This window comes from Cibotium barometz, chromosome 30 (assembly GCF_041138505.1).
Source record: "Cibotium barometz isolate CiBa-2024 chromosome 30, ASM4113850v1, whole genome shotgun sequence".
Taxonomy (NCBI): Eukaryota; Viridiplantae; Streptophyta; class Polypodiopsida; order Cyatheales; family Cibotiaceae; genus Cibotium; species Cibotium barometz.
The window spans coordinates 5,290,166-5,434,344 of record NC_141075.1 but is presented as its reverse complement, the minus strand read 5'-3'; the positions used below and the strand labels follow the sequence as shown (position 1 = coordinate 5,434,344).

Here is a 144,179-nt window from a genome sequence, read left to right as displayed (position 1 = left end):
TGGCAGTGAGAAAAAGGAGAAGACTCAAGAATGTGTAGATGCTTGGCTCAACAGGTGGACTACACACTTTTTCTTTCATCCATTTATCGATACGCAAAAGCTGCAAATGGTGCAGGGGTTTCTGAAAGGAAAGGCATTGACTTGGTGGAAGGATCTCAAAGAAGATTCCATTCCTAACACTTCGCAAAATTTCAAAGAAGCTTTCAAAAAGAGTTCGTCCAACCAGAGGATGAATTCGAGATAATTGCCAAGCTTGTTAAAAATAGCATGGGGAATCAATCATTTGACAATTATGTGAAAAAGTTTAGATAATTGGCTGCCAAAGCCAAATAAGATAATCATAACTTATGTGGAATTTTCATCAATGGTCTAGCTCGTGACTATCAATACTGAGGATGCTATTTAGGTAGCTCAATTTTTTCATAGGACAATGGTCAGCACCGCCAACACTTCAAAACCATCGTCTAAATGAAAAGAAATCCATGTTCACTTCTACGAAGATTGGACAAAAAAGGAAGATGGTTTTAACACCAAAACCAAAAAAATTGATAACGCCAATAAGAAGCCAAAATTTGTGAGTAGGGATAATCTCACAAGTTTCAAATGCAAAGATAAGGGACACACGAAGAAATTCTATCCTTTGAATGGAGCTGCAACACCTTCGACGCTTGGGCAAAAGCTGGGACCAAAGAAGTTTATACCAAAGAAATGTGTGCACATTATAAAACTTCAAGATAACTTTTTTGAAGTCAATATTATGCATCTTGAAGAAAGCCAATGTCCAGATTGTACTTTCAAATAAGGATGTTTTTGGCCCAAACGAATTATTACTCATAATTTTATTAACAACATTTTGGTATAGAGGATGAAGCTGGAAACAACTCAGAATGATCACATGTACAAGGTCAAGATGGCTGGAGGACAAGTCCAATTTTGGGACAAGAAGGTGTCAAAGCTACCGCTAGATATCAAGTTATACTCAAAAAGACTTAATTTTCATGTCATGAGCTTGGGTCATGTAGACATCATTTTAGGGATGGAATGGTTTCATTAAAAAAAATAAAGATTTTTTTGTTGAATGGGTTAAACATTTGACGTCTTTCCATCCCAATAAAAACCTTGTTACTCTTAATAAGGGAAACATTTTGTACCCAAGGAAACTTTCATTAATGAGCCTGAGTTAATGGAAAACCTTTTTAACTATGAACTTTTCCAATTGGTTATGGATCCAATGTCTTCATGTGTTTATTTTGATGTCAACACTGTTTCTTTAGATGTTTGGGAAAGTAAAGCGTTAAATTTCATTAAGAGTGAATTTCAGGATATATTTCCTAATGAGTTACCCACGATTACCTCCCAAACGAGAGGTGGACCATAAAATTGAGTTAGTACTGGCTGCAGTACCTGTTAGTATTCCTCCGTAGTATCGGCTTAGCTAGACTGAGGAATACGGATTGAAGCCATTTGTTGAAGAACTTGGAAAAAGATACTCATGCCATTGATTCTCTTCATCAACATTAAACCACGTATTAGAATGCAATCAATGGGCATACAATTATAAATCATGAGATTATAAGTGGCGTAACTCTCAGCTCATTCTAGAAGTTTTGAAGCTAGATAAGTGGTGAGGGTACCTTGCCAATAAGGAGAAGAGGCCAAGCGGAGTGTTTGTGTGAAGCTTCATTGCCATGAGTGCCTTGGAAAAGTGATAAGGAAGGGGATAGTGTTAAAACCCTAAAGATCTCTCTAGCTAATCACTATGCATAAACACACATAATCCAGGCATATACTCATCCACCTGACCACCCTCGAGCCCAAGGGTGCACACATCATAGTAATGAAGAACTACATACCTAACCTTGGTGTCCCATACCACCAAGAGGTATGTCTTCAATCCAGTAGCACGTAGCTCTAGTATGAAATGGCAAGAGAGTAGATACTATGCTCTACACAAGAGAACATCCCTTGAGAGTGCCCCATGCTTCTATTATATATGAGAGCTCTCAAGTGACTCTTGGCTCTCCATTTCCATGTGTGACCCTTGGTTGCCTGACCCTAACCCCAACCTTGGTTAGGTCTAACCCTTGTCCCACTAGAGCATGTTCCCATGCTCACATGCCTAGGGTGGGTTAGCCTCCTAGTATATGCACATAATATGACATGCACATAATTGCTTGATCGTATGCGGAATAATACAACATGCACATAACCTAAGAAAAACCATTCCAAAACCTTTGGGATTCGATCTAAATCTCTCGATCTCGAGAGATTTTATGACCCAAGTATAACAATTCCTTCTTGAAGAAATCACACTTAAATAATTTACAATTCCTAGAACCTCTTTAAGATGATCCTCATGCTCACCAAAGTTTTACTGTATATCAAAATGTCATCTAAGAAAACCACCATGTTGGTGCATTAGTGAGACCAAAGGGTAACACTAAAAATTCATAATGGCCATAACGTGTCCTAAAAGCAGTTTTAGGAACATCTTCCTCTGCAATACGCATCTAATCATAACCGGTTTTCGCAAGTCAAGCTTTGTGAAATACTTAGCTCCTTCTTGTGCAACCTATCAATAAGATCGTATGATCTAGGCAATAGGTATTTATTTTTAATTGTAACCTTGTTAAGACGTTTGTAATCAATACACATCCACTAGGTGCCTTGATCTGTTTTCTTAACCAAGAGAACTGGTGCACCCCAAGGAGACTTACTTGGTCTAATATGACCCATCCTCAAGTATTCAACTAGTTGCTTGGCTACCTCCCATCCAAGATTATGTCCCATATGAAATATGCATATGTATAGAATGTATAATGCTTGAATGGGCCAAAAGAAAGGAAATCATGTAATCCTTGATGAATTTGCATATAAAAATGCTTTAAGATATTATGCAAAACATCAAGAAAATGCCAATCTTGATGGAAAGACACATCACATTGCTTGATTTGTGCATGATGAGGCTTCCAAATAATTTCTTGGCATGATTAGAAAAGAGTAATGATACCATTAGCATCATTTTACTGAAAGAGCATCATTTAGTCATGCACTTATGTAAGAAATATTCTATTCAAGATCAAGAATGCTTCTATGGTTCCCCATAGCATGAAATTTAAGCGAAAGATAAGGAGGAAACTATCTTTTATGTGTTTACTGATGCAATCTTGGAATAGTTTGGTAGAGATTCGTATGGAGTTACTGATATTAACCCTAACCTCAACACATTTTATCTCCATGAACCAAAGTTGCAAATGAAAATCACCATGAAAGCCTACATGTAGTTGATGAGATAATCGCATACAAGACCACGATGACTAAGTGATTTAGCATCTCACTAAGAGGATGGAAATACCAATATATGAAAGCTAAAGGCTCCAAGATTTTCCAAAAGATAAAATGTCCAAAAATAGCCATAATGGCCAATGAGTCCTCTTTTATACTTGAGCCTATGACCATAATCTTTAAATCTAACTAATGAAGTTTCTACTTCATTACATTGGGTCTTAGTTTGTGTCTAGTAAGCCTAACTATAATGTATTTTTTTTTAATAAAGATGATGTTTTATTAATATTTATCCCTTTTGTATGTAGGTCCACGAAAGAAAAAGACATGCACACTAAATGCTAAATGTAGCCGAGATACATTGCCCCCACGGTCCACGAAAGAAAAAGACATGCACACTAAATGCTGAATGTAGCGGGAGATACATCACCATCCTACCATGTTGGATGTGATGGCCCTAGGAAGCGTAAGCTTCATTTTTTTTTCCTCACAACTAGATCGATTGGTTGATTCTTACTATCATGTTTTTTTTTTGGATATTATCACTATAAACTTTGCATGTTTCTTTGGATTTGATAATATTAGTAACACATACACATGTTTGTAGTTATTTTTCATGAGAGAGAAATGCAAAAATAAAAAACTAAGGAGTGTGAAAATATGGCATACACAATTATACTTAAGTATACGTTATGTAAATTAAAATAAATAAATAAAGTATATAAAAAAGTATAATTTAATATTTAAATATTATATATATAATATTTAAACAAAATTATTATTATTATTAACTATAAATCAATAATAAATACATAGTTTTAGAAAATATTTAATATATATATCTTTTTATAAATCAATTATATAATCATTATATATATATATATATATATATATATAGAGAGAGAGAGAGAGAGAGAGAGAGAGAGAGAGAGAGAGAGAGAGAGATGTGCACGTGTGTAACATAGATTTTTTGTTTTTTTGTTTTTTTCAAGCCGTCCAAGAATTAACTTCGCCAAAACCGTTTTCTTAGAAAGAGATACCCACACATGTAACCCTTTTCATTACTCACATAGAAAGAGATACACACATGTCCGGAGGATACACACGCGTGTAATTAGCAACCCTTGCTTGTACGCAGATTTATTATATTACATGCGAGCAAAGAGTCATTGTAACCCCACTGCGAATTCAAAGCTACCTCAACCCTCGATCGGACGTACAGCATGGCGGAAAAATTGCGGCCCGTACAAGTGGTCTACTGTTCCGGTCTGTCTCGCCCTCCTCTTCCTCCTCCTCCTCCTGTTTTCTTGAAAAGGTTGTTTGATGCACCAAATAATGTTGGCTTCTCCAGCGCTCCCCTCTATACACGCCTGTCATCATTCTATGGCATCAAAAAAACTATTTGCAGTGATCGTGCTCTGTGTAATGAAGCATGGGAACTTGCTCTTGCTTCACACACTTGCACATACGTTCAAGACGAGCTTGGTGTTTTTTTAAAACTTACAAAATGCGATAAAACATCTAGAAGACATTGGCGAAATTCGCGCAAGCATCCCTGTACCCACACTGCGTGCCGGTCGCTTGATTAGGACTGAGGACTAAGGGAGAAGGCCTATGCATCTCCTTTCGATCTCGGTTGGCTCCTATTTGCTTATACAACTTTCACCATCTCCAGGCAATCCAGCCACGTTTCTAGAGATGACTCCTATTGGACGATCAGCTTCCGTTACAAACTCTCACTCGTGTTGAACCTCCCACGATGGTATTTAGAGATGAATCAGTGGCCTCAAAGTTTAAGACAAACGAAGTTCTAGTGGGGAGAATGTGAAACGTACTTAATTGCCACTCCAGTCCTTGAACCAAGGATTGGATAGTCAGCGTGAAGAACAAGAGGGCAGCCTAAGACTAGGCAGCAGGGGCAAGATGAGATTTGAGTGCTTGGGTAGGGGTAGACCATTAGTGTCGAGCAGACTAGCCCTCCAAAATCCCCAAACTCACACACACACACGACTGGCCCTACTTGAGAGAGAGAGAGAGAGAGAGAGAGAGAGAGAGAGAGATCGTTTATAGAGGATTCTTCCGTCTCTTGTTCACCCTTGCCAATATGGCTTTATCAAAGGCCTGGATATCGTACATAATATTCTTAATGTGCAAATAGGCATTGATTATGCAAAGGCCACGAAGCAGGAGGTGGTAATGGTGCAGTTCGACTTGGAAAAAGCTTTCAATCATGTTAGTTGGTCTTTCCTATCGCGCAGCTTATGACAACTTTGGGTTTTAGGCCTCGGATGTCCAATCTGATTTACACGATTAGTAGTAAAGTGGAACCCCGTGTTTTGCTAAATGGTGGGGTGACTTAGGGTGTTGGCTTGACCCGGTCTTTGCGGCAAGGAATTTCTCTTAGGCTAGTGTTTTTTGCTATTGTCACACACCCCATACTTTCCTTGCTAGATAAGATGGCTAAAGATGGCCAAATTGTGGGTTTGCATGTGCCGAGTGGTCAACAATTTGTGGGTCAGGCACTTGCGGATGACTCTTTCATGTTCTTGAGGGCTGACAAAAGGAATGTTGCTTGCGCTATGGAGACTTGGGATCTGTTTGCTCACGCTTTGGGTTTGTGCATTAACATTGAGAAGTCCGCCTTGCATAGTTGCACAGAATCGGATTTGGCTGCCTTGGGATGGCAAGGAAGATTGGTCCCTAGAGGTTTTATTGTGTGGCATTTGGGCTACCCTGTGGGTGTTGATGTATCGACCAGGGAATTGCTGAATTGGATGGTCACCCGTATTCATGACAAGTTTTTGTACTGGAGGTCCCTACATGTTTGCCTTAAAGTGGCCGAGTCTATTATGATACCGATGGTCTCTTTTTTCCTTCCTTTGCTACCACGGAGTAAGAAGTCGTTGGGTGAGTTAATGAGCTTGTGCGATTTATGTTGTGGAAAAAGCAGGGTGATAGGGCTGGACAGACTTGGGTCTCTTGGATGCATATTACTACGCCTAAGAGATTAGGGGGAGGAGCTCTGTTGGATGTGTGCATTCATCTTTTGTCTTGCCGTTGGTCCTTGTTTCAAGACTTGTGTCTTCAAACGCAGCCTTGGGTATATATGGCCCGCAAACTTATTGTAGAAGTGGGTATTTGTCACGGTAAGACAAAAATTGTTGCATCATGGTGGGAGATTTTGAATGGGGCACAGATGGTCAGGGTGCCAGCTTTTGAGTTGCTTTCACATTTGTTGATCTCTTGGCAAGAAGTCTTATTGCATACTTGTTGGAATCCACCACAGAATAGGCTACATGCAAACTCCTTGTAGAGAGAGCCTTTTGTTACCACAAGGGTTGTGTTGGCCAGGGAGGGATGATTCTTGCAAGCAGCTGATTCTTGCCAGGGAGGGATGATTCTTGCAAGCAGCTGAACCGTATGGCTAGGTTGTGCTTGGTGCGGGTGGTTGATGCATTGATACCGAGGCGGGGCCGGGTTTTCTCTTTCCGTCGAATTCGTCAGCATTTCAGGATTCCCAGGTCTTATAGTTTATTGTGGAGTGTGATTAAGGAGAAATTAGATTCGTTTGGGAATATTCCAGCTCTCGAGGCTGCTACACCATGGGATGATTGGTGGATGCTTAAAAAGCCTGGAGATCTTATGCTACTGTTTGCTAACCAAGTCTACCATTTGTTGGTTGAGGATAAGAGGCGGGTTACTGAAAAAGCCAACAAAGTCTGGCGGGTAGCTTGAAGACGCTTGTGGTGGAAGCATTCATTGATGGGTGTTTGGCATTCCAAGATCCCTTTTCAAGGGAAAGTCTTTGTTTGGCGGGTGTTGGTGGGAGGTTTGCCTATAGGAGATCAATTGTGTAGGAGGAAGCTTGCCGCATGCCTCTTGCCTTCGTGTTTTATCAACCACTTGCCCAGAGAATAGTCGTCATTTATTTAATCATTGCTTGGTTGCTAAACGTGTTTGGGATTTTGTTTCCCGAGCTTTCGGTCAGGGATTGGGTTTTCGGCAATCTTCCAGGTGCAATAGTGGAGGCTGCACTTGTGGATTTGTTTCATTTCTTTAGGTGGATTGGCTTGTGGCACATATGGCTCACCCGAAATGTATTCATCTTCGATGGCCAACCGGGTACACAAGGCCATATTGGACGAATTCGGGGCTTGTTGTTGTGGCAGCTTTCGGCCATGGCTTCCGCGCATGTGCTAGGCCAAGAGTTTGCCGCTTCTTGGATTCAGATCGTTCGCACAATTCCATTGCGTGCACAGTTGATAGAGGGTTTTTTCCCGGTGCCATCGTCATTGCTCGGGAAAATGTATCAGTTGTCTGGACTGGCTACTATTTCTGTCGCCACTCCCCCCTTTTTTTGAGTTTGTTTGTGTTCTAGCCCAGTTGTTGGCCATGAGGCCTATGTATATTACTTGTGCATAATATTACGTTCTTACCTTTACGAAAAGAAAAAAAGAAAAAAAGAGAGAGAGTTCTATTAATGCCTACAAAAGGCCAAAATGACCTATGAGACCAAAAGGATTACATCATGTCCATGGAATACATCATCATGGGTACTAAAATGAAAGAAAATGACAATGCTAAAATGCTAAAGCTGAGATGCTAGGGCTGATCCATGTGCAAAGAGCATAAGGCTTGCATATCATCCTAAGATATCTCGTATGGGGCATTGCAACATGACACTCAAGATGGTAAAGCTGAGCCTGTGTGAGGTACTCTTGTGATGGTGTAAGATGATGGCGATTAATGTCTAGAAAATACTTAAAGGCTCCAAAAGACTAAGATAGTGTTCCAAAAAACATTTGTGAAGGACTAGGTCATGGGGGGGAAAAAAACGAACTAGCTACCTATACACTCGCGGCACCCGGGGGACTAGGGCCTTTGACACACTTGTTGATACCATCAATGCATATTAAAACATTTAAACGTGGCCACAGCCTTAACACATATCCATCATCACTTTGCATAAAACATAAAAGCTGGACAAAACATCCACAAATGCTGAAAATGGAGCTTGCACATGTGACACTGCATAGAGGCTGGAATGGGCCGACCCCCCCCCTTGGAGTATTTTATTACCCAAGGAGAATAATATCATGTACAAGCTTTGCGAGCCTTACTCTCCCCATGGGAGATGCCGAATTATCATATACAAATGCCATAACACAGCCCAACATGAGGCTACCAAGCCAGAACATAGGCTGTAGAAATGCCGAGCCAATAATATAATCCATATACCTCCGTGTGGGTATTGATTCTTCCCCAAAAACCACGGGTCTTCATGCAATAGAGCTGGTACAGCAAGTACAACACTCCATTTAGCCGACAGCACAAGTACAATGGTACAGTGGTTGGTACAAGTGCAACAAGTACAAATGCTGGTACAATAGATACAATGGTTGGTACAATAGGTACAACAGGTACAACAAGTACAGTGGCTGGTATAGCAGGTACAAGAAGTACAAATATTGGTACAACAGGTACAATGGCTGGTATAGCTGGTACAGTGTGGCTGGCATAGCAGGTACAACAAGTATAGTGGCTAGAAATCATAATAAAATGATTAAATACCCTTGCCTTCAGTAATTCTTTGCGATGGAAGCCTCCAAAACAGTCCCCAATAGACGGTATTCTTCATGGGTAGCCTTCAAGAAAGAGAGCAGCCATCATTAGGGCAGCCTGTATAACGGTGGTAGAGGCTAGTGTGCAGCAAGAGAGCCTCCATTAATGAAGAGTGAGGGCTCCAATTTATAGATTTGGGGCTCCCATGAGTGAAAATGGAAAGAGAAGGCTATGATGACAAGTGGAGAGCCACACAATAGCTGGAGTGACAAGTGTGAGGCCATTTGTCTCACTTTGATCCACTTTCGGACAAGTGTGAGACCACTTGTCTCAGTTTGATTCACTTTCTTGCCACATGTCCCAATCTAAGAGATGGGTTCTCCCATAATCTTTACCTCTAAAAATATCCCAACTAGTAGACATTCTGTCATAAGCACTTTGCTAACTCTTTGTATCTCCTCAATTCTAGATGTAATGACGCGAACAGAATTTGCATCGAAGTCAGGCCAAAAATAGCAACTCTCCTAAATTTTAGGAGTGTGGTCCTTTGTTTTGGAGGATAATCCCTCATTCCCAAAGCTTGTACTTTCCAAATATTTAGACATCTTGGAGTCCCCCAGACCCCTTTCATATTGGGAAATGTCCAAGTTAGTGACATCCTTCCCAGCTTCTTAAAAGTTGTCCGCAACTTTAAGCCTCACGCCATATATTCAAGATATAATCATGTCCCATCAAGTTGGCGAGACGAGACAGTCTCAAAAATCCAATATGACTAAAGAATCCATGTCCCAAGTAAATGGGCAAGACCAAACAAGTCTCCGTAATACCAGTATCAAAATCATGTCCCAAAATATATGGGCGAGACAAAAACAGTCCCATAAGTCCAGATATCATAATCATGTCCCAAAATAAATGGGCGAGAATTTCGTGGAAGATATGCTAGACACTGGCACAAGAGCCAACTGTGTCTTAAATGAGTCAAACGAGTATATCCTAGACATGGTGATAAGAGTCAACCATGTCTCCATATAGAATATACTAGATACGGGCATATAGAGCCAACCGTAGGAATATTAAATCCAAATCCATAATCCAATAACTCAAGGCACACAAATAGGTGCCAATCCAGAGCACAAACACGGTCAAGGCACATAAAGAGGTGCCAATCCACATGACCCTTGGCGTAGACATAAGTCCCCTGCCAACTAGGCATCATGTCCACTCTACCACTTGCACTCCGTGTTGGTACTCTGACCACACAACTTGGATGAGAGGTGGGCTCAAGTAATAAGATAAAATAATCACTCGCAGGCATAGATAGCTTGGTGTTCCATAAGCATTTCTGCTGCAAATAGTTTATAGGCATTTCGGCCACCAACTCACACTACCCTCTCAAGTGTCCATGTTCCCTTCCATCTGCTCTCTATTGTTCCACCCATATATGGTAGAAATAATCTTCAAGAGAGCATGTAGGACAAGAGAACACTACACAGGGTATATTGTGCCTGACACTACCCTCTGAAGTGTCCATGCTCCCTTACATCTACTCTCTATTGTTCCACCCACACATGGTAGAAACAATCTTCAAGAGAGTACGTAGGACAAGAGAACACTACACAGGGTCTGTGAACCATGAGTTTCATAAGTCCAATGCATCCCAAATAAAGGGAGCTAAAAAGAGTAATCCATCCCATTAAAAGGGAGCCATAAACATAATCCATAAACTTGAGGATGGATCCAAATTCCTAGAAAAGAAGTGCAAGAATCCATAGACCTATATACCATAACTCGTACCACATACTCCGTGCTAAACCACACACCTTGGAGTAGAGGTGGACTTTATCCATAAAAGCATCATATCCATGAGATATCCAAATATTTCTTCTCTATAAACTGGGACAGATTCAACCATAGAAATTACTTGTGAAGCAATATCTATATAAATCTCATCCAAGAAAGAAATCTCCATAGATATAATCCATCCCAATAAAGGGAGCCATAAACAATGTTTCCTGTTACCATATTATAGTAGTGATGTGTGTGAACACACTTAGGACCGCCGGGGCACTTTTTCCCTCACTAGGAGGTTTTTTCCCCCGTGCATTGTATATACGCCCATTATCTTCTAGGGCTTGTTATCTTTCATTTTTGGCACTCATAATACACTACTGTGTTGTGCTCAAGCTTCCTCATCTTCTTGAAGTTGTGTGTGCATTCCTGCAACCCTAATTCCAACAATTGGTATCAGAGCAGGCTTCCTCCTCCCGGGCAGCATCACCGACACCTGCCGCTTCATCTCCTCCGATTGCGACGAGGTTTCACGAGCGTCTGCAGGTTAGTATATGCCGTGGGAGAGCCCGTAGGGCGTGTTCGTTTTAGAATTTTGATCTGAAGTCATTTCGCCCTCCGTTTTTGCATTCCAAGTACTGCGCAGGCAAAATCGTCCTACTGTGCAGATTTTCTGTCAAGATTAAAATCTGCAGGACAGGTGCCCATTCGTCTGTTTTGGGCTGTGCTACATAGCACAGGTCGATTTTATACAGGTTTACCTCTTACAGACAGCATTTACATCTAGTAGTACAGTCATTGGCCATGGCTGACAACAATGATGTATTCCGCATGTTGGCTGCTGAGGATAAGTTGGATGGCACCAACTATCCATTGTGGGCATATATGATGCGACATGTATTGGTAGCAAAGGGGTTATGGAACATTGTGCAGGGTATTGATGCACGTCCTATTGTGGCTGGGAATGCTGCAAACACATCAGAAACAGGTACTGTTGATGATGGTGCAGGCACAAGTGCTGTAGCAGCTGTTCGAGAACCACCACTTTCAGCAGAGCAGATTCGTTGGGATGGTAGAGATGCGCAGGCTCATGCCTTGATTGCGCTATCTGTCAAACGTACCATTATCCCACATATTCGCTCCTGCAGGACTTCTAAGGATGCTTGGGATGTACTTGCCACATTGTATCAGGCAAGAAATGAGGGTCGTGTTGCTTACCTCCGAAAACAGTTGGAGAGTGAGCATATGAACGAAGGTGATTCTATGGATAGCTTTTTGACAAAGATCAAGGATTTCAAAGAGCAGCTCATTTCTGCAGATGAAATCCTGTCAGACAGTTCACTTGTGCAGACTGTTTTGAATGTTCTACCAGATTCTTATCAGGGTTTTGCTTCCACTCTTCGCTTGATGATGAAAGGCAATCCCAATGCCTTATCATTTGAGGAGTTAGTTTCTGTTTTGCTGCAAGAAGACCAGTCAAGGCAAAACAGGAATATTATGCGTGTCGCAGATCAAGCTTTCATTGCTAGTCAGAGAAGCGGGAAAGGTAAAGCTGGCTTTTCTTCTAGTAAGCAGAAATCTGCAAATGCTGCGCAACCAAAGAAGGAAGACAAAGATGAGAAGAAGGGTGACAAACAAAAGACATTTTGCAAGTACTGTAAGGGAAATGATCATGTCATCAAAGCGTGTCCTAAGCTGGCTGCGAAAGAGGCTAAGAAGAAAGAGGCTGGTATGGCTGTTGCAGATGCCTCTCCTTCTAACAATGAATCTGCTAATGTTGTTCAAGATACAGAATGGGCATTCAATGCGCAGTGCAGTTATGACCCATCTTTGCATGACACATGTATGTCTGCAGTAGATTCAGATGTATGGTACTTTGACAGTGGTGCCACTAAGCATATCACCTCGCAGCGCAGTTTATTCACTTTCCTTGAGTCTGCTCCCACAGGGAATACTGTCACTTGTGCCAATAACTCCTCTTATCCCGTTAAAGGAGTTGGACAGATTGTGCTGAATGTTGCAAATTGCAACACCTTTACACTTTTTGATGCATTGTATGTGCCAGGGATCAAAAAGAATCTGCTGTCAGTCTCCGCATTTGCCAAAACAGGTTTGGTTGTAAAATTTGTGGATGACAGATGTACTGTTCATGATCTCTCTTGTGGTGACATCATTGTAGCATCTGGTTCACTATGTCGAGGGCTGTATAAGCTCAATATGGATGGCAAATGTGTAGAGGATTCAGCATGTGCTATTATGGATACGCAGGCTATTTCAAATGCAAAACTGTGGCATGCACGTTTTGGTCATCTGAATTTTGCAAGTTTGCTGCGCCTGCAGAAATCTGAAATGGTGTCTTCTTTGCCTAAGCTTGAGGCACCTGTCAAGCATGTTTGTGAGGGCTGCATATTGGGTAAAATGCAGCGTGCTTCCTTTCCCAAAGATGGATCAGTGAGAGCTGAACGCAGATTGCAGCTTGTTCACAGTGATGTTTGTGGTCCCATGCAAACTCCATCATTTGGAAACTACCTTTACTTCGTGACTTTCATTGATGATTTTACCAGGCATGCATGGGTATATCCTTTGAAGGCAAAGTCCGAAGTGTTTTTGTGCTTCAAACAGTTTTTGGTTATGGCTGAAAATGTGTCAGAAAGTAAGATGGGCACCCTCCGTTCAGATCGAGGGGGGGAGTATATGTCTTCAGAATTTAATGCATTTCTGGCTGAGCATGGGATAAAACACCAATGTACAGTGCCGTATACACCACAGCAAAATGGTGTGGCTGAGAGAAAAAACAGGTCTCTCATGGAAATGGCAAGATGTATGGTTAAGAGTCAAAGTCTACCACATGGTTTTTGGCTTGAGGCTGTCATGTGTGCCACTTATGTACTAAACAGGTGTCCCACCAAAGCATTACAGGTTGTCACTCCATATGAGGCTTGGCATAGCCGCAAGCCATCTGTTGGCCATTTACGTGTTTTTGGTTGCCTGGCATATGCATTAGTGCCTGTGCAACATCGCAGAAAATTGGATGACAAAGCTGTCAAATGTATTTTTGTTGGATATAGTGCTGAGAGCAAAGGCTATCGTTTGTATCATCCACAGACAAAGCGCATTTTGGTTAGCCGTGATGTTGTATTTGTGGAAGATGCAGTTCAGCCCTTGGTTTCATGTACTAAGGAGACAGATATCAGCTCACGTGATGTCTATGATACATTGTTGCCTCTTTTCAGTGGTGCACAGTCAAGTGCAATACCTCATGAGGCAGTTTTTCAGCCTATGCAGGTTTTAAATGATGGCACAGATCAGCCTATATCTGATGCAGATGTGCATGATGCACTTGAGGATGAGAGACAAGAGATTGAGGGCTCTAGGAACATGCCTAGATGGCTGGTGCAGACTTTGCGTGACAGCAAGTTGGATGCCCCTTTGTCTAGTCGCACTCGTTCTGGCTCTCATGGTGCCTCTTATGCGTCAGATTGTTATGCATTGGCTGTTTCTAGTATGTGCGATGAAAGTGAGCCTGTTTCATTTGATGAGGCACAAAGTTCAGAAAATTGGATGGCTGCTATGCAAGCAGAATACGATGCTATTATGAAGAATAGTACATGGTCTTTATGTGACTTGCCCCCTGGCAAGAAGGCCATTGGCACTAAGTGGGTATACAAATTGAAGCGTAAGCCTGATGGCACAGTGGATCGCCATAAGGCTAGGCTTGTTGCAAAAGGTTATGCTCAAGAGAAGGGCATTGATTTTGATGAGACTTTTGCTCCCACATGTCGTATGACCACTGTTCGTAGCATCTGTGCATTAGCAGCTCATAATGGTTGGAATGTACATCAGCTGGACATAAAGACTGCGTTCTTAAATGGAGATTTGCATGAGGAGGTGTATGTATCGCAACCTCGTGGTTTTGTTCAAAGAGGGCAGGAAAACAAAGTGTGCAGGTTAAAAAAGGCTTTATATGGTTTAAAGCAAGCTCCACGAGCTTGGTATGAAAAAATACATGCATATTTGACTGCACATGGGTTTCAGAATAGTCCAACAGAAAGCACTTTGTATGTTAAACGTGTGGATGGTGTACATCTAATCATTGCTCTCTATGTCGATGACATGCTGCTCACAGGACCAAATGAGAGTCATATTGCTGATTTTAAGGCTGATTTGAATGCCTCTTTTGAGATGTCAGATTTGGGGCATTTGCATCATTATTTGGGGATACAATTTAAGCAGTGTGATGGAGGTATTGCTTTGTGTCAGACAAAGTATATTGAAACATTGTTGCGGAGATTTGGCCTTGAAGACTGCAAGCCTATTGCTACTCCAATGGAGACAGGTTTGAAGTTGAGTCTTCATGATGCTGGAGATCACTTTGATGTCACACTCTATCAGACAGCTGTTGGTTGCCTCATTTATGTATGCATTACGAGGCCAGACATTCAGTTTGCAGTCTCACAGGTGAGCAGATTTATGCATAGCCCAGGCATTAAGCATTGGCAGGCAGTGAAGCGTATCTTTCGCTATTTGAGTGGTACTCGGCATCTTGGGTTGTTTTATTCCAAGGGGGGATCATTGCCGCCAGATTTACATGTTTTTTCAGATTCTGACTGGGCTGGTTGTTATGACACACGCGTGTCCACGAGTGGTTTTTGCTTCATGCTTGGAAGCTCATGCATATCATGGTTGAGCAAGAAGCAGCCTACTGTGGCCACTTCTAGTTGTGAAGCTGAGTACAGGGCAGCTTTCACAGCTACGGTTGAGTGTGTGTGGCTCAGACGCCTTATGGCTGATTTGGGTGTTGGGCAGCCATCTGCCACCACCATCTTCACTGACAGTCAGAGCGCATTGGCAGTTGCGCGGAACCCAGTGTTCCATGCTCGTACGAAGCACATTGAGGTGCACTACCATTATGTCAGGGAGAGACTCTCTGCAGGAGAGATCAGTTTGGCTTATGTGCCAACACAGGATAACCTTGCAGACCTTTTCACAAAGGCTCTGCCTCGTGAGAAGTTCGAAGCTTTTCGCAAAGCTTTGGGCTTACTCCCTTTTGTGGATTCGTCCACATAGCTAGACACTTCCCTATACATGAGTGCTAGCTCTTGTTCACCGCATCACTCCAGGGGGGATTTGTTACCATATTATAGTAGTGATGTGTGTGAACACACTTAGGACCGCCGGGGCACTTTTTCCCTCACTAGGAGGTTTTTTCCCCCGTGCATTGTATATACGCCCATTATCTTCTAGGGCTTGTTATCTTTCATTTTTGGCACTCATAATACACTACTGTGTTGTGCTCAAGCTTCCTCATCTTCTTGAAGTTGTGTGTGCATTCCTGCAACCCTAATTCCAACAATTCCTTGAAACCATCTCAAGGCAAACAACACCACCGTTCCCCTTGCATGGCTATACAAGGGTCAGTGAACATAAAAAATACTTCATAGTGAATAACAAAAGCACCAACTTTGCAAACTCAAAGTATACTTAGCTTTTCTTTGCCAGGTTGGTCATGAAGCCAAAAGAAATCTCTCGTCACCATATCCTTAAGATATCCCAAGATATATCTCCATATAGCTTGCATGTAAACTTGATAATATAATCCACAATATCCATATGGAAAGAGTGCTAAACGTGTGCACATAAAGCCAACTCCATACTACTAAGATAAATTTTGTGAATTCATAAATCCTTAGACCAAGCTGTCTATTGCTCATGCTCTTGCTTCATAGGCTATGAAGTGGCTGGCCATGCTTAATAGCAATGATGGTAAGTGTTGTCCCCACTTGAGATCTTTTCTCTTCCTCATTGATAGAAGGAAGCCTATGCTCTGATACCAATGTAACGATGCTCGGGGGACTAGGGCCTTTGACACACTTGTTGATACCATCAATGCATATTAAAACATTTAAACGTGGCCATAGCCTTAACACATATCCATCATCACTTTGCATAAAACATAAAAGCTGGACAAAACATCCACAAATGCTGAAAATGAAGCTTGCACATGTGACACTGCATAGAGGCCGGAATGGCCGACCCCCCCTTGGAGTATTTTATTACCCAAGGAGAATAATATCATCATGTACAAGCTTTGAGGGCCTTACTTTCCCCACGGGAGATGCCGGATTATCCATATACAAATGCCATAACACAGCCCAACACGAGGCTACCAAGCCGAAACATAGGCTGTAGAAATGCCGAGCCAATAATATAATCCATATACCTCTGTGTGGGTACTGATTCTTCCCCAAAAACGACACGTCTTTATGCAATAGAGCTGGTACAGCAAGTACAACTCTCCATTCAGCCGGCACAACAAGTACAATGGTTGGTACAGCAGGTAGAGTGGATGGTACAGTAGGTATAGTTGTAGGTACAGCAAGTATAAATGTTGGTATAGCGGGTACAATGGTCGATACAATAGGTACAGTGGCTGGTATAGCAAGTATATGTTAGCACATTCATCCCCAGTTTCTGCCCATGTTTGGTGTCCTTTTGGTCCCTTTGCATGGCCCTTGGTTGTGGGCTGGCCACCCCTTATTTACATATTTTTCTGGGATTTTTCCCAGTCTGGATGTATTTACCTAGTCGGCCAGCTTTATCATGTCCAGTCGGCCAGCCCTTCCCACCTATAAATAGGTGGGCTGGCCTCTCACTTTTTCATCTTGCCTAGTCTTTCTTTTGCTCCCTCACTTATGAGACACTTTCTGTCTCTTGTATGGGATTGTATCACTTCAGTATATTCAACATAGTTGCTCCATCTCTCTCTCTCTCTCTTGCACACTCTAGTGCTTATTTGCTTCCGCTCTGTGCACTCTTTCATGGTATCATCGCTCCCGGTTTAGCGATTCCCTCTGCTGCCCCAGATTGTGTCCTATCTTTCTCCCCTTCACCTCTGCGTTTTCCTCAGAGTTGCAGCCCTCTGGATACTGCGTTTTCTGGATAGTTGCTGCTGATTGCTTTCCCTTCACTTTGGCTTCATCGCTTACAGCCTGAAGGTAATTTCTCATTAGCTTTTTATTCCCTCTTGGTGTTTGGAACCAGGCGGCTTGTTTTTTCAGGACAGCAGCCCCTCTTTGGCTGCGTTTTCCTCTCCAGTGGACATTCCCTTTTGCAAAGGGGGTATTGTGGTGCTTTTGGCTTTGTGGCAACCTTGGTACTTGTGGTGGTGGACACTCCTTCCGAGATTGTGCATATTTATGAGATTGAGCCCAAGCTTTTGTGATGGCTGCCCTGACTACATTTCATATGTTCTCTGAGTCTGCATGGTTGGATGGTTCCAACTACACCTTGTGAAAGGTGAAGGTGAAATCAGCCTTGCGTGGCGTGGATCTTTGGAATTGGCTTGTTACAACTGCCAATGCCACCCCTCCCACCCTTGCTTCTGGTGATGTGATTCAGGCATAGATTGGTACTTGGTAGGCGAATGATTGTCGTGTTTTCTCCTTTCTGAGGTTGAACTGTCAGGATTCTGTTCTCTCTCATGTGCGTACAGCAGATGCTGCACATGAAGTTTGGAAGGCATTTGCAGATCTCTACGAGATTAAGTCTCCGGGCGGGATTTTGGTGTTGGAAAAGCAGCTTATGAACGTATCAGTTTTTGCCTTTCCATCTTTATCTGCTTTCATCTCGAAGATGAAAGATCTCCGAACGAGCTTGCTGTTTGTGGCAAGGATATCTCTATAGAGGATATGGCTATTCGGCTTCTCTCCAAGCTTCTAGAGAGGTTTGATGCTTATTTTCAGTCTCTTGTTTCTTCTCCTCGTCCTGTTCCAGTAACTTGGGAGGAAGTTCTCCCCTCCATTATGCAGATTGAGTCTCGCTTTGAGGAGCGGACTGGCACCTCTTGTGGTTTTGATTGAGCTTTAGCTATGCATGATAAAGGGAAGAATCAACAGAAGAAAGGGAAAGGGGGTTCTGACAAGAACTCCAAGGATAACGACAAAGACAAAGACAAAAGGAGATCTTCTAAAAAGAGGACATTGAGTGTCATTATTGTGGCAAGAAGGGTCATAAATCGCCCCAATGTCACAAGAAGAAGCGGATGAAGAAGCAAAGAACTCTTCCTCTACAGCGGTGTCTCAGACCAAGAAAGATGATGGTATTCTTCTATTAGCAGCGTATACATGCTCTTGTGACTTCTTAATCGCGATTGTGGATTGTGGATAGCGGTGCTACTGCTCACATGACACCCCATCGAGATTGGTTCGAGGACTTCACTGCTGCCAGGTCAGGCGAGATCACTTTGGGTGATTCTTCTTCCGTCCCAGTGCATGGACATGGCACCATCCACATCTTCTGCTCCTCTGAGGATAAGAGGTACTTCTCTGACGTTTTGTACATTTTAGATTTGGCATTTAACCTTTTGTCAGTGAGTGCTCTTACAGCTCAGAGTGTAGAGGTGATCTTCTCTCGTTATGAGATTACCATTCGTGATAAGGAGACTGGTAGCATCTTGGCTCAGGGAGTCCAAGATAGTGGTTTGGACAAGTTGACTGCTCTTCTTTCTTCTGGTTCTTCTTCTGCTCTTTGGCATGCTCGGTTTGGCCATTTGAGCTATCAGCTTCTACAGTAAGCCTCGAAGGATGGGTTGGTTGAGGGTTTACCAACCATTAAGGCTCCATCTTCTGCTTGTTCCTCTTGTTTACAAGGGAAGCAACACCGAGCCGCCTTTCCAAAGGAGGCGACACACAGATCTTCGACATCACTTGCTCTTGTTCATGCAGACTTATGTGGTCCTATGAGTACCGTGTCTTTGAGTAAGGCATTGTACATGCTCATGATGGTGGATGACTTCTCCAAATATACTTGGGTCTTCTTTCTGAAGTCCAAGGATGAGGCTTTTCAGCACTTTTGGGATTGGAGAGTTGAGGTGGAAAAAGAGACCAGTTCCTCGATCAAGGCTCTCAGGACGGACAGAGGGGAAGTCGAAATGAATCAACTTGAGGATTCCCAAAGCACGATGAGTAGCATGTTGTGGGAATGGGGAGCAATGTTGCTTACCCATTTGACAGGGCTGACAGACATCCTTTGTCAGTTTAAGGCTGGGTATACCTTCAACTAACTTGTCTGGAGATAGCTCATAGAGTGTGGCATAGGGTAGATGACCATAGCGAAAGTGCCATAGTCGTTCAATGTTGGAGGGAGATTGGGTCACATAGGCCCGAACCCGATGAAACTCTAAACTAGTAGAAAGCTATACAACTCTGGTTATCGCACTGGATGACTATGGGCTCCCTCTGTGGAAACCCAATCTCGCCTAGCAGCCTCCGCAGCCATACAACCTCACAAGCAGCACCACAAGCAGCCCGATACTCTGCCTTTGTCGAAGAAAGGGCAATAGTTGGCTGCCTCTTGCTAGCAGCTCCAAGAAACTGCTCCTAAGCCGAGGGTAAAACTGTATCCTGAAGTAGATCTCCTCGTGTCTGGATCTCTTCCCCAATCTGAGTCACTCCAACCTTGGAGCTTGACTTCATTCCCTCCTGTGTAAAAGAGTCCCAAATCCTTCGTACTCTGCAGATACTGCAAGATCCACAATCCTGCGTCCCAATGAGATTTCAATGGCGTCTGCATAAAAGAGCTCAACAGCCCCACGGAGAAGCTCAAGTCCAATCTGGTGTTCAGCAACCAGATCAATGAACCAACCAACTTCCGGTACTGCGAGGCATCAACTGGCTCACAAGGATCTGTAACGGTTAACTTTGTGTTCGGGTCCATCGGCGAAGTAATAGGCTTGCAGTTCTCCATCCCAAAGGCCTCAAGCAACTCATGAACATACCGCTGTTGTGAGAGACGAAAAACCCCCTCTGGGTCTGCAAGATCTCCAATCCCAAGAAGAAGTGGAGTAAGCCTAAGTTGGTCATCTCAAACTCCTTTGACAAGGCAGCCTTCGTCACTCCAATGTGCTCCACATGACCGCCGCTGAGAATGAGATCATCCACATAAAGGATGATGAGTGTGACCATGTCGCGTTCCCGAAAGAGATACAGGTTCGGATCTGCAACCGATCTCTGAAATCCAGTCCGAATAAAGAAGGAATCAATCTTCTAATTCCAAGCCCTGGGAGCCTGCTTAAGACCATACAAGGCCTTACGTAACCTGTAAACCATCCCTTCCGATCCTGGAACAATAAAGCCGGGAGGCTGCTCAACGTACACCTCCTCCTGCAGGCCACCACCATTAAGGAATGCAGATTTTACATCCATCTGATACACGGGGCACCTCTGAGAAGAAGCAAGGGCAAGAATGGTCCGAATCATGGTCATCCGCGCTGTCGGTGCAAAGGTATCCTCGTAGTCGATGCCTGGCTGCTGAGCATAACCTTTAGCCACAAGCCTGGCTTTGAGTTTGTCCATCGACCCATCAGACGTGTATTTGGTCTTAAAGACCCATTTGACACCAATGACTGACCGCTTTGACGGCCTCGGAACCAACTCCCAAGTGTTGTTCTTCTCAATGACATCAAGTTCCACCTGCATGGCTTTCCTCCAAGTATCCTGTGAAAGAGCTTCCTTTATGGAAGTGGGCTCTTTGTCCCGCATGATACGAGACATCAAGGCATAGTTCACCTGAAGAAGCTCCGTCGTGTTGCTTTTATCTCGGACTCGATGTGACCTTCGAGTGTCGTCCTCTGTGGTCCACTCGGAGGGTAGCTCCGTGACACCTGACTCCCGAAGGGTGTCTAACAACCACCTAGGTACTCGAACAGATCGTGGAGCCTCCTGTGGGTCGCAGGGGCTCAACTCTAGCTGCGGGCTCAACCTCCTGTGATGACTGAGGTGGATCAACTGGAATGAAAGACTGGGAATCATCATCAGACTCCTCTGGATCTCCAAGAAGTGGCGGCTCCTCGACAGTGGATGCTGGAACATGCTCGTCAAGACCACATCCCGGCTGACAACAATCTCGTTCCTCTCTGGATCATATAACCTGTATCCCTTGGAAAGAGAATTATACCCCACAAATACCAGCTTGCGGGGCTTGGAGTCAAGCTTCCCCCTCTGCTTCTCCGGAATATGTACATACACGTCACTCCCAAAGACACGGAAGTGCGAGACATCGGGTTTCCTGCCAAAATATGCCTCAAATGGAGTCATATGGGGTACAGAAGTCGTCGGAGAGCGGTTAATGGTATGGACAGCCATTGCCACAGCCTCATCCCAAAGTGGACGAGGAAGATCACGATGCTCCAGCATGGTCCTCGCCATCTCCACCACAGTCCTGTTCTTACGTTCAACAACTCCATTCTCCGAAGGCGATCCGGTATTGGCCAATTCTCTTTTGATGCCATGATCTGCACAAAACCTGAAAAATACAGTCGAGGAGAATTCACCTCCTTTATCAGCCCTGAGAGTCTTAACCTGATATCCAGACTCTTTCTCCACCATCACGTGCCAATCCTTGAACCGAGCAAAAGCCTGGTCCTTCTGGGAAAGAAAGTAGACCCACGTGAATCTGGTACAATCATCAACAAGCAGCATGAAGTAGAGAGATCCTCCCAAGGATGGTATCTGCTGTGGTCCACACAAGTCATTGTGAATCAACTCCAATGGTTTCGAAGCCCGCCTGGAAGCCTGCTTCGGAAAGGATTCCCTATGCTGCTTACCACGTATGCAAGAACTGCAGCGTCCTTGCCTATTACCAACATCTGGCAAGCCAACCACCATCTGGTCCCGAAAGGCGCGCCACAAAGCATCCACATTTAAGTGGCCAAAACGAAAGTGCCACAAATCTCCAACCTGAGAGCCTGTCGTCGTCGATGAGGAGAGTGCAGAGAGCTTGTAGATGCCATTCTCCACACCGCCTTCCCAAACAACTTTGCCTATCTCACGGTCCCTTAGAGCAACTGAATGCTCCTCAAATTCCACCCTAAAGCTAGTCTTGCATACCTCATGCACTGATAAAAGATGAAAACCCAGAGTAGGGACATAAAGAACACGGGAAGCATGCTTGCCCCCCTTGCCGTCGGGAATAATCTCCATCCAGCCCTCACTATGTATCCGAAAGTGGAGTTATCGCCAATAAAGATACGACCTGACTACCGTTTCAGATCCAGAAAGAAGTCATGGGATGGAGTCATGTGCCTGGAAGCACCACTGTCGAGAATCCATTCCCGGGTATCCTTCGCGGTGAAGCCAACTGCCTCCTCGCTCGAAGATGATGAAGCATCGGAGTCCACCATCTCTAAGTGCACAAATGCCGGAGTCTTTGCAGTTGAGGCTGATGAATCAGCACTCTTCCCTGTCCGCTTAGGGCACTTCCTCCAGTAGTGGCCTTTCTCGCCACAATCATTACAAGATCTTTCGGCCTTCAGCTTCTCTCGTTCTGGATCAGGCTTCTTCTCAGAAGACTTCTCCGGTGAAGCCTTCCCTTTGCCCTTGTTGGAATTCCGGCCTTTCGACCGTTGGCCAGTTAAGGTCCACTGTTGAGAGGAGGGTTCGTGAAACGTTCCTCCTGGTCCAAGACCATTGGCACAAGCTCCTCCCAAGTAATGGTGCTGAGCCTTCCACTCGTGATCAACGAGGAATAGAAAGCAGAATACTGACCAGGCAAGTGGAAAAGCAAAGTGATGGCCATATCTTCAGATGATATCTCTTTCCGAGCTTGTAGGACTTCCTATTGAAGGGCTTGCAGCTTGTTAATGTGTTCCCGCATCGTCAAAGACTTTGCAGGGTTCATAACCCGCATCTGCACTTCCAAGGAGATCCGTTTCATGGGTGACACCCTGTTATACAAAGAATCCAAGTGCTCCCATATGCCTCTCGCCAGCGTCATGTGCTTCACATGATTGATCACTTGTGGTGTGCAATTGAGGAAAATAAACGATCGGACCCTGGCGTTGACATGATCCCACATGTGTGCCTGTGCCTCTCGGTCCTTCCTCGTCGATAATAACTCCCCTTCCTCAGCTTCCGACCGTGGCACCTCGATGATAATAAAATCAGCAAGGTCATATGACTCCAGAACAGACTCCATCATGACCTTCCAGATGCCGTAATTGGACTCGTCCAACTGACGATCCACTGGGAACGTGGGTAGAGTCGGAATCTTCACGTGCTTCTCAGCCATCTCTACATCACGGAGAGTAACCTGAAAAGGGTGGGCGGGTGGGGGAAAAAAATTCTGAAAATCTGTAAGTGGCTGTCCAGCACCTTTGCGCGCCTTCCTCTTGCACCTTCTCTTCCCGTTCAGCCCAAAACAGTCCACCAATCAGCAGCCTAACGCTCCCCCTCTTGCTTAGAAAAACGCCCAAGATCTGTCTAGAGCCTAGGGCTCTGATACCATGTCAGAATATGCAGCGGAAATGATAACCAAACTTGGGTAGACAAGAGCAAGTAGACTGCAAAAAATAAACAGCACAAGAAACATAGAGAGATAGGTGTGTAAACTCTTCTCCATACACAAGATCTCGAGAAAACTGAATGAGGAAGTGGTGGGGGCAAGGGGCCTATATATACATCTCTGGAAGAGCAGTCGGCCAGCACATGAAGTGCCCACGACTGCATAAATGCAGTCGGCTAGCAGACAGGTGCCCACGACTGAGGAACTCCAGTCGGCCCCAGCAGCCCAGTAGCCCACGACTGATAAACATGCAGTCGGCCAGGACTGGAGTGCTCCTGGCATCCTCTGGCAACCCTCCCCACCACTAGGAAAAATGGGAAAAAATAGGGAAAAATACGGGGAGTGTGGAAAAATGATAAAGCACCTTATACAGGGCGGGCACACCCACAACAACAGAGGCCCTGGTGTATGAATATAGATAGGATATGACTTCTAACAGTACCGTTGTGTCAGAGGGCATAGTGCTGAAAGATACCTGGGATGGGTAGAACCCATACACAGGACCCAAAGGAGGTGCAGGCGGTGACGACTACATGCCAACACTAGTAGGAAGAGATATGGGTTGGGAGAGAGTGTTTTGTGCTTGAATTTGAGCAATATTCCATAACACATTAGTAGGAACAGAAAGTGAACCAGAGGAGAAAACAGTGTTATCTCCTTGAACACCAGAAGTCGGAGAGTGAATTATACTCCTAGACCCTCCTCTGTTTGGGCTCACAAAATGCTAGGGATTGAGGGTAGTTGATGGTACCGTTTGTTGAACCTGTGCTACAGAAGAAGATACCCAAGTAGAGTTAGGAACATACGTACTAAAAGGCACATACAAACCTGACGCGGTCTCACTGACAGGGATGATGATGGATCTCCAAACGACCGAGGAGGTACGTGTCCTTCGTGAGAAAAAGTCCCATACCGAAGTCCAGTTTGTCGGCTAGAATGAGAAGCAGGGCTCTCTAGTTGAGGCTGAATACCTGGGTCCAATACTTGCACACAGGCTGTGGGCATGTATCCTCCTCTGGAAGTAACGACTAATGAGCTTGGAGAAGAAAAACCATATGCCAAGGGTGTAGAGCGTGAGTGGGTAAAAATAGGCTGGTCGTCTCCCAATGAAAGACCTCGAATAGGGCTCTCCAATGAATGAGGAGTCCCATCCTCCGTGTGATCTATATCAAAATAAGGAGAGTCAATATCTGGTATAAAAGGCTAATCCTTCGGAATTGAGGGTAGACGATCCATGCTGTATACTCTCAAGGTCTTCAATCCTTTTGCTCACGATAGCTCTGATACCATGTGAGGGCAAAAGAGACCAAAGGACCAAATATATGAAAGATCAGAGCAAATCACATAGCATGCAATGGTGATATGTATATAAATGATGAAGTCCAGTACAGGAGCTCTATGTGAGACTCTGAACGAGTAGAGAAGGCTGTTGTCCCAAAAAATGCAGATAACAATCCTGAAGTAAGCCTGATGTAAGCGCTGATATATGCCTGATGTAGGGCTGACATGTAAATGCTGATGTATCCCTGATGTAGGGCTGAGATGTAAGCGCTGATGTAACCCTTATGTAGGGCTGAGATGTAAGCGCTTATGTCCTGATAGTCCTGCTGATTGTAAAAACGCAAAAGTAAGCTGTGGTGAAAAACGCAGATATATGCACCCTATACCAGCAGCAACTCCTAAGAAAAACGCAGAAGATCACTGCAGATAAAGGCGTCCAGCTCAGTAGCAGTAGGGAAAGTTTCCACCTGTTTGTAGGCGGCTTGTTCCAACAGCAGCAGCACTTGGTGCAGAAGGACGCTGAAGTGCAGTCCTGAAGTAGGCGATCAATCCAGCAGGAGAAAGGAGTAAAATGCTGAGGTGCGGTCCTGGAGTAGACACCCAACCGATGGTACTCGTTTGTTAATTGAAGATCTTGAGGAGGCGCCTCATATTTATATGAAGGCACGGTGTTGGTCGGCCAGCATAGGCAGTCGGCCAACAGATAAATAATGTAAATGAGAAAGTGGCCCTTTTTGGGTTGGGGTTAAATACCCTTTTGGGTATATTTTCACACACCCTGTGTTTCATGCTTGTACGAAACACATTGAGATACAGTATCACTATGTTTGTGAACGGGTTCCTGTTGGAGATTTGCGTTTGGAGTATTGTCCTTCAATGGAGAATGCTGCAAATTTGTTCACCAAGCTGGTTTCTCAGGCTTCCTTGGCTCATCTTTGGCTTCTCGTCAGCATTTGGTGCTGAGAGGCCAAGGGCCATGCAAAAGGGACCAAAAGGCCACCAAACATGGGCAAAAACTGGGGATGAACGTGCTAACACCCCCACCCCTTATTTACATATTTTTATGGGATTTTTCCCAGTCTAGATGTATTTTCCCAGTCGACCAGCTTTATCATGTCGAGTCGACCTATCTTGATACAGAGTTCTACACCCACTATTGGGCACTGATGACACCAGTGGGGATACACCTAGATGAATCCAGGAACATGCCCAAATTCACCTTTTAGAAACGTGCATGTTATATATATATATATATATATATATATATATATATATATATATATATATATAGGTATATATATATATATATACCTATATATATATATATACCTATATATATATATATATACCTAAAAGGTGAATTTGGGCATGTTCTTGGATTCATCTAGGTGTATCCCCACTAACGTCATCATAAAATATATATATATACACCTAGATGAATCCAAGAACATGCCCAAATTCACTCATGGTAGTCAATCCACAAGACTATATAACTATCAACTCCATCATGCATAGTATGGACTGGATACTACGACATCTCCACTAAGGGCATCAGTGCCCAATAGTGGGTGTAGGACTTGTCAATGCCATGGGTACCAAATGGAGCTGAAAACATCTGAACCACCTGTTGCGTGCTACCGCCAACATTGCAACCATCTCGTGGGTCTAGTTGATGACGACTTCTCCGTCCATCTTCCTGCTGAACTTGGGAGGCTTTAGTAGCTTCAATAATAGAGTTCGTTCCTCATGAGGCATGGATGAAGAACTCGGTAAACTGGTAGTACTGCGACTTCGAGCCGATGAAGGTGAACAGAACTATTGGGGAGTCCGGTCCGGTGGAGAGGAAGTCCGTGAAGGAGATTGTCGGTGATGCGACGAGGTCTTTCCTGTCGACCACTTGTAGGCATAGATTAACGATTGCTGGACCAAGAGGGAAGCTCATTCCTGTACATCCATACTTGTATCCAAACCCTTCTTTGGGGGTGTTGCTATTACTGAGAAGTACGAGCCTGAGTAGATGCCAAATCTTGAACAATAGGCGTGTGGGGTGCCATCTCTAGCTTGTCGAGACGGTTAGACATGGCTTCCATATTTGCTTTCAAGCACTAGAGCAACTTTGCAGGTTCAGAATCCATGACGAAGAACTAGAAACCAAACCCAAATAGACTTTTCCCAAACCTGACCTTGTGCTGTCCTGGAAACTGGGGGCCCTACCCCATCCAAGCAATCAATGTACATGACTGCCAAAAAGAAAAAAAATTGCCAGTTCCCTACGGTGAGCTTTCAAGCTAAACTTACAGTGATGCCAAACTGTATAGTGTCCACGTATCCTACCGGTTGAGCTCGGCGGTGAGCTTGCCGCCTACGGTTTACCCTACTTACACTACGGAACCACCTGATTCGAAGTAGAATGTTGATGATAAGCTTTTACTTGCATAAAACCATTGCCAATTGATCCACTTGCTAATTAATTTGAAATAGAATGTTAATGATAAGCTTTTGCTTGTCGATTTCCCGGCCAACCCTTCCCACCCCTTTACCACATTTTTAATCCAAGGCAAAGGTGGGGACCATGTCTTCATTCTGTATCTATCCGTTATGTGCATATACTAGGAGGCTAACCCACCCTAGGCATGCGAGCATGGAATCATGGTAGCATGCTCCAGTGGGACAAGGGTTAGATCTAACCAGGGTTGGGGTTAGGGTCAGGAAACCAAGGGTCGCACATGGAAATGGAGAGTCAAGAGTCACCTGAGAGCTCTCCTATATAATAGGAGCATGAGTCACTCTCAAGGAATGTTCTCTTGTGTAGAGCATAGTATCTACTCTCTTGCCATTTCATACTAGAGCTATGTGCTACTGGATTGAAGACATACCTCTTGGTGGTATGGGACACCAAGGTTAGGTATGTGGTTCTTCATTACTATGATGTGTGTACCCTTGGACTCAAGGGTGGTCGGGTGGATGAGTATATGCTGGATTATGTGTGTTTATGCATAGTGATTAGCTAGACAGATCTTTAAGGTTTTAACAGTGTTATCAAAGCGGTCTCTCTAGTTAATTTTTTTGTGTTTTTCTCCTCTTAATTCTCTCATTATACCAAATTTTAAGCATTTTAAAGTAAATTTTAACGTATACTAAGCAAATAATGTTATTTTTTGATTTGTTTTGGTGTCTTACACGTTGGGAACATCAATATGTTGGTTGGAACGTGGTGCTTCTCGACTTGGGTGGACGTATCGACGATGCGAAATAATTTCATGAGTGAAAATGCTATTTTTCTCTATTTTTATGGTTAAAATAAGTATTTTATAGATTTTTTACCAAAATACCACACATGCTATTGTGGGTATTTTTTTGGTAGAATGGATTCCCTACATCTCTACAATTTTCACGATTTTTTTCTAAATTTTTAAGACTTTTTTAGAGTATGTTTATAGTAAAATAGGCATTTTTAATGCATTTTTGTGGTTTCCCGCGGGCGTGTTAGCAAAATTCTGTTGATTTTCTATTGAAAATCAATGGGAGGCAGCATGATAATGCATCGGGTTCTCTCCCGTGTGCGCAACACATTTTTTTATCTCTTTCATCAGAGTTTTCTTTCAATTTCTCTCTTGTGTGTGCTAATCACTCTGTTTAACAGAGGAAAAGAGGAAGGAGATGAGAGAAGAGGATGATGAGGTTGTGGCTGGAGAAGTGGAGGGGAAAGAAGAGCTTCTGCTTTCCCCCTCTCCCTTATGTAATCGCGCGCACAACCGCGAGGGGGGGTTCTGTGGGCCGGTGGTAGCATGTGCCCCCCTACGTTGGTTCGATATTTTTAAAGCTTTAAATCAAATCTTTTAAAAAATCATTTTCATTATTTTTTAAAAAAAACTCATCTTGAAACTTTTGACCTTTCGGGTCCTTTTGTTTTCTGCGTCCGTGGCTGTCCGCATTCCGAGATGGCTGTTCGAGTTCCAAATTTGTGTCCGTTCGTATTTTCATGCGTTCGGGGTACAATTAAATTTCAAAAAAATCATGAAAATTAGTGAAAAATTAGACAAAGGATTTTTCCGATTTTTGGAATATCCGGGTTTGTTGTCTGGCATGTGATGTGTCCATTTGGGGCGTCTGTGATCGTTCAATTTCTTGTAAAAATCTAAATTTCTTTCCAAAAATTTAGAAATTCTATTAAAATTATAGATTTTAATTGGATTTAAGGATTGTCGAGCGGAATCAAAAAATTTCATGATCGATGGGATTCTTGGGGTATTTTTTTCATAATTACCCGACTAAGAAAAATTTGTAAAAATTATTTTAGAAATCCTAGAAATTGGTATTTTTTATATACCAATTGTATTTTGGCAAATTTAATCGCTAATTTTTTTTTTGAAAAATTTAGATTTCGAGTGCCATAAGATAGAATTTGGTGGAGTTCAAAATTAGTAAATTTTGAGGCCTTAAAAAATAAGAAAAATTAGAGAAAAAATCATGATAATTCTTTTTTCTCAAGAATTTAGTATTTTTGGGGATTATTTAGTGTTGAAGTACGTTTTCATGTGTTAACATTAGATAGATGCAAGTTATTCACATATAATTAATGCAAGTGTGCCTCGTATATTAGTAGTTATTTTCATTTGGATTAATTCTAGACGATGTTTTCATGATTTTTTACTATTGTTTAGCCACCAAATTCTAATTAAAGCATTTTTTTCTTATGTGCAATCAATTTTAGTGAATTAATTTGCTATATCATTTTGGTCAAGGGTGGTCAAGTGATGTTGACTTGAGTGATTCGTGATTTTTAGGGAACCTTATTACCATGGCTCACATTGACTTCTCAGTCAATGATAATGTTGACGCGATGTGTCATCATCCCAACTCAGGAAGGGAAAATCTTATTTTCCAAGTTGTTGAAGAAGAAGAGGCTATTGGAAAGAGTGAATTTAGAGAAATGACAGAGCGTCTGGAAGGAACTATTACCAAATGCCATGACGAGATGGAAGGTGTAGATCTTGACTCTGCAAAAGGCTCTTTTGCGCCTCTTGCTCCTACCAAAGTAGTTGCTCCGTCGTTTGCACCAACAAAGGTGTATGGCAGTGAGAAAAAGGAGAAGACTCAAGAATGTGTAGATGCTTGGCTCAACAGGTGGACTACACACTTTTTCTTTCACCCATTTATCGATACGCAAAAGCTGCAAATGGTGCAGGGGTTTCTGAAAAGAAAGGCATTGACTTGGTGGAAGGATCTCAAAGAAGAATACATTCCTAACACTTCGCGAAATTTCAAAGAAGCTTTCAAAAAGAGTTCGTCCAACCAGAGGATGAATTCGAGATAATTGCCAAGCTTGTTAAAAATAGCATGGGGAATCAATCATTTGACAATTATGTGAAAAAGTTTAGACAATTGGCTGCCAAAGCCAAATAAGATAATCATAACTTATGTGGAATTTTCATAAATGGTCTAGCTCGTGACTATCAATACTGAGGATGCTATTTAGGTAGCTCAAATTTTTCATAGGACAATGGTCAGCGCCGCCAACACTTCAAAACCATCATCTAAATGAAAAGAAATCCACGTTCACTTTTACGAAGATTGGACAAAAAAGGAAGACGGTTTTAACACCAAAACCAAAAAAATTGATAACGCCAATAAGAAGCCAAAATTTGTGAGTAGGGATAATCTCACAAGTTTCAAATACAAAGAAAAGGGACACACGAAGAAATTCTATCCTTTGAATGGAGCTGCAACACCTTCGACGCTTGGGCAAAAGCTGGGACCAAATAAGTTTATACCAAAGAAATGTGTGCACATTATAAAACTTCAAGATAACTTTTTTGAAGTCAATATTATGCATCTTGAAGAAAGCCAATGTCGAGATTGTACTTTCAAATAAGGATGTTTTTGGCCCAAACGAATTATTACTCATAATTTTATTAACAACATTTTGGTATAGAGGATGAAGCTGGAAACAACTCAGAATAATCACATGTACAAGGTCAAGATGGCTGGAGGACAAGTCCAATTTTGGGACAAGAAGGTGTCAAAGCTACCGCTAGATATCAAGTTATACTAAAAAAGACTTAATTTTCATGTCATGAGCTTGGGTCATGTAGACATCATTTTAGGGATGGAATGGTTTCATTAAAAAAAATAAAGATTTTTTTGTTGAATGGGTTAAACATTTGACGTCTTTCCATCCCAATAAAAACCTTGTTACTCTTAATAAGGGAAACATTTTGTACCCAAGGAAACTTTCATTAATGAGCCTGAGTTAATGGAAAACCTTTTTAACTATGAACTTTTCCAATTGGTTATGGATCCAATGTCTTCATGTGTTTATTTTGATGTCAACACTGTTTCTTTAAATGTTTGGGAAAGTAAAGCGTTAAATTTCATTAAGAGTGAATTTCAGGATGTATTTCCTAATGAGTTACCCACGATTACCTCCCAAACGAGAGGTGGACCATAAAATTGAGTTAGTACTGGCTGCAGTACCTGTTAGTATTCCTCCGTAGTATCGGCTTAGCCAGACTGAGGAATACGGATTGAAGCCATTTGTTGAAGAACTTGGAAAAAGATACTCATGCCATTGATTCTCTTCATCAACATTAAACCACGTATTAGAATGCAGTCAATGGGCATACAATTATAAATCATGAGATTATAAGTGGTGTAACTCTCAGCTCATTCTACAAGTTTTGAAGCTAGATAAGTGGTGAGGGTACCTTGCCAATAAGGAGAAGAGGCCAAGCGGAGTGTTTGTGTGAAGCTTCATTGCCATGAGTGCCTTGGAAAAGTGATAAGGAAGGGGATAGTGTTAAAACCCTAAAGATCTCTCTAGCTAATCACTATGCATAAACACACATAATCCAGGCATATACTCATCCACCTGACCACCCTCGAGCCCAAGGGTGCACACATCATAGTAATGAAGAACTACATACCTAACCTTGGTGTCCCATACCACCAAGAGGTATGTCTTCAATCCAGTAGCACGTAGCTCTAGTATGAAATGGCAAGAGAGTAGATACTATGCTCTACACAAGAGAACATCCCTTGAGAGTGCCCCATGCTTCTATTATATATGAGAGCTCTCAAGTGACTCTTGGCTCTCCATTTCCATGTGTGACCCTTGGTTGCCTGACCCTAACCCCAACCTTGGTTAGGTCTAACCCTTGTCCCACTAGAGCATGTTCCCATGCTCACATGCCTAGGGTGGGTTAGCCTCCTAGTATATGCACATAATATGACATGCACATAATTGCTTGATCGTATGCGGAATAATACAACATGCACATAACCTAAGAAAAACCATTCCAAAACCTTTGGGATTCGATCTAAATCTCTCGATCTCGAGAGATTTTATGACCCAAGTATAACAATTCCTTCTTGAAGAAATCACACTTAAATAATTTACAATTCCTAGAACCTCTTTAAGATGATCCTCATGCTCACCAAAGTTTTACTGTATATCAAAATGTCATCTAAGAAAACCACCATGTTGGTGCATTAGTGAGACCAAAGGGTAACACTAAAAATTCATAATGGCCATAACGTGTCCTAAAAGCAGTTTTAGGAACATCTTCCTCTGCAATACGCATCTAATCATAACCGGTTTTCGCAAGTCAAGCTTTGTGAAATACTTAGCTCCTTCTTGTGCAACCTATCAATAAGATCGTATGATCTAGGCAATAGGTATTTATTTTTAATTGTAACCTTGTTAAGACGTTTGTAATCAATACACATCCACTAGGTGCCTTGATCTGTTTTCTTAACCAGGAGAACTGGTGCACCCCAAGGAGACTTACTTGGTCTAATATGACCCATCCTCAAGTATTCAACTAGTTGCTTGGCTACCTCCCATCCAAGATTATGTCCCATATGAAATATGCATATGTATAGAATGTATAATGCTTGAATGGGCCAAAAGAAAGGAAATCATGTAATCCTTGATGAATTTGCATATAAAAATGCTTTAAGATATTATGCAAAACATCAAGAAAATGCCAATCTTGATGGAAAGACACATCACATTGCTTGATTTGTGCATGATGAGGCTTCCAAATAATTTCTTGGCATGATTAGAAAAGAGTAATGATACCATTAGCATCATTTTACTGAAAGAGCATCATTTAGTCATGCACTTATGTAAGAAATATTCTATTCAAGATCAAGAATGCTTCTATGGTTCCCCATAGCATGAAATTTAAGCGAAAGATAAGGAGGAAACTATCTTTTATGTGTTTACTGATGCAATCTTGGAATAGTTTGGTAGAGATTCGTATGGAGTTACTGATATTAACCCTAACCTCAACACATTTTATCTCCATGAACCAAAGTTGCAAATGAAAATCACCATGAAAGCCTACATGTAGTTGATGAGATAATCGCATACAAGACCACGATGACTAAGTGATTTAGCATCTCACTAAGAGGATGGAAATACCAATATATGAAAGCTAAAGGCTCCAAGATTTTCCAAAAGATAAAATGTCCAAAAATAGCCATAATGGCCAATGAGTCCTCTTTTATACTTGAGCCTATGACCATAATCTTTAAATCTAACTAATGAAGTTTCTACTTCATTACATTGGGTCTTAGTTTGTGTCTAGTAAGCCTAACTATAATGTATTTTTTTTTAATAAAGATGATGTTTTATTAATATTTATCCCTTTTGTATGTAGGTCCACGAAAGAAAAAGACATGCACACTAAATGCTAAATGTAGCCGAGATACATTGCCCCCACGGTCCACGAAAGAAAAAGACATGCACACTAAATGCTGAATGTAGCGGGAGATACATCACCATCCTACCATGTTGGATGTGATGGCCCTAGGAAGCGTAAGCTTCATTTTTTTTTCCTCACAACTAGATCGATTGGTTGATTCTTACTATCATGTTTTTTTTTTGGATATTATCACTATAAACTTTGCATGTTTCTTTGGATTTGATAATATTAGTAACACATACACATGTTTGTAGTTATTTTTCATGAGAGAGAAATGCAAAAATAAAAAACTAAGGAGTGTGAAAATATGGCATACACAATTATACTTAAGTATACGTTATGTAAATTAAAATAAATAAATAAAGTATATAAAAAAGTATAATTTAATATTTAAATATTATATATATAATATTTAAACAAAATTATTATTATTATTAACTATAAATCAATAATAAATACATAGTTTTAGAAAATATTTAATATATATATCTTTTTATAAATCAATTATATAATCATTATATATATATATATATATATATATATATAGAGAGAGAGAGAGAGAGAGAGAGAGAGAGAGAGAGATGTGCACGTGTGTAACATAGATTTTTTGTTTTTTTGTTTTTTTCAAGCCGTCCAAGAATTAACTTCGCCAAAACCGTTTTCTTAGAAAGAGATACCCACACATGTAACCCTTTTCATTACTCACATAGAAAGAGATACACACATGTCCGGAGGATACACACGCGTGTAATTAGCAACCCTTGCTTGTACGCAGATTTATTATATTACATGCGAGCAAAGAGTCATTGTAACCCCACTGCGAATTCAAAGCTACCTCAACCCTCGATCGGACGTACAGCATGGCGGAAAAATTGCGGCCCGTACAAGTGGTCTACTGTTCCGGTCTGTCTCGCCCTCCTCTTCCTCCTCCTCCTCCTGTTTTCTTGAAAAGGTTGTTTGATGCACCAAATAATGTTGGCTTCTCCAGCGCTCCCCTCTATACACGCCTGTCATCATTCTATGGCATCAAAAAAACTATTTGCAGTGATCGTGCTCTGTGTAATGAAGCATGGGAACTTGCTCTTGCTTCACACACTTGCACATACGTTCAAGACGAGCTTGGTGTTTTTTTAAAACTTACAAAATGCGATAAAACATCTAGAAGACATTGGCGAAATTCGCGCAAGCATCCCTGTACCCACACTGCGTGCCGGTCGCTTGATTAGGACTGAGGACTAAGGGAGAAGGCCTATGCATCTCCTTTCGATCTCGGTTGGCTCCTATTTGCTTATACAACTTTCACCATCTCCAGGCAATCCAGCCACGTTTCTAGAGATGACTCCTATTGGACGATCAGCTTCCGTTACAAACTCTCACTCGTGTTGAACCTCCCACGATGGTATTTAGAGATGAATCAGTGGCCTCAAAGTTTAAGACAAACGAAGTTCTAGTGGGGAGAATGTGAAACGTACTTAATTGCCACTCCAGTCCTTGAACCAAGGATTGGATAGTCAGCGTGAAGAACAAGAGGGCAGCCTAAGACTAGGCAGCAGGGGCAAGATGAGATTTGAGTGCTTGGGTAGGGGTAGACCATTAGTGTCGAGCAGACTAGCCCTCCAAAATCCCCAAACTCACACACACACACGACTGGCCCTACTTGAGAGAGAGAGAGAGAGAGAGAGAGAGAGAGAGAGATCGTTTATAGAGGATTCTTCCGTCTCTTGTTCACCCTTGCCAATATGGCTTTATCAAAGGCCTGGATATCGTACATAATATTCTTAATGTGCAAATAGGCATTGATTATGCAAAGGCCACGAAGCAGGAGGTGGTAATGGTGCAGTTTGACTTGGAAAAAGCTTTCAATCATGTTAGTTGGTCTTTCCTATCGCGCAGCTTATGACAACTTTGGGTTTTAGGCCTCGGATGTCCAATCTGATTTACACGATTAGTAGTAAAGTGGAACCCCGTGTTTTGCTAAATGGTGGGGTGACTTAGGGTGTTGGCTTGACCCGGTCTTTGCGGCAAGGAATTTCTCTTAGGCTAGTGTTTTTTGCTATTGTCACACACCCCATACTTTCCTTGCTAGATAAGATGGCTAAAGATGGCCAAATTGTGGGTTTGCATGTGCCGAGTGGTCAACAATTTGTGGGTCAGGCACTTGCGGATGACTCTTTCATGTTCTTGAGGGCTGACAAAAGGAATGTTGCTTGCGCTATGGAGACTTGGGATCTGTTTGCTCACGCTTTGGGTTTGTGCATTAACATTGAGAAGTCCGCCTTGCATAGTTGCACAGAATCGGATTTGGCTGCCTTGGGATGGCAAGGAAGATTGGTCCCTAGAGGTTTTATTATGTGGCATTTGGGCTACCCTGTGGGTGTTGATGTATCGACCAGGGAATTGCTGAATTGGATGGTCACCCGTATTCATGACAAGTTTTTGTACTGGAGGTCCCTACATGTTTGCCTTAAAGTGGCCGAGTCTATTATGATACCGATGGTCTCTTTTTTCCTTCCTTTGCTACCACGGAGTAAGAAGTCGTTGGGTGAGTTAATGAGCTTGTGCGATTTATGTTGTGGAAAAAGCAGGGTGATAGGGCTGGACAGACTTGGGTCTCTTGGATGCATATTACTACGCCTAAGAGATTAGGGGGAGGAGCTCTGTTGGATGTGTGCATTCATCTTTTGTCTTGCCGTTGGTCCTTGTTTCAAGACTTGTGTCTTCAAACGCAGCCTTGGGTATATATGGCCCGCAAACTTATTGTAGAAGTGGGTATTTGTCACGGTAAGACAAAAATTGTTGCATCATGGTGGGAGATTTTGAATGGGGCACAGATGGTCAGGGTGCCAGCTTTTGAGTTGCTTTCACATTTGTTGATCTCTTGGCAAGAAGTCTTATTGCATACTTGTTGGAATCCACCACAGAATAGACTACATGCAAACTCCTTGTAGAGAGAGCCTTTTGTTACCACAAGGGTTGTGTTGGCCAGGGAGGGATGATTCTTGCAAGCAGCTGAACCGTATGGCTAGGTTGTGCTTGGTGCGGGTGGTTGATGCATTGATACCGAGGCGGGGCCGGGTTTTCTCTTTCCGTCGAATTCGTCAGCATTTCAGGATTCCCAGGTCTTATAGTTTATTGTGGAGTGTGATTAAGGAGAAATTAGATTCGTTTGGGAATATTCCAGCTCTCGAGGCTGCTACACCATGGGATGATTGGATGCTTAAAAAGCCTGGAGATCTTATGCTACTGTTTGCTAACCAAGTCTTACCATTTGTTGGTTGAGGATAAGAGGCGGGTTACTGAAAAAGCCAACAAAGTCTGGCGGGTAGCTTGAAGACGCTTGTGGTGGAAGCATTCATTGATGGGTGTTTGGCATTCCAAGATCCCTTTTCAAGGGAAAGTCTTTGTTTGGCGGGTGTTGGTGGGAGGTTTGCCTATAGGGGATCAATTGTGTAGGAGGAAGCTTGCCGCATGCCTCTTGCCTTCGTGTTTTATGTACCACTTGCCCAGAGAATAACCGTCATTTATTTATTCATTGCTTGGTTGCTAAACGTGTTTGGGATTTTGTTTCCCGAGCTTTCGGTCAGGGATTGGGTTTTCGGCAATCTTCCAGGTGCAATAGTGGAGGCTGCACTTGTGGATTTGTTTCATTTCTTTAGGTGGATTGGCTTGTGGCACATATGGCTCACCCCGAAATGTATTCATCTTCGATGGCCAGCCGGGTATACAAGGCCATATTGGACGAATTTGGGGCTTGTTGTTGTGGCAGCTTTCGGCCATGGCTTCCGCGCATGAGAGTTTGCCGCTTCTTGGATTCAGATCGTTCGCACAGTTCCATTGCGTGCACAGTTGATAGAGGGTTTTTTCTCGGTGCCATCGTCATTGCTCGGGAAAATGTATCAGTTGTCTGGACTGGCTCCTATTTCTGTCTCCACTCCCCCCTTTTTTTGAGTTTGTTTGTGTTCTAGCCCAGTTGTTGGCCATGAGGCCTATGTATATTACTTGTGCATAATATTACGTTCTTACCTTTACGAAAAGAAAAAAAGAAAAAAAGAGAGAGAGTTCTATTAATGCCTACAAAAGGCCAAAATGACCTATGAGACCAAAAGGATTACATCATGTCCATGGAATACATCATCATGGGTACTAAAATGAAAGAAAATGACAATGCTAAAATGCTAAAGTTGAGATGCTAGGGCTGATCCATGTGCAAAGAGCATAAGGCTTGCATATCATCCTAAGATATCTCGTATGGGGCATTGCAACATGACACTCAAGATGGTAAAGCTGAGCCGGTGTGAGGAAGTCCTGTGATGGTGTAAGATGATGGCGATTAATGTCTAGAAAATACTTAAAGGCTCCAAAAGACTAAGATAGTGTTCCAAAAAACATTTGTGAAGGACTAGGTCATGGGGGGAAAAAAAACGAACTAGCTACCTATACACTCGCGGCACCCGGGGGACTAGGGCCTTTGACACACTTGTTGATACCATCAATGCATATTAAAACACGTAAACGTGGCCACAGCCTTAACACATATCCATCATCACTTTGCATAAAACATAAAAGCTGGACAAAACATCCACAAATGCTGAAAATGGAGCTTGCACATGTGACACTGCATAGAGGCTGGAATGGGCCGACCCTCCCCCCCCCCTTTGGAGTATTTTATTACCCAAGGAGAATAATATCATGTACAAGCTTTGCGGGCCTTACTCTCCCCACGGGAGATGCCGGATTATCATATACAAATGCCATAACACAGCCCAACATGAGGCTACCAAGCCAGAAAAATAGGCTGTAGAAATGCCGAGCCAATAATATAATCCATATATCTCCGTGTGGGTATTGATTCTTCCCCCAAAACCACGGGTCTTCATGCAATAGAGCTGGTACAGCAAGTACAACTCTCCATTTAGCCGGTAGCACAAGTACAATGGTTGGTACAGTCGGTACAATGGTTGGTACAAGTGCAACAAGTACAAATGTTGGTACAGTAGATACAATGGTTGGTACAACAGGTACAACAGGTACAACAAGTATAGTGGCTGGTATAGCAGGTACAAGAAGTACAAATGTTGGTACAACAGGTACAATGGCTGGTATAGCTGGTACAGTGGCTGGCATAGCAGGTACAACAAGTATAGTGGCTAGAAATCATAATAAAATGATTAAATACCCTTGCCTTCAGTAATTCTTTGCGATGGAAGCCTCCAAAACAGTCCCCAATAGCCGGTATTCTTCATGGGTAGCCTTCAAGAAAGAGAGCAGCCATCATTAGGGCAGCCTGTAACGGTGGTAGAGGCTAGTGTGCAGCAAGAGAGCCTCCATTAATGAAGAGTGAGGGCTCCAATTTATAGATTTGGGGATCCCATGAGTGAAAATGGAAAGAGAAGGCTATGATGACATGTGGAGAGCCACACAATAGCTGGAGTGACAAGTGTGAGGCCATTTGTCTCACTTTGATCCACTTTCGGACAAGTGTGAGACCACTTGTCTCAGTTTGATTCACTTTCTTGCCACATGTCCCAATCTAAGAGATGGGTTCTCCCATAATCTTTACCTCTAAAAATATCCCAACTAGTAGACATTCTGTCATAGGCACTTTGCTAACTCTTTGTATCTGCTCAATTCTAGATGTAATGACGCGAACAGAATTTCCATCGGAGTCAGGCCAAAAATAGCAACTCTCCTAAATTTTAGGAGTGTGGTCCTTTGTTTTGGAGGATAATCCCTCATTCCCAAAGCTTGTACTTTCCAAATATTTAGACATCTTGGAGTCCCCCAGACCCCTTCCATATTGGGAAATGTCCAAGTTGGTGACATCCTTCCCAGTTTCTTAAAAGTTATTCGCAACTTTAAGCCTCACGCCATATATTCAAGATATAATCATGTCCCATCAAGTTGGCGAGACAAGACAGTCTCAAAAATCCAATATGACTGAAGAATCCATGTCCCAAATAAATGGGCAAGACCAAATAAGTCTCCATAATACCAGTATCAAAATCATGTCCCAAAATATATGGGCGAGACAAAAACAGTCCCATAAGTCCAGATATCATAATCATGTCCCAAAATAAATGGGCGAGAATTTAGTGGAAGATATGCTAGACACTGGCACAAGAGCCAACTGTGTCTTAAATGAGTCAAACGAGTATATCCTAGACATGGTGATAAGAGTCAACCATGTCTCCATATAGAATATACTAGATACGGGCATATAGAGCCAACCGTAGGGATATTAAATCCAAATCCATAATCCAATAACTCAAGGCACACAAACAGGTGCCAGTCCAGAGCACAAACACGCTCAAGGCACATAAAGAGGTGCCAGTCCACATGACCCTTGGCGTAGACATAAGTCCCCTGCCAACTAGGCATCATGTCCACTCTACCACTTGCACTCCGTGTTGGTACTCCGACCACACAACTTGGATGAGAGGTGGGCTCAAGTAATAAGATAAAATAATCACTCGCAAGCATAGATAGCCTGGTGTTCCATAAGCATTTCTGCTGCAAATAGTTTATAGGCATTTCGGCGACCAACTCACACTACCCTCTCAAGTGTCCATGTTCCCTTCCATCTGCTCTCTATTGTTCCACCCATATATGGTAGAAACAATCTTCAAGAGAGCATGTAGGGCAAGAGAACACTACACAGGGTATATTGTGCCTGACACTACCCTCTGAAGTGTCCATGTTCCCTTACATCTACTCTCTATTGTTCCACCCACACATGGTAGAAACAATCTTCAAGAGAGTACGTAGGACAAGAGAACACTACACAGGGTCTGTGAACCATGAGTTTCATAAGTCCAATGCATCCCAAATAAAGGGAGCTAAAAAGAGTAATCCATCCCATTAAAAGGGAGCCATAAACATAATCCATAAACTTGAGGATGGATCCAAATTCCTAGAAAAGAAGTGCAGGAATCCATAGACCTATATACCATAACTCGTACCACATACTCCGTGCTAACCACACACCTTGGAGTAGAGGTGGACTTTATCCATAAAAGCATCATATCCATGAGATATCCAAATATTTCTTCTCTATAAACTGGGACAGATTCAACCATAGAAATTACTTGTGAAGCAATATCTATATAAATCTCATCCAAGAAAGAAATCTCCATAGATATAATCCATCCCAATAAAGGGAGCCATAAACAATGTTTCCTTGAAACCATCTCAAGGCAAACAACACCACCGTTCCCCTTGCATGGCTATACAAGGGTCAGTGAACATAAAAAATACTTCATAGTGAACAACAAAAGCACCAACTTTGCAAACTCAAAGTATACTTAGCTTTTCTTTGCCAGGTTGGTCATGAAGCCAAAAGAAATCTCTCGTCACTATATCCTTAAGATATCCCGAGATATATCTCCATATAGCTTGCATGTAAACTTGATAATATAATCCACAATATCCATATGGAAAGAGTGCTAAACGTGTGCACATAAAGCCAACTCCATACTACTAAGATAAATTTTGTGAATTCATAAATTCTTAGACCAAGCTGTCTATTGCTCATGCTCTTGCTTCATAGGCTATGAAGTGGCTGGCCATGCTTAATAGCAATGATGGTAAGTGTGGTCCCCACTTGAGATCTTTTCTCTTCCTCATTGATAGTAGGAAGCCTATGCTCTGATACCAATGTAACTCACGACGCCCGGGGGACTAGGGCCTTTGACACACTTGTTGATACCATCAATGCATATTAAAACATTTAAACGTGGCCATAGCCTTAACACATATCCATCATCACTTTGCATAAAACATAAAAGCTGGACAAAACATCCATAAATGCTGAAAATGGAGCTTGCACATGTGACACTGCATAGAGGCTGGAATGGCCGACCCCCCCCCTTGGAGTATTTTATTACCCAAGGAGAATAATATCATGTACAAGCTTTGAGGGCCTTACTTTCCCCACGGGAGATGCCGGATTATCCATATACAAATGCCATAACACAGCCCAACACGTGGCTACCAAGCCGGAACATAGGCTGTAGAAATGCCGAGCCAATAATATAATCCATATACCTCTGTGTGGGTACTGATTCTTCCCCAAAAACGACGGGTCTTCATGCAATAGAGCTGGTACAGTAAATACAACGCTCCATTCAGCCGGCACAACAAGTACAATGGTTGGTACAGCAGGTAGAGTGGATGGTATAACAGGTACAGTTGTAGGTATAGCAAGTACAAATGTTGGTATAGCAGGTACAATGGCCGGTACAACAGGTACAGTGGCTGGTACAGCAAGTATATGTTAGCACATTCATCCCCAGTTTCTGCCCATGTTTGGTGTCCTTTTGGTCCCTTTGCATGGCCCTTGGTTGTGGGCTGGCCACCCCTTATTTACATATTTTTCTGGGATTTTTTCCAGTCTGGATGTATTTGCCTAGTCGGCCAGCTTTATCATGTCCAGTCGGCCAGCCCTTCCCACCTATAAATAGGTGGGCTGGCCTCTCACTTTTTCATCTTGCCTAGTCTTTCTTTTGCTCCCTCACTTATGAGACACTTTCTGTCTCTTGTATGGGACTGTATCACTTCAGTATATTCAGCATAGTTGCTCCATATCTCTCTCTCTCTCTTGCACTCTCTACTCAGCACACTCTAGTGCTTATTTGCTTCCGCTCTGTGCACTCTTTCATGGTATCATCGCTCCCGGTTTAGCGATTCCCTCTGCTGCCCCAGATTGTGTCCTATCTTTCTCCCCTTCACCTCTGCGTTTTCCTCAGATGTGCAGCCCTCTGGATACGGCGTTTTCTGGATAGTTGCTGCTGATTGCTTTCCCTTCACTTTGGCTTCATCGCTTACAGCCTGAAGGTAATTTCTCATTAGCTTTTTCTTCCCTCTCGGAGTTTGGAACCAGGCGGCTTGTTTTTTCAGGACAGCAGCCCCTCTTTGGCTGCGTTTTCCTCTCCAGTGGACATTCCCTTTTGCAGAGGGGGTATTGTGGTGCTTTTGGCTTTGGTGGCAACCTTGGTACCTGTGGTGGACACTCCTTCCGAGATTGTGCATATTTATGAGATTGAGCCCAAGCTTTTGTGATGGCTGCCCCGACTACACTTAATATGTTCTCTAAGTCTGCATGGTTGGATGGTTCGAACTACACCTTGTGGAAGGTGAAGGTGAAATCAGCCTTGCGTGGCGTGGATCTTTGGAATTGGCTTGTTACACCTGCCAATGCCGCCCCTCCCACCCTTGCTTCTGGTGGTGTGATTCAGGCACAGATTGGTACTTGGTAGGCGAATGATTGTCGTGTTTTCTCCTTTCTGAGGTTGAACTGTCAGGATTCTGTTCTCTCTCATGTGCGTACAGCAGATGCTGCACATGAAGTTTGGAAGGCATTTGCAGATCTCTACGAGATTAAGTCTCCGGGCGGGATTTTGGTGTTGGAAAAGTAGCTTATGAACGTATCAGTTTCCGCCTTTCCATCTTTATCTGCTTTCATCTCCAAGATGAAAGATCTCTGAACGAGCTTGCTGTTTGTGGTAAGGATATCTCTACAGAGGATATGGCTATTCGGCTTCTCTCCAAGCTTCTAGAGAGGTTTGATGCTTATTTTCAGTCTCTTGTTTCTTCTCCTCGTCCTGTTCCAGTTACTTGGGAGGAAGTTCTCCCCTCCATTATGCAGATTGAGTCTCGCTTTGAGGAGCGGACTGGCACCTCTTGTGGTTTTGATTGAGCTTTGGCTGTGCGTGATAAAGGGAAGAATCAACAGAAGAAAGGGAAAGGGGGTTCTGACAAGAACTCCAAGGATAACGACAAAGACAAAGACAAAAGGAGATCTTCTAAAAACGAGGACATTGAGTGTCATTATTGTGGCAAACAGGGTCATAAATCGCCCCAATGTCACAAGAAGAAGCGGATGAAGAAGCAAAGAACTCTTCCTCTACAGCGGTGTCTCAGACCAAGAAGGATGATGGTATTCTTCTATTAGCAGGTACTCGTCGTATACTTGCTCTTGTGACTTCTCAATCGCGATTGTGGATTGTGGATAGCGGTGCTACTGCTCACATGACACCCCATCGAGATTGGTTCGAGGACTTCACTGCCAGGTCAGGCGAGATCACTTTGGGTGATTCTTCTTCCGTGCCAGTGCATGGACATGGCACCATCCACATCTTCTGCTCCTCCGAGGACAAGAGGTACTTCTCTGACGTTTTGTACATTTTAGATTTGGCATTTAACCTTTTGTCAGTGAGTGCTCTTACAGCTCAGGGTGCAGAGGTGATCTTCTCTCGTTATGAGATTACCATTCGTATTAAGGAGATTGGTAGCATCTTGGCTCAGGGAGTCCAAGATAGTGGTTTGTACAAGTTGACTGCTCTTCTTTCTTCTGGTTCTTCTTCTGCTCTTTGGCATGCTCGGTTTGGTCATTTGAGCTATCAGCTTCTACAGTAAGCCTCGAAGGATGGGTTGGTTGAGGGTTTACCAACCATCAAGGCTCCATCTTCTGCTTGTTCCTCTTGTTTACAAGGGAAGCAACACCGAGCCACCTTTCCAAAGGAGGCGACACACAGATCTTCGACATCACTTGCTCTTGTTCATGTAGACTTAGGTCCTATGAGTACCGTGTCTTTGAGTAAGGCATTGTACATGGTCGTGATGGTGGATGACTTCTCCAAATATATTTGGGTCTTCTTTCTGAAGTCCAAGGATGAGGCTTTTCAGCACTTTTGGGATTGGAGAGTTGAGGTGGAAAAAGAGACCAGTTCCTCGATCAAGGCTCTCAGGACCGACAGAGGGAGTGAGTTTACATCCCAGAGTTTCAGCAATATTGCTGGCATTCGGAGACAGCTTACTACAGCATATACTCCATCACAGAATGGAGTTGCAGAGAGGAAGAATAGGACCATTATGGAGATGGCCTGTGCTATGCTTGTTCCTCGATCAAGGCTCTCAGGACCGACAGAGGGAGTGAGTTTACATCCCAGAGTTTCAGCAATATTGCTGGCATTCGGAGACAGCTTACTACAGCATATACTCCATCACAGAATGGAGTTGCAGAGAGGAAGAATAGGACCATTATGGAGATGGCCTGTGCTATGCTTGAGCATTCTTCATTACCTTGACGTTTCTGGGCTGAGGCGGCGTCTACTGTTGTCTACATTCAGAACAGGTCTCCTAGTGCTGCTCTTCCAAATAAAACTCCATATGAGGCTTTCCATGGTGAGAAGCCTGTTCATTTCCAGATATTTGGTTGTTCGGCATATGTTCATGTGCCCAAGGAGCATCGCTCCAAGTTGGACTTAAAGTCTCAGCGCATGACTTTTCTCAGGTATAGCACTGTGTCCAAGGCATATCATCCTTGTGATCCTCAGGCCGACAAAGTTGTTGTGAGCCTTGATGTGGTGTGCGACGAGACTCCTACATCTTCAGAGGGGGGTGGTGAGCTTCTTCTTCCTCCGCCTCCACCGCCGCCGTCTCCTCCCTCTGCTTCTGTTACATCTCCAGTTGTGGATTCTCAGTCAGATGATGATGACTCTGCTCCTTCTCCAGCGAACTCGAGTAGATCTGTGCCTGGATGGTACTATCAGACAGTTCGTGATTCTGGGTTACGTGAGTTTTCTTCTTCTCCTCCGCATGGTTCTCTTAGGCGATCTTCCAGAGTTTACGGGAAACAAATTCATGAGGGCAACATGTTTGTTAACTGTGCTTTTATGTCCTCTATCATTCATGGTCCTTTTGATCCCACTACTGTGGACGAGGCTCTTTCACATGCGCCGTTCTCATGCAGATTCGAACCTTTATATCCTCCTTGAGAGGGGGTTGATTGTTATGATTGTGGTCTATGTTGATGACCTCATCTTTACAGGTTCTTATTCTGTGAGGATCCGTTCAGTCATGGATGCTTTGGAGACAAAGTTTGAGATGACGAATCTTGGCCTTCTGCATTATTTTCTTGGCTTTGAGATTTGGCAGACCTCGAAGGGCATTTTCTTCTCTCAGTAGAAGTACACGCGAGATTGTTGACAGATTTCAGACTGGATGCAAACCAGTATCTTCTCCTATGGATACTAGTGAGAAGCTTTCTCTTCTTGATGCTTCTCCAGGGATTGATCAGGGATAGTATCGGATTCTCGTCGGTTGTTTGGTTTGGTTGACCTACTTCCGATTGGACGTATGTTTCGCAGTCAGCTTATTGAGTTCTTTCTCATCCAACCCCGTCAGCAGCATTGGCGGTGTGGTCTCAGAGTTCTTCGGTACTTGCGTGGCACTCTAGACTTTGGCATCTTCTATGGCCAAGGATGCACTCTTGTTGGATAGTCTGATTCAGATTGGGCTGGAGATCCAGATACTTAGCGTTCGACCACTGATTGTGTTTTTTCACTTGGGTCTGGAGCCATTTCATGGAGCAGTAAAAAGTAGTCTACTGTGGCGCAACTAAAGCTATGATGGGCACCCAACTCCTTACTAAAGACATCCCGTTTGATCTTAAATTTTTCTCCCTATCTAAAGGGTGTAGAGGGTGAGTGGGTAAAAATAGGCTGGTCGTCTCCCAATGAAAGACCTCGAACAGGGCTCTCCAGTGAATGAGGAGTTCCATCCTCCGTGTGATCTATATCAAAATAAGGAGAGTCAATATCTGGTATGAAAGGCTGATCCTTCGGAATCGAGGGTAGACGATCCATGCTGTATACTCTCAAGGTCTTCAATCCTTTTGCTTGCGAGAGCTCTGATACCATGTGAGGGCAAAAGAGACCAAAGGACCAAATATATGAAAGATCAGAGCGAATCACACAGCATGCAATGGTGATATGTATATAAATGATGAAGTCCAGTACAGGAGCTCTATGTGAGACTCTGAACGAGTAGAGAAGGCTGTTGTCCCAAAAAATTCAGATAACAATCCTGAAGTAAGCCTGATGTAAGTGCTGATATATGCCTGATGTAGGGCTGAGATGTAAGTGCTGATGTATCCCTGATGTAGGGCTGAGATGTAAGCGCTGATGTAACCCTGATGTAGGGCTGAGATGTAAGCGCTGATGTCCTGATGGCTGCTGATTGTAAAAACGCAAAAGTAAGCTGTGGTGAAAAATGCAGATATATGCACCCTGTACCAGCAGCAGCAACTCCTGAGAAAAACGCAGAAGATCACTGCAGATGAAGGCATCCAGCTCAGCAGCAGTAGGGAAAGGTTCCACCTGTTGTAGGCGGCTTGTTCCAACAGCAGCAGCTGGTGCAAAAGGACGCTGAAGTGCAGTCCTGAAGTAGGCGATCAATCCAGCAAGAGAAAGGAGTAAAATGCTGAGGTGCGGTCCTGGAGTAGACACCCAACCGATGGTACTCGTTTGTTAATTGAAGATCTTGAGGAGGCGCCTCATATTTATATGAAGGCACGGTGTTGGTCGGCCAGCATAGGCAGTCGGCCAACAGATAAATAATGTAAATGAGAAAGTGGCCCTTTTTGGGTTGGGGTTAAATACCCTTTTGGGTATATTTTCACACACCCTGTGTTTCATGCTTGTACGAAACACATTGAGATACAGTATCACTATGTTTGTGAACGGGTTCCTGTTGGAGATTTGCGCTTGGAGTATTGTCCTTCAATGGAGAATGCTGGAAATTTGTTCACCAAGCTGGTTTCTCAGGTTTCCTTGGCTCCTCATCTTCGGCTTCTCGGAGTTTGTTCAGCATTTGGTGCTGAGAGGCCAGCCCACAACCAAGGGCCATGCAAAAGGTACCAAAAGGCCACCAAACATGGGCAAAAACTGGGGATGAATGTGCTAACACCCCCACCCGTTATTTACATATTTTTATGGGATTTTTCCCAGTCTAGATGTATTTTCCCAGTCGGCCAGCTTTATCATGTCCAGTCGGCCTATCTTGATACAGAGTTCTACACCCACTATTGGGCACTGATGACGTTAGTGGGGATACACCTAGATGAATCCAGGAACATGCCCAAATTCACCTTTTAGGTATATATATATATATATATATATATATATATATATATATATATATATATATATATATATATATATATATAACATGCACGTTCTTGGTATATATATATATATATATAACATGCACGTTCCTGGTATATATATATATATATATACATGCACGTTCCTAAAAGGTGAATTTGGGCATGTTCCTGGATTCATCTAGGTGTATCCCCACTAACGTCATCATAAAATATATATATATACACCTAGATGAATCCAAGAACATGCCCAAATTCACTCATGGTAGTCAATCCACAAGACTATATAACTATCAACTCCATCATGCATAGTATGGACTGGATACTACGACATCTCCACTAACGGCATCAGTGCCCAATAGTGGGTGTAGGACTTGTCAATGCCATGGGTACCAAATGGAGCTGAAAACATCTGAACCACCTGCTGCGTGCTACTGCCAACGTTGCAACCATCTCGTGGGTCCAGTTGATGACGACTTCTCCGTCCATCTTCCTGCTGAACTTGGGAGGCTTTAGTAGCTTCAATAATAGAGTTCGTTCCTCACGAGGCATGGATGAAGAACTCGGTAAACTGGTAGTACTGCGACTTCTAGCCGATGAAGGTGAACAGAACTATTGGGGAGTCCGGTCCAGTGGAGAGGAAGTCCGCGAAGGAGATTGTCGGTGATGAGACGAGGTCTTTCCTGTCGACCACTTGTAGGCATAGATTGACGATTGCTGGACCAAGAGGGAAGCTCATTCCGGTACATCCATACACCCTTCTTTGGGGGGTGTTGCTATTACTGAGAAGTACGAGCCTGAGTAGATGCCAAATCTTGAACAATAGGCGTGTGGGGTGCCATCTCTAGCTTGTCGAGACGGTTAGACATGGCTTCCATATTTGCTTTCAAGCACTGGAGCAACTTTGCAGGTTCAGAATCCATGACGAAGAACTAGAAACCAAACCCAAATAGACTTTTCCCAAACCTAACCTTGTGCTGTCCTGGAAACTGGGGGCCCTACCCCATCCAAGCAATCAATGTACGTGACTGCTAAAAAGGAAAAAAATTGCCAGTTCCCTACGGTGAGCTTTCAAGCTAAACTTGCAGTGATGCCAAACTGTATAGTGTCCACGTATCCTACCGGTTGAGCTCGGCGGTGAGCTTGCCGCCTACGGTTTACCCTACTTACACTACGGAACCACCTGCACACAAATCTAGCTAAAGCAAGGTTAGGCTTTGATACCAACGGTAGAGCTGTTGCGCTTGTGTGCTAGGGTTTGAGACTAGAGAGAGAAGAGGTAGCAGTGGAATCAAATTCAGAGTGCACACAATAGCCCTAAAACTATTGATTTGTATTATGTACAAGAAAGAGGCGTTACAACTGTATTTCCATGAAGCCAACCAATGGTAGAATTCTTTGGAAGTAGAATGAGTTCAGGGGGGAAAGGCATTTTACATCTCCCTCTCCTAGCATTTGCTCTCGTGAAAAAGTACAAGAGATGACTGTACAGCATAGTTCGCAGCCCAATGCTCTGCTGAAGGTTTCCCTTCCCCACCCCTTGCACCAGAGAGTTTCTCTGTAGGCTTCAATTGTTGAGGAATGCAGTTGGGAATGAAGGAAATCCTACGCATGTGTATATAGGTCCCATCGGTGCTGGTCAGCCACTTCAATTGCTATCGGCCTGTTCAGAGGACTGCCCACGACCTGTATACATCTGTCTGCCAGTAGATGGCACCTGTGTTGACCCGATTGCTGCCTGCAGCTGCGCATGCTGCCCCCAACTGCTTCTTGCGCTGCCCCATCTGCTGTCCACAGGCCTGCGCATGCCGTAAGGTGAGGTGCGTCACATTGAACCTGCAACCACACATCTGCTGTCCACAGGCCTGGGCATGCCGTAAGGTGAGGTGCGTCACATTGAACCTGCAACCACACACCTTAGTAATATATAAAACTACGTTGTAAAAGAGTTGTGTGGATACTTACCATCTCCAAACCCATAAAACAACGCTTTAGGCCCAAACAGGTAGTGCACACATGTGGCCACAGGGTGCCCAGGTGTACACTGCGTTATGGGACAATCTTAGGTAGAAATAGCAGGCATTGCCCATGCAAGAAAACAATGGCGCATAGAAAAATAATGTCCAGGCATGCATCAATTATGCATGTAAACTTGTAGAATTGCCCATCTGCTCTCTTGTACACCATGGATACCGCCTGCCATTAGAGTACACCATGTACATGGCCCAGAATCCATACAAACACCGTGGATATCGCCTAGCTTTCTTTGTGCACTACGTGTACAAGACCCAATATCCACCATGGATATTGGATGTCCTTCATAGTACACCGTGTGTCCTAGACCCGATATCGATATAGGCACCGCTGGAAATCCATATGGGCACCGCCCTTGGACTCCATATGTGCACTGCCCACATGATCCATATGCATGCCAATGCCTGACATGCACCACATGTCTCGAGAGGTGAGGGGTTTGTGACATTATGAATGAATGCATAGTATGCTTGTATGCATTGTTGCATGCTTTTGATTATCTTTCTTTTGGTGTTTTCTATTGTCTAAGTAAATAATCCTATGATTGATCTCTAGCAGGGCATGGCCTGTTACGCCAACCATTATGGTCCGGTAGTTCTGTAGTTTTATTGGGTCCCTTGTCTTGTGAAGAGGTGTGGTGTTATTTGACGACTTTTGGGGTAAGCCGTGGTAAATGCACTCATTGAAAAGCTTGGCTAGGATTGATGCAAGGGTCTTGCAACTCTTAGTGAAGAACTCTGTTATAATTTCACATGGTATTTGGATAGGTTTAGTAACTGACTTGATAGCAAAACGTTTCCAGCCACAGCTGGTGTACAATATGAATTTTGCTACTGAAACACAATGAGATTGGGCAGTCCGAAATTTGGAGGATGAGAATGCCACAACACCATGGTGCAAGCAAAATTTGGTGTTAAGATGGCTAGAGTGGAAAAATTAAGGAAACACAGTACAAGGGCAAGCTTGCAGTCCAAAATCCTCTTTATGCAGAGAGTAAATGTTTGTTAGCTATCCATTCAAATATCTACAAGTTCCTTTTATTTATTTTTGGATAGCCATGAGTGAGGGATATGCAAGGAAATGGCCTCATCTTTGTTTCTGGAATCTCCCCGCCCATCTCCCTTTTCCTCTTCCGCACGGCTCCCTTTTCCTCTTTCAGATAGTCCTGTTGTTTCTCTGTTTCAGCAGGAGTATGTTTTGGACTTGAAAAAGAAGATGCATTTTCTTATGGGAATACGTGTTTTTTTCTCCTGTCGTTCAGTTAGAGGATTGAAATTACAGACTTGTACCTAGAGCGACGTACAACAATCTCTCAACTAGTGCGTAAAATTTGTAATTAGGATGCCACTGGAAGAGCTGGCAAGCTTACTTCCCGTGGGAGCATCTTTGAGCACAAGGCCAAACAGATGCTGGGCTATGCTGATTGCATGGCTGAACCAGGTCTTTATTCTCTTGGAGCCATGTGTGAGAAACTCCATTAATGAGCCTTTCTCACTCTATAAAGTTGAGGTGAGTGTCCTTAAATTACTTCACTTATAACTCTTTTAAAACAGGTTTCGCCTGTAAGTGTTCCTACTAGTCTAACCTCATTCCTGAATGCTACCTTTGTGATGACCTTTAAGGATGTAACAAGGATAGATAATGAATGCTTTTTTTTTGTAGCAGTGGCGTTCAGCAGGGAAAATATTAAATATGGATAGCACTTCGTTTTTCTTTTTTAGAACTCACGTTTTTGGCCAGGTGATTTGCTTTTGGAGTAAATAAAAAGACCACCTTTTTGGCTTTCTTCTTTGTATCATGCCTGATCTCTTGATCTATGACAATTGCATTTTTTTTTGTTGTTGTTGCAAAAGTGAGTGTCAAAGACAACTCCCTTTATTAGTTAAAGTTTTTTTACTCCATGATGGCTGTAACTTTGACGCACTGACATTCATTGTTTTAAATTGAAAGTATATAGAAAGTATCAGTGAAATCACATAGAAAATTAAGGTTTATTTATACAACTGTTTCCATTTGAAAACAATCATGTAAGCATGATCATTCAGCAAAGAACATAACTTTTAAAATGCCTTATTTCAATGTATAAAATTTCAAATGTTGCTCAGTATGCAGTCTGCCAGCAGAATACTGTGAATTTGGCCCCGACTTCGAAAAGTGCAAACCATGGTTATTAAAAAATGCACCGGAATTATACCCAGAGTTGGTTAAATGTATGTATGCACTTTTTCTTGCACTTCATACTTTCTTTGCGTATGTATGGCTGCACAAGAGACACACATTGATTCTGTGTAGCTTGTCCAGTAGAAGCTGACAAGGCTGCGGAGCAGCTTGAAGGTTTGGAGTTATCGAACACCCCTTCAAAGGGTGAAGGTATTTTTACCGATTTTTAGTAATTAGTTTCATTTATCTTGCAAGCAATGACTCCAGTCTTATTGTTGTTGTGGCGATCAAGCCTTCCTAGGCACTTACAGTGATGCCAGTCTGGTGGAAGCAAATACTAGAAATCACAAAAGCAGAATTCAATATCAACTTACCATTTTTTTGGTCTGTAGAAGCAGAAAGTATTGGAAAATGGCTGGGAAAAAAGTAAGCTAGCTATGCATTGGAAACAGATCAGAATATTGTTTGGCATAGTATGTTAGCCTGTAAGAAACCATGCTGAGGGGGAAGTTCCCTAGAGACCTTATGCTTCGCTGTAATTTGTAGATTCTATCTGCAAAATTTGGGGAAAATCAACAAATAAATTTTTGAGTCCAAGGGCAGCAACTGCTGGCAGTGTTCACTGAACAATACAAATAAGAAGCACGCAAGCCCTCATCTCACCACCTTAGGCACAAAATCACGAAGAAAAAGACAGTTCCCTGTCCTATTTACTTCAAGGTTTCTGTGTCGTAGTGTTGTGAAGTTTTTGGCTGGTCATTTTTTGTATTTGGTTTTGTATCCCTTCTTTTCCCCCCTTTTTTGCAAATTTTGTGTCACAAAGCTCAGGGATTTCTTTGCCCTTTCATAGAATAAAAATTGCACCAAAAGGTTCCCTCTTCAGAACAAGAAAAACGAGCAAAAACCGCATGAAAAGTCTAAGGGTATTCCCAAAGGGCGAGCTTTAGAGATAACCGAAACCCATGTACAATTGTATGCATAAGTATTACCAAGATGCACGTTGATGCATCTATCACCCCCATGCACTCGGCTTGTCAGATTATTGAATCGGTTATCAGGCCGAGTGCATGGGGCTGATAGATGCATGTTGATGCATCTATCATCCCCATGCACTCTGCTTGTCAGATTATTGAATCGGTTATCAAGTTCGTGGATGGATACCTGTGTCTCATCTGGCTCTCTTGTGGTCATAGTGAGAGGAATCTGCTGTTTCCCAATTCAGAAACATAGAAATGCTGTCTGCAGCTATCTTTTATCAATTTCCTTCACTTGGTTTCCACTGAGTTTGACCTTCTCCAATTTCCTTTATTTTCTCTATTTTTTGTTCTCAAGTTTCTTGACTTTTTACCCCAAATCTGATTTACTCTGAGAAGCCCTCAATGAGATCGTGCAGTCCAAATAGGTACCAGGGAGCCTTTTGGAGGGGCTTGTTCATATAATCCAGAAGGTAGGGGAGGATTGACAAGTCATTCAGAGATGAGACCTAGCACGTTACTGAGCCCGGCATACCAAATTCTAGCGAAATTCGTTGCCCTCAGATTACAACCCTCTTTTTGCAACCTTATATAGATTCTATTGCATTTAGAAAGGTTTTGTTTGGGATAAGAGCATCAAGGGAAACATCTTGAACTTGAAGATGATAATAGGGGGAGATATACTAAGGTTGTAAAACTTCAAGATGTCTCTTTTCAGGTAGTTTTCTTACTAATTAAGAGGGGGAAATATACTAAGGTTGTAAAACATCAAGATGTCTCTTTGCGGGTAGTTTTCTTATTAAGAGAGAGAGAGAGAGAGATCCATAAATTAGGCATAAATAACCAATTCCATATAGAAGAGAATACAGGTAATAAAGCCAAATCTACGATTCTGAAATGGATTCTAATAATCCATAAATCAGATTTTCTTTTGCACATGCCTTGATGCATGACTGCTCTTCTTCTTCTTCTTCTCTTCTCTCTCTCTCTCTCTCTCTCTCTCTCTCTCTCTCTTATTATCAAGCTCAAAAGCAACCGATATGGGAAAATATCTTTTGGCTAGCATGGTGGGTTCATAATCCTCATGTCACAAGATCGAACCTGGAAAGATAAGCTAAGTATACTTTGATTTTGCGAAGTTGGTGCTCTTGCCACTTATCATGAAGTGCTTTTGATGTTCACTAACCCTCGTATGGCTGAACAAGGAGAAGAGTATGTTGTTATTTGCCTTGAGATGGTTTCAAGGAAACATGGTTTATGGCTCCCTTTATTGGGATGGATTATGTTTTTGGCTCCCTTTATTTGGGATGCATTGGACTTGTTGAACTCATGGTTATCTCATGGATCGAGGATTTCTATAGGCGGCCGAAATGCCTATAAAACTATTGGTGTAGTAGAAATGTTTATGGAGCACCAGGATATCTATGCCTGTGAGTGATCCTTATTTTATGTTACACTTGAGCCCACCTCTCCTCCAAGGTGTGTGGTTAGAGTACCAACACTGAGTGCAACTGGTAGAGTGGACATGACGCCTGGTTGGTAGGGGACTCAAGTCTATGCTAGGGGTCATGTGGACTGACACCTTGTTGGCAGGGAACTATGTCTATACAAGGTGTTAATAGATTGGAATCTGGTTTGCTAGGGACTTGATGTTTGTGCTTAAATCCAGTGTACGTTCTACATATGCGTGTACGGTCAATCAATCATCTATTTGTTGTCTTGGTCTTCACATGTGTAAGCATGGAAGCCAGCGGAGCGTAGCATGCATTTGACATGACACTGGGAATTAGGGAATGAGTAACCCTGCTCCTTGGAGTTGGATTCGACTTGGAGTATGGACAGAGAGACATGATTATGATATCTGGACTTATGGGATTGTTTTTGACTTTCTCATTTATTTTGGGACATGATTATGATATCTAGACTCATGGGATTGTTTTTTCTCGCCCATTTATTTGGGACATGATTTTGATATTGGTATTATGGGGACTTATTTAGTCTCGCCCATTTATTTGGGGTGTGGATTCTTTCAGTTATATTGGATCTTGTCTCGCCCACTTGATAGGACACGATTATATCTTGGATATATGGCTTGAAGCTTAAAGTTGCGGACAACTTTTAAGAAGCTGGGGAGATGCCCACAATAGAATAATGACATTACTTACTCGACTCCGATGGAAATTCTATTCACATCATTAGATTTGGAATTGAACAAATACTAAGAGTTGCCAAAGCACCTATATTTGGGACATGATTTTGATATTGGTATTATGGGGACGTATTTAGTCTCGCCCATTTATTTGGGGCGTGGATTCTTTCAGCTATATTGGATCTTGTCTCGCCCACGTAATAGGACACGATTATATCTTGGATGTATGGCTTGAAGCTTAAAGTTGCGGACAACTTTTAAGAAGCTGGGGAGATGCCCACAGTAGAAGAATGACATTACTTACTCGACTCCGATGGAAATTCTATTCACATCATTACATTTGGAATTGAACAAATACTAAGAGTTGCCAAAGCACCTATGACAAATGGGCTACCAGTTGGGATATTTTTAAAGGAAAAAATTATGGCAGGACACATCACTTAGATTGGGACATGTGGCAAGAAAATGGATCAAAGTGAGAAGTGGCCTCACACTTGTTAGAAACTGGATCAAAGTGAGACAAGTGGCCTCACACTTGTCACTTCAACTATTGTGTGGCTCTCCATCTATTATCATAGCCTTCTCTTGCCATTTTAGCTCATGGGAGGCACAAATCTATAAATTGAAGCTTGGCATTTCTACAACTTGTGTACCGACTGAATTTTATGCTTGCCTCGTGCTGGACTGTGTTATGAGATTTGTATTTAGATAATCCGGCATCTCCCGTGGGGAGAGTAAGGCCCTCAAATACTAAGAGTTGCCAAATACTAAGAGTCAGCCCATTCCGGCCTCTATGCGGTGTTAGCTGTGCACCTCTCTTTTACAGTTTTGTGGATTAAGTGGCATATGTTTAAGTCTGTGGCCAATTTCAGTGTTTAATTGCATTAATGATGAAGTGTTTTACGAAATCCCCGGGCCCTTGCAGAAGTTACACTCTCCCTCTTGCTTTCTTTCTCTCTCACAACACCATCTCCATGACTCGAACCTCCACCTCTCTCCTTGTACTTGCTTCTCTCTCAGAGAGGCACACCATGGATATCTTCAAGCCACCATAGTTTGATCCCTCTTATCCTATGATATCTAACATGCTATCAGAGCAATGGTTACCGTTGATGTGAGCTTCCCCATCCATGCTGTGTTTTCCACCAACCTTGCCAACATCATCAGAGTTGCCATCATTAGATGCACTAAATCCTCCCTGGCTGTGCGTCAATCCAGGGCATCCATTGCCAACGCTCAGCCAGCCATTGCTACTTGGCGTACCGCCTTCCAAGCCACCGGCTCTAGCATGGACCTCTCCGCCTACGCTGGTGTTTTTTGGCCCTTCTTGGTGGCGTTGGTCCCTGCATATGCTAGCTCGTGCGGCTTCTCTTCACCACCTACTACTGCATGCGACTCCTCCAACCAAGAGCTACCAAGCTCTACGTCTACATCAGCTGCTGCATCATCAACAAAGCCTTTGCGTTTTATTTAGATCTTTGCGTTTCTCTTTAGTCTCGCGATTTTTATCAATCCACATCATCGGTGTTGAGAGAGAGAGAGAGAGAGAGAGAGAGAGAGAGAGAGAGAATCTAACCGAGAGAAAGTTTGCACAACTCAAATGATATTCACAGTGATAATGAATCCACCCAAATACATGCCTTTATAGGCACCAAGGCCTTCTCTTTTGACCCTAAATAAGAGGGTGTTCACACCATGAAGACTCCGACTATTCCAACAACCCCCCCGTTTGAAAACTCCCCATAGCAGAACGTCGATGATGATTTGATGTAGTCTTCTTGCGTCTATGTTTCCAAGATTCCAACACTTGATTGTCAAGTGTGGGAAGAGTACTTGCAAAGAACAGATGCTTTGTGATGATGCTTGCAGTACTGATGGTGTGAAAGCCAGGATAAAGAACTCGAGAGAATGAATGAACATCTCCATGATAATTTAACTCTAACTAATATGATCACTAAGCACATGTGCAAGTTGTTGCACTGGTGAAGCGGAGGAGCACCAAGTATAAGAAAAGCTTTTAAATTTGACTATTTTTTTTTACCTCGTCTCAAACTTTGCAGACATCTCCATGGCTTGAACCTCCACCTCTCTCCTTGTACTTGCTTCTCTTGCATAGACATACCATGGATACCTTCAAGCCACCATAGCTTGCTCCCTCTCATCCTATGATATCTAACGCCCCCCCCACCCACCCCCCCTCGGGTGAATATTTTATTACCCAGTGAAAAAATTATCATGTACAAGCTTTGAGAGCCTCACTCTCCCCACGGGAGATGCCGGATTATCCATAAGCAACCATCATTTGACCACACACGGCTTTCATCAAAAGAAGCCCCAAAATATCATGAATGCGGGTAAATCACCTCTTCCAAATTAGGTGACGATCTGTGAGTACAGAGACCTGCTATGGCCTTCCTGTGCAAGCTTCGTAGATGACTCAAATACCATCTTGGGTAGGCGGGAGGATCTACAAATTGTGCTAACGAGAGGTTGAAGTCACAGGAGCACTACATTTGCCTAGTATACTACGAGATCCGGGGGGGATTTCATTGCCTTCAGAGAGGGCTTTGGGCCTCTAGACAGGATCATGGACTGTTTAGATCAGCGTTGCCTAAGACTCTCCGTCCTTGAGCTCTGTTGACATAGAGTCAATTCTCAGAGATTCCCGACCCCGACACAACTCACATCCCTAGCCGACCATCACCCGCCAGTTCTTCTGATCACTGGAGGACACCCCACACCTTGGAGTCATCCTCGATTGAGCCACTATAGTCCAGCGAGCCCAATGCCCTCGACGCCTAGGATGTTGGATATATGCTAGTTCTACACTGTGAGAACATGTACTTATGCCATGGGCACTTTTGTCCCACTCCATGGCCATCCAGGTGTGAATGGGCACCTTAGGGTTAGCTACTATATAAGCAACCTTATCCTCAATTTAGGATTGCTTCTCATTTGTACTTTCTCTTTGTACTTGTAGAGAGCTTCATCTCTCTTCTTTGAGCTTGCCAATCATTCTCACACTCTACCCCTCTCTGTTCTTGTCTTTGAGCATTGTGTGTATGTGAGTCCAACTCCATTCTGTGAGATAACAGTGGTATCTGAGCAAGCTTTTACATAGCTTGTTTTCTGGTTTTGTCTACACCGTGTGCAAGCTTTCTAGAGCTGGTTCTATTTGGTTTTCATCAGGTGGGTAAAGCTCAATATGAAGCAGGTTGGACGCGAATGTGCGGGTCATAGCGAAAGCCTCAAGCTCCCCCCCGCTCTGCGTTTTGCTGCCCGACTGCACCCCTGCCCTCTGCGCCTAGCGCTCCCCAACTGCCTTGTCCTTATCGCTCCCGCCGCCCCGCTTGCCTCTCTGTCTCTCACGCTTCTACCCCCCGTTGCCTCCCGCCTTCGTCTGCGCCTCGTTGTTTTGCGAGCCCCCCCGTCGCCCGGGTTTCTCCTCCCTCCCTCCTTGCTTGTGCCCAGCCATCGCCCCCTCCCCCGTTGTCTTTGCCCCCTCCCCCCTGTTTTTTGCCTTCCCCCTTGCCCCTTGCCCCGCCCCCCCTCCCGCCTACGCCCCCTCTCCCGCATGCGCCCACCGTGGTTTTTGCCTACGTCCCCCTTTTTCCACCTGAGCCTCCCCTCCCACCTGTGCCCCCGTGACCGATAGCACCGTTTGCGCCCTTTGCATTTCTTTGCCCTCTCCCTCTCCCCCTCCCCGGCTTTTCGCCTGCCTTCGCCCTCCCTAGCTCCTGCCCGCTAACTCCGCCTCCCTCCTCTCTGTCCTGCCCACTAGTGCTGCCTGCCCCCCCCCCCTCCCCGTCTGTTCCCAGTGTCACCATTTGGCCACCCAATTGGTTCACTCTTGCTTTCACACTATGTACATATTGGATTGGTGTCCATGGCTTATGGAAAGTGCCTATGCATGTGATTGACACGTGTCATGCTGTATGTTGGATATGATATTCCACTGGGACTTGACGTTATCATGCCCGGAATATCTCGAGGACTTGGCTTTCGGCTGGGACTTGTGCCTTTGTGTACATGCTCGGAAACGCCTGGAGGATTGGCTTTCCACTGGGTTTGGTATCGCATGTACTTGCGTGGAAACGCCTGGTCTTATATGGTTTCATGAACGGAAATTGCTCATGCCAATGCTGCATTACATAGCATCTTTATGTGCTTGCCTGCAAATGAAATTGCATGCTGTTTTTATGCTTGCATGACCTATGTGTAGTTCTGGGCTAGGGGACGCCTGTCCGTGAACCGTGCGTGTGAAACTGTCTGTTGACATGGTTGTGTGGCATGTGAACAGGTGGTAAGTATTACCCAATCTAGGCTCAAATAGCCCTTAGGACTTAGCCAATATTTATAAGTGAGTTGGTCGGGGCAGAGTTCGCCAGGAGATCCAGAGGGCTCTCGTTGGAGGGCCCATAGATATCCTTTTCATCCAGGAGCACCACCTTTCTGTCGGGCGCACCCGCACCTGCGGGAAGATCTTGCCAGGCAGGAGTCACACTTTTTGGTCACCGGCATATGGCTCCCAGGGGAACCAGGGTGGAGTATGCATCTCAGTCAGCGAGCAGCTTCTATCCGAGGTTGTGGATTCGGGCACTCTGGTTCAGGGTCGAGCGCAGTGGATCATCCTTCGGGTTGGGGAAGACCGCATTGGCTTCCTCAACTTCTACGCCCCTAATGGGGCGACCGGGAGAGCTGAGTTTTGGAGCACCATTAGGCAGTCCCTCCCCATGGCAGACCATTGGTGCCTAGGGGGGGATTGCAACATGCTGGAGGATGCAGAGGACAGGATGGGGGGCAGCCAGGAGACCATTCATGGGCTGGAGCTCGTTGCCTGGGAGGAGCTAGTGTTGCAGGTGAGAGGCCAGGATCCGTGGACTCTATCGGAGTTTGGCAGGATGCAGGGGAATTTATCTTTCTCGCGCTCGGATAGACGGGCCACAGGAGTTAACCTTTCCCGCATCGACAGGTTTTACATTGATGAGTGGGCTTGCGATAGAGGTGGCACTGTGGGTATACTTGCAGGCTCTTCTTTTTCAGACCACTTTCCAGTGCTTCTTCAGATCGAGGACCCTACGAGAGGAGAGCGAGGCCAGAGCGTCCGGATTCCAGATTGTCTCATAGAGGAGCCCGAGATTGCGACCAGAGTTGAGCAGGTCTGGCGGGAGCTTCAGTTCAGGAGAGGATCGGCAGCCAGCGATCTTGATAGGGGTTTGCAGGAGATCAGTAGGATGCTCAGACAGGCTGCCGTGGACCGTCTGGAGGCTTTCAGAGAGCAGGAGAGGAGCCTGCGGAGGAGTCTAGCTTCCCTTCAGAGACTTCAGGAGAGGGATCCTACGAGCCCTTGGATTTCAGAGTAGATGGAGTCAGCTCGCACAGAGATCAGATCCATCGAGGAGAGGAGGGTGGAGTTTCGATTCCATGCTCGGGCATCTTTTTGGACACAGGCTGGAGACAGTGACTCGGGATTTCTTTGAGGTGACAGGGCCTCGCTTCAGACGAGAGGGTCTCAGGCGTCGTCGGCAGGCTGACGGCCAGGTAGTGGTGGATCCCCCCAGGGTTCGAGCGATCGCCACAGATTTCTACAGGGATCTGCTCTCTGCTGAGCCAGCAGCAGATGACAGGGTGAGAGAGGCTCGGGAGGCAGTCTGGAGCTTCACGAGACCGGTTGTGCCGGCCCATTTGCAGCACTCCCTTCTCTCCCCCTTCTTGGATGCGGAACTGGAGGCGGCTCTTCAGGCACTTCCTCGGGGCAAATGCCCAGGAGAGGACGGTCTCTCAGTGGCTTTCTTCCAGAGGTACTGGGGTCTCTTGCATAGGGGTTTCAGATTGGCATTCCAGGAGATTATGGAGTTGGGAGACATGCCAGACAGCATGGCAGAGGGGTTGATTCACTTGATCCCCAAAGAGGGAGGAGACAGACTGGAGATTAGACAGTGGAGACCGATCACCTTGCTAGGCACGGCCTACAAGGTCCTAGCTAAGGCGATCAGCAGGCAGCTTCAGCCTCACCTTCCGGACATCATCCACTCCACGCAGACAGGCTTCATCCAGGATAGGAGCATCCTGGATAACATCTTCTCTTTCTGGGAGGTTACGGCTTTGGCTAGATTTCGGCAGGAGGATCTGGCAGTGCTCCTTCTCGACTTCGAGAAGGCATATGATCGGGTGGACTGGGCCTTCTTGGAAGGCACTATGGAGAGGATGGGCTTCCCCCCTCAGTGGATCCGTGGGTTCTCTGCACTCTACACATCGGCTCATAGCCAGGTGCTGATACAGGGCGTGCGCGGAGAGAGGTTCTAGCTCTCGCGCTCGGTGCGGCAGGGGTGCCCCTTGGCGCCCTTTCTTTTTCTTTTTGTTGCGGAGGCCATGAGCACTTTCTTGACGGCACAGGATACAGGTTTGCGGGGCCTCCAGCTCCCCATCCGCACCTCGGAGGAGCTCCTAGACTCGGAGTTTGCGGATGACACTGCTGTCTATCTTGAGGGAGGGGAGGAGAACCTCTGCCGCTTCGCCTCAGCCATGGACAGGTTTTGCAGAGCTTCGGGCGCTTTGATCAACTGGCACAAGTCGTGTGGGTTGTGGGTCAGTTCTGTGTCCCCCCCGACTTGGAGGCCAGTTGATGGGTTTCAGTGGCTGGCCCCCGGCACTACAGTGCGCTATTTGGGATGCTATGTGGGCATTGACATATCTCCGGAGCAGCAGATAGCCCCCCTTCTTCTGAGCATTCGGAAGAAGCTTCTGTATTGGAGTACCGCTCGTTTATCTCTGGCTGGCCGAGTGGTTGTGGCCAACCAGGTTCTGCTTGCTACCATGTGGTACATCACTTCTTGCTGGGCCTTCTCTTGGGCATGCATTGGCCAGGTGCAGAGGCTCATCAGGAACTTTCTTTGGTCCGGTGGCGACGGGCGGCCCGCCAGGGCCAAGGTGGCATGGGCTGTGGACACTCAGCCGAGGGAGAGAGGCGGCCTGGGCATAGTTGATCCTATTTGTCAGAGCTGAGCTTTGCTTGGCAAGTTGGTGGTTCGTGGCCTCCTACCAGGCGCTGAGCCGTGGAAGGAGTTTCTTGTTTCCAAGATCCTCAACCGCACTCCTTCTCTTAGCGGCCCCTGGACCCCCAGCATCAGGTGGATCTTTACAGAGGAGCGATCCAGAGGAGTGGGCCTTGGTTTCGAGGAGCGTTTTGCAGCTAGCCTTCTGAGGGCCTGGGAGCATCTGAGGCCGTCACTCTTCCAGACTCCCCCGGGCACCGATGAGGAGCGCCTGAGGCAGCCATTGATCTGGAACCCCTTGATCTGACTTCCCAGTGGTCATATGGTTGGATCGCGATCTCATGTGTCGTGGGGCCCGTTGAGCTCCGGCCCAGCCCAGTCCTTAGACGACTGGATATGTTTTCAGCAGCTGCCTCTAGAGGTTCAAGAGAGGAGACTCAGCGGGATGAGGGGCAGAGAGTTGATGAGGCAGGACATTGAGGCGGCCATCCCCCGGGAGTGGCGGACTCCAGTAGAGGACCCTCCACCTCCACAGTGGATGGGCGTCTTTACTCGGCATGAGATCCTTCTAGCGGTCTGCGGCTTAGCAGAGAGAGTCGCCCCACTCACCTTCGAGGTGGGAGAGGGAGGCCAGCTTCAGAGGACCCGACTGGATTTGGATGAGTTCCAGGGTTGTATCTTTCAGAGGGTGCGGGTGGTCGGCTTTCATCAGAGACAGTGGCATGTAGACCCCTCACCGGCCTCGATAGGGGAGGACTATTCTTGGAGATTATGGGCTTGGGACAGCAGGCCTCTTATTCGCCTTCAGTGGGATCTAGGCGAGTGGCTTTGGCGAGATCCCTATTCGGCCCCTACCAGCCCAGGCACCCCCTTTTTTTAGTACACAGCGAGGCTGGGGCGGCGGATCCAGAGGCACAGGATAGAGGGCACCCTGGCGGGGGCCGAGCATTGGCGGCGACAGGGGCTCTCCCCTGCCTTCCTTAGGGACTTCTGGCAGCGCCTTTGGGACAGCTTCCGGCCCCGGAAGGTGACGCTTTTTCTCTGGCTTACAGCGCATAGAGGACTGGCTGTGGGGGCTTGGCTAGCTTTTGGCAGACACCCAGCGTCCTGCCCTCGGTGCGGCCATGCACAGGAGTCGCAGCGGCACTGCTTATGGGATTGCCCACAGGCACAGCAGGTCTGGTAGCGCGCTCTCAGGATGGTTTTTGCAGGCTCGCCAGGTGAGATGATGGTGACGTGGGGTGCGGTGGCTTGGGCCACGGACAGCGGCCCGTCCCTTGGATACGAGGACGTCCCTGGCAGTGTGACCATCCAGGTCTCTGACAGGGCAATGGCGGTGGTTCCGACGCCAGACTTCTCTTCGGCAGTCTCCCAGGAGGGGGACGGGCACAGATGGGAGATGATCAGCAGCATGACAGCTTGGCACATATGGAGAGCCCGATGCAGGGAGGCCATAGACCGCGAGGCGATTCCACCGACGGAGGTCATACAGGCTCTCTGGGTGGACATCATTCACACTTTGAGAGGACACTGGGGGAAACTTCAGGGCGACTCGGATCACATGAGAGATCGCCGCAAGGCGTTCCTCCGCACTTGGCAGCCTGGCCCTTTCCTCACCGCGAGGGGCGAGGACGTCACTTGGCACTGCAGGCCTCCAGTTTGGCTCTCCTCACCTCCCGCATGTACTACTAGGTAGTCCCCCCCAGAGAGCGGCCAGCCACGGGGGTGGAGCTCCGGTGTTCACTGTATATATTATCCCTCCTTGTGAGGTGAGCTTTGTAGCCTTATGGCGTCTTCTCATTAACTAATAGAAGGATCGTTTTCCAAAAAAAAAAAATAAATTTATAAGTGAGTGCGTTCCCACTTCATTAAAGTTTGGGCGCGCAAAAGTCACTTATAAATTATGACCGTTTCCAAGTTCACACTCACTGAAGTCCTGAGGCGGACAAGACTCAATGTCCAGGAAGTCGGGCCGGGCATCAAGGCAGCTCCTTTGTGATCTACATCGACATACCATTGTTTTCTAAATGCTGAATTTCATATGCATTGGCATGGAGGATTTGGCAATGGATGCCCGTGAAGCTATGTATTGAATTTCTCCAATAGTAATACAAATTTACTCAAGGGAGGGGTCGGCCGTTCCGGCTTATTGTGCGTCTCTTGTTAATTCAGCAAGTGTCCTTCAAATCTTAATGTATTTAAGTGTATTGATTAGCATTGTGTTCAACCAAGTTACATTGGTGTCAGAGCATACGGTTCTCTTTCACTTCTATTGTGACTCGTGAGAGACGATCAGCGTGAACACTAGCTATCTCTACACTTAGAACATTATGGACAGCCCTACAATAAATGTTGGAGATGCTAATACAAGAGGCAGGGACAATGAAATGCATGCCTCTAATGCTTTACAGGATGAGCAAACTCATGTGGTGCACAATAGGGAATATGAATATGTGGGACAGCCGTCCCGTGGCAAAGAGAAGATGCAAGAAGAAGAGTCCATAGTCTTGAGGGCTGAACTTACTCGTATGCAGGCTCTTCTCCATGTGCAACAAGAAGAATTGAATCTCTATCGCCGTGAGGATCCATTGGTACATGATCGTTTGAAGGCCAAGAAAGCTGAATCTTATATGGATCTGCAATGGCAATGATTGCTCAAGAGTTGCACATGCAACCGAGGGATGCAGCACGTGCATACTTGGCTCGTACCGAGGATGCCTTTGGAGAAAAGGCAACCATTCCACATGTCTTGGAATCCCCACAAGTGCTCGAACAAGAACTTATGTCTAAGAGGATGAATCTCCATGCGATGGGAGAGGAACAATCAGTGACTTTACGCCATGCAGGAATACCTCATGTAGCCCGTGAAAGATACAATGTTTATGGCAGTGGTCAAAATGTATGTCAAATGCCATTGTCGGCTGAAAATGTGCATGCACAACACATGCAACATGGGCTGCAATTTTTAGTTGGTGCAGGTATTCCGCGTATCTCTCATGCCACTCATGCCTTCGAGTGTGCTCGCGAGGGAGAAGTTATGGCTGAAAATGTATCAATGCATGTTGAGGAGCCAGCCGTGCCTCATGCTTACAGGGCACATGTATCTATGCCTTATGCATCACCTTTTGGTCCAAAAATGATGCCAATTACAAGGACTGTGCCAATGGACAAACATGGGGAAAACATGTTGAGATGCACACACATGCATCAAAGTCTCGTGACTTCAAAGTCGGAGACAAATCTGTGAAGTTTGACACATATCATGGGGAATATGATGCATCAAAGGCCCTTGCTTTTATTGCCCAGTTTGATATTGCTTTCAGTGATGAGGATTTCACTCAAAAATCCATGATCCGGCATGTAAGCATGTTCATGAAAGGCACTGCTGCCCATTGGTGGCTCACGGAGAAGCTCTCACCAAATCCTGTTAGATCATGGAAAGAGTTCAAGGAGAGGTTCTATGCTCAATTCTTGCCTCCCAATGCATTGAATGAGATAACAATGAAGTGGGATTGGGTAAAGCAAAATGAGGGGGAATCGGTAAATGCATATGTACAAAAGTTTTGGAAAGTGCTCTTGGAGGTGTCTCCATTTATGCATGTCACCGAGGCGGAAAGGAAGAGAAGGTTTCAATCGAGATTGCAACCCGTGTACAAAGTGGGATTACAAATGTATCCTGGTTATACCGTACACCAATTAATCGCAGCCGCCACAGCCACCGAGCAATCGGAACTCAAATTGAGTCGATCCAATAAGGCTAAACCCTCATTGCAAGGCAAAGAGAGGGCTGTCCAAAACCTGCAAAATGATGGACAGCCACCTAAAAGGGACCAAAACCAAGCCAAATTAGGTCCAAAAGCTGAAAATAAGTTTGCTAAAAAGCGCCCTTATAAGCCGGCAAACTTTGGTCTTAGTGCTGAGAAGAAGGAGCAATATATGCGTGAAGGCACTTGTCGCAGCACTGAGCACATGGCAAGAGCATGCCCAAATAAGAAGAACAAAGCTGAAAATGCTAATGTACCGAAGCCTAATGTGCATATGGTTCCGGATGTGCAGGGCAACACTTCACATGATAGCAAAGATAGGGTTGTATGTAAAGCTTGGGGACAGCTCAAAGATCAGCCCGCTCTGTTCATGTTTGATGATTGTGCATTTGAAAATTTCATATCCACTCAGATGGCAGCTGCTTTGGGTATTGAAGTGGAGGACATGGGTCCTCGAATTGAAGCAGGGGCTGCCTTTGTTGGTAGAGAAGTGCAAGTTATGCCTATTTTTGGCAAGTTACGCATACACATTCAAGGCTATGTGGATCATGAGGATTTTCTTGTGGCGCCTTTGAATGGCTGTGATGTATTGCTTGGAAAGCCTTGGCATACACGTATTGATCCGTGCAAGGCTTACAAGACTAACAGGATCACCTTCATGCATAAAGGCCGAGAACATGTACTTGATGCTGGTGAAGAGGGTGATACCATTCCCCTTGTATCTCATGTACAAATTAAGAAAGTAATGAAAGAGTATTTTTGCGTACTTGATTTTTGTACGAGATCCTGTTGAGGAAAATAATGTACATGTAAACACTCTTTGTAATGATAGGCTGAAATTTTTGCAAGAGCACAGTGATTGTTTTGCTGATGAGTTACCACCTGTACGACTGGAAGATCATCGCATTGATCTTGTGCCGGGTAGCTCACCACCTAATAGGCGAGCCTATCGTGTAAGTGCATCCCAACAAGAGGAGATCATGAAGCAAGTAAATGAGCTTCTTGAGAAGGGTTTGGTTCAGCCAAGCTCATAAATGCAAAGAAGAGTGAGTTCTTCTTGTCAGAGATACATTATCTTGGGCATATTGTGTCCAAAGATGGAGTGCGGATGGATCCTGCAAAGATTGATGCAATTCAGAATTGGCCCGAATTCAGTTCGGTGCATGAGATCCGTAGTTTTCTTGGATTATGCTCTTACTACCGCAGGTTCATTCGGCACTTTGCATGGATTGCTTCTCCTTTGCATGATTTGACAAAGAAGAAGGCCGTGTTCAAATGGACTAATGTAGAGAGAGATGCATTTCTCAAATTGAAAGATGCAACTACTCATGGTCCAGTGTTGATCGTTCCGGATTTGCAAAAGCCTTTTTGTGTGGAATGTGAGGCATCTGGAAATTGCATAGAAGTTGTCCTTAATCAAGAGGGACACGCCGTGGCTTATGACAGCCGTAGGTTGCATGATGCGGAGCTATCTCTTGGCATATATGAGAAAGAGCTCTTGGCTGTAATTCATGCACTTACTATATGGAAACGTTACCTTCTTGGGGCTGATTTCACTGTGAAGACAGATCACCAGAGTTTGAGGTATTTTCTTACTCAAACTAAGTTGCAGAGAAGCATATGAGGATGGCCAATTTCCTCTCTATGTTTCATTTTCAGATCTTGCACACCCCGGGAAAGAAGAATGTAGTGGCCGATGCATTGTCACGAAAGCCGTATGTAGCAGCTATCTCGGTTGCCTCTCATGGGGACTTGTCTTCCGTGCGTGATTTGTATCATACGGATGCTGATTTTGCCACTATTTGGACTGATTTGATGGCTGGTCATGCACATGCCTCATATGTGATCAAAGAGGGTTATCTCGTGAAAGATAATTGCCTATGTGTGGTGTCTGACATGAGGCAAAAGCTTTTGGATGAGTGCCATGCTCCTCCATATGCTGGTCATAGAGGCATAATGCCTACTATGCAAGGTATGCGGAAGGACATAGAGGCACATGTACGTGCATGTATCACCTGTCAAAAGGTCAAATTTGATAGGCAAAAGGCACCAGGTTTGCTTCAGCCATTGCCTATTCCCACGTAGCCATGGTAAAGTATTACAATGGATTTCATTATGGACTTGCCACGTACCCAACAGGGTAATGATGCAATTTGGACAATTGTGGACAGGTTTAGCAAGCAAGCTCATTTCTTGCCGATCAAAAAGACCATCAAAGCTAAGCATATGGTTAAAATATATCTTGCACAAGTGTTCAAACATCATGGAATGCCGAAGTCCATTGTGGAGGATAGAGATCCCAAGACTACAAGTCTCTTTTGGCGAGCCTTATTTGATAATATGGGCACCAAATTGGACTTCTCATCAGCTTATCACCCTCAAACGGATGGGCAAAGTGAGGCTGCAAATTCAGCCGTGTTGGATCTCTTAAAATGTTATGTGGCAGATCAGAAGTCTTCTTGGGAGAAGTACTTACCGCTTGTGGAATTTGCATACAACAACACAGTGCATGCATCTACGGGAAAGGCCCCGTTTGAGATTGTTTATGGTAAGGTGGTTTTGCCACCCATCCTTCGCACAAAGGATGAGATATTTGCAGCTGATGAGTATGTAAGCGACTTGGATATTCCTTTTGCTCAGGTGCGGACAGCCATTGCAAGGTCACAAGACAAGCATAAAAAGGCTGCCGACAAGCATAGAAGGCAATTAGATGTTAAAGAGAATGATTGGGTATTGCTGAAATTTGAGAAAGCAAGACTTGCAAAGAGGCCAAAGAGGGTGCATATCCTAAGCTTGCAACCAAGTACTATGGGCCTTTTCGAGTGATCGAGAAGATCAATGAAGTGGCTTTCAGATTGGCATTACCTAGTCATTGGCCACACAATGCTTTTCATATGAGTCTCCCTCGCAAGTATGTAGGGCCGGAGCCTAGTGAAATGGTCATTGAGGATCCACCAGAAGTGGATGAGCTTGAGGAGATCTTGCAGCCAGAGGAGATTGTGTATCACAAGGAATGCAAGCTTGCTGCAGGCAAAGTTGTGAGGCGTTACCTTGTGAAGTTTAAGAACTATCTTCCCATTGATGCTAAATGGGTAGATGAAGAGTTCTACAAAGATTGCCCGCATGTGCTTCACACATATTTGGATGCATTTCAGTTGCGGACAACTGTTTAGAAGCGGGGGGGAATGTCACCATTTGACCACCCGAATGGTTCACTCTTGCTTTCACACTATGTACATATTGGATTGGTGTCCATCGCTTATGGAATGTGCCTATGCATGTGATTGACACGTGTCATGTTGTATAGTTGGATATGATATTCCGCTGGGACTTGACGTTATTATGTCCGGAATATTTGGAGGACTTGGCTTTCGGCTGGGACTTGTGCCTTTGTGTACATGCCCGGAAACGCCTGGAGGATTGGCTTTCCACTGGGTCTCGTATCGCATATACTTGCGTAGAAACGCCTGGTCTTATATGGTTTCATGAACGGAAATTGCTCATGCCAATGCTGCATTGCATAGCATCTTTATGTGCTTGCCTGCAAATGAAATTGCATGTTGTTTTTATGCTTGCATGACCTATGTGTAGTTCCGGGCTAGGGGACGCCCACCCGTGAACCGTGCGTGTGAAACTGTCTGCTGACATGGTTGTGTGGCATGTGAACAGGTGGTAAGTATTACCCAATCTAGGCTCAAATAGCCCTTAGGACTTAGCCAATATTTATAAGTGAGTGCGTTCCCACTTCATTTTGGGCGCCCAAAAGTCACTTATAAATTATGACCGCTTCCAAGTTCACACTCACTGAAGTCCCGAGGCGGACAAGACTCAATGTCCAGGACCTGATCCTCCCTTTTTACTCATAAATGGGCATCTCCCCATGTCCTCTCACCTGATTGGACCCCAATTCAATTACTTATTAAGAGAAAATTCGTGTTTTCTCTTCATGAGGATTTTTGGAGACTGAAAACTCTGTTTTTCCACCATTTTTCTCCACTTCCATAGCCATACCCAACTTGCTAGGATGTTTTCCAAGCTTCCAAGAGTGTTTCCAAGTGCTAATCACTCTCCTACTCACTCCCAATGACTGAAATTCAGCAAAACAGCTCTCATTTTTGCTGTAATTTTTGGTCTTTTTGCTGAAAACCCTAAATTCAACCTTCCTTTCTCAAATTGAACCATAGGGGAAGCTTTCCCAGGGTTCCCTTCATCCTCTTGAAGACTTTTGTCGCGAAGGATTGCGGCGAATCGAAGATATCAACACTTCTAAAGCTTCCAACGCGAAGGCTTCCGCTTGCAACAACTTCTATGAAGACTCGTAAGCTAATTGGACAATGTGTTGTCATTACTTATTCAGTAGAAGGGAAGGACTCCTTGTTTAGCCGCCCTGTGTAGTATTTCTCTTGTCTTATGTGCTCTTGAAGATGTTGCTACCTTGCTTGGTAGAACATAGAGCCAATGGTAGAGAATATGGGCACTGAAGTGGGGCCGGGCATCAAGGCAGCTCCTTTGTGATCTATATCGACATACCATTGTTTTCTACATGCTGAATGTCATATGCATTGGCATGGAGGATTTGGCATGGATGCCCGTGAAGCTATGTATTGAATTTCTCCAATAGTAATACAAATTTACTCAAGGGAGGGGTCGGCCGTTCCGGCTCATTGTGCGTCTCTTGTCAATTCAGCAATTTACTTCTTGTATTTGAGCAAGTGTCCTTCAAATCTTAGTGTATTTAAGTGTATTGATTAGCATTGTGTTCAACCAAGTTACATCCTGCCTGCGCCTCCCCCGCCTTTTGCGCCCCCTTTTTTCTTCCGTTCTCCCCTTTTCTGCTCCCGTTTACCCCCACCCTAGCGGGCTTTCTGCGCCCCCTTTTTTCTTCCGTTCTCCTCTTTTCTGCTCCCATCACCCCCCCCTCCCTCCCGCGGTTCGTGCCTCTTGTTTTGTTGCCCCTTTTCCTCCTTTGTCGTCGGCAATACCCTCAGCTTGTGGGCTTTTTCTCTAATTTCGGCAAGTTTCAGCCTCTTCTGGTCTTCACCCCTAGGAGGACACCATGGTAGCCGGTCCGTCTCCCCCGACCGAGGCCGCCGTTACTTGCCTTTCGTTTTCCGAAGCGGACCTGCAGCCTCTCGCCTACGACTGTCGCATCCCTAGAGGCCTCCACTTTGGTTTGCAAGATTGTCGGTAGCCACCCTGCGCGTGGCCAACTCAGAGATCTCCTTCAGGCTAGCCTCCTAGGTGGGTCTACGAAGATCACATATATATGCATACATTGGGGCGTGGCTACTACTGGGTTGAGTTCGATTCACCAGTGGCGTTGATCTTGTCATGCAGCTGAGCCCTGTTGCATTGCGTACGGCCCAGGCCTTCTTTGCATAGTGGCAGCACGGCTTTGACCCGGCATCTGACCCTCTAGCTGGAGTTTCAAGCTTTTTCTGTGACTGTCTGCTTTCCAGGCCTTATTAAGGAATACCTTCCTCTTCTCCCGGTGATTGGTGGTGCCATTGGGAGAGATGGAATCCCCCCCTCACTGCTGGCTCGGCCCTCGCACGAGCAGTCGGGATTCCATCTCTCCGCATCTATGTTGCCTCGCCGGATTCTGTGCCTTACATGATATCTGTTCATAGCCTTCGGGGCGACCCCATTATGCAGAGAGTGGAGTATTCCGGCCTTCCAGGCCAATGTTTGATTTGCAGGCAAATGGGTCATCTGGCCAGAGCCTGCCATGGATGGGCGGACAGTTGGCCCTTGCTTGGTCGTTGGCCGAGCAGCAGAGCTGAGCGTCCCCGTCGTGTGCACCAGACTGGCAGCATGCAGGAGGATTTGGTTCTGTCAGAGAACCATTACGAGCACTTATCATAGCACCCACTTGCAAATGGCGGGCACCCTTCACCCCCCCCCCCATGTGGCGGCGTCGTGACTCCTCTTCTGATTCTCAGTGCCTAGTGGGGCCGGATGACCCCTCATCGAGCCTTCCCCAGCAGCCTCCCTCTTCGATGGACGCCTCTCAGCAGTGTCCCTCTCCAGCCTCTCCGCCTTCCCACTCCCCCTCGCCTCCTCCCCCGCCTCCGACTTCACCCGCAGTCGCTCCATCCGCCCCTTCCTCTTCTTCTGTGGCCCCCCCCTCCCCCCCCCTTCCGCCTCTCTTGAGCATTCCTGTCGGCCCCCTGCAGCCCTTGATCCGGAGAGGAGACAGCTGGCGAGTTCTGTTCGTCGCTCGATTCATCGTTTCTCAGAGCCAGCGGAGATGACCATTGCGGCCTCATCGGTGAGGGCCCCCCAGGATCTTGGGGTAACCTGTGGATTATAGTTTCTTCCGGTGTCTTCTGACGGAAGGGACATATAGGTTTGAGGAGACCGCAACCCCTGTTCGGGTGTGTGTGGTCTTCCACCATTCCAGACCCTCTATGCTAGAGAATGGCGCGATGATCTTCTCTTTTTGTAACTGTTTGGCCCTCCTAGCTCATCAGGAACTTTCTTTGGTCCGGTGGCGACGGGCGGCCCGCTAGGGCCAAGGTGGCATGGGCTGTGGACACTCAGCCGAGGGAGAGAGGCGGCCTGGGCATAGTTGATCCTATTTGTCAGAGCTGAGCTTTGCTTGGCAAGTTGGTGGTTCGTGGCCTCCTACCAGGCGCTGAGCCGTGGAAGGAGTTTCTTGTTTCCAAGATCCTCAGCCGCACTCCTTCTCTTAGCGGCCCCTGGACCCCCAGCATCAGGTGGATCTTTACAGAGGAGCGATCCAGAGGAGTGGGCCTTGGTTTCGAGGAGCGTTTTGCAGCTAGCCTTCTGAGGGCCTGGGAGCATCTGAGGCCGTCACTCTTCCAGACTCCCCCGGGCACCGATGAGGAGCGCCTGAGGCAGCCATTGATCTGGAACCCCTTGATCTGACTTCCCAGTGGTCATATGGTTGGATCGCGATCTCATGTGTCGTGGGGCCCGTTGAGCTCCGGCCCAGCCCAGTCCTTAGACGACTGGATATGTTTTTAGCAGCTGCCTCTAGAGGTTCAGGAGAGGAGACTCAGCGGGATGAGGGGCAGAGAGTTGATGAGGCAGGACATTGAGGCGGCCATCCCCCGGGAGTGGCGGACTCCAGTAGAGGACCCTCCACCTCCACAGTGGATGGGCGTCTTTACTCGGCATGAGATCCTTCTAGCGGTCTGCGGCTTAGCAGAGAGAGTCGCCCCACTCACCTTCGAGGTGGGAGAGGGAGGCCAGCTTCAAAGGACCCGACTGGATTTGGATGAGTTCCAGGGTTGTATCTTTCAGAGGGTGCGGGTGGTCGGCTTTCATCAGAGACAGTGGCATGTAGACCCCTCACCGGCCTCGATAGGGGAGGACTATTCTTGGAGATTATGGGCTTGGGACAGCAGGCCTCTTATTCGCCTTCAGTGGGATCTAGGCGAGTGGCTTTGGCGAGATCCCTATTCGGCCCCTACCAGCCCAGGCACCCCCTTTTTTTAGTACACAGCGAGGCTGGGGCGGCGGAGAACCATTACGAGCACTTATCATAGCACCCACTTGCAAATGGCGGGCACCCTTCACCCCCCCCCCCCCCATGTGGCGGCGTCGTGACTCCTCTTCTGATTCTCAGTGCCTAGTGGGGCCGGATGACCCCTCATCGAGCCTTCCCCAGCAGCCTCCCTCTTCGATGGACGCCTCTTAGCAGTGTCCCTCTCCAGCCTCTCCGCCTTCCCACTCCCCCTCGCCTCCTCCCCCGCCTCCGACTTCACCCGCAGTCGCTCCATCCGCCCCTTCCTCTTCTTCTGTGGCCCCCCCCTCCCCCCCCCTTCCGCCTCTCTTGAGCATTCCTGTCGGCCCCTTGCAGCCCTTGATCCGGAGAGGAGACAGCTGGCGAGTTCTGTTCGTCGCTCGATTCATCGTTTCTCAGAGCCAGCGGAGATGACCATTGCGGCCTCATCGGTGAGGGCCCCCCAGGATCTTGGGGTAACCTGTGGATTATAGTTTCTTCCGGTGTCTTCTGACGGAAGGGACATATAGGTTTGAGGAGACCGCAACCCCTGTTCGGGTGTGTGTCGTCTTCCACCATTCCAGACCCTCTATGCCAGAGAATGGCGCGATGATCTTCTCTTTTTGTAACTGTTTGGCCCTCCTAGCTCTATTTCACATGATGAGACCCATGCTCGGACAGTAGACAGGTGGAAGAAGACATGGAGACATGGTCCATAAGGTTTGATTAAGAAAAAGCACCATTCTTGCTCAAAAAGCAAGAAAAAGCAAAAAGTCAAAGAAGGTTGACCACGAGCCAAGGGCACCATTGGAAAGAGGAGACTGAGCCGGACCAAAAAGCTAAAAGGCTCTGTCTCAAAAAGCAGCTCTAAGGCCAAAAAAGCAAGGCCTTAAAGCTAGAAAAGCAAAGTACCAAAAGTTGAGTAATATTTTATTAATAAGAGTAAAAAGAGCAAAACCAAAGGCAAAAAGGGAAAGGCAAAGCATAAAAAGGCAAAGCAAAAGCATGATCGCTTTTTGGTAAAAACCAAGGTCCTGCCCAAGTATAAAAGAAGCTAGAGTCCTCTTGTTTTGGACATCAAGCTTGTGGAGAGCAAGGAGACCCTCATCTTCATCCACGCGTCGCCGCCACCGCTTAGCTCAACCCGGCTGCCTCCCGGCTCAGCCACCCCAGAGCCGTCCCCGCTCAGCTTAGCTCAGCCCGGCTGCCGCCCACCTCAGCCACCTCAGCCCGGCCACAACCACGGCTGCTCAGCTCAGCCCGATTGCCGCCCAGCTCAGCCACCTCAGAGCCGTCGTCGCCGCCCAGCTCAGCCCAGCTAGAGCCGTCGTCGCCAACTCAGCTCAGCCCGGCCACCGTCCAGCCACTGCCTAGCTCTGCCTAGTTGCGGCCCGGCCGCTACCCAGCGTTGGAAGCTTGAACTTGGGCATGAAGCATCGAACTTACACATGGAACTTGGATATATAGCTTGGGCAAAGCTTGGGCATGAAGCATGGAACTTACACATGGAACTTGGATATACAGCTTGGGCATGAAGTTTGGGTATGAAACATGGAACTTAGACATATAACTTGGTTTTGGACTTGGATTTGGACTTGGATTTGGACTTGGATTTGGATTTGGACTTGGACTTTGACTTCGACTTCGACTTGGACTTGGAGTTGGACTTGGATTCATTGGATTTGGATTTGGATATTAGATTTGGTACTAGCCTGGTGAGAGATACTTGTGGGTCATCCCCGTGGTGTGCTCGGCAAAGGAGATCTCGTGCCTCGACATCGACATCGACTTGGATATCCTACATCGGCATATCTGTTTGTTTTGTGTTCATTGATTGTATTGATCCTGGCCAGCATGCCTGTGGATTGTTCTTGAATAAATTTCTGAAAGGGGGTGGGGTCTGCTCCCCGCGCAATGTGGTGTACTATGCAAGATCCCTATTTCCTTCTATCTCTCCTCTCTCTCTCTCTCTATATCTTTATCTGTTGGACAGATGGTTGAGTCTGTCATTGCACGCCCTACTAGGCCTACAGTGGTATCAGAGCAGGATTTCTCTTGAAGAAACTTTCTTGGGGTGACAACGTCATGTCGAGAGAAGAGAAAAACCAAGGGTCTAATGATGGGAATAACTATCAGGCTGATCTAGGACTTCAGGATAAGAACCAAGGTCGTTACTCATGAGAGCACAGCCATGTCATCAGAAGAGTACCATGACTTTCAGCAGTTCAGACAATTTTTGAGAGACGAAGAATTCGTTGCTTGGAAAACCAATAGGGAATGGGAACGAGACCAAAGAAGGGCTCAAATGTTTGAAGATTTCATGAACTATCCAGCCACCGAAGCTAAAGGAGTTGAAGCTGCTAAAGCTTATCTTAGAAGGATCTAGAGCTAGTTGGTCTATTTCTCGTGGAGGAGACAAGGAGGCTACTCATGGGCCTTCACAAGACCGCATTCAGGACTACCTTTGGACTCTTTGAGTATTTGGTGATGCCCTTTTGGTCTTACCAATGCCCCAGCTACTTTCAACCAAATGATGGAAATAATATTTCGAGCTCATTAGAAAGTTTGCAGCTACTTTCTTTAATGACATTATTGTGCATTCAGAGACCGAAGAAGAGCAACGAAAGCACTTGGATATGGTATTTTAAGAATTGCGGAAGCACAAGTTGAATGTGAACGGCAAGAAGAGTGAGTTCTTTTTGGCAGAAATTCACTACTTGGGTCACATAGTTGCACTCACTTCAATTTCTAGAAACTAGATATGTTGGTGAGGGTACCCCGGGTGTTGGCGGAGAGGCCCGGGGGAGGAGCATGGCTTGAATCCACCGTGCCGTGAGTGCCGTGGTAAAGCGGTACGGTGGAGGATTAGGTGTGGAGGTGAAGACTTGGCCTCAACCCGTGCCTTGGTTCGAACTAGGTACGGGGGTGAGAAGAGCTTGGCCGGGAGATCGGCAAGCTTCAACGCGGTACACCGACGATCCTCTTGGTTTATGTACATGGCAATGGCGCCTTAATATGGACATCTCATGAGAATTGATAAGAGGATCATGGATTTTTGCATTGCTACTTGAGAAAAATTGAGATTTAGCTCCTAAAACAAAGGAGACTATGTCAAAATTTTCTCAAAATTTTTGGTCATACATGGACAATTGAAGCTTGTGGAGCATAATTTGCAGACCTTGGGATGCCAATGAGGTGCGGAAGGTGTTGACATTGGTTTGGGAGCAAACAAAGATCAATTGGGCACAAAAAGGGTCACTTTGGCAAGAATCTGCAGATTCACAAAAAACCCTAATTCAATCCCAACCCTTTTGGACTGAATTAAAAGGGACCATATAAGCTCTTAGTGCTTCCTTAGAGCTACCCAACGAGCTCCTCCGCATTTCGATATCTCTTTAGGGTAGAATTTAGGTTTTTTGCAGAAACAGTAAACCCTAATTCAGTCACAGGGGTTTGAAGGTCTTCTAGATCTTATTACATAGGCTTGTAGTACTCATTGAAGGCTTCGATTTGAGCTAAAAAGTTTTGCATTTGGATATTTCTAGCTCATATTATACCCAAAATACCGTTTCAGCCTATAACCCTGTAAACCCTAAAACAGAGAATAGTAGCACACCTCATCTCTTACGTGTCTTTGCATAGTGGTCTAGTACACTTCATTAGCTCTCTAACAAGCTTTAGATCACTTCAATCGGACATCCCTACCTCCATTTAGAGCCAAATTTCTGAAACCGAAGCTTTTCATGGGGCTGAAGCCAAAAGGGCGACCGAGGCGCAACACTTTGGCTTTCGAAGAGATAGAAGATGAAGAGGCAATGATGGAACAAGGAAGGGATGCTCCGGAGGATACTCTTGGACACACTTCAAGAGAAGGGGATACTTTTGGGCATACTTCAAGAGAAGGGAATGAGGAGTGGAATGTCGGAAGTGCCCATAAGCACACTCCACAATCTTCGCATACCATCCCCATCGATTCGATCATGCAAATGCTGATGGAAATAAATGCTAAGATGGACACGATGGCTACAAGGGTGGAAGTCAATGGTAGGCTTGACACTATGGCTACAAGGATGGAAGTTTTGGAAGAGAGGGTCGCTTGGCCAATGAGCCAACCTTCTTATGATAGTGATCATGGTGCTTTACATGAAGGCAAGCAATTTGGGACAGCTTTTGAAGGCCATAGGGAAGGCAAGCTATCCATGGTACAAGTGTAACTCGCGGCGGCAGTGCCCTGGAGACTAGGGCCTTTGACACACTTGTTGATACCATCAATGCATGTTAAAACACTTAAACATGGCCACAACCTTAACACATATCCATTATCACTTTGCATAAAACATAAAGCTGGACAAAACATCCACAAATGCTGAAAATGGAGCTTGCACGTGTGACACTGCATAGAGGCCGGAATGGGCCGACCCCCCCCTTGGAATATTTTATTACCCAAGGAGAATAGTTTCATGTACAAGCTTTGAGGACCTTACTCTCCCCACGGGAGATGCCGGATTATCCCTATACAAATGCCATAACACAGCCCAACATAAGGCTACCAAGCCGGAACATAGGCTGTAGAAATACCGAGCCAACAATATAATCCATATACCTCCGTGTGGGTACTGATTCTTCCCCAAAAACCACGGGTCTTCATGCAATAGAGCTGGTACAGCAAGTATAACTCTCCATTCAGCCGGTACAGTAGGTACAATGGCTGGTACAGCAAGTACAGTGGCTGGTATAGCAGGTACAGTGGTTTGTACAACCGGTATGGTGGCGGGTACAGCAGGTACAGAAAGTACAAATGTTGGTACAACAAGTACAATGACTAGTACAGTAGGTACAGTGGTTGGTACAGTCGGTACGGTGGCTGGTACATCAGCTATAGTTGTTGGTACAGTCGGTCCAATGGCTGGTACAGCAGGTACAATAAGTACAAATGCTGGTGCAACAAGTACAATGGCTAGAAATCATAATAAATGATTAAATACCCTTGCCTTCAGTATTTCTTCGCGATGGAAGCCTCCAAAACAGTCCCCAACAGTCGGTATTCTTCATGGGCAACCTTCAAGAGAGAGAGAAAGAGAGTAGCCATCATTAGGGCAGCCTTCAATGGTGGTAGAGGCTAGTGTGCAGCAAGAGAGCCTCCATTAATGAAGAGAGAGGGCTCCAATTTATAGATTTGGGCCTCCCATGAGCTAAAATGGCAAGAGAAGGCTACGATGACAAGTGGAGAGCCACACAATAGCTGAAGTGACAAGTGTGAGGCCACTTGTCTCACTTTGATCCACTTTCTAACAAGTGTCAGGCCAGTTGTCTCGGGTCCTTCCATAAACTTTATCTCTAAAAATATCCCAACTGGTAGACATTATGTCATAGGCACTTTGCCAACTCTTGGTATCTGCTCAATTCCAGATGTAATGACGCGAACAGAATTTCCATCGGAGTCGGGCCAAAAATAGCAACTCTCCTAAATTTTAGGAGTGTGGTACTTTGTATTCTAGGATAATCCCCCATTCCCAAAGCTTGTACTCTCCAAATATTTAAACATCCTGGAGTCCACTAGACCCCTCTCAGACTGGGAAATGTCCAGGCTGGTGACATCAAGAGGTTTCTCCCAAGGTAACACATGAGCATTTCACCAAGAATGTCACTTTTGGATTCATGGCGAATGTTAGGAGGCCTTCTATGCGGGAGATGAAGCCTACTACATTCCAAGCGGGTTCTTCTCAATTGGATGGAAAGCAACATGCACCTACATTCAGACATGAGGAGTCAAATTTTGGGGATCCGAGGAGAGTACGTTTGAAACCCAAAGCAAATTAGTTCTCCATGCTTGAAGAGGAGGTGTATGATATGGATGATGTGGTTGAGCTTAATTGGGAACATATACATTCATTGAGAGACAAAGAGAAGCTCATGATAGGTGGACGGAAATGCCAAATTTTCTCAAGAGGGAGTACAAGGATTTTGCACAATTCCTTGGAACTTTTGTGCAAATGCAAAAGCACAAGCCCTCGCACCATCATGAGAATGCATCGTCAACCGTGTCAAAGGATGTAAAGGACAAGATTTCACTCTCTAAGTTCAAGGGTGATGGTTCAGCTCCACATGAGTTGGAAGAATGGATGAATAAGTTGGATACATACTTTCAGCTCTATCCGAAGAGTGAAAGGGACAAAGTGCATTTTGCATCCTTGCATTTGGAAGACTATGCACATCAATGGTGGAGACATATGCTCAAGGAAGGAGTTATGCCACATACTTGGGAAGAACTCAAGCATGAAATGAATATGACATTTGTGCCGCCTTTGGTTCTTGACCGATACCATGAAGAATGGTATGAACTCACACAAAAGGGCATGTCGGTTAGGGAGTACATCAAGAGGTTCATGAAGCTTTCTATGTTCGTGGATGGACTCAATGAAGGCATGCGATTGAAGAAGTTTGTGCATGGTCTAGATTCATACATCAAAGCGGATGTCGGGGCACAAAGACCAAGCACTATCCAAGAGGCTATGAGGTTGGCGGAGTTATATGAGCCAAAGTATAAGAGGGTTCAGTCCAATGTACTTTTTCATAAGCCATTTCACACTTCTTCAAATGTGGGGAAAAGTCTACCTTCTTCTACATCCACTTACACTTCGAAATTCTATACATCTTTTGGAAGTGGACAGTCCACAAGTGGAGTTCATAATGATGCTAAGAAGAGCAATGGGTTTGTCAAGAAGCCTCCTCAACCATTCAAGAAGACTCAACGGATGGATGATCCTAAGATTGAGGAATTGAGGAGCAAAGGTCTATGTTTTAAATGCAAAGAGAAGTGGTCACCCGGGCACATTTGCAAATCAAAGAAAGTGGTGGCTACTATGATCATTATGGATGAGGATGAAGATTCCAAGTTATCTCATGATGTGGAAGAGTTTGAAGATTGCAGCGAGGAGACACATGAAGAAGACTTGGAGGGTCATTCTTTTGTCAAAGAAGAGGATGAGTTTCCTTTCGACCCCGGTGGAAGGGATCATGCATGCATCTTGAGGGACAATATGCTAAAAGATGCAGGGAAGAGGATGAGTTTCCTTTTGACCCCGGTGGAAGGGATCATGCATGCATCTTGAGGGACAATATGCTAAAAGATGCAGGAAATGCAGCCCATGTATGTTCCATTTCACAAGAGCTTTTGGCGGGTTGCAAGAGTCCGAACACCTGAGGTTGGTGGGCACCATTAATGGGAGAGTTGCACACATCTTGGTGGATTCAGGGAGTACTCATAGTTTTGTTAACTCCAAATCCTCCAAGAAGGGATGGATAGCAATGGACAGCACATAGACAAAGATATGGCAGCTCTTCTCAAGGGTTATGAGGACATTTTCCAAGTGCCAAAGAGTTTGCCACCAAAGAGGAAAATCGACCATGCCATTGTACTTGAGCCGAATGCAAAGGTTGTGAACAAACCTCCTTAGCGGTTGTCAAAGGTGGAAAGGGAAGAAGTGGCAAAGCAAGTGCAAGAATTGCTTTCCATGGGTCTCATTCAACCCTCACAATCTCCGTTTGCATCTCCCGTTCTATTGGTGAAGAAGAAGGATGGTTCTTTTCGTATGTGCATAGATTACTGTGATTTGAATAAGGTAATACTCCATACCTCGTATCGATGATCTTCTTGATGAGCTAAAAGGGGCAAAGTTATTCACCAAGATTGACTTGAGATCGGGATACCATCAAATAAGGATGAAGGAGGGTGATGAAGAGAAGACGGCATTTAGGACCGAAAGAGGATTGTTTCATTTCATGGTTATGCCTTTTGGTCTCACGAATGCCCCGGCCACCTTCCAAGCACTCATGAATAGGGTGTTGGCTCCTTTCTTGTTCAAATTTGTACTTGTGTTCTTTGATGACATATTGATCTATAGCAAGAGCAAAGAAGAGCATTTGGTACATGTGAAGCAAGTTTTTGAGGTCATGAGGGAGCATAGATTGTTTGCAAAGGAGACCAAGTGCACTTTCATGGTGAATGAGGTTGAATACCTTGGACACTTGGTGGGAGAAAATGGCATTAGGGCTGATCCAAAGAAGGTGGCATGTGTCAAAGAATGGCCAAACCCTACTAATACAACTCAATTGAGAGGATTTTTGGGTGTGTCTTCTTTCTATAGAAGATTTATGGAGCACTATGCATCAATTGCGGCACCTCTTACCGATCTACTTAAGAGGGAAGCTTTCCTTTGGGATGCCATTGCCGACAAGAGTTTCAATGAGCTCAAGGCTTTACTTACATCAGCTCCTATTCTTTTTTGTCCGGATTTCTCAAAGACATTCTATGTGAGAGCGGATGCAAGTGGAAGAGGTCTTGGGGCAGTTTTGTATCAAGAGCATGGTGTCATTGCATTTGAGAGTAGGAAGCTTTCCGAGAAGGAGATGGAATTGCATGTGTATGAACAAGAGATGTTGGCTATACTTCATGCAATCAAGAAATGGCATCACTATCTTTATGGTGCTCATTTCAAGGTGAGAAGTGATCATAGGGTGCTGAAATTTTTCCTCTCTCAACCCAATCTTTCTCCCAAGCAAAAGAGATGGTTGGCTACGCTTCAAGGATATGACTTTGAGATATCCTATACTCCGGGAAAGGACAATCCTATACTCCGGGAAAGGACAATGTAGTAGCGGACGCATTGTCTAGAATGTGGCTTGCACCTTGACATCAATTATGGAAGTGTATAGTGAATGGATAAAAGGATACAAGAGGAGTATCTTGTCAATGAGAGTGCTGCCCATATTTACAGAAAATTACAGCAAGGAGATGGTGAAGAGTTTCCTCATTATAAGCTTCGGAATGGTCTACTATGGCACAAGGATAAGGTGTATTTGGTTCCAACCTCATCCTACATTCCCAAGGTGCTTCATGAGATGCATTCTTCACCGCTTTCGGGTCATCTTGGTGTTCTTAAGACATTTGACAAAGTGAGCAAAAGCTTCTATTGGAAAGGCATGTGGAGGGATGTCAAGAAGTTTGTTTTGGAATGTGTGTCATGCCAAAGGAATAAGGATAGTCACCAATTGCCAAGTGGTTTACTTCATCCTTTGCCTATTCCGGATGGAAAATGGACTCACATTTCCATGGACTTCATCACGGGCTTGCCAAAGACGAAGCATGGATGGGATCAAGTATTTGTGGTGGTGGATAGACTCACCAAATCAGCTCATTTTATTGCTTCCAAGACTACTTATGGGACTTCTCACATTGCCAAGCAATTTATGGAGCATGTATTCAAGATACATGGTTTGCCATTCAACATAGTTTGTGATAGAGATACCAAGTTCATGGGCACTTTTTGGAGGACATTGTATGAGAACTTGGGGACTCAAATCACTCCTTCTACAGCCTATCACCCTCAAACGGATGGGCAAACGGAGTGCACAAACAAATGGCTCGAAGTGTACATGAGGCACTATTGTCATGACATGCAAGCATCATGGGATGAATGGCTTTACCTTGCTGAATTTTGTCATAATTCAAGCAAGCATTTGAGTATTGGGATGTCACCTTTCGAGGCTCTTTATGGGTATCAAGTGCATGTGCCATCTATTGTCAGAATATGCAGCGGAAATGATATCCAAACTTGGGTAGACAAGAGCAAGTAGACTGCAGAAAATAATCAGCACAAGAAACACTGAGAGATGTGTGTAAACTCTTCTCTATACACAAGATCCCGAAGAAAACTGAATGAGAAAGTGGAGGAGGATGGGGGGGAATATATACAAGCCCATGAGGGCAGTCGGCCAGCTCTGGAAGAGGCCCACGACTCATAAAATGTCCACGACTGCTGAAAAACAGCAGTCGGCCAGCATCTGATCCCTACATCTGCTCAGATCAAGTCGGCCAGCACTCAGATGGCCCACGACTGCTACAGATGCAGTCGGCCAGCCTCAGAGTGGTCCTGGCATCACCTGGCAGCCCTCCAGCCACTAGGAAAAAATGGGAAAAAATAGGGAAAAAATACAGGGAGTGTGGAAAAATGATATACGGGCGGGCACACCCACAACAGAGGCCCTGGTGTATACAAATAGACAGGAGATGACTTCTAACACCCCCTCTCAGCTCCTGGCTGTGTAACCAACCCCAGGGAGCTGGAGTGCCGCCTGAGCGTAGCCTGAGGTAGAGACTTCGTGAAGAGGTCCGCCGCATTGTCCTCCGTCGAACAATAAAGTAGCAAGATGTCACCAGCCAAGATCTTCTCACGAACAAAGTGATACTGTATCTCTATATGCTTGGTCCGGGCATGGAAAACCGGGTTCCGAGCAATAGCTATACAACTCTGGTTATCACACTGGATGACTGTGGGCTCCCTCTGTGGAAACCCCATCTCGCCAAGCAGCCTCCGCAGCCATACAACCTCACAAGCAGCACCACAAGCAGCCCGATACTCTGCCTCTGTCGAAGAAAGGGCAATAGTCGGCTGCTTCTTGCTGCTCCAAGAAACCGCTCCTGAGCCGAGGGTAAAAGTGTATCCTGAAGTAGATCTCCTCGTGTCTGGATCTCCTCCCCAATCTGAGTCACTCCAACCTTGGAGCTTGACTCCATTCCCTCCTGTGTAAAAGAGTCCCAGATCCTTCGTACTCTGCAGATACCGCAAGATCCGCAATCCTGCGTCCCAATGAGTCTTCAATGGCGTCTGCATAAAAGAGCTCAACAGCCCCACGGAGAAGCTCAAGTCCAATCTGGTGTTCAGCAACCAGATCAATGAACCAACCAACTTCCGGTACTGCGAGGCATCAACTGGCTCACAAGGATCTGTAACGGTTAACTTTGTGTTCGGGTCCATCGGCGAAGTAATAGGCTTGCAGTTCTCCATCCCAAAGGCCTCAAGCAACTCATGAACATACCGCTGCTGAGAGACGAAAAACCCCCTCTGGGTCTGCCAGATCTCCAATCCCAAGAAGAAGTGGAGTAAGCCTAAGTCGGTCATCTCAAACTCCTTTGACAAGGCAGCCTTCGTCACTCCAATGTGCTCCACATGACCGCCGGTGAGAATGAGATCATCCACATAAAGGATGATGAGTGTGACCATGCCGCGTTCCCGAAAGAGATACAGGTTCGGATCTGCAACCGATCTCTGGAATCCAGTCCGAATAAAGACGGAATCAATCTTCTGATTCCAAGCCCGCGGAGCCTGCTTAAGACCATACAAGGCCTTACGTAACCTGTAAACCATCCCTTCCGATCCTGGAACAATGAAGCCTGGAGGCTGCTCAACGTACACCTCCTCCTGCAGGTCACCATTAAGGAACGCCGATTTTACATCCATCTGGTACACGGGCCACCTCTGAGAAGAAGCAAGGGCAAGAACGGTCCGAATCGTGGTCATCCGTGCTGTCGGTGCAAAGGTATCCTCGTAGTCGATGCCTGGCCGCTGAGCATAACCCTTAGCCACGAGCCTGGCTTTGTGTTTGTCCACCGACCCATCAGCCGCGTACTTGGTCTTAAAGACCCATTTGACACCAATGACTGACCGCTTCGACGGCCTCGGTACCAACTCCCAAGTGTTGTTCTTCTCGATGGCGTCAAGTTCCACCTGCATGGCTTCCCTCCAAGTATCCTGTGAAAGGGCTTCCTTTACGGAAGTGGGCTCTTTATCCCGCATGATACGAGACATAAGAGCATAGTTCACCTGAAGAAGCTCCGCCGTGTTGCTTTTATCTCGAACTCGATGTGATCTTCGAGGGCCGTCCTCTGTGGTCCACTCGGAGGGTAGCTCCGTGACACCTGACTCCCGAAGGGTGTCCATCAACCACCTAGGTACTCGAACAGATCGTGGAGCCTCTTGTGGTCGCGGGGGCTCAACTCCAGCTGCGGGCTCAACCTCCTGTGATGATTGAGGTGGATCAACTGGAGTGATAGACTGGGAATCATCATCAGACTTTGGATCTCCAAGAAGTGGCGGCTCCTCGACAGTGGATGCTGGAACATGCTCGTCAAAGACCACATCCCGGCTGACAACAATCTCGTTCCTCTCTGGATCATACAACCTGTATCCTTTGGAAAGAGAGTTATAACCCACAAATACCAGCTTGCGGGACTTGGAGTCAAGCTTCCCCCTCTGCTTCTTCGGAATATGTACATACGCGTCACTCCCAAAGACACGGAAGTGCGAGACATCGGGTTTCCTGCCAAAATATGCCTCAAATGGAGTCATATGGGGTACAGAAGTCGTCGGAGAGCGGTTAATGGTATGGACAGCTGTCGCCACAGCCTCACCCCAAAGTGGACGAGGAAGATCTCGATGCTCCAGCATGGTCCTCGCCATCTCCACCACAGTCCTGTTCTTACGTTCAACAACTCCATTCTCCGAAGGCGATCCGGTATTGGCCAATTCCCTCTTGATGCCATGATCTGCACAAAACCGAAAGAATACAGTCGAGGAGAATTCCCCTCCTTTGTCAGCCCTGAGAGTCTTGACCTGAAATCCAGACTCTTTCTCCACCATCACGTGCCATTCCTTGAACCGAGCAAAAGCCTGGTCCTTCTGTGAAAGAAAGTAGACCCACGTGAATCTGGTACAATCATCAACAAGCAGCATGAAGTAGAGAGATCCTCCCAAGGATGGTATCTGCTGTGGTCCACACAAGTCAGTGTGAATCAACTCCAAAGGTTTCGAAGCTCGCCTGGAAGCCTGCTTCGGAAAGGATTCCCTGTGCTGCTTACCACGTATGCAAGAACTGCAGCGTCCTTGCCTACTACCAACATCTGGCAAGCCAACCACCATCTGGTCCCGGAAGGCGCGCCGCAAAGCATCCACATTTAAGTGGCCAAAACGAAAGTGCCACAAGTCTCCGACCTGAGAGCCTGTCAGTGAGGAGAGTGCAGAGAGTTTGTAGATACCGTTCTCCACACCGCCTTCCCAAACAACTTTGCCTGTCTCACGGTCCCTTAGAGCAACTGAATGCTCCTCAAATTCCACCCGAAAGCCAGTCTTGCATACCTCATGCACTGACAAAAGATGAAAGCCCAGAGCAGGGACATAAAGAACACGGGAAGCATGCTTGCCCCCCTTGCCGTCGGGAATGATCTCCATCCGGCCCTCACTATGAATCGGAATAGTGGAGTTATCACCAATAAAGATACGACCTGACTGCCGCTTCAGATCCAGGAAGAAGTCACGGGATGGAGTCATGTGCCTGGAAGCACCACTGTCGAGAATCCATTCCCGAGTATCCTTTGCGGTGAAGCCAACTGCCTCCTCGCTCGAAGACGATGAATCATCGGAGTCCACCATCTCCAAGTGCACAAATGCCGGAGTCTTCGCAGCTGAGGCTGAGGACTCAGCACTCTTCCCTGTCCGCTTAGGGCACTTCCTCCAGTAGTGGCCTTTCTCGCCACAATCATTGCAAGATCTTTCGGCCTTCAGCTTCTCTCGTTCTGGATCAGGCTTCTTCTCGGAAGACTTATCTGATGAAGCCTTCCCTTTACCCTTGTTGGTATTACGGCCTTTCGACCGTTGGCCAGTTAAGGCCTCCGAACCTCCGCCGTGAGGAGGGTTCGTGAAACGTTCCTCCTGGTCCAAGACCATTGGCACAAGCTCCTCCCAAGTAATGGTGCTGAGCCTGCCACTCGTGATCAACGAGGAATAGAAAGCGGAATACTGACCAGGCAAGTGGGAAAGTAACGTGATGGCCATATCTTCGGACGATATCTCTTTCCCAGCTTGAAGGACTTCCTGCTGAAGGGCCTGCAGCTTGTTAATGTGTTCCCGCATCGTCGAAGACTTTGCAGGGTTCATAACCCGCATCTGCACTTCCAAGGATATCCGCTTCATGGGTGATACCCTGTTGTACAAAGAAGCCAAGTGCTCCCATATGCCTCTCGCCAGCATCATGTGCTTCACATGGTTGATCACCTGTGGTGTGCAATTGAGGAATATAAATGACCGGACCCTGGCGTTGACACGGTCCCACATTTGTGCCTGTGCCTCTCGGTCCTTCCTCGCGGATAAAACCTCCCCTTCCTCAGCTTCCGGCCTTGGCACCCCTTTGATAATAAAATCAGCAAGATCATATGACTCCAGAACTGACTCCATCATGACCTTCCAGATGCCATAATTGGACCCGTCCAACTGCCGATCCACAGGGAACGTGGGGAGAGTCGGAATCTTCACGTGCTTCTCTGCCATCTCGAGTAAATCCGCCATCTCGGAGAGTAACCTGAAAGGGTGGGTGGGTGGGAAAAAATCTGAAAATCAGAGAATATGCAAGTGGCTGTCCAGCCCCTCTGCCCGCCTTCCTCTTGCACCTTCACTTCCCGTTCAGCCCGAAACAGTCCACCGATCAGCAACTTGTTGCTCCCCCTCTTGCTCAGAAAAACGCCCAAGATTTGCTAGAGCCTAGGGCTCTGATACCATGTCAGAATATGCAGCGGAAATGATATCCAAACTTGGGTAGACAAGAGCAAGTAGACTGCAGAAAATAATCAGCACAAGAAACACTGAGAGATGTGTGTAAACTCTTCTCTATACACAAGATCCCGAAGAAAACTGAATGAGAAAGTGGAGGAGGATGGGGGGGAATATATACAAGTCCATGAGGGCAGTCGGCCAGCTCTGGAAGAGGCCCACGACTCATAAAATGTCCACGACTGCTGAAAAACAGCAGTCGGCCAGCATCTGATCCCTACATCTGCTCAGATCAAGTCGGCCAGCACTCAGATGGCCCACGACTGCTACAGATGCAGTTGGCCAGCCTCAGAGTGGTCCTGGCATCACCTGGCAGCCCTCCAGCCACTAGGAAAAAATGGGAAAAAATAGGGAAAAAATACGGGGAGTGTGGAAAAATGATATACGGGCGGGCACACCCACAACAGAGGCCCTGGTGTATACAAATAGACAGGAGATGACTTCTAACATCTATTGCCTTCCATGAGGATAAAATGGTTAATCCTTTAGCCAAGGAAGAGTTGGAAAGGATGAGACAGCTTCTTCAATTATGCAAGGATAATATGAAGAAGGCACAAGAAGTCATGAAGGCAAATGCGGATGAGCATAGACACAAAATGGAGTTCAAGGAAGGTGATTACGTGTTGCTCAAGCTTCCTAAGAGCCGTCACAATATTCTCAAAGGGTCTTCCAATTCCAAGTTGGCACATAGATACTATGGACCATATTTGGTAGTCAAGAAAGTGGGTGATTTGGCTTATAAGCTTGACCTACCTCCTTCTACAAGGATTCATAATGTGTTTCATGTATCCAACCTTAAGAGGTTTGTGGGCTCTCTTCCTCAAGAGATTGAAGAGTTATCACCGATGGATGAAGAGGGAGAGATTATCTATGAGCCGGAGAGGATTGTGGACAAGAGGACAAAGGTTTTGAGGAACCGGAACATTGATGAAATCCTTGTGAAATGGAAGCGCTTGCCCATAGATGAGGCTACTTGGCAATCAATGGAGTATGTTCAACAACATGATTTACTTGATGGAAGTATTCCTTGATCAAGTGGCATGATTATTATATGAAGAATGGGCATATCATGAGGTTTCATATGTGCTGTAATTTCATGATAGCTTTGGTTGGATCTATTGTTGGGGTTACCAATCTACTTCAACACACTTGGAAGATCATTTGATTCGATGACAAATATGTGGGACCCTTTTGGGTGCGGCTACACATCATTTGCAGCTCATTTTTATGGAGGTTTCATGAAGAATGTCAAGGGAAGCTTCATCGACAACATGGCTGCCATAACAGTCCTACATGCTATTTTTGGGTGGAGAAGGAGTTTGCTGGCTTCACTACATTTGGTTTCCCTATTCCAAATGTATTCGAGGTGCATTTGTGAAGACCTCTCTACTTCCCATGGGTTTACATTGAGATTGCGATTCAATTGTAAATATCTTGTATGATTTTGAGGACAAAATCTTTGGGAAGGGATGGTTTGTCATGAACCATAGAGCTTGATTTCCACATGTACATAGGGGCCCATGGGCAAAAGGAGATAGTGACTATAAATAGGGCTTGGGGTACTTTGGTAGGGCCTTTTGACACTTTCACTAATTTTGGTCATCTTGTACCTTTGGGCTCCATCTATGGAGATATGGCCATGGTCATCCTCTTGGTGAGAGGTTAAACACACTTAGGCTATTTGTGCATCTTCTCTTGCTACATGTACTTATAGATTTTCTCTCTCTTTTGTATATTCATGTGATGAGCCATTGGATCAGTAATCTCATGATTATGCTAGATTCTTGCTTTGATGTGTTTGATTCCATATTTTGCTCTAGATCCATTCCACCTTGACTACACTTCAAGCTTTGGAGAACTATTTCTATTGGCCTACTATGAGAAAGGACATTGAACTTTATGATTCAAGAATGTTTGGTTTGTTAGAAGATCAAGTTTGATTGACAAACACCAACAGGATTATTGCACCCATTAAATGTTCTATGGGAGAATTTTGCTATGGATTTTATCTTTGGATTGCCAAAGTCAGGGAATGATGGTATATGGACCTTTCTGAGGATACCAAGAAGATCAACCATGTTATTTTTATGGATTGGACCTTTCAGATCATTGGAGGACACAACGCCTTCCATGACAGTTTATTGAAACCATGTATATGTTACCCTTAGAGAAGCCTGTTTTGGAGGATCCACTAGGGGTGGAAGAGCCAGAAGAGATTGTGTTTCATTCTACGAGAAAAAGAGAAAAGGCAGTGGTCAGAAAGTTCCTCTTGGAATTCAAGATTTATTCGCTATTGAATGCGAAATCGATACCAAAGAAGTACTTCTAGGACTATCCAGATATACTTCGAGCTTATGAAGAAATGGTTGGTCCAGATGTATTTGAAGTATAGATATGGACGTCTTTTCGATCAAGACAGATTCAAGAGAGGGGGATTGTGTCTCTAGCTCTCTTCATTGTGTGTGTGTGTATATATATATATATATATATGGGATTGCAAGTGACCATTATTCTGCTTATAATGGTTACTTGGACATGCTCTAGTGGGTGGCAACGATGCCGGATAGCCCAAGGAACAAGATTTGTATATGGGAGGCAACGATGCCAGATGATCCATTGGACGGCAATGATGTCAGAACGAGATTTGTATATGGGAGGCAACGATGCCAGATGACCCATTGAACGGCAACGATGCCAGATATCTTGGACTTCGCAGTCGGGCGGTCATTGCGACCAAATGGCCCAGATGACTGTATTGGATTTCACAGTCAGGCGATCATTGCAACTAGATGGCTGAGATGATTGTATTGGATTTTGTAGTCGGGCGATCATTGCGACCAAATGGCCCATATGACTATTGGATTTCGTAGTCGGGTGGTCATTGCAACCAAGTGGCCTAGATGACCGTATTGGATTTCATAGTCAGGCGGTCAATGTGACCAGATGGCCTAGATGACTATTGATGAACTCTCGGGCGGTCCTAGTGACCAGATGGCCTTGAGGATAGTCTGAGCTTTCCTAGTGGCTAGATGGCTCAGCTCGGTTTTGATCAAACCACATAGGACAATCCATGAACAGGAGGATCATTACTTGTGCATTGCATATTGATGTATGTTTGAATTTCTTTGACTTCGTGTGCTGTTTTGATGTATGGACAATGCTTGGATTTATGGCATGTGATAGTCCACTGGGCTCTAGACTACTTAGCCAGTACCTGGAATACCCAGTAGACGCGAACGATGCATACTTGTTTGTTGACTAGCTTGTGTCTAGTTTTTGCAGGAGGTAAGAAAGCATTTATTATATCTAACACATATGACAGGCCATGAAGATGTACCATAAAGAACAAGGACATCGATCAAAGAAAAGGCATTGAGATGTTGCCAGATGAGCAGATGACACCACGGATATGGGGAAAAGACCAGATGCACAAGCTCACCAAATGGGGCTAGTACCTTGAACATATGCATGTACTTGATGTACCTTGAAACATATGGATGTACTTGATGTACCTTGAAACATATGGATATACTTGATATACCTTGAAACATATGGATGTACCAGGAACATATCGATATACCAGGGACATATGGACGTGCTTGGAGTCCGTAGTTGAGGACAACTGCGATATAAGAGGGAGGGAATGTAACTGTTTGGCCCTCCTAGCTCTACTTCACATGATGAAACCCGTGCCCGGATACCAAACATGTGGAAGAAGACAGGGTCCATAAGGTTTGATTAAGAAAAAGCACCATTCTTGGTCAAAAAGAAGGAAAAAGCAAAAGTCAAATAGGGTTGACTGTAAGCCAAGGGCACCATTGGAAAGAGGAGACTCAGACGCACCAAAAAGCTAAAAGGCTCTTTCTCAAAAAGCAGCTCTAAGGCCAAAAAAGTAAGGCCTTAAAGCCAGAAAAACAAAGCACCAAAAGTTGAGTAATATTTTATTAATAAAAGTAACAAGAGCAAAAGCAAAGGCAAAAAGAGAAAAGCAATACATAAAAAGGCAAAGCAAAAGCATGATGGCTTTTTGGCAAATAGCAAGGCCCTCCCCAAGTATAAAAGAAGCTAGAGTCCTCTTGTTTTGGGCATCAAGCTTGTGGAGAGCAAGGAGACCATCTTCTTAATCCACTCACCGTTGTCGCTTAGCTCAGCCTAGCTCAGCCACCCCAGAGGCGCCGCCGCCCAGCTCAGCCGGACCGCTGCCCAGCTCAACCTAACTGTTGCCCAGCTCAGCCCAGCGGCCAGAGCTGCCGCCGCCCGCCTGAATGCCACCCAACTTCGCCCAGCCGCTGCCCAGCCTTCGCGCAGCTTTGGAAGCTTGAACTTGGGCATGAATCATGGAACTTACACATGGAACTTGGATATATAGCTTGGGCATAAAGCTTGGGCATGGAGCATGGAACTTACACATGGAACTTGGATATATAGCTTGGGCATAAAGCTTGGGCATGAAGCATACAACTTACACTTGGAACTTGGATTTATAGCTTGGGCATAAAGCTTGGGCATGAAGCATGGAACTTACACATGGAACTTGGATATATAGCTTGGGCATAAAGCTTTGGCATGAAGCATGGAACTTTCACATCGAACTTGGATATATATCTTGGGCATGAAGTTTGGGTATGCCACATGGAACTTAGACATATAACTTGGTTTTGGATTTGGATCTGGACTTGGATTTGGATTTGGACTTGGACTTGGACTTGGTCTTAGACTTGGACTTGGACTTGGACTTGGACTCATTGGATTTGGATTTGGATATTAGTTGCACGTTCCTAAAAGGTGAATTTGGACATGTTCCTAGATTCTTCTAGGTGTGTGTGTGTGTGTGTGTGTGTGTGTGTGTGTGTGTGTGTATATATATATATAGATTTGGTACTAGCCCGGTGAGAGATACTTGTGGATCATCCCCTTGGTGTGCTCGTCATTAGAGATCTCATGCCTCGACATCGACATCGACTTGGATATCCTACATTAGCATATCTGTTTGTTTTGTATTCATTGATTGTATTGATCTTGGCCAGCGTGCCCGTGGATTGTTCTTGAATAAATTCCTGAAAGGGGGCAGGGTCTGTTTCTTGCTCAATGTGGTGTACTGTGCAAGATCCCTATTCCCTTCTATTTCTTCTCTCTCTTTCTATATCTTTATCTCTTGGACACATGGTTGAGTCTGTCATTGCACGCCCCACTGGGCTTACAGTGTTATTAGAGCAGGATTTCTCTTGAAGAAACTTTCTTGGGGTGACAGAACCATGTTGAGAGAAGAGAAAAACCAAGGGTCAATGAAGGGAATACCTATCAGGATAAGAACCAGGGTCGTTACTCATGAGATCACAGCCATGTCATCAGAAGAGTACCATGACTTTCAGCAGTTTAGACAATTTCTTAGAGAGAAAGAATTCCTTGCTTGGAGAACCAAGAGCGAACGGGACCAAAGAAGGGCTCAAATGTTTGAAGATTTCATGAACTATCCATCCACTGAAACTGAAGGAGTTGAAGCTGCTAAAGCTTTTCTTAGAAGGATCTATAGCTAGTTGGTCTATTTCTCGTGGAGGAGACGAGGCTACTCATGGGCGTGCTATCTCAGATGCCGCTTATTCGGAACAGGTGAGGGAAAGAAGGGACACTTGGCTGCGAATTGTCTTAATAAGCCAAAGTAAGAAACCAGAGAGATTGGAAGATCATCAGATTGACATCATGCCGAGAAACTCAACAAGAGAAGATTATGAAGAAAATGACCAAGCTATTGGAAAAGTGTTTGATTAGACCTAGCTCATTATCTTTTTGCTTCCGAGTCTTATTGGTTCAGAAAAAGGATGGTTCTTGGCGTATGTGTATTGATTATAGGGCTTTTAACAAGATCACTGCGAAGAACAGGTTTCCTATTTCTAGGATTGATGATATCATAGATATATTGGATGGAGCCACTATCTTTAGCAAGATCGACTTGAAGAGTGGTTACCAACAAGTTAGTATTGTTCCAGTGGACATTCACAAGACCGCACTATTTAGGACTACCTTTGGACTCTCTGAGTATTTGGTGATGCTCTTGTGGTCTTACCAATGCCCATCTACTTTCAACCAAATGATGGAAATAATATTTCGAGCACATTACAAAGTTTGCAGCTACTTTCTTTGATGACATTATTGTGCATTCAAAGAACGAAGAAGAGCAACGAAAGCACTTGGATATGGTAATTCAAGAATTGCGGAATCACAACTTGAATGTGAACGGCAAGAAGAGAGAGTTCTTTTTGGTAGAAATTCACTACTTGGGCCACATAGTGTCCAAGGAAGGGGTGAGGATGGATCCAAACAAGGTCATGGCTATTATGAAATGGCCAGAGTTGACTGCTGTGCATACAGTTCGAAGTTTCCTTGGCTTATGCTCCTATTACAGGAAGTTCATCAAGTGATTTGCCGTGGTAGCAAGTCCACTACATGATTTGACAAAGAAAGCGGTGGGATTTCGGTGGGCCAAAGGTGAAAAAGAATCCTTTTGAAGCACTAAAGTTTTATGCTAGCAAAGGACCAGTATTGATTATTCCAGATTTATCAAAACCATTAATGGTAGAGTGTGATGCCTTAGGAGATTGCATTGGAGCAGTCTTGAACCAAGAAGGCCATGTCGTGGCCTATGAGAGTCGAAGACTTCAAGGGTATGAAAAGACCGCACCCACTTACGAGAGAGAATTGATGGCTCTCAGTAGCGTCTCACTCCAGTCTCCCCCCCCCTCCCCCCCCCTCCCCTCCGACTTTACCCTTGGTCGCTCCATCCGCCCCTTCCTCTTCTTCCGTGCCCTCCATCATCCCCCCCCGAGAGCATTCTTGTTGGCCCTCGGCTGCAGCCCCTAATCCGAAGAGAAGACAGCGGGCAAGTTCCGTTCATTGCCTGATTCATCTTTTCTTAGAGCAGGTGAAGATGACCATTGTGGCCTCACCGATGAGGGCTCTCCCATCTAAGTCTCCAGGCGGGCCTCCCAGGATCTTGGGGCAACTTGTGGATTATAGTTTCTTCCGGTGTCTTTCGACGGAAGGGACAGACAGGTTTGAGGAGCCCGTAGCCCCTGTTTGGGTACGTGTGGTCTTCCACCACTCCAGAATCCCTATGCCAGAGAATGGCGCGATGATCTTCTCTTTCTGTAACTGTTTGGCCCTCCTAGCTCTATTTCACATGATGAAACCCGTGCGCGGACACCAGACAGGTGGAAGAAGACATGGGGATAGGGTCCATAAGGTTTGATTAAGAAAAGGCACCATTCTTGGTCAAAAAGTAAAAAGTGAAACAGGGTTGACCGCGAGCCAAGGGGACCATTGGAAAGAGGAGATTGAGCCGGACCAAAAGGCTAAAAGGCACTTTCTCAAAAAGCAGCTCTAAGGCCAAAAAAGCAAGGCCTTAGCAAAGCACCAAAAGTTGAGTAATATTTTATAATTCATTAATAAAAGTAAAAAGAGCAAAAGCAAAGGCAAAAAGGAAAAAGCAAAGCATAAAAAGGCAAAGCAAAAGCATGATGGCTTTTTGGCAAAAAGCAAGGCCCTCCCCAAGTATAAATGAAGCTAGAGCCCTCTTGTTTTGGACATCAAGCTTGTGGAGAGCAAGGTTGTTAGAGGCGAGGCGGATATGGTACGCGCCTCGAAAGACTCGTATTTCTTAGAGACGTTAGAGGCGTATTAGAGACGTCTGATATATATATACATATATATATATACATATATATATATACATATATATATATATACATATATATATATACATATATATATATACATATATATATATATAGTGATAGATAGATATAATATATACAGTGAAAGTTGAGAGAGAGAGAGAGAGAGAGAGAGAGAGAGAGAGAGAGAGAGAGAGAGAGAGAGAGAATGAAATGAAATGATATATTAACGTCTTCAGAAGGCCAAAATGACCTATGAGACCAAAGAGAGAGAGAGAGAAAGAATGAAAGTCATATTAACGTCCATGGGAGGCCGAATCCGACCTATGGGACAGATTAGGTACATCCATTTACATTCCACTCTGGGTATCGATGCCAAAGAGGCATAAAACTGAAAAAAAATAACTCAAAATGAACTCTTAAGACTCTTAAGAGTTTAAATTACAATGGGTTCTATTGCATCTAGTTCGAAATTGAGGTTCAAAATAAAAATAGCTATATTTCATCCATGGATGGATTTGCTCTTGAGGGGGGTGGGGTACGGAATTCTTTAATGATTGCTTGTCCTCCTCTGTATATTGCCCATTTGCCATTCTTTCTTGCTTCTTTAACTTTATTCAGCTCTGCCGATCTGTTCTTGAGTTGTAGCGGGGTGAGTTCATCAGCTATCCATACCTTTGTCCCTTGGAGAGACCTTGTTTGCTTCATCATTGCTATTTTCTCATTGTTGTCCATATAGGAGACTTTTGCCTGTGTACCCTTTACTATAATAGAGATAGGGTCTCCTAAGTCCACGAAGGGGACTACTTTGCTCAGTTGTGCTGTAAGTACATCTGTATCTAATCTGTAGTCTTCTCGAAGCTCTTGAGCTATGTCTGCCCTATCCCAGCCTTGAGGAAGACCACCGACTCTGATACCTTTTTGTTACTTTCCATTCGTTCCTTTTCTTTGATTGCTGATATGACTTCTTTAACAAAATCTTGTGAGTTAACTGAATTTACCTTTGAAACATGGTTTGTCGTTTCTGTTTGTAGTGTTGTAGGTATGGGTCCTTCTCGTGCTTCCTCTTGCTTCGTCTTCATGGCTTGTACTTGCACTTTCAGTTCGTTGATTTGTTCATCTTTCTTGATAGTCTCGTGTTTCAGTGCTGCTAATTCTCCCTGGAGTTTCTTCAGTTCTTGCATGAGGTAGGCTTCCCATGGTGTCGGCTTGCTCACGGGTGGAGGAACGGGTGGTAATCGTGAAGTGGTGATTGAGGCAAAAGACTTCTTACTTCCCATATGTTGCTGCTGATAAAGGAGAGGGCTGTTGGTGGAACGAGTCTCCCCTCAAGGGTACCCTCTCCCCTTTGGGGGAGACTCAGAAGATGCGACCTACAAGATGCTCAGCTACAGGTGCAGGGGAGAGTTATGTTGCTGCCTTGGGGGCCTGAGCAAGGGTTTGGTGAGAAAAGGGGGGGGGGGAAAGGGGGACGACCGGATACGGAAACCGGGGGGGGGGGGGGGGGGGCGACTGGAAGGGGCGCAGAAACGAAGGGGCGCGAGCAGAGACGGACGGCGAGCAGATACGGAAACGGGAGAGAGAGAGAGCTGAGACGAGCAGATACGGAAACGGGGGGGGGGGGGGGGCAGAAACGAAGGGGCGCGAGCAGAGACGGACGGCGAGCAGATACGGGAACGAGAGAGAGAGAGAGAGAGAGAGAGAGAGAGAGAGAGAGAGAGAGAGAGAGAGAGAGAGAGAGAGAGAGAGAGATGATGAAATGAAATGAAATGATATGATATATTAACGTCTTCAAAAGGCCAAAATGACCTATGAGACCAAAAAGGTTACAACAATTGGTGGATCTGATACAATGTCTGTGTAAGGAAAGCTAAAAACAACTAAACAACTAACTGAAACTGAAACAACTATGAGGAAAAGTACGGTACCAGGAGCTCCTAATGGATAACATGTGGGAGGAAAACTCCAGCAACAAAGGTAAGCATCATACACATCACTATCCAAAGATGTCTCTCATCGGTCGATGGCGGATATCCTCAATGTCCTCCATGCTGAGTACTCTGACTAGACGTCTCCCATGCCGTGCTAGTATGGTCCTGATCCTCTGTTGTTGTCTCCGCCGGTGTCGAGATGGGCCTCTCATCTTGGGGCGCCTGGACCGCCCAGCTCTATAGCCCGATCAATCAGTGTACCTCTGGTGCGGCTGTACTCTGGGGCTAGCTGCAATGCTTGCTGACCTGACTGCTCAATCTCTGGTCGAAAGAAGTCTGTAATCTGCCTCTGTAGGTGTCTCTCCCTCTCTGATCCCCTCCCTCTCAGGAGACCCTCTCTATGTCTACGCAGCTCCAGCAAGTACAATCGGAGGCATCTCTGATCCTGGTATCTCATGACTCTAGAAAGTGGTCCAAAACCCTCTCTGAACAGGCAGTGAAAACGGCCTCGTATCTCATAATATACTGGACAGTGACATATGTAATGTAACTCTGTCTCTGGCTCCATCTGGCACAGCTGACAAATCCTGGCCTCAGCTGGTACTCCTCTGAATCTGCCAGTCTCAATCTCTAGCTGGTGTGAGGATGTGCGCATCTGACCAATAGCACACCGTACCCCATGAGAAAGATGAGTATCCATGTAGCTGGGTCTAATCACAAACCCATCCTCCGTGAGCTGGAGAAGATGATCTCTATAGAAAGCCATCTTCGTACCAAGCTCGTGTGTCGGCTGTATCCATGTCCTCCTAGTGTCCAGCTGAGTCAAGTCTTGCCTGATAAGTCTGGTAATCTCTGCCCGTGTGAGAGAGAGGGAGGGTGCATCCAGGGAGTACTGAAATGGAGGTAGCCTGTCCATACTAAAGCCATGCAGTTGGAACCAAGCTGTCATCTGTGCATACCAACATGATCCGTCTCCCTGTGATGCCAACTGTCGTGAAGACTCCAGGGCTAAGCGAGCATATCTGTCTCTAGGGAGAGCCCAAGTGCTATGTATAAAGGAGACTGATCGAGTGAGTGCCTCTACTACCAATGGGGGGGCAGCCATCTCTGCACGGATAATATCATGTGGTACGGAGGCCTTGGCCCTAATCATCCGGGAAATCATAGAAACCAAGGACCTCTCCATACGTCTCCATCCATCAGTGCTACCAGCTCGGCTGTGGTGATCCACTGAGGGTCCCCATATCTCCACTCCATACAGCATGGCTGAAGTGACCAAAGTGTCAAAGAGCCAGAGCTTTGTTCGAGGTTCCTGAAATTGAACCTGCGAACACATCCTCTCTAGTCTCCCCAATGCTGCATAAGCTCTGGTCAATCTGGTCTCCGCTGCTCTCCTCAAGGAAAATAGTGGGCCACTAAAAACCACACCAAGGTAAGTATATGCATCTGTATACTCCACTGTCTCCTGACCATATGTAAAGGTGGGCATTGACCTCCTAACCCACTGTGCTGTGGTGTTAAACACCATCACCTTGGTTTTACCAAGGTTAACAGACAATCCACTGTCCTGTGCAAACATGTGCAATGCATCCAAATGACGTTGCATCCCCTCTGGAGAATCTGAGATCAGCACAATATCATCAGCATACAATAACAGCGGAATCCATGTCCCTGCTAGCTGTGCTCCTCTGTCACCCTCCCGCTCTACATAGTCCGAAACCTCATCCACATACATCCCAAATAAGGTGGGGGAAAGGGGGCAGCCCTGTTTCACCCCAATAGTGGAGTGAACCATCTCAGATACACCCTGGGTAGTACGTACCTGCCCCACAACTGTCCTGTATAAAGCCATGATTCCCCAAATCAGCTCTGTGGGCACTCCCATCTCCTGTAGTCTGCGCATCAGTCTGGCTCTCGGTACTGTGTCAAAAGCTTTGCGGAAATCCACAAAGCAACAATAAATCCTCCTGCCATATAATCTGCCCTCCTCAATAATAGCTCTGAGTGTCAAGATATGGTCAAGAGTGGAGAAACCTCTCCTGAACCCTGCCTGCCCTGATGCACGTATGCCCTCTCTCTCTGCCCATCTACTCAACTCCTGCTCAAGAATAGATGCATATAGTCTAGCCAATGTGTGACCAATCATGATGGTACGATAATTCCCAGGAAGCATAGGATCCCCTGACTTGAAGATAGGCACAATCGTGGACATATTCCAAGTCTCAGGAAAACCCTCACACATGGCTCGGTTAAACATCATAGCAATAAGCTCTGCAAGCATATCTCTGGCATGAATAAAGTGCTCTGCTACCAAACCATCATGATCATATGCTCTCCCAGTCCTCATCCTGTCAATAGCTTTCCTTACCATCTCAGCAGTAAAGAAAGCACACGTCTCTGGGCATGGCTCCGATGGGTCTGGCAGGGGCGGCTGTCCTGGTGCTGTGTACAGGGATGCTGCATACTCACCCCAAATCTCTGTGGAGGTAATGGCTGGTGATGGTGAATGCTCATGGAATAGTCTCCATGCCTCGCCTGAGTCCTGACTCATAAACAACTGGTACAAATCCCTCTCTAACTGAGCAAGATAAGCCCTCTTCTTCCATCGCACTAGGTGCCGGAAGGTAATCCGTGACTGTCTGTGAGTGGTAACACCCATGAGCACCTCTCTCTGTAATCTGATCCTCATCTCTCTGCACTCCTCATCATACCAACTGTTCTGGGGCATGTTCCCAGATCGTCTCTGTGTAGGCTGACTATGGGGATATGCCTCTGATGCTGCAGCATGAAGCGTCTCTATCAATATCTGAGTGAGCTCATCTAATGGCCGTCCCGGCTCCTCGGCACATAGGCGTCTGTATATCTCATCCGTGTATACGGTGTCAGTCTCCCTCGTAAAGGTATAACGAGTGTGTGTGGAGACCTGTCCCAATGGAGCGGTGCTGAACTGAAATGTGAGAGTGAAGGACAAGATAGCATGATCCACTGCTATTCCAACCGGCCTAGTGCCTACCATAAAATCCTGAAAAGAGGGAATGAGACTGGGCTGAGCCATAACATAGTCCACTGTACTAGCACCATGCCGATGTGGAAAGCTAGTGAAACCGCCCGATGTCGGGAATCTCTGTAGGCCATTCAGGATGGCCAATCCATGTGCAGTCCCCATGTCTATCAAATACCGCCCATACACTGTATGTTCCTCATCCTGTGAGAGTCTAGATAGGCCCATATCCCTAACATCAAGCTCCCTCAACATCTCCTCTGAGGTATCATAAAATACTGTCTGGTTATGGGCGGTCCTGGCATTGAAGTCCCCCAAGAGAATGATGTCACCATCCCTGGAGAACTCCCAAATGTCATCATCTAAAATAGAAAAGGGAGACTGCCCGCTAGGTGATGCATACACTGATGTACTAGGAGCAAAATAGCATATAGCAATGTAGAGATATCTGCCGGTCTCTGCCCTCAGTCTAACCCACATGTACCTAGCCTGCTCATCTCTGCGGACTATATGTATTAGTGGCTGTAGCTCCTCTCTAAACAATACTGCCACTCCTCCTGAGCCCCGTCCTCTATGCTCTGAACGAGTCTCCTGTCTACAAGCTGTCTCCCATCGGTATCCGCTAACATGTGGCATGGACTGTCCAGGAGCCTGATGCGTCTCACAGTAGAAGATGATGTCCCTCCCAGTGAAACTATCCTCAAAAGCCCCTACATCAAGGCGTAGAGATCCATTACAATTCCAAGTAGCAACTTTGAGTGTAGTCCCATAGGTCTCGCGCCGTCATGAAGAGCGCCTCTCCATAATCACCACTCTACCATCTCTATAGAAGGCCACTTTCCCTTTCTCTCGGGCTGCCCTTATCTCGGGCATAACTTCTTTCATGTGGGCAAGTTGCGAGAGTGTGAGGTCATCTCCAAGAAATATTCCCGTTTGCTTGAGTGTAGGACGTCTCTTCAAGAAGTCCTTCTTCGCTTCCAAGGAGGGGAAACGAATGATAAGTGCTCTCTCCTTAGAAGAAGATTCGCCACTACCTTCCCTCTTCTTTCCCACTCTCCATGCCTTTGTGTGCGTGGCTTCAATGCCCATCATAGAGAAGAGCTCCTTGGTTTCCCCTTCCGCATCATCACGGTCTTTTAGACCGGACACTCGTACATGTAAGGCCCGGGTCTTCCTCCTTTGCTCCTCTTCAAGGGTCATGTTGATGATGGTGGGAGTGGGGATGGGTGGCGATTCTTTACCTTTCCCTTTCTTGGCGACCTCGATCCATTTCTCGGCCTCGTCCATCTTCTTTTGTGTCTTTGTGATCACCTCCACCCATGAAGATGTCTTCTCTTTATGTTGCTCCTCCTCCTCTCGAATGATCCTCATTTGTTCCTTGATGGTATTCAGCTCTTCAATCAAGGAGGGCTGAAATTCTCCATCCTCAAGCTTGCTTTTTGAAGTGGCTTCCAACTCCTTTTTGAGGGCTGAGATTTCAGCCGCTTGACTTTTAGCATGCAGTTTGGCCTCCACTAGTTCCTCCTTTAAGGCTGAAATCTCAGCCTCTTGCTTGGAAGATCTCTCTTCGAGCTCTTGGATTTTGTCAAATCCCTTCTCGAGTTTGGAGAGGCGGTTTATGATTGCGGTAACGAAAGAGTCGACCATCTTCTTGTTTTCTTTGATAATTGTGCCGAGCTTGTCCTCCACCTTCACGAGCTCCTCTTTAAACCCGGTCTTGGCCATGACTTTTTGTAGAACTTCCCGCAGCCGATGGACTGAAAATTAATCCATGACAGCAGCACGAAACAGCAGCAACAAGGAGGGGGGGTCAAGTCATGCAGGGGAAAGGGAAAGAGAGGAGATTCAGCAGAGAGAGAGAGTTATGATGCTGCCTTGGGGGCCTGAGGAAGGGTGGGTGGGAGCAAGGAGGCGGACCAGAGAAGAGAGAGAGAGAGAGAGAGAGAGAGAGAGAGAGAGAGAGAGAGAGAGAGAGATTGACGTCTTCAAAAGGCCAAAATGACCTATGAGATCAAAAAGGTTACAACAATTGGTGGATCTGATACAATGTCTGTGTAAGGAAAGCTAAAAACAACTAAACAACTAACTGAAACTGAAACAACTATGAGGAAAAGTACGGTACCAGGAACTCCTAATGGATAACATCTAGGGGGAAAACTCCAGCAACAAAGGTAAGCATCATACACATCACTATCCAAAGATGTCTCCGTCTCCCTGTGATGCCAACTGTCGTGAAGACTCCAGGGCTAAGCGAGCATATCTGTCTCTAGGGAGAGCCCAAGTGCTATGTATAAAGGAGACTGATCGAGTGAGTGCCTCTACTACCAATGGGGGGGCAACCATCTCTGCACGGATAATATCATGTGGTACGGAGGCCTTGGCCCTAATCATCCGGGAAATCATAGAAACCAAGGACCTCTCCATATGTCTCCATCCATCAGTGCTACCAGCTCGGCTGTGGTGATCCACTGAGGGTCCCCATATCTCCACTCCATACAGCATGGCTGAAGTGACCAAAGTGTCAAAGAGCCACAGCTTTGTTCGAGGTTCCTGAAACTGAACCTACGAACACATCCTCTCTAGTCTCCCCAATGCTGCATAAGCTCTGGTCAATTTGGTCTCCGCTGCTCTCCTCAAGGAAAATAGTGGGCCACTAAAAACCACACCAAGGTAAGTCTCCACTGTCTCCTGACCATATGTAAAGATGGGCATTGACCTCCTAACCCACTGTGCTGTGGTGTTAAACACCATCACCTTGGTTTTACCAAGGTTAACAGACAATCCACTGTCCTCTGCAAACATGTGCAATGCATCCAAATGACGCTGCATCCCCTCTGGAGAATCTGAGATCAGCACAATATCATCAGCATACAATAACAGCGGAATCCATGTCCCTGCTAGCTGTGCTCCTCTGTCACCCTCCCGCTCTACATAGTTCGAAACCTCATCCACATACATCCCAAATAAGGTGGGGGAAAGGGGGCAGCCCTGTTTCACCCCAATAGTGGAGTGAACCATCTCAGATATACCCTGGGTAGTACGTACCTGCCCCACAACTGTCCTGTATAAAGCCATGATTCACTTCTTCTGAGTATTCGGAAGAAGCGAATACTGGAGCTCGGCGAGGCTATCCCTAGTAGGCAGAGTGGTGGTGGCGAACCAGGTATTGCTTGCCACCATGTGGTACATCACTTCGTGCTGGGCTTTTTCTTAAGCATGTCTTGGCTAGGTACAACGTTTGATCCGAAAAATTCTTGTGGGCCAGGAGTGATGGGAGGCCAGCCAGGGCCAAGGTGGCATGGAGAGCGATCATTCACCCACGTAGCAGGGGGGGGGGGGGGGGGGGGGGACTTGGTCTCATCGACCCCGCTATACACAGCCGTGCCCTGGTGGGCAAGTTGATTGTCAGAGGACTCCTACCCGGTCGTGAGCCTTGGAAGGATTTCCTCTTGGCCCGGATTTCAGCATGCACTCCGAGCCTTGGAGGCCCGTGGCCACAGAGTATTGGATGGATCTTCACAGAGATGTGAGCCCGTGGTTTTAGCCGTGCCTTTGAGGACAGATTCATAGCCAGTCTACTTCGTGCCTGGGATCATCTCAGGACAGCCCTCAGACAGATTGTTCCAGTGGCCTCAGAGGCGCAGCTTCGGCAGCCTTTGGTCTGGAACCCCCTGATCCGTTTACCCAATGGCCACATGCTAGGGGCCCGACCGCATATATCTTGGGGCACCTTGAGCATGGGACCAGCCAGGTCTCTCGGAGATTGGATTGCACACAGGCAGTTATCTCACGAGGAGCAGGAGAGAGGCCTAATAGGGATCCGGGGTAGAGACAGGCTTAGCATTGGCATTGACTTAGCTATTTCTCAAGAGTGGCTGACTCCTATTCCCGACCCGACCCGACCCGACCCCCTCGATATGGCTAGGTGTGTTTACTAGACAAGATATCCTTGTGGCGGTCCATGGAGCAGATGAGGAAAGTCGCGGGTCTAGTTGGTTACAACTTCTCCGTCCATCTTCCCGTTGAGCTTGGGAGGCTTCAGAAGCTTCATTAATTAAGCTCGTTTCTCGCCAGGCAAGTTTGGTCACTTTTTCTATTGGATCCCATGGTAGACTAGAGAGATCAGAGCGAAGATTTCCAAGGTTGCACCCTGCAGAGGGTGAGAGTGATTGGTTTTCGGGCGCGGAAATGGCACATAGATCCAGCATCGACCAAGGTGGCCGAGGAGAGACTATGGCGGCTATGGATTTGGGAGAGCCAACCTCTCACATGGCTGCAGTGGGACCCTAGAGAGTGGACTTGGCATGATCCCGCAGATCGGGAGGAGACTTTGGATGCCCCCTTCTTTGCATATACAGCGGGGCTTGGCCGTAGGATCCAAATGCTTGAGATAGATGGCACACCGTTAGCAGCCGCACACTGGCAGTCTTAGGGCCTATCACAACGCTTCCTTTCAGATTTCTGGAAGAGGCTTTGGGACACAACTATCAGCGGAGGAAGATCACTCTCTTTCTTTGGCTGATGGTACACAGGAGTTTAGCGGTCGGTACTTGTCTAGCAGCCAGAGGTCGGTCAACAGCTTGCCCGAGGTGCGGCCACCCCCAGGAGACTCAGCGACATTGCCTTTGGGATTGCCCGAAGGCTCAGTAGATTTGGCAGCGGATTCTCCGCATCTTCGGTATGGACAGGGCATCAACCCAAATCATCACTTGGGGTACTGTCGCTTGGGCCATCGAGGCTAGAGTGGTCAGGGCTTATGAGGAGGATGGGGGATGACTAGCCCTTCGGGTCTCCCACCATCGTATTGCAGCAGTACCAGTCACAGCCCCACCGATAGGTGATTGGCGACCAAGCTCATGCGAGAGATGGGAGATTTGCAGTAGCATAGCAGCTTGGCACATCTGGCGTGCTAGATGCAGCAAGGCCATTGAGGGTACCCACACTCAGTCGGCTGAGACCATCAAGAGCATACGACTTGATATCATTCACACCCTCCGCGGTCAAGTGGGGGAAGCTGCAGGGAGGTTTTGATCGCATGCGGAAGCGGCGGGAGGCCTTCTTGAGACTTTGGAGGCCTGGCCCTTTCCTCACAGATAGAGGCGGCGACCCCATTTGGCATTACAGACCACCTGTATGGTTGTTCCCCCCCCCTCCCCCTGTATGAGATAGCCTTCTCCTCACAGAGCGGCCTGCTGGAGGAGAAGCATCTCTTCCCCTTTGATCATTTGTTTCCTGCCGTTTTATGAGGCGATTTTGTATCTAGCCCTTCGTGGTTGTACTTAGCCTTCACGGCTGTTTTTTCTTTAACTAATTGAAAGATCTTTTTTCCAGAAAAAAAAAAGCTTAGTATGAAGGTCTTCATTGTGGTGTTGCTTAAAGCTTTCCCGTTTAAACTTCCATTGAGGCTCTCTCCCAGAACTGAAGGAAGCTTCTCTACTTCAGATCACAGTGTTGCATAAACGACTTAGCTGCACACAGTCGATTCAGCCAAACAAGTGGTATTGCTGCAATCGGCTCAGTTTACTAGAAGTGAATCATCGATTACAGTCGAATTGTTCAGCAGTGCAGTTGTCAAATGATCCGATCCTACTTTTCTACTGCTTCACCACCAGTAGGTGACACGTGGTGGATATAATCGCCCATTTTTGTGATTGTTTTCATCTACGATTGTTTTCTGGTTAATCGACCGATTCCATTTGGCCAATTCGTGATTCAATTAACGATCCTAAAAGTCAGATCGCGATTCCAAAAGTCAGATCTTTTAGCAATCCAACTTTGCCGATTCCACTTTTTGTGATCGTCCTATTCAACGATCCTGCCTCGGCGATCCAACCTTGGCGATTCCACTTGTTGTGATCGTCCGATTCAACATTTTCGGATCGACCGACTCTACTTTTCGGATCAACCGATTCTACTTTCTTGAATGACCCAACTCTCTAGTTTCAAGGATCGTGCGATTCCACTGCTAATTTTCAGCAGTTTTCTGATTGTTCAGCAGCAGCTGTTGCTAACTTTAGTTTAAGTTTTCTTTTCGCATCTTACCTTCTCAAATTCATCAACAATCAGTTAGGTTTGGTCAACAACTTTGCAAATGGTTTGTTTGGTATTCTCTCCAAAGATAAATTAGATGGGTCGAATTACTCTCTATGGAGTTTTATGGTCAGAAATATCCTTGTTGCAAAGGATTTTTGGGGTCATGTCAGTGGTGACGAACCTCGCCTTGGTGCAATTTCTCTTGCTACTCTCAAAGGGGTCAGTCCCAACAGACCTAGTCTCATGTTCCTCAAACTACTGCTAACCAAAGAAGATGGGATTCATATGATGCTTAAGCTTCGGCGTTGATTGCCTTGTTAGTTAAAAGGTTTATTGTTCCACACATTCACTCTTGTAAAACATCCATGCTTGCTTGGAACACTCTAGACACTATGTATCAGGCTAAAATTGATGCACGCAGTGCTTTTCTCAAAAGGCAACTTGATATTGAAAAAGTTACAGGACTTAAGAGAACAGCTTCTCAACATTGATGAGATCATTCATGACAGGGATATGGTTAATAACATCACCCTTATCTCTTTGCATGAATCTTATATGGGTTTTAACACTTGTCCTCTTACCTATCAGCAGCTTGTTAGCTTATTGTTGCAAGAGGAACAATCCAAAAAGAATGCTTGTGCGAGTTCTAGGAGTGATTAGGCTCTAGTAGCTAAGGATAAGGGCAAGAAGTTTCAGCGGAGAACCAATTCAAAACTTCTGAGGCTCAGGGTGATTCCGAATAGCCAAAGAAGGTGACTTACCGGTATTGTTAAGAAGCCCGGTCATCCAATTGAAAATTGCTTCAAACTTCAAAATAAGGAAAAGAAGAAAAAGAAATCCAACAAAGTTTCTAGTAGTTTTGCCTCTGACAATTATAAATCTCAGAAAGAGGACTTTGCTAATGTCGTTGTCTACAAAAGACTTCTCACTAATGTCTATTTGAAGTTATAATCCTGATCAAGATGCATGTCCCAGTGCAACTGTCTTTGACACTTGGTTTCTTGACAATGGTGCTTCTAAGCACATAACTTTTCGAAGAAGTTTGGTCAAGCATATGGAGATTGGTCAAGCATATGGAGACTGTGCAAGGTAGTCACACTGTTACGACCCGCATTCACTTTCACCACGACCTTGACTCAGTCTACTACGATCAACTACACCGCCACACTGCTGACCTCGATCTCTCATCATCAGTCTCAACACATCTCGTATCTATTCTACAGGCATCCACCCAAGCAAACTTCCCATGCATCCTTTGCTTCACGCCAAACCCCGATGGGCTCACAGCCTCAAAACAAGTGGTATGATGATGAGTGTAGAGACACGGGGCTACGCTTCACCTCCTACAGGAAAAAAAGACTGGACAGATCTCTCCACGCGAAACGCAAAGAGATTTCTGTCACCTCACCTATCCATAAGGCAGTAGACCTTATGTACCTCAATAACTTCTGGACTATTATAATTGGCCACACCTTGGCCAAGATCTATGCGGCTGTATTGGAGGCAGAGATTGACACTCTGGCAGAGAGGTAGAGATAGAGCACTTAGACAGGCTGGCTTTAGGAGGAACTATTTGACACTGGAGCATATCTTTACCCTCAGGGCCATCATTGAGGAGGCTAGGGCACACCGGCAACGGGTCGATTGTTTCTTTGTCGATTTCTTCAAGGCTTTTTTGACTCGATCTCTAGGTCACGACTTCTTGGGCGCTTACATGAGCTCTACTTTCCACCTAAGATGATATGGGGAGTGATGACTAGCAGGAATCCTGCACCTCGGAGCCTTTCGGGAGAGATCCCTTGGACTATTGGGGGGTCAAGCAGGGCTGCTCACACTCCTTGGGCTATACATTGATGAGATCTCGGGATTCATTGAGATCGATTGGGTGGCACAGGCTCATGGCTAGCACAGACAATGATACCCATTCTCTTTTATGTAGATGACATAGTCCTCATTTCAAACTCAGCTGAGGGATTGCAACGGCATGTGGATGCATTGCAGGCTTTTTGTAATGAGAGGGACCTCATAGTAAATGTTGGGAAGACCAAGATTATGCTTTTTAACACTGCCTATCTGGTTGCACCCAGACACTCTTCACATAGTGGAGATGAGGTTGAGTTGGTCACACCACATGTATATTCGAGGATCAATTTCATTGGCCCCTTTTTTATCTTGCGCTTGGCCGCGGAGGCACGTCTGGCGTAGGGCTATGCTGTACAAATTTCTTGCATGGTTTTTCTCTAAGATAAACAAATAAATGGTCATTTTGTTTTAAGAACTATGTCATTTTCCACGCTATTATCCGGCGCCCAACAAAAATACGGGGGCGCTTTTCTCTGTGTTATCCGGATTCTGCACGTGTGCTTGCATGACCTGCTGTTGTTTCTGCCATGGCTGTTGCCACCTCTAGTCAGGCCGGTACGGCTGGGCTTGTACAACTGCTATTGCTACTGCTCAAGGCCTTCACAAACCGACCTGCCTATGCCTGTGCATGGGTTTGCCTGCAGCCCATTGAATCGCTGCCATATGGCCAGACCAAGTTTCCCTTCTACGCATCATCTAGAAAGCAGAAAAATTGTAACTTGGTTGAACACAATGCTAATCAATATACTTAAATACACTAAAATTTGATGGACACATGCTCAATACAAGAAGTAATTTGCTGAATTGACAAGAGACACACAATGAGCCGGAACGGCCGACCCCTCCCTCAAATAAAGTATATTGATCTTGGGAGAATCAAGTACATAGTGTCATGGGCTTTTCTGACCAGATTTCCATACCAATGCATATGAATACAGAATTGCAAACAAGTGGTTGTCGATGTAGACTTGCAACTGGCTCTCTTCCAATGTTAATTTTTATTGATTAATCTGTACATGAGATACAAGGGGAATGGTATCACTCTCTTTACCAGCATCAATTACATGCTCTCGGTCTTTATGCATGAAGGTGATCCTGTTGGTCTTGTAAGCCTTGCACGGATCAATACGTGTATGCCAAGGCTTTCCAAGCAATACATCACAACCATTCAAAGGCGCCACAAGAAAATCCTCATGATCCATATAGCCTTGAATGTGTATGGACAACTTGCCAATAATAGGCATAACCTGCACTTCTCTACCAACAGAGGCAGTCCCTGCTTCAATTTGAGGACCCATGTCCTCTACTTCAATACCCAAAGCAGCTGCCATCTGTGTAGATATGAAGTTCTCAGTCGCACAATCATCAAACATGAACAAAGCAGGCTGATCCTTAAGCTGTCCCCAAGCTTTACATACAACCCTGTCTTTGCTATCATGTGAAGTGTTGCTCTGCACATCTGGAACCATATGCTCATTAGGCTTTGATGCATTTGCATTATCACGCTTCTTCTTGTTTGGGCATGCTTTTGCAATATGCTCAATGCTACCACAAGTAAAGCATTTCCCCTCGCTCATATATTGCTTTTTCTGCTCCGGAGTGAGACCATAGTCTCTCACTTTGAAGGGACGCTTCTTGGTAGTATTATTTTCAACCTTTGGACCATTTTTATCTTGGTTTTGGTCCTTCTTAGGTGGCTGTCCATTATTTTGCGGGTTTTGGACAGCCCTATATTTGCCTTGAAATGAGGGTTTAGCCTTATTGGATCGACTCAATTTGAGTTCCAATTGCTCGGTGGCAGTGGCGGCTGCGATTAGTTGGTGTAAGGTGTGACCAGGATACATTTGTAGTCCCGCTTTGTACACGGGTTGCAATCCCGATTGAAACCTTCTCTTCCTTTCCGCCTCGGTGACATGCATAAATGGAGACACCTCCAAAAGCACTTTCCAAAACTTTTGTACATATGCATTCACTGATTCCCTCTCATTTTGCTTCACTCAATCCCACTTCATTGTTATCTCATTCAATGCACTGGGAGCAAGAATTGAGCATAGAACCTCTCCTTGAACTCTTTCCATGATCTAATAGGATTCGGTGAGAGCTTCTCCGTGAGCCACCAATGGGCAGCAGTGCCTTTCATGAACATGCTTACATGGCGGATCATGGATTTCTGAGTGAAATCCTCATCACTGAAAGCAATATCAAACTAGGCAATAAAAGCAAGTGGCGTTGATGCATCATATTCCCCATGATATGCGCCAAACTTCACAGATTTGTCTCCGGCTTTGAAGTCACGAGACTTTGATGCATGTGCCTGCATCTCAACATGTTTTCCCCCATGTTTGTCCATTGGGACAGCCCCTGTGACTCGCATCATTTTAGGAGCAAAAGGTGATGCATAAGGCATAGATACATGTGCCCTGTAAGCATGAGGCATGGCTGGCCCCTCAACATGCATTGGTACATTTTCAGCCATAGCTTCTCCCTCACGAGCACACTCGAAGGTATGAGTGACATGAGAGATACGCGGAATACTTGCACCAACAGAAAATTGCAACCCATGTATCATGTGTTGTGCGTGCACATTTTCAGCCGGCAATGGCATTTGACATAGATTTTGACCACTGCCATAAACATTGTGTCTTTCACAGGCTACATCAGGTATTCTTGCATGGCTTGAAGTCACTGGTTGTTCCTCTCCCATAGCATGGAGATTCATCCTCTTAGACATAAGTTCTTGTTTGGGCACTTGTGGGGATTCCAAGACATGTGGGATGGTTGCCTTTTCTGCATAGGCATCCTCTGTACGAGCCAAGTATGCACGTGCTGCATCCCTCAGTTGGATGTGAAAATCTTGAGTAATCATTGCTATTGCATGATTCATATAACATTCAGCTTTCTTCGCCTTCAAACGGTCATGTACCAATGGATCCTCGCGGTGGTAGAGATTCAATTCTTCTTGTTGTGCATAGAGAAGAGCCTGCATACGAGTAAGTTCAGCCCTCAAGACTATGGACTCTTCTTCGTGCATCTTCTCTTTGCCACACGGGACGGCTGTCCCACATATTTATGTTCCCTATTGTGCACCACATGAATTTTCTCATCCTGTAAACCATTGGAGGCATGCATTTCATTGTCCCTGCCTCTTGTGTTAGCATCTCCAACATTCACTGTATGGTTGTCCATAATGTTCAAAGTGTAGAGATAGTTAGTGTTCACGGTGATCGTCTCTCACGATAGAAGTGAAAGAGAACCATATGCTCTGATACCAATGTAACTTGGTTGAACATAATGCTAATCAATACACTTAAATACACTAAGATTTGATGGATACATGCTCAATACAAGAAGTAATTTGTTGAATTGATAAGAGACACAATGAGCCAGAACGGCCGACCCCTCCCTCAAATAAAGTATATTGATCTTGGGAGAATCAAGTACACAGTGTCATGGGCATTTCTGACCAGATTTCCATACCAATTCATACGAATACAGAATTGCAAAAAAGTGGTTGTCGATGTAGACTTGCAACTCACACTATCCTCTCAAGTGCCCATGTTCCCTACCATCTGCTCTCTATTGTTCCACCAACACATGGTAGCAACAATCTGCAAGAGAGCACATAGGACGAGAGAACACTACACAGGGTATGTGATCTTGTAATCCGGTTTCTCCCTCCTGCTACCCATATTTAAGCATAAAAGCTTACCAATTGCAAGTAGAGTCGATGATAGCAGAAGTCTTCGCGATTGAAGTCCTTGGAGTGATGAGATCTTCGATTTGTCGCATTTCTTCGCGAGACAAAAGTCTAGGATGAAGGGAACCTTGGGAAAGCTTCCCCTATGGATCAACCTGAGAAAGAAGGGATGAAATTAGGATTTTCAGCAAAAAGACAAGAAATTACAGTAATAAAGGCAGTTGTTTTGCTGAATTTCAGTCATTGGGAGTATGTAGATGAGTGATTAGCAACCAGAAACTCTCTTGGAAGTTTGGGAAACATTTTAGCAAGCTTGGATATGAAGTAGGGAAGGAAAAAGTTCAGAAAATACAGCCCAAATGCCCTCATGAAGGAGGCGCCTATCTCTAGAGAGAGGAGGAGGAGTGAGGTGGTGAGTTGTCGAGTGTAGGTGGCAGGCAGGTACTTTGTGGAGCAAGCTAGAGTAGACACATGGCTGGTTACTTCCTTTGTACAAAGGGGATAAGGTCTGGGCGGTGGACATTGGGTTTTGTCCACCATTAGTGTGTGTGAACACCGGGGTGGTCATAATTTATAAGTGAGTTTTGGTTGCCCAAAACTTCATGAAGTGTGTACACACTCACTTATAAATTAGTGTTAACTTCTAAGGCTAGGTTTATGACCAATACTTACCACCTGTCACATGCCACATAACCATGTCAGTAGACAGTTTCACATGCATGGTTCGCGGGCGGGCGTCCCCTTACCCGGAACTACACATTGGTTGAAAAGAGCATGCAATTTCAATTGCAAGCAAGCACATAAAGATGCTATGGAATGCAGCATTGGTATGGGCAATCCCCGTTCATGAAACTATACCAAAATAGACTGTTCCAGCCTCCAGGCAAGTACACGAAGTACCAGACCCAATGGAACACCAATCCACGAGGCATTTCCGGGCATGTACACAGAGGCACAAGTCCCAACGGAAAGCCAAGTCTACAGTATCACATGAGTGGCATCAATCCCCGACATATACAACTGCCATGGACACCGATCCAATGTACATACATGATGAGAAAGCATGGGGGGACCAATTGGGTGGCCAAATGGTGACAAATATGCCTCTCTCAAATCTCTGATATGATTATTGAGAATTAAGCATCAAGCATGCATCTCTTAAATCTGTACAAACAGAATTCAGAATTCAGCATACACATCTACAAGCTTAACACATGCATCGCCAAACTTTTCTTCTCCCTTCCTCTATGCTCATGAACCTACTCTTCTCCTCAAGGCGACTTGCATAAAGCAAAAAGGGAGTTCACACATACCTTCAAATCAGAGTATGCACCAAACCCAAGCAGCAGTGGTGTAGAGGAATACCTGGTTCTTTCAAAATCTTTAAAAACAGCACAATTCGTTTTGCTTACAGAAACTTTTGCCCGTGCTTCGACGTCCTCCTCTTGTGGTTTAGGAAAGTGAACATCTCTCCTCTTTCGTCTTTATAGCTCTACACAACTCTTTTAGCACGTCTCTCTACTACATAGCCATCTCTCCCTCATCAAAACAACTGCCCCCTTTGTTACTTAGCTCTTCTTGTTATTGTAGGCATATTCCTTACAAATATTGTAGAGTGTCATTCATTAGAGTGCTTAAGAAATAATTCTAAAGGATCTCATGAAAATAATGGAGATTTATATGGAAAGCATATCCTTTCTTATCAAAATAATGGGGATTTATATGCAAGGCATATCCTTTCTATGGTTTACTTGGAAGGTTTTCTTACATGGCTATCCTTTCTATGTATTTGGAAGGTTTTCTTACACGACTTGCCACAAGAGCTAAGGCTTGGAGTGGACTGTGTCTGAGGCCTAGGCACATGCCTTTGTCATCCGACAACACGGTACAATACAATTGTCCACTCATTAGGCTTATCCATGGGGAGGAGGACACATTATGAGCCCGCACACATGAGATCCTTCTGTAGCCTACTCTATTTTACAGACGGTCTATGTAATAAATTGACCGTCCCGGTGATCGCTCCCTTAAAGACCCCGAAAATGAATGTTCGAGTAGAGTCAATGCCACTTTTCTACTGTGTGTGTATATCAAGACACGGAGGGTCAATTACTTTTTTTTTTTTTTCATGGTCTCTTGACATCCATAGTCAATCGCAGGTGGCAACAGAACTTTGGCAAGTGCCAAAGCAACCTGCCTTTGGATGGCAAACTGGAGTTCCTCCAAAGGGGCTGCTCTAACCAATATTTTTCCCGTGTCTATCCAGACACGAGGTGACACAATCACAGTTAAATCTCTTCCTATGCGGTGTTATGGGGACGTAGAGGCATAGGAAACCAATATGCTAATGGATCAGCTCTAGTAGTAAAAGGGGTTCTACTCTTGTGTGCAACAATGTGTTAATGAAACGGTAGGCTAGGTATCCTCACTTCTGTAGCAATGCATCATGGAAAAATTGTTATGGTCTTATCAAAACTGGTCTACTTGTGGCAAGTTTGTGATAATGCGATATTTTGGTCTTTGGATCACAGGCAGCACATCAGAGCTCAAAACAGAAGAGGAGGTCAAGACTTTACCTGGAGGCAAGGTGAAAAAGAAGGTATGGCTGTGCAGTAAAACTTTTTACTTTTCAGGACCAGTACTAGGTAAGAGGTTTCAATTGTGAAGGTAATGCATTATGTTGTCTAAGCTTGTTATCTCTCTGTCCCTCTCTGTCTTTCTGTTTTGACATTTCAGGAAAAGCCAGAAGTCGTCGTCGAGAAAGTAGTTCGTAACAAGCGGAAGTGTGTCACAATAGTCAAAGGTCTAGACATGTTTGGTGAGAACCCTTTTCAAGTTGTTGCTTCAGAGCGTTGAAAGTTCTGTTTTTTATTAGACAGAATCTTCAACACAATTCATCATAATTGGAATTACTGTAGGAGTCAAACTGAGTGACGCATCAAAGAAATTTGGGAAGAAGTTTGCCAGTGGAGCATCAGTTGTGAAGGTAAAAATAAGTACTTTGTCTTTTTGTTGGAAAAAGAATGGGATTAGATGTGTGTACTCATGTTGTTTTTTGCATTTTCTAGGGACCAACAGAGAAAGAACAGATAGATGTTCAGGGAGACTTTATGTATGAGATAGTGGACTTCATTACGGAGACCTGGAAGAATGTAAGCTGTTCCTTCTTGAAAAAAAGAATATAGAAACTTTAATGTCAGGGACTAAATGATGTGAAATGAGGGGTTAAATCTTGGCTATGTTTCATGGGCATGAGTTGTGTCTTTTATTATGTAACATCAAAGCAGCATTAGACTCTCTGCATGTTTGAGAATTCGGTAGCCCGTTTTAGTGTGAGTGCCAGTTTTTCCTGTGCAAAGTAGGGCACTCCGTATTAGATCCTCATATTGGAAATGCCTTTTATCTCAGGTCCCAGGATCTTCGATATTTGTCTTTGAAGACGGTAAGAAGGTTTCTGCAGCTTAGTTGCCACAATAGCTATGAAAGACAAGCATTTAAGGTGGCAGGAGCTATGTGTTTGTTTATGAGGCCAGGCAAAGAAGAGGAACCAGATTGTAGCTCTGCATTATTGAAATCATGTTAAGATGAAAGCTTTTAGTTTGTGCATCTTAGTTTTTTTTCGTTCACCCCCCCGCCCAACCCCCTCCACCCCCCCCCCCCCCCCCCCACCGGGCCCCAACTAGCCTTAGGCCCAAGATCCTCCCGTAGTTACCATTTTTAGTGCACTGCTCGTAGGTGCATTTTAACCCAGGACGTCCCGGTCCTAGGCAAACACCTTCACCACTTGGGCTATCACCTCATTCGTGAGGATGTGGGGTTCTCATATTAGGCTCTTATCTTAACGTTCTAATCTGAACTTTTCTTGAAAAACGGTTCTTGCAAGGTAAGGTCTTAAGGTTTGCAAGGCATTTTTCAGCTTAAAAATGAGGTCAATGTCAATGTAAGAGAGAATTGACACACATTATACCAACTGCTGCTTTTTTTGAAACAAGCACTTGGATGCAAGACCTAAGTTCAAAATCCTTCTCTTATAGCGTAGTATGAGCTGACTGCCTCTTATAGCCTACTAGTATGAGCTGCCATCTGCTTTGCCAAAGATTTGGCATCTTCCATTGCTAAGTTGCTGCCTTGTTTCCCCACGTGCATTGGTCAACCTGAATGCGACAGACATGTAGCCGTGTCAACTGTCGACACTGCTTCACTGTACTCGTTTTTAACCCTGCTCATCACTTGTCTTGGAATTTCCTTGGAACAGAACATGCCCCTGGCATCTCTTTTCCTACTATCTAGTACTTCATTTTCTCTTTTACTCGTCTATATCTTCAAACAGATTGTAATTAGTTGTTTGCTGTATAAGAAATAAATGCTTGCTTCATGTTGTAATTAATTGTTTACACGTTGTAAGCTTGTCTTTCGACATGGCAGAGATGCTTGTCACAATGTCTAAAGAAATGCAAGAAAGATGCCTTGTGTAGAGTTCCACTGACACCTGCAAAGGGATGTAATGGTGAAAACCAAATATGTAGCTAATAAGATGGATGAACAAGCCATGGGGAGCTCACCTTGAGAGACAGCAGCCAACTCTCATCCCTGAAAGTGTAACAAGCCACAATCCATAAAGAAAGATGTAGACTATCTGAGGCACTCAATGTTAGGTTTGTGTGTTAGAATTTCGTGGTGCTCATGCTAGATCATTATGTGGAGGAGAGACTCACAATATACAAGAAAATATCTTGCTTATTAAGTTGCTCAAAATACAACTAGGTTTCTTGCTCCATACAAAAATGCCTTCTAGCTCCACCTTTAAATAGGTGAGCTAGTGGACCATAAGTCCATTCACACACACACCCTTCTCCTCCCCTTTTACAAAACCTTAGTCTCTTAATACCCCCCCCCCTCAATACCAACTATGAAAGAAAATTAGAATAGGTGGTATTGGACATAGGTTGCCTTTATAACATTAGGCGTACAAGGTTAGGAATATAGGTGTGGTTACATTGAGATTTAAAACAATTTCTCAGTGGAGTTAGAGGCTAATACAAAGTTAGCCTCTGACTCTTTGTTAGGACATTTAGAAGTGATATGTCCCGTTTGTTTACACTTGTTACATTTCATTTTGTTGGGATATTTGATCCAATAATTATTTGCCAAATGACCCATCTTTTTGCAATGGACACATCTTACTTTGATCACTTGATGTGACAAAGCTTGTTCGATATTGGATGAAGTTGTTGCATTTGAAGATTCAGCTCCTCCCTTTGGCCTCTTTTCTTCATCAAGAGAAGATTGAATGATTCCTTCAAGGGTGGGATTAGGTATGTTCTTCAAGGTGGTGACTAAGGTGGGGTACACCTTCTTAACTGCTTTTAGCAAAATAGCCACTGCATGATCTTCATCCATTCTCGCATTCACTGATGCAAGTTGAGCCATAACGCCCTTCAAGTGAGAGATGAAGGCTCCAATGCCGTCTCCCTCTTTGAGTTCCAAGCTGAAAAATTCAATTTTAAGTGAGATTTTGGAATTCTTACCACGAGCTTCATAGAGCTTGTCAAGCTCATCCCATTTCTCCTTTGCAGTCGGAAGCTGGTCCACATGGTGAATGAGAGCCTCATTAAGATGAAGCATGATGATGGCTTGTGTCCTCTCATCATCTTCAATATCTTTAGCCTTAGTTTGATCAATAACCTTAGTGCCGAAAATGAATGGCCAAAATCCTTTGGACATCATCTTGTACTTGACAAGGACTTGCCAAGTGTGGAAGCCCTCTCCTGTGAACTTCTTAATTTGGGCGTTGTCCTTTGATATTGGGTATTGAAGGAGATTACTAGAGAGTAATGGGCTGATTTACGAAGAAGAAAAAACCAGAAATTTTTGATATTTTGGCTTAAGTAGAAAGAGAAAGGCTTATGAGAGTGCAACAACCCTTAATCAAGCCAAGGATGTTGCATAAAAAGGAGATTAAGATGGTTAAGCTTATGGTTTAGCACTTAGGGTTTGTGCCCACCCACTAATTCTGATGGGGAGAGCTTCATTAGTATCAATGAACACTTTGTTTGGTGATTAAGATCACCATTAGTGTTTAAAAATACGATTAGTGCTTAAGAGCACATTTCTAGCATCTAATGACACTTGCATTGGTGATTAGATTCACCAGTAGTGTTTAAGAATACTCTTAGTGTTTAAAAACATTTGGAATGACTTCCCTTTGCTGGATTAGAAGCCTCATTAGTGTTCATCAACACTATTAGTGATTATAAGCAAACTTTGAAAAGCTTTGTGCACTTGAAGATGTTGTTGATGGAGCTTGATGAGAAGGAGGCTCATGAATACTTCATGGTGTATGCCCACCACTTCAAACTCAAATTAGGATCAACAACAAATCCTCACAAAAGCACTTAAGTGATTAGAGCTAAGAGGAGAGGATTAGAGCAAAAAGAAGCTTGATTTCGAAGCTTTAATGGCTTTCAAGGAGAGCAGCCTGGTTTTTCCATTGTAGCGAATGATTGGAGCAGCCATTAGGGCTAAAATTCGAGCTGTAGTATCTTGGGACCTCGGGCTTCAAAAGCCCTAAGCTATCTAGGGCTGCCAACGCCAACACATGGCGAATTTGTGTATGGCATCAGCTGCGCAGAAAAAAGACGCCGGTCTGCTCAGGCGGCAATGCCGCGGCCAGGAGAGTAGAAATCGTCTGATGAGCTGTATGAAACTGAGCGTCGAGACCTCCTCTACGTTTTCGTAGATCAAAGCACGCTGAGTTTTTGCCTCCACAAGTTGTTGGAAGACCTCCACTGGCAAGAGGTTCAGCTGCACAAAGGAAAAGATAAGAAAATTGACCTATTCTGCACCACAAAAGAGGCCTAATCTTTCCAAGCTCTGATACCATGTTAGAATTTCGTGGTGCTCATGCTAGATCATTATGTGGAGGAGAGAGATTCACAATATACAAGAAAATATCTTGGTTATTAAGTTGTTCAAAATACAACGAGGCTTCTTGCTCCATACAAAAATGCCTTCCAGCTCCACCTTTAAATAGGTGAGCTAGTGGACCATAAGTCCATTCACACACACACCCTTCTCCTCCCCTTTTACAAAACCTTAGTCTCTTAATATTGTGGGCACCCAAAATCGGGGAGAGATCCCTATTAGACATATGATCACAAAAGTTTACACGAGTCAATCAGCCAACCATTATTGACAAGAGTACGGAGTGCAGGTAAGGTTATGCTGTAGAATGTCCTCTAATGGTCAAGTTTGGGGAACATTGTATTGAATAGCCACATATCTTTGTTTTTTTGAAAGTCTTCACGACAAGGTATGAAGTTACTCCTTGAATCACAATATCTGTCACATAAGAATTCCATTGTGACGCTAATGAGGTGATAGCTCAAGTGGTGAAGGTGTTTGCCTAGGACCAAGAGATCATGGTTTCAATCCGACTTTAGGTAGATTTCGGGGTGCCTCAATACGTGGCACCCCGTTGACCCCGGTAGCATCCGGCTTTGGGACTTAGAAATTTTTCGAAGTCCCAGTGCCATGTCCAAACATTGGTCCATGCAAAATGGTGCGAACATATGTACACACGTCTATACGTCACGTGTATAGACATGTGGGAGGTGGGATTCGAACCCAATACCTCCCTCATACCAAGCACATGCCTCACCAACTCCACTATGGCACAACAGTGACAAACCCATGTTTACACATGTATACAGCTCGATGGCAAAAGCTTGTTCAATAGTGCTTTAAAAAAAAGGGTTTACTGATACGACACATTGCTAAACAGATATGAAGCACATTGAACATAAAAATAAATGTCTCAAACAAGTGCAAGACCTAGGGACCAAAACATATGAGGAAGTTATAATACATTGCCATAAAAAAGGGAGAAAATTTGAAGAAATGAAATAAAGGTGTTGACTTGTGCCTCATGTTGCTAAGGGATTCAATGGTTTGTATTAGATAATTTTACATGAGCCCATAAAGGTTTTGACTTGGCTCATTACATTCATTGGAGGAGCTACACGTGGCAATCAACATATAAAGATATGCATATTAAGAGGGGTTAAAGGATCAGGAGTTGTGTCCGTGTTGCATAAATCACATTTGGGAAAGGTGTTAGTTGTATCAAAGGTTGCTAGAAATTGCTCAAAATGAGCAAGAGTCGCTAGAAAATCTCTACAATAGTAATGCCAAAAGCTCTCTAAGCTAAATTAGAGAACCGCAACTCATCCCCTCTTGTTGGAAAGTGCAAAGATAAACAATTTTAAATATAGCAAACCAATCTACAACTAATATTGCATGTCGTTCTTGACCCGTGAAATCCATGTTCTTCACAAGATTTGTTTTTAAGGTTGTTTATGGACTCTAGCATGGTAAGGAGAAATAGCTCTTTTTTGTCACGGCTGTAAGATTGTGCCACCAATCCTAGTCTAATTATTGAATGACTAAATTTATCAAGGCCTTCCTTACAATCGATAAGAGCACCATCATACCCATCTATAAGGTTTGGTGACCTAATGCATCCACAAAACCATTAGATTATTATGGTTGGTCATCTTATGGCTAAGATTCTAGATGTATAGTGAAGGTATTCTTGAGTGATTGGGTAGGGCACTAGGGATGGGCAGGCAGGCTTATGGGGAGACATTTCTATAGTGTAACATTTGTTCAAATTGAAGTGAAACTCAAAAGGAAATAATTTGTTTTGTTTGTTTTGGATTTTCAAAAGGTCTTAACCATAGGCCAATGCGAGAAAAGGTTGTGGAAGAGAAGGTCAATTCGGCCACAATTTGATTTAATGAGCAAGTCACTGATACATTATGTTCGCATGGAGCGAGGTCTATTAGACTTGATACATCACAATTAGAGTATAACAAGCCTCACTCCTCTCCCCCCCAATTTCAATCTCTATGTAGCATCATGTACATGTAGAAAAGTTTAATTAAGATTTGTGATCATCATAAAAGGAATTGGTTTCACACAATTTTCATTATAAATATGGGGTTCCCTTTTCTTATTCTTATGCAAAGTATATCTTGGCTATGTGGCTTCGAAGAGTCGAAGTAGATGGAAATAGGTGGTATTATTAGCACCATAAAGTGGTCAAACAGGTATGCCCAATTTTTATCACTCCAAAGATGAAAACCAAGATGGTGTGTTGATTTTAGGCCACACGAGGCCAATAGTCAAGGATATTTTGCCTATCCCTATCATGGATGGAATTTTGGAACTTGTGGTTTGTCATGCCATTACTTTTTCAATGGATGGCTTTAGTGGCTATAACTAGGTAGCTATAGTCCTTAATGATTGTGACAAGATCGTATGGTGGGGCACCTATAGGTACAACAAGATGTGATTTGGGTTGTGCAGCTTCTAGAGGATCATCTCTCATGAGCACCTCAATGATTGCATGAGGGTCTCCTTGAATGACTTTCAACTTCATTATGACCAAAAAAGAAGCACTAAGGGAACATTTGTATTGGTTGTTAATTTCCAAGACATGTTATACCTTTAGGCTTTGCCTTAATCCCCCCTCATGTGCCACTTTTTGGTCACTTATAGCACTATTTTGAGCATGACGAGGGGTTGGTGGGGGATTAGCCCACTAATCCAAAGAAGATTGTAGCTATTTGGAGGCTTACAACACCACACAATGTTAGGGTTGTGTATTTGGGGCACATCACGTATCATTGGCAGTTTATCCACATGTAGACATCATTGCATTGCTTACCACTCTTTTGGATTCTAATATCAAAAACCATTGGCGTTCCAAACAAGAACCACCATTGTCAACCATTGTCATGCCTCAAGGAGTGGATGTTCGAAGACCCCATTTTAATAGTACCAGAATAAGTCATTGATATTTCATGTGCGTAAGTGGTATAGCTTTGGGTGTAGTGCTAGACCAACTAAATGCTATGCGATACCGAACCACTCCATTTTTTACGCTAGTAGGTAGTTCAACACAGTTGAGAGGAACTACTTTGCTTTAGAAAGAGAAGGTTTAGCCTTTGTGTATGCTATTCAACATAGTTGAGAGGAACTACTTCGCTTTAGAAAGAGAAGGTTTAGCCTTAGTGTATGCTATTCAACATAGTTGAGAGAAACTACTTTACTTCAGAAGAGAAGGTTTAGCCTTTGCTTCAGAAGCCTTTGTGTATGCTATGTAGAATTTTGGCAGCACTAACTTTTAGGAAATATCACAAATCGCCAAGCTGTCAAGAATGCTATATAAGGCACACATGTTTGTACATGTAGATGGATTTTCCTATTCCAAGAGTTTGATTTGAGGTTCTCATTAGGTATGGTAGAAAGAACCAAATGATTGATCATATTTCTAGGGGTGGATCCTAGCACTCTATACACTAAAGTGGGCATTTGTGATTATTTACTAGATAGCATCTTGTTTCATATTAATGAAGTAGCCATATGGTATGAGCATATTGTCACTTTTATATATAGAGCCTAGGTTCCCCCTATTCTTGACCCAAGTGAGGAGGAGCTCTTGATCAAGAGCTTGCAATTCTAGAATATTATCAAAGAGTTGTAATTGGTATTAGTGCTAGGGACTCATTGAACACATTAGTGATAGAGGCTCCCATTTTATCAATGAGGCAAGTACAAGGAAGTTCATATGCAACTGTGTGCCTCTTATCTGGGGGCAAGTAATTTCTTATGCATTTAGAGCTCTATGAAACAAGTCTTTTTTGAATTTTGAATCCAAACATCTATAGAATGGAACAATGTTCTACATTTTTGTGCATCCAGCTATGTTATAAGCTTAATGACATGTTAGAGATGGTTAGGAGTCAATATGTATGTTTGCGGGATTCCTAGTCAAAGTTTACATGCCTATCCACTCCACATTGAGGATCCTATACAGATCTGGATATCTCCTTTCATTTAATGGGGGGGAAAAAGAAAAACTAGTTCTTTTCCTTGATATCTCCACTTGGCAATCAGGTTGCAATTCGCGCACTCCTATGCACTTCTACTAAATTCCCAATTGGCAATCTAGTTCTTGTGCTGCTATTATCCTAGGGGAAGTTCCCTAGTTCACAAATTCATCATCATCATCATTCACATTTTTGAGACCATGTTTTTTCAACACCTTTATAAAACCAAAATAAAGAATAATACAATCTCATTTCTATAAGAAGAATGGTCACTTCTCTATAATATGTAGTAAATAATGTTTGATAGTTAATACAATCTGCTTTCTATAAGAAGAATGGTCACTTCTCTCTAATATGCAGTAAACAATCCTAATTTCAATCAATGGCTGATAGTTAAGACCTTAACTTGGCACTCGCAGCATGTGTGAGATAATGAAGAAAGTAGTGTCATTCTAGAGTAAAATCTTACACCATGGGAGTTCTCATAGGCTCAAGCATAATTTCATCCACGGAAGGTACAAGATGCACTCCTACTATGGGGTAAACCAAATACAGACAGACATCCCTAACTCTAACCACAACCATAGATGGTTAGCTTGGGTGAAGATTTCACTTTGCATCTCTTTATCAGTTAAATCAAGGTTTGATCGAAAAGGGTCTTTTCCAAAAATTTTGCTTAATTTACTCTTTAAAAATAGAAATCAACTTAAATTATGCTTCCAATTTATTGAAATTTTTATAAAAAGGATTTAGAGTTTTAATTGACTTACTTGTAGTATCGAGTCTATATATAAAGGAAAAGAGTAACCCGATCCAATTGATCGTCGTCGATAATTTGAGTAAGCATAGACTATATCCTCGCTTAACTCTTCTTACATCTCAGTATCACATGTTTTAACTCATCGTGAGAAGCATTTAAATTGCATCCTCACGGCTGCTGGTTAACTCTCCCCCTTTGAGTCTGCATGCTCCCTCGCCATCAACTATGATCATTGAAGGAGCGTCCTTCACCATATTTGGGACTAGAAAACTCGACGAGCTTATCGGTGGAAGAGAAGATAATGAGGGTGACTTGGGCATCGCAAAGGATAAAGATCTTAAATAACTTCTTAAGGAGGCCACTCCGGTGCTTTGAGTAGGTAACCTTCCTGTTGTATCATCACTACTAATGGTCTAATCCGCTTGTTGAGGTGGCTCTCTCATTACAATTGGTCGTTGTGTGCTAATAAATTTGATGGAAAATTGAAAGCAATGGAGTCCCTTGAAGTGGGATTACTCTGAGACACAAAGAAGGTAAAATAGATAAACAGGGGAAGCCAAATCGTGAAGCTTGACAATTAGCAAGAAATTACAGATTAGGAATAAAAGAGAGAGAGAGAGAAAGAAAGAAAGATATATTAACTTCTACGAGAGGCCAAAGTCGGCCTATGAGACAAAAAATAATACAACTGTGTTCTTCCGGTCATTGGAAGAAAAGAAACAAAAGAAAAAGTGTGCATGTGTCTGGATACAACTGTGAATCATCATGGATCGGTGTATAAGGGGGGTGGGGATGTGGATGGAGTGCTAAGGCAAGATGCATCTCTATATGCTGAAGGGGTAGTACAAGCATGCTATGCAGATCTATGTCTAACTCCATCCGGTGCCATAAGAGGGATATAAGATATCATACATTGCCGATGCTGAGGCTGTGAATGGCATGAACATGTACCCTGAGACTGAATGAAAGCGAGCTAGCCTCTCCTGTGTCTCCATCTGGTGTCTCATTTGGATAGTTGCTATCTCTCGGTGGGTGACGGAGTCGGGGTGCTCTATGTCTAGTCTGTCTAGGTCTCCTCCTGGCTCTCAATTCCTCTGCTCTCTGTGCGGTCACCCCACGTGGTACATCAGCTGGCACTGGCATAGCTCTCTGGAAGAAATCTGTGAGCTGGGACTGTCTCCCATCCCTAGTGGGAGCGGGTGTCTGGAGGAGTCTCTCTCGAGAACTATGAAGCTCTAGTAGTAGTCTGCCAAGCTGTCGCTGGTCCGAGGCCTCCATCAACTGATGTAGTGCAGAGTGGTCCTCAAACAATCCTGCGTATCTATCTATGACCCCCTGGTGGGCTCTACATCTGCATACAAAGTGATCCTCAGTCTCCACCTCCTCACGGCACAATCTGCATATCCGCTCAACTCTGGGAACTTGTGCCGCTCTCCCAGCCTCTATCTCTAGCTGATGTGATGAGACTCGTAGCTGTCCAATAGCAACGCGAGAGTTGTGTGGCATGTATACATCCATGTACCGCGGTCGATGTATAAACCCATCCCCTGAGATGCTCATAAAGTGGTCTTTGTAATACAGCATCTTCGGTGGTAGTGGGCTCTCTGGTGCTGTCCATGTCTCCTGTATGTAGTGCTGCCATATGTCATGTCTCATCACTCTTCCTCTCATTGAGAGAGAGGTAACCCCGTGGAGCAGACTGATCATACTGAAAAGGTGGCAACCGCTCAATGTCTATCCCATGATGTGAGAACCACTGTAGCATCTGTGCATACCAAGATCCAGTGTGTCCAGCCTCGGCCAGCTGTCTGGATGCCTCAAAAGCTTGGCGGGATAATCTCTCCGTGGGCATCTCCCTCATCTTGTATATAAAGGAGATCGTCTGGAACAATGCCTCCACTGCCATAGGTGGTGCAGCAAACTCAGCTCGAACAATGTCATGCGGGACGGATAGTTTGTTGCCTATCATCCTCGAGAGCATCAAGATCTGTGGTCTCTCCAGCTATACCCATGTGGAGGCTGCAAGCCCTGGTGCCCAAACCGCTGCTGCATACATCAAGGCTGGTCACTAATGTATCAAAGAGCCACCCCTTCGTGCGGGGTTCTTGAAAATGTGCCTGATGACACTGACGCTCAAGGCCAGCAAGAGCTGCATACCCCCGGGTCACTCTGTCTCGGACTGCCTGAGCCATGGAGAAGCGTCCAGCTGAGCTAGTAAATGTGATGCCAAGGTAAACATAAGAGCTCACCATCTCGACCCGCCCTCTTGCTAATGTGAGAGTAGTGTGGCTCCTGACTGCGGGTGAAGTGTGGAAGATCATAACCTTGGTTTTCCCAAGGTTCACTGTGAGCCCCTGCTGTGCGCAAAAGTCATCAAGAGCCACAAGGTGTCTTTGAAGCCCAACCTGCGTGTCGGATACCAAGACGATGTCATCAGCATAAAGCATAACATGGACAGTAATACCTGATAGCTCAACCCCAGAGCCTCCTCCCTGTGTGATGTAATCGACCACCTCATCAATATAGAGCCCAAAGAGCGTGGGGGAGAGCGGGCACCCCTGCTTCACACCAATGGTGCTAGCAACTGTGTCGGACAAGCCTCTTGGGCATCGGACTCTCCCAAAGACCTGCTCATATAGCCTGCATATGCCCCACATCATGTCTGAAGGTATTCCTAGTGTCTGTAGTCGCCGAAAGAGGCGCTCTCTGGGCACAGTATCAAATGCCTTGCGGAAATCCACAAAGCAACAATAGAGCCGTTGCCTCCGTGCCTTGGCCCGATCAATCAGACACCTCAATGTAAAAATGTGGTCGATGGTCGAGAAGGCTCGACGGAAGCCTGCCTGGCCTGCTGCTCTCAATCCCCCAACCTCTGCATGAGAGAGAGAGAGAGAGAGAGAGAGAGAGAGAGAGAGAGAGAGAGAGAGAGAGAGACGTCCTCGTTTGTGAATGATGATAGTCCAGCCAACATCGACAAAGGAGGTCCATCACTAATGCGCAAGGGGAAGAAGCAGGTCCAGCAGTGGCAAGCTCAACGATGCACAAAGAGGAGAGCCCAATCAGCCTAGCAAAGACAAAAGAGGGGGGGGGGGTCGGCAATGTATTGACTGCCTTCTCTATTTTTTCATTTTTTTAATTAGAAAAAGATATATATATGTGTGTGTTTAAGAAGAAGTTCACACAAGTAAAAAATAGGGATTTTACATCCTTCCCTTCTTAAAGAATCGAGATGTCCTCATCTCAACAATCGGTAAGGGAAATCTAAATACAACTTAGGCTCATCTTCACACATAGCGTCTTTTGTGCAGAAGTCCTTCAATCCCGTTCGAATGAAACTCCTTCGTGGAAAATTCTGTATCATCACATATCGTGGATATATGGTTGATTATGCATCATGAGTTTTATGTATGATTCAATCTTTTAACTCTTTAATGTTTGGTATGCACGTCCTTAGTTGATAGAGCATGTGTCATTAAGAGTATGTATATTTATATTTATATTTATACTCCTCTCTTTCTCAGAGTAAGTTGTTTGGTCCATGAGCTATAAAATATGCCCAATTACTCATCTAAGGTTATTTTGTCCCCCACTTCTAAAGCAAAGGGATACTTGTGTTGGCATAGGGATTGCAGTCACAAAGGACTCCTTACTCAATGCATCTACAACTACAGTATCTTTGCCTTGTATGTATTTGATTTCAAATCAAACTTTGATAAGACCTTTATCCAACACCTTTACCTTATGTTGAGATCTGGTTGGATAAAAATCCACTTTAATCTTTTATGGTCTGTAGTAAGCATGAACTTCCTACCTAGTAAGTATTGTCGCTATAGCTTAAGGGCATGAATTACAGCCAAAGTTCTAGGTCATGAATATCATAGTTTCTCATAATCCTTGAGTTTCCTTGAAGTGCTATTGATTTCGAGCTGGTTTCCCTTCTTGTGAGAGGACTTCGTCGAAGCCGATCCACTAGCATCAATGTCTACTTCAAAGTTTATATCAAAATTTGGTTATTGAAGGATGGGTACAGTTTGCGAGAGCCACCTTGATTTTGTCGAAGCTTTGTTGATGCTCCTTAGTCCCAAAGTACTTTTTCATTATTTCTAAGTAGCTTAGTTAAAAGTGTGGTTATCTTTGCATAATCTTAAATAAAGATACGGTACCACCTTATGATATCGACAAACTCTTGAATTTCCTTGATGTTGGACGGTTCAGGCCATTTCACTATATCTTGTATCTTTGTTGGGTCTACTGAGATTCTACCTTTGGAGATAGTGAATCCTAGATATTTAATTTTTTTTGTAAAGAAGGCACACTTATCCTTTTTGGTGCTCCCTTAGGATTTCTAGAACTTCTCTAACTTGGGCTTCGTACTCTTTTCGATCCTTGGAGTAGATCAGAATATCATCAAAGAACACCAAGACATGATTATCTGGCTTCTTCCTAAATCTATCTTGCATGATCTTGTTGAAAGGTTCTAGGGCATTAGTTAACACAATTGGCATGATAGTCCGTATGTGGAATTGAATGTGATCTTTAGAATATCACTCTTTTTACTCTGATTTCTAATAACATGACTTCATGTCAGTCTTTGAGGAGACTTTAGCTCTGTGAAGTCAATCTAGCAATCCTAGAAAGAGGATGATACTTGTTCTTTACTGTGAAATGATTAAGATCCTCTACGTAATGTATAATCGTAAGGTTTTGTCCTTCTGCTTCTAAAATAAGGTTGGAATTTCCTAAGGTGATACACTCAGCCTGATGAATCCTTGCTTCAATATTTGTCAGATTTTTTTTCTTTGAGTTCTACCTACTCAGGCATTGACATTTTATATGACCATTAGCTCCACTGGTTATATTCCTTGAATGAGTCCCATATCATGGTCATTTCCATATATGGATGGCATCTGAGTAAGCTCTTCTAGGAAGAGATTCTCAAACACTTATTATCATTGATTTTGATGAGTTTAACTATGAGCACCCTTGGTTTTTTCTAAGGCCCTTTTACAATTTCCCTATTTTGGATCTCTCAATTATCCTAGAGGTTACTACTTCTTGAGACTTCTCCAATCTCACAATTGAGGTTGGCATTATTTTTATTTAACTAATCTATGCCAAGATTACCATTATAGACCCCTAATGACATCACGTGAAAAATAGTGTTAGGTTGGTTTTCAATTTAGCTCTAAGATCTCATCCACTACTACGAGGACTCCTAAAACTCAGAGCATGTATATTTTAGCATCCAGGTTCCTAATTCTACTTTCATTAACGAGTAGATAGGGACAATAAAATTTCCATTCTAGTCATTGAGGATAGTTGGTAATGGTCTAAGAACTACTTTCATTAACGAGTAGATAGGGACAATAAAATTTCCATTCTAGTCATTGAGGATAGTTGGTAATGGTCTAAGAACTACTTTGCCCAAGCCTTTCGCTAAACAATTGGTCTGACTACCAAATGGTTGAAGGTCCCTCTTTAAACTATACAAATGTCGTCACCTCTAGTACAAGGTCATACTTATCAAGTCAAAACTATAAATAAAAGAGTTCTTATTGCCACAAAACAAAGCTCTGATACCACCTGTAATACCACCCATCCCGTCACTAGGGATAAGGAGGCACCTCGTTCGGTAAGATCAATCCCAACCCATTGTGAGAGCTATTTCATCGGTGCCTCTCTTGGACGATCCAATTTATAAGGGTTCCTACCGAATATGTCAAGGATCTCTTTTCAATTTTTAGTCTCTTTGTAAGGAAACACCCAACTCATCAGGTCCACCCAACCACCCACTTCCTAGTAACTAGAACCATTCATCTATGAGGTTTACCTAAACTACTAGGCACATCATTTCCCTGATATGCAAGTAACAACATGATTCATTTATTTATCCTTGTGCACAGGTTCCTTTATCCCTTAATAAATACATTCTTTTCCACAATCAAGTTAGTCTTGTTTGTGGAATTCTTTTCATCATCATCATCATTCACATTTTTGAGACCATGTTTTTTCAACACCTTTATAAAACCAATATAAAGAATTCCATATAATACAATCTCCTTTTTATAAGAAGAATGGTCACTTCTCTATAATATGTAGTAAACAATCCTAATTTCAATTAATAACTAACAATTAAGACTTTGGCTTGGCACTCATGGCATATGTGAGATAATGAAGAAAGTAGTGTGAAGAAAGTAGTGTTATGTGTGTGTTTAAGAATAAGTTCACATGAGTAAAAATAGGGATTTTATAATACCTCATTGTACGTATCCAAATATACAATATGATGTTGTAAGCCTTTTGATAAGACTAGCTCCATGTCCTCGTCAAGTACCACCAAAGTACCTTGATCAACACCTACTCTCAGTTATTATCACTAGAACTTTTGATAAATTATACCTTGTAACTTATAGAAGAAGGGACTATGTTTGTGTGTGTGTGTGTGTGTGTGTGTGTGTGTGTGTATGTATGTTGTGCACACACATAGATACATACATACATATACATATATGTACGTATGTGTATGTGTGTATACACACACTTCCTTCTTTGAGCAATGCTGCAAGAGTGCTATGGATTTTGAGAATACTTTTTAAGGGGACTCATTCTCTCGAGAACTCCACAAAGGCACATCAAAATCTTCTTTCAAGACCAGCAGTACAAAGCCTGATGGCAAAAGTAAGGAGTCCACATCGAGACAGAATGTTGAGCAATTGGATGTTGCCTTAATGCAGCAAATGACCCAGCAATGGAGAACTGGCCAAGGTCAGATCGAGGGAGACCAACCTCATCTTTATCCTAGGAGGGAACTTGTATGATGCCCTACATGTCGAACTAATCATACGAGAACGGAGTGTCCACACCTGAGACCCTGTCCAAGCCTCTACTATACATATTGTGTCAAATGGGGCAATCATGAGGTCTCCAACTGCTACCATCAAAAAGCTGCCTTAGCAAGAGCCCTACCTTAGGCATTGCCTGCAAACCCTAAGCAACCGTTGGCCTTACCAGCACCTGCACATCATAATGCACCTCAACCTGGCTAAGAAGTGGCCTAAAGAGGAATCTTAAGGGTACTTGAAATGCCCTTACCATCTCCAGTTCTTCCACCTCAGCCCTCGCTGCCAACAGTTGCACCAGTTCATCATTTAATCCTGACATAACTCTTTGAAGATGGGAACGAGGGGGAAATTTCAGATGTTCCTATCTATGAAACCCAAGAGCCTACAAGCTCGCTCTCACAAACCTTTAGTCATTACGTTATGGAAGGAGATCAAATATACCCTGTGTACTTAGCAACCCAAGCATCACGGACCAAAAACACGAATCAGATGACAAAACGACCACCCATACAATGCCACAATTGTGCATAACCTCACCGAGTGGCTGAGTGTCCTAGAAGGAAGGGGATGGGAGTACCTCTGCAAGCACTCTTGCCACCATGACCCCATTGTGTGTTGGGTGCAGTATTGATCATATATATAAGAATTGTCCGTCGCTAAGACCAGGAATGATTAGAATGGCTCACAAAGCTAATCCTAGTACCAGCCTTAACCTGCTGAGTGTTAGAGATGGCTTCATCCGAGCAACCCTGCTCAACGCTATCACAGGTAGTGCAAGAGTTGGTCAGAGAATGTCAAGCATAGTTGGAAGATGGCCCTTCTACCACATACCTTGAGCCATGCCCATCGATCTCAAACCTGAGACCTATTGAGGAAGCACAAGTGTATCCAAGACAGATTCAAGACCAACCACCCTCACAAAGGCAAATAGAAGCAGCAACTCCCACTCCAATAGCTACCCCTCAGCAGTACCCCCAGCAGGGAGATAGGGTGGCCGAATATCTTAGGAACTTGGGAGATGACCATTTTAGGGGAACAACCGCAAAAATCCTTGTTTCTATGCCTCACACACAAAAGAGCTTAAGATGAAGCCAAACTAACCTTCCTCACCAAAACAACCCACCCTGTTCTTAGAGACATTGCAAGTCTCTCTTCTTTCCTCTCTTCTCAAGTCCAAATCCCCATCGTCACTTTACTTCAAAGTAGCCCAAGTCTATGGAATGACCTTAAGGATTAGATGGAAGAAGAAAGCCTCATGGCAAGCATGTACAAAATCATGGAGCCTAACAGCTCTAATGAATCTGAGGAAGAAGAATTCTGCATACCCCTTAAGGTAACTGGAACCCCTACAGTTCAAGTGAACAAGCTCGGGTAGTAGTACTTCAAAGGTGATGAGCTCAATGCATTCTTGCCAATAACCTTCGATGGCCACCAAGTTATAGCAATCTTGGATGGTGGAGTAGGTGTAAGCATTGTTACAAAGCAATGCTGGGAAAAATGGGGAGCACCCGCCGTGGATGACACTACTCTGTTGGTTAAACTCGCTGATGGATCCACAGCTAGACCCATAGGTCTACTAAGGGATCTTAAGATTAAGATCTTGGGAACCACTTACCACCACACTTTCGTGGTGATGAATTTTGGATGTCAACTAGTCTCATACGATTGTATCCTTGGCAGACCATTTATGAGAGAATAAAGAATGATTCATGATTGGGATACTGACCACATATACATTCAAAGAAAAGATCTTAAATTAAAGATAAATCTATGCACGTGGAAGGTACACCCGATGAGCAGTAGACCATTCGCATAGAGGACTCAATCACAACTGCACGATCCACAATAGTCCATCTGTGTCAAACATGCCACAAGACACTTGAGGATAAAAAGAAGAGTGAGGAATGTGCAGCTCTTCTAGAGCCCGAGGACTCTGAGAACTGGATGCATATCCTTGCTACCCTGGACATTCTACCTAGAAGAACTGGTACAAGGTTGCCGCGATAGACAGGCAGGAGATCACATCTCTATACATGCTCAGTTCAGCATACCTACCCAATGCAGCCACCCAAAAGCTTGAATGGGCTATTAACAACAAAACCATCAAGAGTTACATGCTCCCATAAAATGCACAGGCCTGAGGGATTCTTCCCTGGGCCAGAAAGGTACGTCTTCCCAAATTACTCGGATACCCATTGGCTAAAATATGTGGGAGCTGTGGAAGCACATGATCATTTTAATGAAATGCGGCAAAAGGAGTTTGCCAATAGCTCTCTTTTGGTCCACTCCACCATCCCACAGCCACCAGAAACCACTGAACCCAAACCATTCTAAAAAAAGCTTTGCCACTCCACTCGCAAAGCACGTAACAAGAAGCTAGCACTTGTGGAAAAGGAAGAAGCCAAAAGGTTAGTTGACGAAGAAAGTGCTAAAGCCGAAGAAACTAGATAGGTGCCTAAGTATTTTAAGACGTTCCTGATGGTCTACCAATTTGTCCAATATGATTCGCCTTAAAGGTCTGATAGTGACCTGGGACCTTATATGATCGGTTGAGCTAAGGTCAAGGAAATAAACCTGGTGGGCCCGGGTGAAGACCCGAGGCCGGTATTTATTGTACAAGACCTTTCAAACAAACAAGAGACTGAGCTAATCACCTTATTGACTGAGTTCTAAGATTGCTTCACTTGGAAGTATACAGACATGAAAGGTGTACCCCTAGAAGTAGTTCAGCACACCATTCCCATGGTTGGTGGAGCCATGCCGGTCAAACAACAAGCTTACCCAATGAACCCGAAGTACTCCAAGATGGTCCACAAAGAGATTGAAAGACTCATTAATGCCGGATTCATCTATGAAATTGAGCATACAAAGTGGGTGTCACCTTCGTGATCGTGCCCAAAAAGAATAGTAGAGTCAGAGTGTGCATCAACCTGAAAAAGGTCAATGCCGCCACTATCAGGGACCACTATCCCCTACCCTTCATAGAACATGTGTTGGAGCAAGTAGCAGGAAAGGAAGCCAACAAATTCCTTGACGGATTCTTCGATTATAATTAGGTGCTGATTGATCCAAAAGGACCAGCACAAAACAGCCTTTGCCACTGAGTGGGGCACCTATGCATACTGAGTCATGCCCTTTGGGGGCTGACCAATGCCCCAGGAACCTTCCAACTTATGTGCATGGCTTACAAGGAATATCTTTGGAAATTCTTGAGGTCTTCATGGATGACCTTTGTGTCAATTCCTTCTAGAAGGAGCATCTTGCATGCTTGTGCAAAGTGCTAGAAAGGTGCAGGCTATACCACATCTCATTGAACCCACTGAAATGCCAATTTTGGGTTCGACATGGAGTGATCTTGGGACACATCATCTCCAGGCAGGGAATCTCGACCGATGACAGCAAAGTGCAGCTCATCTTAGAGCTGCCACCACCCACAAACTTCAAGGAAGTCCAGCGCTTTATGGGATACATCGGCTACTATCGGCGATTCATTTTTATGTACGCTGATATCGCTTGGCCTCTTTATGGACTCCTCATCGTCTTTGAGGGGACTGAAGAATGCCAAGGAGCTTACACTACTCTCAAAAAAGCCCTGGCAAGTGCTCTAATTCTTAGATCCCCCCAAACTGGGATATTATCTTTCACATCCACATCTATGCCTCAGCCTTTGCTATTGGATGCGTGCCGGCCCAACCAGGAGAACACAAGATGGATTTCTCCATCAGTTTTGCCAGTTGTTGCCAACTCAATGAATCTGAGAGGAACTACACCACGACTGAGAGAGAGGGACTAGCCATGGTTTACACTATCAAGAAGTTTTTCCATTATCTTTTGGCAACCAAGTTTGTATTCTTCGTAGACCATCAGGCCCTCATGTACCTAGTAAATAAGCCATGTATGACAAGCAGAAGCACTTGGTGGTTGCTTATTTTGCTTGAATTTGACTTCACCATTACAATGAGGAAAGGCTCTCAACATGTTCTTGTTGTAGACCACATGTCAAGGATCCCCAACGGTGAACAGCTCGTGGGAGTAGATAATGATTTACCAGATGTTGCCCTATTCTAACTATGCTTGGTTCCTGAATGGGACGATGAAGTGGCTCACCTTTTGGCCAACGACTTACCCGTTGATATCCTCCTCAACAAAGACCGCGCCCATCGTTTGATCAAAAATGTTACCCCCTACCAACTCATTGTTGCAGGTTAACTGTATAAATAGGAAAAAGATAGAATCCTTCGATGTTGTGTTCGGGAAAATGAGTATGTCTTCCTCCTTGAACAGGCTCATTCCGCTTGTGCTGGGAGGCATTTTGCAGCGGCTCGTAAGGGCCTCACAACTAGGTTATGGTGGCCCACTCTTATGGTGGTTAATGCTGCTGAGTATGTCAAACGATGTGATGAGTGCCAGCGTACCGCCATTCCACGCTTCAAAGACCACATGTCCCTAAAACCTATAGTGTCCTTACAACCATTCGAGAAATGGGGTATAGATTTCATCAGACCTATCAGTCCGACAACGAAATACACTCAAGCATGCCAACCCTACAAATGGCTTCGGGCCAAGTCATTGTTCTCATGATGAATGAAGAGCCAGTTCTCGTTGCTTCCCCATGCCAAGCACTTCCCATTCCACCACCCACAATCATCTTGTCACCTCACCCCTATCAATCCATCCCCCCAAAAAGACACTGAGCTACACTTGGTGCCTCTAGCCCTTGTTATCTATTACTGTGCCAGTGTGCTAATTGGTGTCGTAGGTCTTTGTGAAGTATAGGACATTGTATAGGTGTGGCCCCTAGGGCTCTAAGGTGGGCAGTCTCCCCAAACCAAGCTATTGTAGCTTCTCTACCACAGATGGGTCTGCAGCCACGGTCCTGTAACATAGTCCGATGTAATAAAGGAGCTTGTGCTGGAGACCTTATGATTGTTCTTCATAAGGGAGTGTACAGTATGCCCATTGACCTGTTTTATAAGTGCTTCACCCAAGTGAGAGAACTGGGTCGGGTGCTTAACATAATCTTTGAAATGGCCACTTGCAAGTCTCTTCCTCTGGATAGAGGTGTGACAGAGAACCTCTTGGGAGGAGTCAGACGCTTCGAACATGTTGTTGGTGGCTGGCTAGTGAGTGTGGGAGCTTGAGAGAAAAAATGGCAATAGTTCGGCTAAGGTGAGAGTTGAAAGTGACGAAATAGATAGGGGGCGCTATATTTATATATATGGGAGAAGGGAACAGGCGTGGCAAGTCAGGGAATGGCCACAACACTAGCAGGGAACGGCCATGGCAAGGTGAATGAACGGCCGTGGCAGTTGGCCAGTGGCAACGAATGGGCACAGCTTTAGGAATTATAGAGAGAACAGGCACGCGCTTTTGATTTTGAGAAGGGAACGGGCATTCGATCACTGAATCGGAATGGAACGACTGCGGGGAACTTCGAACGGGTGTGAGACTTGGGTTGAAGAAGGAACACTCGGGGAAAACTTGGAACGGTCGTCGGGGCATTCCAAAACCTGAGAAGGGAACAGGCATAGCAAACTTTGAACGAGCATGGCAAATGTGGAATGCCCGTGGCATTTTTTTTGGTGCACCTTGAAGCAAGTTTTATACACAGAGGCTATGCTGCCAGCACCCCATTGCGGGTTTTGTACTAGCCGCGTGCCCAGTTCGCCAAAGTAAGGAGTCAATTCCAATTAGGCAAAGGCGAGATAGTAGGGGTTACTTCCTTGCAGGATTCTGAGGCGGGTGATAAGGAAGTAACTGAGGCTGAAGGAGTTGATGATGGCATTGTAGTACTTTGTGGTTGCAGCCTCACAATGATAGGTGGGGGGGTGCTAATGTTGAAGGTACATCATTAAGGAGCTCTGCCCACAGTGGTGGCATGGGGGTTCATAGTGCACTATGAAGATTTTTCTTTCCCTTTTCTTGGGCAATCCTAACAGTGGATGTTGCCTTGGGTATCCATTGTGAAGGGTAGGGGACTGCATAGTGATACGATGTATAGGCTTAGGTTGGGGAGATTTTGGGATCTAAATTCGATGATTATTCTCGTAGAAATGTTGGGCTCAGAGAAGAGTTTTGGGATCCACCTGGGAGTTGGTTTTGGACAGACTTGAAGGTTCGATTGAGGGTCAGAATGCCATGGAGAGCACCTAGGCTTGTGTTTGTCCTATACCCTATAGGCTTGAGGTTGGCGAATGTGTTGCCAACGTTGGGGAGGCGAGGAGCTTTGGGTGCCTATGGGCAAGGGGGATGGTTGGACCTTTTGGGATCAACTTTGATTTGCCCACAATATCCTTGCGCTGCAAAGAAGCTTTCGAGGTACCCAATGGCGCAATAGCAAACCCTGTGGAGATTTATTAGTGAAGTTAGTAATGTTAGTTGGGTTAGTGTGACGTGGTGGGGTAGCACCTTGTGAAGTGGCAATGTGAGAGTGGGTTGCTGTCGTGTGAGGTGGTGGGGAGTCTGTAAGTGGCACTGATGTGATTGCCATGATTAGTGAGTAGGAATGGTAATGCTCTCCTCTCTCTCCTTCTCTACCTTCTCTTTGCTATCTACCATGTCTTATTTGTATGTTAGTGGCATGAGGTAGAGGTTGAGCTCTCCATAGCTCCTTCCCTCTTGCTCTCTATCTAGCATTGGATCTCTCCTTGGGTGACAAGCGGCTTCACATCAAGGAGTTAACCCTCATAGGGTTGGCCACTTACTATTCACCGGATTCGACTCTTGCATGCATCTTCCTCTTCTCTTTTCTCTTGTGTATGCAAGGTAGTATGTTAATTCCTTAACAATGGAAATAGCCTTCCATAAGTCTATGGTAGCGAAAGGCTCCAAGAACATACTAAAAGGTGTCAAATGTCCAAAAGAGATAGTCTAAAGAGCATAAAAGGGTACAAATGATAGCCCTATCTCGAGCCCATGATCATGGTCCTAGGCCTAATCTAAAGTTGTTGCTTCATTACAAACCATCTCCTCCTATAATGATTTTTCCCTAGAAATCAAAGGGTGGTTGTGCACAAAAGACACATACATAAGACTATATATAAAAGCAAAAAATCACATCCAAAGACTAAATGTCAATGCCATCATCAAGGGCATATGACCACTCTTCGATCAAATGGAAATGAATGTAGTGCAAAGCCGATGATGAGGCTAATTATACATCCTCCGAGGTCGAATGTGAAGCTAAGGAGTTGCGTGATCATAGCCATCAATCTTGTGCCACCTGGATCAAAAGAGTAAGTCGTATCACCCAAGTCACGAGCATACGGTGGGCCACCTGGATTGGATACAAAGTGACACTGTCCCATCGTCGAAAGGTGGTCATCACCAAGAAAGCCTAAGTCAATAAAAATCCACAAGATGCATCACCAAGATCATGATCTAGATATCCATCAAGGATGAAGACGAATGTGTCATAATGGCATGCTGCATCATTAATAAGCATAAGGCTCTCAAGATGATCTCTGGTGTGTGTGACTAAAAGTGAATGCCCAATAACATTAATCCGCATCAATGCATAAGCATTCACAGGCATCACAACAAAATGCCACATAATCCAAGTCAAGACTTGGACCAAAAACTAATGTATCATCACATAGGTATGCTATGACTCCATCAATAGTGTCTCGATAATCACAGGATCTATGAAAATGCCTAAATCAAATGTAAATCTCTCAAAATCCATGTAAAGCTCTCAATATTTGTGTGCATACTCATGCCTCTCGCCTACCTTAATAAAATCATCCCTACCCTCATATAGCTTCCTTGACACTTGATCTAGTAGTCTGCCTCCCTCCTTATGACCCTGTTTTTCTATCTTCGATTGAGATACCCTCTTAGGAGAAGAAGGTATATACTGTAGTGTATTGTATATAGAGAGTTTTCGGGGTCCGCTTCACGATTCGAGCACGTTTTGGGCACCGCAAGGTTTCTATAGATGTTCTAGAGAGGCATCATTTTGGATTAGTTCTGCTTGATTTTGGGTGTTTGGGCTGTGCAATGGCAAAGATTTGGTGTGCAGCAGCATCTACAGTGTCTTCAAAAATAATATCGACCATCATACTTTCGCCCGTAACACTCTATTCTCTACTTTGTGTTATTTTTCATACACTTTGTAGGTGATTCAGTCAATTGGTAGCTATTCGAGGTTGCATTTCAGTGAATACTGAGTACTTGCAGTGTATTGAAAGATTTTGCATTTGGTAGAAAGTTATGGCTGGCAGTAGTGATGTATTCAACATGTTGTCTATTGAGGACAAAGTTAATGGGACTAACTACCCATTGTGGTCCTATATGATGAGGCATGTACTAGTTGCTAAAGGCCTTTGGAATGTGGTCAGTGCTAGTGAAACTCGTTCTGTTTCACAACTACCAGTGCAACTACGTGTTGCAGGTACATCTGATACAGATGTGGCTCCTCCATATGCACCACCAATACCTCTCACTGTTGCTCAAACGAGATGGGATGGAAGAGATGCACATGCACCACCAGTACCTCTCACTGTTGCTCAAACGAGCCCTTGTTCTAACAGCTGTCTAAGCTATTCCTTAAGTTTGATTGCTTCAGGAACTGGCATTTTGTACATGCGGAGGGCCACTGATTGAGCTTCGGGGGTGAATTCTATCACATGATCTACGTCCCGAATTGGAGACATCTTTGTTAATTCTGTTGGGAATAAATCATCATAATCACTTAACCATTCAGGTTCTTTAGCTTTTAACTTTGTGTCTACTGGATTCATTTTGAAAACATAAATGAGCTGCTTTTTCTAAGTCCTTTTAGTAACTTAGAAGCTTTTACTAACTGCAGACTTGGGGATCCTGAAATTCCGGTTCCTTGAACTGTACTTCCATGAAGGTCACGAAAGGAAATGGTTCCATTATGACACTCCATCATCTTATGCACATCAATATCTGTTGAAGACGAACAAGCCCAACAAAAGATGAGTCATCCCACACTCGCTCTAGCAAAGTTTGGTCACCATCAGACCACATTTGTGTGCAATGTGTGTATGTCAAAGGCCCAATTTTCAATGGGCTCTCTAAGGTTAAAATACATAGAAAATTGGGCCTTTGGCACACACATTGCATACAAATGTGATCCCATGGTGACCAAACTTTGCAAGAGAAAGTGTGGGGACCCCATACACACTCTTACAGAGTTTGGAGCACATTTGTGTGCAATATGTATGCTGAATTCCCAATTCCCAATGTGTTGTCTTTATAAAGATGGCTAACTTTGTGAGAGTGAGTGTGTGCATGCCAAAGGCCCAATTTTCAATGGGCTGTCTAGGGCTACAACACAAAAAATTGAGCTTTCGGCAAGCACATTGCATATAAATGTGGTCCGATGGGGTGACCAAAGTTTGTAAGAGAGCACGTATGGGAACCCCATACACACTCTTACAAAGTTTGGTCACCATCGGACCACATTTTTGTGTAATGTGCATGACAAAAGGTCAATTTTCAATGGTCCCTCTAAGGCCACAACACATAAAAAATTGGAAAATTGGGCCTTTGGTACACACATTGCATACAAATGTGGTCTAATGTGGTGACCAAACTTTACAAGAGTGTATGGGATCCACATCCTCACTTTTATAAATTTTGGTCACCATTGGACCACATTTACCACATTTGTGTGCAATGTGTATGCCAAAGGCTCAATTTCAATGGGCTCTCTAAGGCCACAACACATGGAAAATTGGGCCTTCGACACACATATTGCACATAAATGTGATTCGATGGTGACCAAACTTTGTAAGAGTGTGTATAGGGTGTGTATAGGTCCCCACACTCACTCTCACAAAGTTTGGTTACCATTAGACCACATTTATGTGTAATGTGTGTGCAAAAGGCCCAATTTTTAACACATTGAAAATTGGGCCTTTGGCACGCACATTGCTCGCAAATGTGGTTCGATGGTGATCGAACTTTGTAAGTGTTCATATGGGGTCCCCACACTCATGCTCGTACAGTTTAGTCACCATCAGACCACATTTGTGTATAATGTGTGCATGCCAAAGGCCTAATTTGAATACCAAACAAATAGACATCAAAAAATTGCAACAAGTAGGCATCAAAAGATACAAATTACAATGAGAAAAAGTGAAACAGCAATAATATAATAATAAAAATATAAAGTATATCAAAATAATCATTAGCACCCTCTCTAGCTCTCTGAACATCTAATATGCTCTCGTGCTCATGTACATGAAGCTGCCAAAGTTATCGAGCACCGTTTTTATGGCTCTGAACAATCGATCAAGACAAAGATTGATCGCAATCACAAGATAAGAGAAGATGTAGGCCTCATAATCAATCTGGTAGTGCTAGAACTAAATGTATCTCCCATGCTTGTAACGTGTTGAAAATAGTAACCTACCATGACCATATTATGTGCATCAAATTGATCCCTAAACACACGAAAAATATCTCATAACCATGCTCGCATCATGTGTGAGGGATAAGAAGAGGTCGTGCTACCACTCAAGTGTCATGCACATCATTCCACCATCTGATGTGCATCTCTAAATTTCTATGCATCATGCCAAAGCTGGTGACACTATTCACGCACACATTGGCACCATCATGCTCCCCCTTCCACATGGCTAGTCTTAAAAGAGCTCCAAATGACATGTTTGCCAATCTCTGAGTGCCATCTATAAAGCTAATAGAATTGCCTCGAAGACTTGAACTGACCACCACAGCTACTAGACCAAATCCACTGCTCATGCCATGTGACTCCATAGTTTATCATAAATGCATCGTGAAGGGAGAAACAATGCTGTACAAAAAGTGCATCATGCGAGCGATCATCACTAATGTAAAAATGGTATTCAGGATGGTCAATAAGGGATGTGAGAAGAACAAATTGTGACAAGGGAGTGAGATCTTGAAAGAAGTTGCAAATGATCTTGGACACACCGATGACATATGCTTGGCTTGCCTATGGTGGCTCTTGCATTCACACTCTTGCTTCTAGGAGGAGGAGGAGGAGGAGGAGGAGGAGGAGGAGGAGGAGGCTTACATGCTTCAACCAAACCAAGGGGAGCGATAGTAGGGAGAGGTCGAGGAGGCTCATGTGGTGGAGGTGGTGGCCCGCTAATGTTAGCAACTGCTTATTGGCACATCCTCTCCACTCTCTTTTTCGCTCACGAGCTATCCTCTTTCTCTTTGCTTCTTGAGCCACATGAGCAAAGAGTTTCCTATTCCTATCATATTTATTACTCTTATAACTTTGTGAACCCATTCTCTACAAAATGCTATGAAGACTAGACACCAAGCTATGATTGAATGAAATGAGCCTATTAGAGGTGTGCGCATTTGTAAAAGAAACAACACTCTCTTATCTCCCATTGTATTGGTTATTCTAATTCATAAGATAAGATTTTCCTTATTTAATTGGATGATTATGGATTAATAGATATATCTTTTTTATTAAATATACATGATATCTTTGGTTAGATTTTTAAAATAGAGAGGATTTTGATATATATATATATATATATATAATATTTTTTTAAAAATAAATATTTTTTAAAAATGAATATTTTTTAAAAATAAATATTTTTTTAAAAAATAAATATTTTTTTAAAATAATAAATATTTTTTCAAAAATAAATATTTTTTAAAAAACAAATATTTTTAAAAAATAAATATTTTTAAAAATTAAAAATTATCTTTTAAGAAGAAGACACAAAATATATTTCTTTTAACTATAAAATAATATATTATTTAATTTATATATGTTATTTATTTTTTTAAAAATAAAAAAATAAAAAATGATACAAATATATATATATATATATATATATATCAATAAATTAACAAATATATCTAAATTTTTAAAAGTTATATAGATAAAATATTTTCTTATTGATGTATATTTTTATTTTAAAAAATAAATATCGTAAGAGTATTTTACATACATATATATGCATGGATTATCTATAAACTAAATATATATTATTTTATATGTATGTGAAACCATGAATGGATACACCCATGCACGGGAGATGATGATGACATGGGAACTCAAATTGATGATGTGGCATGTTCTACTACCTACTGACATGGCATATATGTGTGACAACAAGTGGTAGCAACTCAAGATGAGGTGACATCTCTCCCTCCTTGACGATGTGTTAATCTATCTGACATGGCATCTAATGAGGTGGCATGTAAAGTCATCGATGATGAGGTGGCATGTCATGTCATCAATGTTGAGGTGGCACATTGACGTGGCATGTTGAGGTGGAATGAATGCCATGTGTAGGTGACATGTCAAACACATAGCTACATGCATGGCCACCTTAGGGGGGGTCTCCACCTAGGTTTGTGGTACATTATCTAACCTACTTTTCCAAGCCTAGTCAAACTTGGGTTTAGGCATGGAAAGGAAGAAACTACTCAAGTAAGCTATTTTCACACAAAATATATGAAAATAGACATTTTCTTATTCAAATTAAACCAAATTTTTTTCCACAGATTCACCTTGATTAACACTACTTGTTCAAATAAAATTATTTCATAATCACATAAAAATAATTTTTTATAATTAATTTACTAATTATGTTCAGCTACTCTAAAGGGATGACAAAGCTCAAGTTCCATGTTAACTCTTACCTCGTGGTGGAAGGTAGTTGTCTACGTTATGACTATAGGTATGATGTCAAAAGAGATAATTCTTAGAAGGGTATGGATAGCCAAAAATTATTACAGTATTGATTGGATAGTGAGGACATCCACAATCAATCTTGCACAATGGACTCTAAGTGTTCTTCCCACAAAAGGAGAGCCAACACAGATCTCTACTCAGATCCGAAAGTTATTAACGCTGTTAAAATAGACTCATAAACTCAAGGCCTCCTCCAACCAGCCCTCTCCACATACTATAAAAAACAAAAAGCCAAGAAGCCAAAAGTCCAACCAAAAAGATAAAAGCTTTGTCAAAAACTGAGACACTGCATAAGAATCCTAAGGCCAGCAAATTACTTGAGTCTCTCAAAAGCCCCAAGTAATCGAATGAAGCAAGTGTGGAAAATACCGGACACCAAGGAAACCAACTTATGAAGCAAGTGTGGATAATACCGACACGAAGGAAACCAACTTATGTGCTTGCCAAACAATCAAAGCCCAACAACAAAAAGCCAAAACATGTATGGATTTCAAAATAAAGTATTTCTAAAGTGTTGATCAAAGTGACAACAAGCTGATATGGATCCCTAAGCAGAGAAGAAGTCAATCGCAAATCAATGATCTAGCCACACATGGATGGTGATGACCAAACTAATAGCTCAAGAATACTAACAAGGAAGATGCCACATCTGGGTGCCAAGGATTGAGCCCGTGCGCAAAGATGCAACCCTCCTAGAGCAATAAAAAGAAAGATTAACAAAATCATCATCATGCTCAAGGACCATGCATCAACAAGTCACACCAAAGCAAGTAAGTATAGATGTGTAAGATCCCTTCTACATGTGCAAAAATAAAATAAATTTTGGCCAAAGATAATAAAATGGTGTATTGTTGAAGCAAGTTAAAATGTGCACATGGGGAAAAGTGCTCAATATTCAGTTAAAACCTTTGAT

General features: G+C 44.5%; 1 protein-coding gene across 2 annotated transcripts; it reads left to right on the top strand.

Moving 5' to 3' along the window:
* Positions 1–34,716: 34,716 nt before the first annotated feature.
* Positions 34,717–115,696, top strand: LOC147621087 (Translation initiation factor SUI1 family protein). 2 transcript variants are annotated; one of them, XM_086823784.1, is made up of 8 exons: positions 34,717–34,868; positions 52,047–52,151; positions 52,243–52,311; positions 114,622–114,689; positions 114,827–114,908; positions 115,009–115,076; positions 115,159–115,242; positions 115,499–115,696. In XM_086823784.1, the coding sequence occupies exons 1-8, from the start codon at positions 34,826–34,828 to the stop codon at positions 115,553–115,555; spliced, it is 576 nt and encodes a 191-aa protein (XP_086679910.1). In that variant the 5' UTR covers positions 34,717–34,825; the 3' UTR covers positions 115,556–115,696. The 2 variants fall into 2 exon arrangements, with proteins under 2 accessions (XP_086679910.1, XP_086679909.1); XM_086823783.1 differs by having other exon boundaries at positions 52,234–52,311.
* Positions 115,697–144,179: the final 28,483 nt, after the last annotated feature.

Excerpts from the sequence above, each read along its gene's own strand:
- LOC147621087 (XM_086823783.1), top strand. The coding sequence starts at position 34,826 with ATGGCGGAAAAATTGCGGCCCGTACAAGTGGTCTACTGTTCCG. Across the intron at positions 114,690-114,826 it reads GAGGCAAGGTGAAAAAGAAG|GAAAAGCCAGAAGTCGTCGT; the intron begins GTATGGCTGTGC and ends TTGACATTTCAG. Across the intron at positions 115,243-115,498 it reads TTACGGAGACCTGGAAGAAT|GTCCCAGGATCTTCGATATT; the intron begins GTAAGCTGTTCC and ends CTTTTATCTCAG.